General features: G+C 48.4%; 1 protein-coding gene across 3 annotated transcripts; it reads left to right on the forward strand.

Annotated features, from left to right (window-relative positions):
- Positions 1–39,578: 39,578 nt before the first annotated feature.
- LOC144107726 (uncharacterized) lies at positions 39,579–97,159 on the forward strand. Of its 3 annotated transcripts, none has more exons than XR_013309363.1 (3): positions 39,579–39,804; positions 39,952–40,070; positions 96,999–97,159. XR_013309363.1 is itself a non-coding variant. In XM_077640875.1 (3 exons), exons 1-3 carry the CDS (start codon positions 39,636–39,638, stop codon positions 80,006–80,008), a joined length of 324 nt encoding a protein of 107 aa, XP_077497001.1. In that variant the 5' UTR covers positions 39,579–39,635; the 3' UTR covers positions 80,009–80,199. The 3 variants fall into 3 exon arrangements, 2 of the variants coding, with proteins under 2 accessions (XP_077497001.1, XP_077497000.1); XM_077640875.1 differs by lacking the exon at positions 96,999–97,159 and adding an exon at positions 79,973–80,199; XM_077640874.1 differs by lacking the exon at positions 96,999–97,159 and adding an exon at positions 62,462–62,547.
- Positions 97,160–116,325: the final 19,166 nt, after the last annotated feature.

The following is a 116,325-nucleotide window of genomic DNA, read 5'->3' on the forward strand; positions in this document are numbered from 1 at the left end:
GGACCAACTGTATCAACGGTTTCTAAGTACACGAGCCCAAGTTGACTTGGTCACTTTTAAACAACACAGAAATAAATTGACCAAAAAACTGAGGTTCGCAAGAAAGGAATACCTCCTTTCTTATCTGAACGTTGATCGTGACAGACATGATTTACTTTGGTCTCGGCTAAACACGCTTCTACACCGTCGGAAGATTCATGCCGCACCCTCGGAACTACAAGTCAATGGTCAAGAGTTATCTGGAAACGATTTAGCCGATGCATTTAATACTTTCTTTTGTAGGACTGCCACGAGCAGCGGCTCGTCCGACGCTTTAGAGTACATGAGTACTCCGAACAGTGACTCTATATTTATGCAACCTGCAACTGACCAGGAAATAATATGTGTAATCCAGAACCTAAAAAATAGTACATCCCGAGATATCGATGACCTTCAGGTGCGGTCTGTGAAACACGTAGCCGACATCATTGCTCCAGGTCTTGCCAACATATTTAATACATGTTTAACAACAGCAGTCTTTCCGGCCAAAATGCAGATAGGGAAAGTAACTGTAATATATAAAAAAGGTGACCGAAATGATCTGAGCAACTATAGACCGGTGTCCATATTACCTGTGTTTTCGAAGGTCTTTGAAAAACTTTTGCACATACGCTTATCCAAATTCATTGACAAATACAATCTTCTTACTTCACATCAGTATGGCTTTACTAAAAACAAATCAACCGAACTGGCACTTCTTGCACAAAAAGAATTTATTCTTGAACAGTTTGAACAAAACTTTCTGGCACTTGGTGTATTTGTCGATTTTTCAAAGGCCTTCGATTTGGTGGATTACAATATTCTGTTGCTAAAACTAGAGCGATAGGGCATCCGCGGAACTGCCTTACAACTGATAAGGTCGTATTTATCTCAGAGAAAGCAAGTGGTTCAGCTAAATAATGCCCGTTCTGCAATTAAATTTATCCACGCTGGTGTACCACAAGGTAGTATACTAGGACCACTGCTGTTTAATCTATACCTTAATGATATTATAAACATAAACCCTGAAGTAACATTTATTATGTACGGGGATGATGCGAGCATCTTTTTCTCCGGAAAAAATATCTCAGAAATAATATCCGCATGTAACGACACAATGATAGCGTTGGGAAAATGGGCAACAAATAATTCCATGCGTATAAATGAACAGAAAACCAAAGCAATCTTTTTTCGGCCAATAAACAAAATCATCCCGCCACATCATGCCATAGTACTAAAATTCCGTAACGTAGAAATTGTGGAGAGTTTCAAGTGTCTTGGAGTAATTTTCTCCTCCCATATGTCTTGGAATGATCACATAAACTATCTCATAACAAAGTTAGCTCAAATCACCGGCTTGGTAGGCAGTTTAAAATATCAGCTATCAACGAGAACCAAATTGCTTTTATATAACTCACTTTTTTACTCGCACCTTAACTATTGTCAACTCGTATGGGGAACCGCAGCACCGTCTATTTTACAGCGCATACATCTTTTACAGAAAAAATGCATACGTCATGTTTATAATACATCACACCGATCCCACACTGCAGACCTTTTTCACAATGCCAAGGTAATTAGTATATACAACTTATATAAATACCGACTCAGCGTGAAGATCAAAACAGAATTAAGACACAATCTGAATAGCTTACAGGGTCTTGCAAACTTGCAAACCAATTTGCCACGATACCCCACTAGATATGCAGAACGGTGGTTAGTTCCTACTCCTCGTCTGAACACTGGGAAACAGCGCCTATCTTACACGTTACCCTCTCTTTTGAACACCTACAAATTAGATGGGTTTGATTTATTTTCATGTCCTTACAGAAATCTCCGCCTTATGTATAGTTCATGATTTCGGATACTTTCATTTTCTGTGATTTCATGTTATTCTGTTGTTTGTACTGTGACTGGAATTTTTTTTTTTTTGATCAAGACGCGATTACTGTAGCGAATGTTAATTTACTGTGCCAAATTGTGTACACATTTGATGTATTGTTGTGCTTCTTCTGCCAAAAATGAAAAAAAAACAGGGGCTGTGGGCTGGTCAAGCTGCCTGCGAGCAGCTTTTTTCCCGCCGTCCTCCCATCCAAATGCACGATGGCAAATAAAGATTATTATTATTAAATTTATTGGCCCAGTGCATCAATGATGGGTGAAGGTGTGATGAATGATGTAGTGGAAATTAAATTAATGGAAAAAGGTTAGCTGATTTGATGAAGTCCAGTAGAGAACGATGGTACGGTTCCTGCGTTCAGGCAATGTATGAAGCAGGGTTACTTGGTGAAAGACCTGCTACCATCAGCTGCCGGATCCTTGTAGGCTTGAAAGCTGGGCAGCCCCACAGTAAGTGGTGAATGTCGGCCTCATTGTCCTCGTGTTTACATATCGGACACCCTGGCCGAGGAAACAATGCTCGGTACTGAGGCCACTTCCGAGTGATGGCTGGTGTGAGGGCAACCCCGACCCGGATCTTCCTAAGCGCACCCTCCTCTGCACGGGTAAGACCGCGGGGGAGGGTTACCGCACACGGAGGGATGAGAGCACGTGTATGACGCCGGAAGAGTTCCTTTATTGATGAAAGGAGGGTAAAATTGTCCAAATGAAGGAGCCGAGGAGGTGATGAGTTTGTATTCGCAAGGCGGGTCGCTAAATATGCCTGGCTTTGATAGGTCAGCAGATCCCGTGGGACCCACTCAATACGTACTGGCTGCGGAATGCGTGCCGCGAGCCGGTGGATGTCCTGACATATCGTTGGACAGCGGCTAACACGTCGTAACAACCGGACTACTTGAAGGGCGTCAGTGCGGATGACAACGCAGGCCGCAGGAAGCATAGTTATGTCGGCCATGTAGCAGAGTGCTTCTTGAACTGCAACGAGCTCAGCTCAAAAGGACGAAGGGGGTTCCGTAAGCTGAAACCAAGAGGTTTGATTCAGGGCAGGTCTGCACGGGCAGTAGATAGCTGTTGTTGCTTTGCAGTTTTGTATGCTTGCGTCTACGTAGACAAAAATGGATCCTTCAGGCAGGCAAACCTCTTGTTCCTAAAATTTCTGGCGAAGCAACATGCCGAATGAGCAGATGTTGGCCGGCAATTATCTGTTGGCTTGTTGTCGCTGAGCTGTACAAACTTCCATGGGGGAAGAACTGGCGTTGGCGGCTGAAGAATGGAGTGTGACGTTGCATAAGTCCACAGTGCATGCGTGGAGTGTGATAGACTGGCCTTAAGGCTGCGCGCGACTGGCCTTAAGGCTGCGCGCTTCACGGCGCTGCTGCACCAGCTCATCAATGGTATTGAGTTGCGCATTCTCTTGTAAAACTATGACCAGTGTGATGCGTGGAAGGCACGTAATGGTCCTCATAGCCCCTCGGTTCACGGCTTCAAGGTGATCCCATTGGGCTATTGTAAGATGTTGAAACTGGGCTTGATAAACAATACGTGGCTGCAGAACTGCCCTCACCAATTGCCGTGCAACGAACGAGCCTGCGCCACCAGATTTAGGGGCAATTCTTCTAATCAAACCTAAAGTCTGAATAGCATGCCTTTTTGCTGAGGAAGCCATGCAGTCGCTGATCCTGATTGGTGAATCATTAAGCCAAGGATTTTTACACTCGGACTTTTCTGTAGTAGGGTGCCTGATAGACAAAGACTGATTGGACTTGTAGCAAGTTTACGGCGTCCTCAGCGGTAGGCGACTGACGTGTATGTTGTTTTATGCACGGATAGCTGAAGTGCGATGGATGATGCGTAATTACAGGTAACATCCAAGGCAGATTGCAGGGCAGCCTCCTGAGTACGGAGACCTTGGTGAGTACTCCACACCGTGATGTCGTCAGCGTACTGAAGAAATTTTATGTGACGGATGTCATGTAAGCGCCAAGCCAGCGGGATGAAAGCAATATTAAATAACGTCGGCGACAATACTGATCCCTGGGGCACGCCGCAGAGAGGAACACATAATCCGACCGCTTCGCCGCTGAGGCGTATTGCAAATTTTCTACCTTCCAAAAATGATTGGACAAAACTACGCACTCTCAGAGGGAGACGAAGCATGTCAGAGGAGTTCAGAATGGCTGCATGACTGATGTTGTCATATGCCTTTTCAACGTCCATTGCTACAAACAGTACGCACATTGCGGCTGCGGGTAGATGACAAAACAGCGGATGCTAAGACAGCCAACCCGTCCTCTGTACCAATATATGGACGAAAGCCGATTTGTGCTGGGTGATGAAAACCGTGCTGCTCTAGCCACCATGAATATCGTGTGGCTAGCATTTTCTCCGCCAGCTTGCACAGCGTAGAAGTTAAGGAGATAGGTCGCAAGTTGACAAGGTCCGTCGGAGGCTTTCCTGGTTTCGGGATAGAAATCACGACAGCGGATTTCCAGCTCTCGGGCACTACGCCATCCAACCACACTTTGTTTATGGTTTATGGTTATTTAATATAGCGGATGAAGAAGGCGCAGCAGCGTATTTTGGGAAAAACTCGCGCTGCTTCTTTAGCGAAATCATCTGGCGACAAGGTAGCCGCTAAGCATGCGGTTGCTGCTGCGTCAGTCGAACGGCGACCGCGTTCCATTGTACGGAATGTTCGCCAGAGCGAGGCATTAGTGATGTTTGTCATTGCTTTTATAATAAAAGTGGCTTATGTTGTGAAAGTGCTTCGCCTTGAAATTGATGCAGCTACCTATGTACTGTTTTCTGTACGGCTCATCATACAGTGCTTCATCTTTGCAGGAACATGGACACAAATAATTGTCGTGTTCGCCGCCCGCGGGAATGTTAAGGCACCGGTGCTTTCAAAAGTTTTGCTGGAGGCCACAATCCTCGCTGAAAACGCAGGCCTGTTCGTCAACTTCTGGACTAGCGATGGTGCTTCGTGGAATCGTTGCCTGTGGAGGCCATTTGGCATCAAAGGTACATACTTCTTATCTGACAGGATTTTTGGTCACTATATTTCTTTAGCTGTTAACAAGTTGCTAATCTGTGTCTGCATTGTACCAATGATTTTGTTGATTGTGTTAATAAAAGTGCATTTCCATCTTTTCAGCATCAGCCCAGGAAATCAAGTGCAAGGTTCAACATCCCGTGGACAAAACAAGGAACCTTCATTTCATTTCTGATTTTCCTCACATTGTAAAATGTATAAGGAACGCATTTACTTCTAAGGGAGTCCAGATCCCAGGTGGTAATGCACACGTCGGCGTTATCAAAGAAGCGTGGAAGTTTGACAAAGACGCGCTTACTTTGAAAGTCATGCCACATTTAACTTTATCCCATTTGCAGCCAAATGCATTTGACAAAATGCGTGGCTACCTAGCCTTCCAACTGTTCAGTGATGAGGTTTTGAAAGGACTTTTTTTTTTTTACAAGGATAAGGTAGACAAAATTTTCCGTACATTTGAACCAACAGAACGATTTGTGAAGCTTTTGGAACGCTTGAGATTTGTCATGACATCAAGAGTGCCCTCCAAAGGGCTTCTCCCAGAGACAGCAAGTGCGAACTTTCTAGATGAATTTCTAACCTTCTTGAATGAATGGGAACGGTATGCCGCTCAGCACGGCGGTGGATTTCTCAGTGCAGGGACTGCTCTCGGACTTCGTGTGACGCTGAAAAGCACACTGTCACTTGTGAATTATGTGACGTCATCACTAAAATACAAATATCTCCTGACAGCCAATTTGAGCCAAGACAAATTGGAGAATTCATTTGGAATTGTAAGACAATCATTCGGATGCAATGACCACCCCTCTCCAGAGCAGTTTTTGCTTATTGTAAATAACCTTGCCTTCTACAATTTGGCAAAGCCGCCAAGGAATGGAAATTCACCAGCTGAGGTTGTGAGTTCTGCAGCCCTGCGATGCAAGGAAAGAAAAGGCGGCACAGATAGCAAGCCTAATTGATGATCTCTTGGACGAGGGAAATCTCGCACATGCTTCAGCAGTGCTGCAAGAGCAGGACAGCATGCCTCACCACAAAGGCTGTGTAGAAAAGAAAAGCGACAGCCGACTAATTTTTTATGTTGCTTGCTACGTTGTCAGGAAATCACTGAAGAGATTCCCATGCCCCGCATGTGCATCTGCCTTGGCTATTTTGCCCCTACAGGCTGATAAAAATGAGAATGCCTCACTGACGAGGCAGGCTGACCATGGAGGTCTGGTGTACGCTTCAAAGCACATTGAAGTGCTAATAACTAAACTAGAAAATGCATTCACAGCCTTTTTCAGCAGAAACGAGCTGCATGCTGGGAGCATGATGTCGTTTTTACATTTTCTACAAGGGCATGAACTCCATGAAGTCGGCTGCAGTGAGCACTCCCGCGCTCTTACAAGGGATGTGATTAAGTTTTATGTATTGACGAGGTTGCATTTTTTTACTAAGGCTATGAACAAGGATAAGGCGTCCAATCGCGAGAAGCAAAAGCTGCTCAAACTGAGGCGATGCCAGTGAAACTGCCTCAGTGAAATGTTCCTGTAAATAAACATTGCGTTAATGTGTTCTGTTCCCTTATTTATGTGATTACATTAATGTATTCGGGGCTGTAACGACCATCCGCGAATGGTGCCTTCCACACGTGAGGCCGTAATTTCGCTCGGTCGTTATACGAGACACGCTCAATCTCTTGGATGACGAGCCTTTCTTGTTTCTGCGCATGGCGTGTTGTACTCGTTCATTCCCCTTCGTCGTTGTTTTGTTGCGCAGTTTTTCCTTGTTCCTTTTCCCGCGAAAATGGGTCAACCAAAGTATAAACAAGCAAAAATATAACTGCTCGCGGCTTCAACAGTTTGTGTCCACCTGAAGCAGTAGCTTCGAAAGTGGTTTGCTGAGAATGCCGCTGCTGACCTACTTCGCATACAAAGCAGAACATAGAGACACTCGTATTATATTTTGTGCTTTGGCCAGACGAATACCGCAGCCGTTACAGCGCAGCAAGATGCGCGCAGCGAAACGCGTTTCCCGGCATTGCTGCCAAGCGCGCGCACAACACGATGGATGGATGGATGGATGGATGGATGGATGGATGGATGGATGGATGGATGGATGGATACGGCTGAACCCTTTACATCGGGCGGTGGCTCAAGCCACCTAGCCATGTCTTGTGAAATTTTACTCCTGTCTTGCTTTTAGCCACCAATCAGACAACCTTCGCTTGGCTACTTCTAACCTCTTAAAATCCGCTTTCCCTTCACTATCCCTAAACCCCAATGCCTTGGGTAAGTCAGCCCCGCTGCCTTCCACTGTAGGGTGAAGCCCTTTACAGAAAAGTATCAAGTGTTCAGCTGTTTACTCCTCCTCTCCGCACGCAATGCACAAAGTGTCTATCTCCTGGTACCTGACTCTATACGTCTTAGTCCGCAAAACTCCAGTCCTGGCCTCAAACAACAAAGAACTTCCCCTACAATTATCATAGATATTTTCTTTGACAATTTCCTGTTTAAAGGTCCGGTATGTTTCCAGTGCCGATTTCGTCAGCATCCCTGTTTTCCACAAAGCTCGCTCTGTTCCTTTAACCTTTTTCTTAACCGATAATTGCTGATTTGCCCCCTTACTGCTGTCCAGATATTTGCTTGTCAATTTTCTAGTTCGCTTTCTCCATTTCGTGTCAACATTCTTTATATACAGGTATCTGAAAACTTTCCTAGCCCACCGCTTTTCCTCCATCCTTCTCAATCGTTCCTCAAATGCTATCTTACTGCTAGCCTCTCTGCTCTCGAAAGACGCCCATCCCATATCACCCTGTACCCCCTGATTTGGTGTATTGCCATGTGCTCCCAAAGCTAACCTCCCTACTTCCCGTTGCCTAATTTCCAGCCTTGCTTGAACATCTGGCCTCATACACAGGACCGCAATACCGAAGGTCAGGCTAGGGACCATCACCCCTTTCCAGATCCCTCTTACCACCTCATACCTATTGTAATTCCACAGTGCCCTATTTTTCATGACAGCTGCATTCCTACTAGCTTTATTCATTACATATTTTTCATGCTCTGTCAGATACTCAACACTGTTATTTATCCACACCCCAAGATACTTGTACTCATTCACTACTTTTAGCACGAACTCCTGTATTCTATGCTCGCCGCCCTCTTCATTAAATATCATGACTGCAGATTTTTCCTTACTATACTTGAAGCCTAATCTATCTCCCTCTGTACAGCATATGTCTAACAACTTCTGCAGGTCTTCCTTGTTGTCAGCCATTATCACTATATCGTCCGCATATATTAGTCCCGGTAATGTCTGTTTAATCAATTCCTCTTGCTTGAAAAAAGATAGGTTGAAGCCTAGTCCGCTCCCCTCTAGCTTGGCCTCCAAACCTTGCAGGTACAACATGAACAACAAAGGGGACAGAGGACATCCTTGTCTAAGCCCCCGCTGTATCTCTACAGGCCCTGATACATTTTTTTCCCATTTTATGAGCACTCTGTCACCTCTATATATATCTTTTAAAAGATTAATTACTCCATTTTCCACATCCAATGTGCCGAATATGTCCCACAAATGCTCCTGAGTAACGTCATAGGCTCCCCTAATATCCAGAAATGCTAGCAATAAGGGCCTATGTTCCTTTTCCGCAATTTCTATACACTGTGTCAATGAAAATAGATTGTCCTCCAACCTCCTTTTTTTCCGGAACCCATTCTGTAGTTCCCCTAACACCCCCTCGTTCTCCACCCAAGCCTGCAGTCTATCCTTTATAATTTGCATCACCACCCTGTAAACCACAGATGTCACTGTTATGGGGCGATAGTTACGTCTGTTTTGTCTCCCTTTCCCTTATATATCATGTTCATTCTACTTAATCGCCATTCATCGGGGACTTTCTCATCCACTATCATTTTGTTCACTACCTGTATTAATGTTTGCTTGGATTTTGGTCCTAACTTCTTTATCAACATAATCGGGATACCATCTGGTCCTGTTGATGTGCCACTAGTAACCTTCTTCTCTGCCCTTTCCCACTCTCCTTGCTCAAGTGAAGCTATTGCTGTAACCGGTCTATCCTCCTTCGATAAATTATGTACCACGTGCTTTGCTGAAAATTTTTCCGTCATCCTTGTTCCTATGTGTTTTATTGCTTCATCCCCTTCTAGTCGAATACCCTCATCTGTAACAATAAACCTTTGTTCTAGCCTAGTTTTATTACTCATTGCGTTTAGATGTTTCCAGAATTTTTGGGCTGCTTTTCTATCCTTTTTATTTACTTTTGACATCCATTGGGCACCCTTTCTTCTGCTAGCACACCTGCTAACTGCAGCGCCATCTGTGAGCCGTCATTGCAAATCATTACCTCTCCGCTGGCGCGTTCACGACACTAGTCAAACCTTCTAGCCTCTATACCATGACGTCACGAAGATGCGGTGGCGCTGATGTTAGCAGCGACTTTCGCATGGTAGGCAAAAAAGCTACCGCCAGCCGGTGCCTACCGCAGCTGCATGCTGCTACCGGCGGCTGCATCTTGCCTGCGCACTGCAGAAGCAGCATGTATTGATCAGCTGCGTCACTGTTCGATCCACGTAGTAGCATAAAAGGAAATTTAAATTAGCCCCGATAGGATTCTCGCGATAAATAACGCATTAGTAAACTGGCTAACGGGGAATGGGCCGCGGTAGTAAAGCGCGAAGTCTGGGAGTCGATCGGCACTGCCACTCAATGTACTTAATAGCATGCAAGTTACTGCGTTCATTCACCTGAACATCAGCATAGTACGCTTATAACTGCACAAGAAAAAAAGCACGTATGTAGCTGCGCACGCATTTATCACCTTGAGCCGGTGTGCACGGTGCCCGCGCCGGCATGCAGGTTCTCTCGCCCCCAAGGAACGCGTTCTTTTGTTAATAGCACATCATGTTTTAATGGCACGTTTTATGGCATTTGAAATTTACTTGAAAGTGTTTCTTAATATGACAGACGTAATTATTTGATTCGAGCAGAAAGAAGTCTGGTAAGTTCATGCGCGGTCACGTTGGCGTGCTTAGAATAGCGCACCTTAAGTGTGCTAAAAGCCACATGCTTTTTGACTGCATCATGAATGTGTCATGTTTCATGATGCAGTCCATGACCGCGAAGCTTGTTTGGAAAGAAGCAGCCGCAGGCGTGCTACTAACAGACGTGTCGAGATTGAAAGGGGGCGCGGCAATGAAAAGTGTTTACGTTATTTATGCATGCGATATGATACTAAATTTGGTGCAGATATGAAATTGCTACCCTAGTTTCAGTAATGCCTTTAATTTTACCTATACCTGGTGCAGTTCTTGGGTAATTATAATTAACACCCTCGTCAAGTCACTTCATTCAAGGTCTTAAATATATGAGTAGAAAGTGCGCAAATTTTTTATGCCAGCATGTTCATAAAGCCCTGTTCTGCATATGACGCTATTACTTATTTTTTTAGATGATCATGTACTTATATGCATGCATAGTTACGTGAAAACGTTTCTTACAAAAATAACGAACATAATACTGCACGTGTAGGAAAACAAAATCGATAGATAAATTACACTCCTCAACGTCTAAGGAAACGTTTGCGACCAATAGAATCATTCTATTTTCATGCGTTACGAAATTACGAAGGTGTGAGTGATGCCAATCGCAGAAAATGTGAAAGGTCAGGGAACGAACCTTAACTTTTATTTCCTCGTTTTTGGCCTCTTCGCTTGCGCTTTGGTCAAAGAAATGCGGCCCTGAACTCAAAGAAATTACTTGACAATTTTCGGCGACCACACATCTCGAAAGCGTACTTTATAAATTTATACTGAATATTTTGCTATAATTTTTCGTCACGAAACAGAACACCCCAGGGCTAAAAAAGAAAATAATTCAAGAAATCAAAAATTTTCACCAAATCGACCAGTTTAACAAGGGGAGAAGTCGGCCTGGCTGGTGCGTGATCCTGCGGGCAAAAAAAAGCGCTTAAGCGGGACAGCTAGAGGGGAATGGGAATACGACGCTGTCACCACTTTTCGCACAGCACGACACATACGTATGTCAGCAGACGGTGAGCGCACGTCTGCTCCGCCGAAAGAACGCCAGCACATCCTCTCACTACTGTCCCAAAGTAAAATCATTCTGGCTAGAGCAGAGTGTCAAAAACTTCCTATATTTTTCAATGCCTAGCGTAGAAATCAACGCCAGAAACGCTTTCTGTTTACTACTAACCGTATATACAATACATAGTGACGAACTATTTCTCTGAATACGCCGCATGTGGCCAACGCGAGCTGGTGTACTTCAAGAAATTACTAAGCTGTAAACATCAACCATTGCTGTGATTCGCAGAAACTGAAAACGCGCCTACAAGCCTTGAAAACCTGCGCTCAACACCTCTCCGCGACGACACTCCCTGGCTTTTTACCTACCACGAACCCGCTAGCGACTGCAGCGCCACCTCGTTTGTTTACAAACATGCAGGAGGTCTATAGTGAGAAAACAGTCAATAACGGTCGAGAAATTATGACACCCTGCTTGACGCCCCCTCAGATACATATATTCTTATTCCACCTATGAAGTACTGTTGTCTCTGAGCACTCCCTGAAAGTATTTCCCACTACATTTACATGGTGTCCTCCATTCCGTGGTGCACGCAATGCCTGCAGGATTGCTGATATTTCAACGGAGTCAAATATACTTTTTCGTAATGCAGGTATGAAGGCCATATTGTTTTCTTGTACATTCTGCACAGAAATCAGTGACTTGATTAATGGCGTCAGTACAGTCTACTGTCAAGTGCCCTTTTCAGAAACCAGCCTGTTCTCCTGGCTAATTAGCATCTAACGTTATATTGGTAAATTGGTTTTTTATGAAAGGACACGACGCAGTATTTGTCTCACATATCGGCGGACACCTGAACCGCGCCGCAAGGGAAGAGATAAACGAGAGAGTGAAAGAAGAAAGGAAGAAAGGCGTCGTAGTGGAGGGCTCCGGAATAATTTCGACTACCTGGGGATTTTTAACGTGCACTGACATCGCACAGCACACGGGCGCCTTAGCGTTTCGCCTCCATCGAAACGCAGCCGCCGCGGTCGGGTTCGAACCCGGGAACTCCGGATCAGTAGCCTAGTGCCCTAACCACTGAGCCACGGCGGCGGGTCTAATGTTATATCACCAATTATCAATTAAATGAATTGAAATTAGCGTTAAAGGGCCCCAGAAAGAGGCTGTCAATACAGTTGCCATATGTCTGGGATGTTAATGGACTCCGCTTTATAATTATATTCCAGCAAGAATTTTTTTAATGCCATTTGTGGAAGCTGGGCTATATGCAGACAAAATTTCAACTTCCCCGTCTTCGCGTCTTTCCCTCTCGTCTTGCACGCCAAAGCGGCGGGACTCCTCCGCCAGCCCCACCAACTCGACCCCTCCCCTACCTCTGCCAGCTACGGCGCGCGCGGAGTGGCCGCGGCAGTGGTGGCGCCACTGGCGCGTGACATCTGAAAAAAAAATTTGGCGCTGTAGTAGGGTCCCTAGAAATACTTGCTAGTCTGGTGTCCGCCGGCTGCGACAGGGGCTGCTGCTGAATGACCGCCGCGGTGGCGCTGCGAGCAACTGGTGTGCTCGCCCTCGTCCAGGCTAAAATAAAGCAGTCCTCTGATCGCTGGCTGGCTGAAGTTTGCGATACAACTAAAGGGGTGCCAAGAAAATTCTGGAACCATATAAGCTGGCTGGGCAAAGCGAATCATAGAAAACAGGGACAGATTTACGATGCCGAGGGAAAATGTTTAGAGGGAGATGACGCTGTGAACTACATTTCATCAGTTATAGCGGAGTCATTTAAGAAAGACGATAGTGTAATCACCGCAAATGAGGGAGCAACACAGGACAGCACAATAGAAAACAGCGTGGAACTGACGAATCTTAACTGGAAAAAGGCGGAAGCAACTATTTCAAGATGTACGTTCGCAGGGATCGACGAAATTCCAATCAAGCTAATTAATGAACTTGGCCCAAGAGGCAAGGAAACGCTGATAAAAGTATTGGAGGCAGTCATAACGAATCGGCAAATTCCGCACAGCTGGAAACAGAGTAAAATGAATTTGATTTATAAAGGAAAAGGCAATAAGACGAACATAAAATCCTTCCGATCGTTTACGATAACATCAGTTACATACAAGCTGGCGATGCAAGCGGTGAAAATAAAAATGCAGTCATGGGTAGAATGTATACAATACTCGGAGAACTTCAGAACGGGTTCAGAAGTCGTAGGCGTTTAGATGATAGCCTGTTCATGCTTACCCAGTGCATAGAAATAGCTAAGGCGGAAAACAGACCTCTGCATTTAGCCTTCCTGGACATAAGCGGTGCATACGACAACGTGAACAGGGAACTCCTGTGGAACATATTAAAAGGTGAAGGTGTCGGTCATGAGGTAATTAATTTTCTACAGGAAATATATCGAGAAAATGAAGTTGAACTAACATGGGAAGGAATTAAGAGTACAACAACTGTCCAGGTACACAAAGGATTAAGGCAAGGTTGCCCTCTATCACCGCTGCTGTTCATGCTTTATATGATAAGTACGGAAAGAAGGTTACAAGGAAGCAATCTAGGTTATGATCTGTCGTACACATTAGGCGGAAAGGTTTTTGAGCAACGACTACCAGGTTTAATGTATGCGGACGATATTGTACTGTTAGCAGATAGCCAGGAAGATTTGCAAACTTTGGTGAATTGCTGTGGAGACGGAGACAGTCTAGGTTTAAGGTTTAGCGCAATTAAGTCAGGTGTGATGATTTTCAACGGTACAACTGATCGGGAGCTTACAATACAAGGCCATGAAATACCTCGAGTGGCCGAATACAAATATCTCGGGGTATGGGTAAACAAAAGGCATATGTACACGGAAAAGCACGAACAGTCTCTCATAGCAAAAGGGCGAAGAGATGCCGGGATAATGAAACATAGGGCATTGTTGGGGTACAACAGGTATGAAGTCCTCAGAGGTATTTGGAAAGGAATAATGGTCCCGGGGCTTACTTTCGGGAATGCGGTTCTATGCTTAAAAGGCTGAAGTTCAGTCGCTATTAGAAGTAAATCAGAGAACTGTTGGAAGATTAGCACTAGGTGCCCACGGGAAAACCGCAAATGTGGCAGTAGAGGGGATATGGGCTGGGCAACGTTCGAAGCACGGGAAGCTAAGAGTAAAGTACTATACGAAGAACGCCTGAGGAAATAGGACGATAACAGGTGGGCAGCTAAGGTATTTAAATACCTGTACAGAAAGAACGTTGACACACAGTGGCGGAAACGAACTAGAAAGCTGGCCAGTAAGTTTGCCAGAGACGAGGAAGGAGAAAGAAAGAGCATTAAACGACAGGTTAAAAACGACGAAGGTAAAAATTGGATAGATTCAATGAAAAAGAAGCATAGTGTAGAACTATATCGATGCTGGAAAAGGCAGATCAGGAAGGAAACGTTTTATGCTAACTCAAGAGGCAGTGCCCTCCTCTTTGAAGCTAGGTCAGGGTGTCTTAGAACGCGCAGCTACAAAAAGAAATTTAACGAAGAAGATGACATATGTGCTGTGTGTGGTAAATCAGTAGAAACAATAGAACACCTCATTCTAAAATGTGATGGTATCCATTCCGATGTCGATGTAGGCAAAGTCACTCTTCCTGAGGCCTTAGGGTTTAGAGATAACAATAGTCATGTAAATAAACCTGCAAAAAGCGATTGGAGGATTGGTGGCTCAAAAGCAGAGAGGTGACATAAGTTTTAAAGTGTAGGAAGACGTATTTTAAAGAAAATGCCGAATTTTATTACAACTTACAGCAGAGTTAAACAAAAATAAAGGAAAAAAACTGAGCATGGTGGCAACTACCACTGCCCCGTTTCAAAGCGGACGCTCCTACCTTCCATACATCCATCCATCCGTGCCTTGCCAGCCACGGCGTCTGCCGTAGACGCGCGCGTTTCGCCCCGCGAAACGAATTCCCTGCGCGTTTTCAGATGACTTGGGTATTCGATTGCACTGATTTTTTTTTTAATTTCAGCTTAGCCGTGGTTTTTCAATGCGCAGTTATGTCATCGGCGTAGAGACGCAAACGATTTATTTATTTTTTGCGAACAAATTTTTGTGCGCGTACTCCAGAGTCGAAGGCGAAACGAACCCGCTTTTTTTTACACCACATTCTTCTTTCTGAATACTTCTGCCATGCCGTATCATATACCGTCTTCTGAGGAATTTGAATAAAAATATCCTTGCATCAAGAACAGTGCCCACGATTCTAAACCCCATGACCATGTGTACGCGCAACAGAGCGCTATTGACAGCGGCGTTTTCATTCGAGCTATTTATCCGATCTCAACTTCTACGGACTTTGAAGGTCGAAAAACTGAACACTGGAAACTTCTAGATGCACACACAATTAAAGCATGTAAGATGAGAACCTCAGTCCTGTAAATCATGTGCTTTAGGCAAACTGCAGGAACGCATTCCTTAGTGCTTAGGCAACCGGGTTGCGGAAGTAATGAACACAAGCATGCATTGTAAGTAGTTCTTCGAATCTCGTGCTTGGTAAAATGGCATTATTAGCCCATGCTATGTAGGTCACACGTGCTGTCAGGGAAAATATACTCAAGGATCAGTAATGTATAGCACAAAATAAAAATAATTGTTAAACACATTTATTTCCATCACTTTGCACTCAGGCTGCCCACATTTTTGTTTGCAGCACCTACTGGCATCTTCTCATCTTTAACAGCTTCGGCTTCTCTTTCTTGACAGCCCTCTTAACATTTATTGACTTCATGTAGAAGCGCTGGCGAAGCAGAATATAGAATTTGATTATGCGATTAACAATTTCACGTCCATGTTTCAGACAGGCCAGAGGCGGAAAATGTTCATGTGTTAAAATATCAGCGAAGTCAACAATGCTCTCTTTGTGGAACTTATTCAGACTAAAATAAGTGGGGTAGCTGTCTTCAAGGACGGTGATAATAATGTTCTTCAAGGGGCCAGACGGATACAGTAAGCCAGCATTATCAAATTTTGCAGTGAAAGCTGCAACCCGATCACTTTCTGTATAGCCACTGCTTTTTCGGTCGTCAAGGCTCACGCACATTCTATGCACTGACTTTGTTTCAGTGCTTTTCTAGCCCGAGATATAATAAATTAACATCTCGTGGCTTTTTCGTGTCACAGAGGCACTGTCGTCAGAGGTAATACTTGTATGTGGAGCACAAGAGACCAATGCAGTTTTTGCATCATGAGCGTTCCTTTATCAATTAGGCTGTCGAGTATAGGCAGTGCATTCTCGCTGCACGGCTGTTTCTTAGGCACCGAAACTAAGGAAGTGACCACTTCTGGTGCACAGTTTTCCGATGATGGTAGTTTCGCAAGATTGTAGAATGTGAGTGCATTAACAGTAACCAAAAACTGAGCGGCATTGGGATGGTCATAGATCCTGATGATTTCCGAACAATGCTAAATACGCTTTCAAGCCTGTTTCGGCTTAAGTTTGCAGTCATCACGTATTTAAAAATAAGGGTGCTGAGATATGCAACTAAACTAATTAAGTGTGCTCTGAATTGAAACACGGAGTCCCTTTGCTGTGCTGTTGCTCAAAAACCCGCCGATTGTCGCCTTTGCATGAATTTCCCACTTTGTGAGGTGTTCAAGGAACTCCTTTAAAAATGCAAAGTTTGGTGACTGCGGTATAACGCTGCTTTTGGCACACGCGCAGTCATTATAGTGGTAAGCTTATTCATTCTTTTTACAAAAGATCTAGTGCCTTCCACGAAGTCATAAGAGCGTCCTAACTGGGTGCGATAAATAAGAAAAGCTCTAATTGTATCGTCACCAAATAGCTGGAATGCTGGAGCAACTCTGATTTTCTCAAAATAATTAATTGGGATTCAGGTGCATGCTGGTGATCTTCGGCATGCTTTAAGCGAAACACTCTGGCTGTCCATTTCCCAAGCTTCTTGGATCGGTTTGAGCGTGCACCCGACCCTCAGGTGCGTTAAAACATTTGCCTACAAATGCATTTCGCACATTTTTAGCTAGATAATAGAAATCCGAGAGAAAATGCAGATGGCGCATTGAGCTGGCAAGATGTGGCGCTTGTCACATTGTCTAGACACGACGCGATCACACGTCCTTATGAACTCACACACCAACACACACGTGAGTCAGCGTTCATGGACTTGGCAAAAAAAAAACACCAGTATGATGGGCTCGCGACCAAGAAGAAGCGCGCGCCACTTCCGCAGCCACGGCACGACCGCCCCTGCAGGCACGACGTTCCGAGTGTGTGCAGCGCCCCCTGCTTATTCATCCGAGGCGCGTCCAACCGATTCCGTAGAGAGCTCCACGCGAACGGCAGAGTAGCAAGTAATTCTAGGGACCCTAGCTGTAGACCAATGGTAACCCCTGGCTGCTAACGTAGGCAGCCTAGGCATAGGTCAAAACCAGATGTATGCGTTAAGAGACAAGGAAGGCAATATGGATAAGATAGCTGAAGTAGCCGAAGAGTTCTAGACAAATCTATACAGTAGCCAGTGTCATCAGAACGTAAATGAGAATGAGAGAGACAGTAGCGCAGACTAACGAAATAGGAAGTAAAGAAAGCCTTAGGAGCACCGCAAAGGGGAAAAGCAGCTGGTAAGGATCAGGTAATAGCAGATCTGTTGAAGGACGGAGGGGAGATTCTGCTAGAGAAAGTAAGCGTAGCAGGGGGCGGCAGAAGGTTAGGCGGGCGGATGAGATTAAGAAGCTTGCATGCATAGGTTGGACGCAGCTGGCTGAGGACAGGGTTAATTGGAGAGACATGGGAGAGGCCTTTACACTGCAGTGGGCGTAGTCAGGCCGATGATGATGCTGACATCACTTGCACGACGTGACGTCGTATGCCAGGTTGTCGCGCGAAATACCGGCGCCGCGCGCCGCCGCGAGGTGAGAAAACGGGAATTTTCAAAAATGTACTGTAAATTTCTCGCTCGCTTTTGAGGTCTCGTACGCGGCATAGACGCTCGGGGGCCTGTACATAGTACAAACATTTTAAAGCCAAGCTCGAGCACCCCTTTCTGTGGCCCTTTAAGGAAGTCGATCTAATTATTCAAGGCCCCGCAGGGGGGCGTCGGCAGCTTGCAGGCGTTGGTGAGTGGCGACACCACGGGTTCTCGAGCATACGCAGGGACTTCCCCGCAAGGGGATGATGGTGAACAGTGCATCACCACGAACCCGAGTACCCGCGCCTAGCCGTGAGTGGCATCGCCGTGTCCGGGGAAAATGAGTTCCTGGTGGTTGAGCCGAGGCCGAGCGTTTGGACCTTTAAGGCCCCTCGGTCGAGGGAACACACCACTTTGGCCCCAGCATCCTGTAGACGGCACCTCCGGCCTGACCCGACCGGCGTAAATCGGCAGTCGCCTTTTCCTATCCTCCCCTCCACCTTTCACTTTCCTATCTTCTTTCTCACACCTCTCCTATCCCCTACTTACTTCTTGGTTTTTTCCTTTTTTCCTGGCGGCGAGGGTTAACCTTGTGTGAGGAACTACCCTGGGTTGCGTCATATTCGGTTATAATTGCGGTGTACAGCTGACGCGGGCAGGACTTGCAACTTTCTGTCCCGTCCCCGTGATGGGCTCCTTGGTGGGCGGCTGCCACCGCAGTCGGAAAACAATTTTTTATGGGTCCCCTTTCTTCAACAAATGATCGCCCTTATAAACGAGGGCGGACCGATGCAATTACGCAGATCCTGCAAAAAACAGAAGTTTTCCCTGGGTACCATGTCGTACATAGTGAAGATCCAGATCAACCTGCAAGGAAAATGTCAATATTCATAGTATCAAAATCTCTGTCTGATGCCCTGGGCCTTGGCTACAAGGTGACGAAGCTAGCCAGTGGCGACCTACTCCTCCAAATCCGAGACAAAGTGCAATATTCCAAACTCCCAACCATAGTGTCCTTTGGAGACATTCCTGTATCCATTACTACACATCGATCACTAAACACAGTGAAAGAAGTAATATCTGAGCACGATTTCGCGAACCTTTCTGAAGAAGAGATGTTGGAGGGTCTGAAAGACCAGAACGTCATAGAAGCCCATCGTATCAAAATCCGAAAAGACGACAAGGAAATACCAACAAAACACATAATCCTGACCTTTGCTTCCAGACAACTTCCCGAAACCATAGAGGTAGAATATCTTAAAATAAAAATAAGACCATACATCCCAAATCCCAGACGCTGCTTTAAATGCCAAAGATTTGGCCATGGCTCACAGAGCTGTTGTGGCCGCCAAACATGTGCCAAATGTTCGTCAAACAATCATGAATCCGTGGACTGTAATGCTTCACCACTGTGCGCGAACTGCGACGGAGATCATCCCGCGTACTCGAGGTCGTGTCCGACCCGGAAGAGACAGAAGGAAATAATATATCAAAAAAGACAAAGGAAAACATAACTTATCAAGAAGTACGAAAAAGACTCCCCTTAGCCTTCCAGTTCACAGCAAAAACAAATTTCGCCGATGTGGTGCGCAGGGGTGGTACACCACACCAGGCTTCGGCCACTGCCCAGGCAAAGACTGAGGCAGGGTCACCCCCGCCCCCGGCAGACGCAGCGAAGGCTGCCCTGCCACCTCTGAACAAGGGGCCGCCGGCCCCTCAGTCGGCCGCACGCAAGGCTTCCCCCAGTCGGGAGGAGCCCACAAACCGTACACCCGGAGGTTCACCGCGGAAGTCCAGAGCCTCTAGTGAGGCGATGGACATAACACAGAACTCGCCTTTGCTGCAGCAGAGGCACAGCTCCCTGGAGCGAAAAAGAAAAAGAGACCCCAGTATTGGCACCCCAAAACCGGTATCCTAAGTTTTAACTACACCCGTCAAACATGGCGTTCCTTATACAGTGGAACTGCCTAGGACTAATGAATAACTACGGTGACATGAAAGAGCTTTTAAACACAATGTCCCCGGTGGCTTTATGCTTGCAGGAGACCAACTTAGGTCCAAAACATAAAAAAAATATTTTAGACAACTATAATGTCTATCGGTGTGACCGAGAGCAAGCAAGCAAACTGTCTGGAGGTGTTGCTATTGTCATCCAGAATGATGTTGCAACCCGCGAGATCAAACGTAAAACCAAATACGAAGCCGTCGCAGTCACCATCCTTCATTTTAAAGCACTCACAATATGTACCATATATATTGAGCCACACCTAACAGTGACACTTCATGATTTAGAATCCCTTTTAGAACAGCTACCAGAGCCATACCTGCTAGTTGGCGATTTTAATGCCCGCTCCGGTTTTTGGGGATGTGCACGTGCACACACTGAAGCAAGAGGTCGTATTTTGGAAAATTTTATTCTAAGTAATAATGTTTGCCTCCTAAACACCGGCAAAGATACACACTGCTCTCCGAGCACGGGAAAATGAGTTCCATAGATTTGTCGTTTAGTTCCCTGTCACATACATTAAGGAGCCTAAATTAAATTTTAAAGGAAAGGTGTGAAGAAGACGACGTGGATTAACCGAAGAATAAATAAGACGAAGAAGCAGCATTCGGTGAGGTGGAGAGAGATGATTGGTGGAGAAGAGAAGAAGACGACGACGACAAGGCTTACGTGGGCTAACGCCGAGGCTATAAAAGGGCGAGGGAGAGCGAGGCATGGAGGGAATAGCAGAGAAGCGGAGGCTTCGGCGGGTCAGGGACGCATCGGCTGGAAGAGAGCGACGCCGGCTACTGCTCCGGTGAGCTCGCGTTCTATGGCTTCGCATCGTGGACTTCCTGCCGTGCCTGAGCCCGTTCCGGGGAATCAACGGAGGACACTACCACCTGCTACGGCCAGGGGTGTCTCCAGCTCTGTTGCCAACCATCCGGGTGATGCCCCCAACACCAACAACACCGGCATCACCTCCACGGGCGCTTGGACCGGGAGCTTATACGACTAAGCCAGCGACGCCGCCAGCGACGACAGCCCAAGCACGTCGAACGCCGCCTCGACGCCGGCTCCTGGATCCATACAACGCCGCAGCCGCACCGAACCAACCGAGAGCACCAACGCCGACCACTAACAGTAGAACGCTAGTAGTAGACGCTGGTAGCAGTGTTCCCGGGTCGTGTGTATTTATAGTCTTTGTGTTTTGTGCTAGTTTTGTTAGTTTTGTTTTCTCGTGTGTGTGTCATGTGGGACGCATTATGTGCGTTTGTGTGGGTACAACTGTCGCTTAGTCCATTCTTTCGGTCCGAGTGTTCTTCGGGGAGATCCGTGACATTCACCATCTCTCTTTCGTGATTTTAAATGGGATGTCTTCGATCACCCATACGGCAGCGATCACCCCCCTGCATTAATAAGCCTAACATCCCCACCGCAAGTGACACCATTGAAACCACGATGGTGGAAGTTACATTTAGCCGGCTGGGCACTTTTTAGAGTAAAGGCCAGCTTAGATAAAATAGTTTCAGATTATCTCAACATAGACGAACTGAATGAAGCTATCACAAACTGTATTTTAACCGCTGCACGCCTAGCAATTCCTCGGTCATCTGGAGTAGTAAAGCAGAATCACAAAATTTGGTATACAGAAGAATGCAGAGACGCCAAAAAGAAACAAAACAAGGCTTGGGGAATTTACCGTAGGTACCCAACGCAGGATGATTTAATAAGCTTTAAAGAGGCAAGAGCGAAAGCTCGATATATTCGCCGTAATGCAGAAAAAAAACTTCATGGCAAGGCTACGTGTCCTCAATAAACAGCTCAATTACGTCAAAACAAATGTGGGAGATGGTAAAAAATATAAATGGCAGCTACTCCCCATTCACAGTTCCATTTCTATCAACCCCTGGCATACAGACAAATTTAGATGAACAGGCAGATATTTTGGGTGAATATTTTTCTGCAGTTTCCAGTTCATCTCATTACACAGAATCATTCCTCAAATACAAAAACACAGCTGAAAGACAAAGACTGCCTAGAAGTGGCAGCACAAATGAACCATATAATAACTTACAATTCAAGAAATTAATACAGTTCTGTCCGCTGGTAAGCAAACTGCACCTGGCCCAGATGAAATACATTATCAAATGTTAGCTCACCTCTCGGAATCGACTGTGGAGGCACTTTTAAATTTTTAAAGCAAAGTTTGGGTATCGGGGAAACTTCCCGGAGCCTAGAAGATGGCCGTTATTGTTCCGCTATTAAAACCCTGAAAACCTTCTACCCTTCCTAGCAGCTGTGGGCCCATAGCTCTGGCTAGCTGTCTAGCGAAATCTTTTGACAGTGTATTGAATATCAGACTATCATTCGTCTAGAAGACCGGGAGCTTCTGGATGTCCATCAATGGGTTTTTAAAAAGGCATGCTCCACCACCGACCACCTGGTTCGTATTGAAAATACTGTTCGTGACGCCTTTATACACAGACAGCACTGTCTAGCTGTCTTCTTCGATTTAGAGAAGGCGTATGGCACAACGTGGAGGTTTGGGATTATTCAGGACCTGGCTGAACTGGGCATCCGCGGCAGGATGTTGAACTGCCTTAAAGACTTTTTGTCTGACCATACATTTCATGCCCGCCTAGGCTCAACCCTTTCAAGGAATTTTATCCAAGAAAACGGAGTACCTCAAGGATGTATTTTGAGCACAACACTCTTTATTGTAAAAATGAATTCTATCAGGAAAATAATCCCAAGGTCCGTTATGTATTCTGTCTATGTAGATGATCTCCAGATAGCTTGCAGATACATCCTCGAATACATCAACATGCGAACGACAGATACAGCCAACAATAATAAACTGGCAACATGGGCAGACTGATATGGCTTCCGTTTTTCTCCACAGAAATCGGTGGCCATTCTTTTCTCACTCAGACGAGACATGCAAATAGATTACATCCTACACCTGAACGAAATAGACTTATCCGTGGAAAAAGGAACAAATTTCTAGGTATAACATTTGACAGAAAGCTCACCTTCCTGCCTCACATAAATGCGTTGAAAAAGAAAGCTTCTCGATCCCTGAACATACTCAAAGTGCTGTCGAGAAAACACTGGGGAGCCGATAGGACATATCTCTTACACAAATATACCGCTTTGTTGTACGCTCTACCGTGGATTACGGATGTATAGTGTATGCGTCGGCGAGACCACCGTACCTTAGACGGCTAGATCCACTACATGATTTAGGTTTGCGTGTCTCTACTGGCTCATACAGGTCGTCACCCATAAACAGTCTCCATGTAAAAACCAATGAACCATCGCTTACAAATAGAAGAGCCATGCTCATATGCTCATACATTCTAAAAATCCGTTCACTGCATAAGCATCTATGTTACCCTATCGCTACAAAGTGCCTTTCTAGAACACTCTTCAACAACAAGTCGCAAGCTACTCGGCCACTTCTCTTGCGATTTGAAGAGATGTGTCGGAACCTCGGCGTACTAGACATATTGCCAAACATTGCCCGAAGGCGAGGTCCACTGCCGCCATGGCACAATTTCCCCGAAAACTGTGATTTCACTCTTACACAGTTCCGGAAGAAAAATTCCGCAACAGCATATAGTGCAAGAACTCTTCGCACTTGAGGAAAGTACACTACTTTCGCAGCATTCTATACCGACGGTTCAAAAACAGATGCATGCGTTGGAAGCGCAGTTGTACAGGGAAATTGGAATAAAATAGTAAGACTTCCACAGTGCGCTTCCATCTTCAATGCGGAATGTTACTCCATCTGTGTAGCCATAGAAAAAATAGTAAATGAGAACCTCGCCAACAGTATTAATTACACAGACTCGCTAAGTGTGCTCACAGCCCTTCATTCTAGAAATGCTATAACCCCGCTGCTTGGCGACCTCATACACAACATTACAACAGCTATAGCTCAAGGACAAAACATAAGACTCCGCTGGGTACCAAGTCATGTAGGCATAAAGGGCAATGAAAGAGCAGATTTGTACGCAGCTCAAACTTGTGACAAGCAAATAAAAACGTAAATATGCCCTATAGAGATTGCATGCACTTACTACATAGTAATGCAAATAATAAATAGCAGTCCACTTGGAACAACGAACTAAATAACAAACTACAGTTAATAAAACCAGTCCTAGGTGAATGGAAGTCATGTGCGCACCAGAACCGTTTCAAGGAAGTCATTATCTGCCGTCTCCGGATAGGTCACACACACATTACACACCACTTTCTACTAAAGAAAGAAGACAATCCAGTTTGTACATGCGGAGGTGAACTTAGTCAATCACATTTTAATTTCATGCTCTAAACTGGAAAAGCAATGGAAAAAGTTTTTTCTCCGTTTTATAACCAATGCATCCCTTTTCATCCAGCACTGCTCTTGAGTAATAATGCAATTGTGGACATGTCTTGCATTTTAGATTTTTAACAGAAGCTGGTTTTCTTAAAAATATGTAAATCATGACCCAGTACTTCGCCTTATACACCTCAGCCATTTCTCTTTCCTGAGAAAAAGGGCGAGATCTTTATTTGTTTGGTTGGGAGCCTCGAGATCCTTGCCCTGGCAAGGATGGCCGCTGATGTTACCCGACCCACTTTAAAAGTTTTTAATAGTATCTATTTCTAGAATCTTTTTCCTTCATCATCATGAGGTAATTCCAACTATTTAAGCACTCTGCACCATCGACGGTATTCACATTTCTATAAAATTATCCAGAAATTTCTCCTATACCTCGAGCTTGGCGCATGATGGCCTTAGTTGCCTATGCGCCATAAAACCCAACACAACACAAACACAACTAACATTTCAAGCCTTCGACACCATCCTTCACGTGGATTAATATAATGTTGCGTTTTTGCATGCTGCTGGCAGAGACTGAAGCAATCAAAGGAGTAACCAAATCGTATAGCCCGCAAGGAACTCCAGAACTCTGTTTAGAGTGCTGGGGGGGGGGAGACAATTGGCTCCGAGTTTTTTTATTTAATTGTTTCATGTTATACTTACACTTACAATTTTACATGTTTGAATTCTATTTTTAAATTATGCTATGTTCGAAGGCTATTAATGCATGCAAAACTTTAATTGAAACGGGCACCGCTTGCGAACAGACTATTTCACTTGTGCTTGCAGCTGCAGTATACAACTAGACTGATTCATGTTTCTGGTCACATGCCGGAGAACCTAAGCATATGCTCATAAACCGGTTGCGAAACCTCGCTGCAAGGTAGAAAAGCACAGCATATGCGTGTTCGCGTTTCATTCCGGCCTGACTGCACACACAAGTGATCGGCTGGATTAAAGAAAGTTTGTACATATGGGTTTTAATTCTGCCTATCTTGCTCATGAGCAAAGAAGGGTCAGAAAATCACGACTTTAGTTGGGAAATGACTAGTTTACTCAAAAATGCTTTACAACAGGCTACAAAGCCAACTAGCTCATCCCCACAATGATTTACATTCGTAACCTCTTAGAATTGAAGAGTTTGTCAAAAACATAATCCGGGTGCAAACTGTCTGAAGAAATGCTAGAGGGGAGGGGGGACCGCCCTTCTTGCCCCTCCTGTTCCGGGGTCCCTGCTGGAAAGCACTCTGAGGCTCCCCCCTCCGTTGTTCCTTTTGTGCTGTCAAGAAATCCATCTGCCTGTCCTCTCTCTACCATTACTTCTTGTGATCATGCAGGAACTGATATATACCGAAATGTGAAACCTGATATTATTAAGGATTGGCATTTTTTATGGAGTTCATATCCTGAAGCTAGTCTCAAGAGATGCCACACTGAACACCTTTCACAGATTGCTGTAACCAACCTGGGGTCTTTAACGCTATAATTCAGCACATGGACATTTTTGCATTGCCCCCACTGAAATGTTGCTGCTACAGCTATGATAACAATTCCCGCTTATGTTAAGCAGCAGCTAGCCTCTGCGACACCACTGCCAGTGAAAAAGCGCTTGACGTTCTTTAAAATTCTCGTGCAGCATTTCAAAGAATTAAGGTGAATATAACGAGTACACGTGCACCTTAAAGGGTCTTGTGGCAGGAACAGCGCAGCATGAGGCAAAGAAGGAACGGGCGGGACACGACGCTGACTATCAACCAGATTTTAATGCACGTTCGTCGAATATATACATCTCGCTCGTGCAAGAAGGAAAGGACAGAAGCAAAAACCATTTGATGTACACATGGTAATAGATTAGGACTGTGCACGCCGATAATTAATTTCGCTGTCACGAAGCGCCATCGAAGGTATGCTGACGCATACGTCGCTCTTTTTCCTGATATTGAAGGCTTCTTCAATCTCCCTGGTCCGTTGATCAAAATATCACGCGATGACTGTTGCGTTGTCAGGCTGCGGAGCCCATTCATGCTCTCTTTATGCTTTGCTAGTTCGCTGCTGATGGCGCCCTTTAGGGACCTTTTGTGCTCTTGAAACCGTTCATTTAAACAGCGCCCAGTTTGAACAATGTAGGTGCGTCCGCATGACAGGGGTATTTCATACACAACGCTTTTCACACAATTCACATGTTTTGTCCGGTGCTTTTTCTTGCATTGATTTTTTCTTTGCTCACTGTTGACTTTGGCGCGCAGGCTTCATAACTTATTGGTAGCTGACATGAGCACTTTAATGCCAGCCCCTTGCGCTTACCTTTTTGAGGTTGTGGGAAATGCCATGAATGTAAGGAATGACCGTGTACGGCTTCCTTTCTTCTGATGTGGTTGTGATGTATTTCCTGCCTCTAAGTGCTTGTAGAATCCCTTCTGCGACACTGGATAACAGTCTCGTCGGGTAACCTGCTGCTTTCAGCCTACGGTCCTGGGTGTCAAAACTGCCTTGAACTTCATGATGGCAGGATCTTGTCAATGCGGCTCTCATTGCTGTTTTTGCTATTCCCCGCTTGATGATCTTGGAATGTGGAGGTGTGTAGGGGAGCAGTCAATTCTTGCTTCGTGGTCCGGACCGCCAGTATATGTGAGCGCCTCGAAAGGTTAACTTGCGTCAGGTCAAGAAATCGCAGAACGTTGTTTTCCGGGAGTTTATTTCTAGTCATTTTAGTTCTTCTTTGAAGATGTCAATGATCTGGTCAAGGGGCTGTGGCTGTCCATCGGACCTGCCCAATTTGTAGAGTATTAGGTAATCGTCCACGTAACTGAACACTTTTACGGTTCTTGTAACTTGAAGAGCAGTCATTAGACGGTCTGTCAATATGCGCCAGAAACAAATCACTTAAAATGGGGGCGAGTGAAGACCCTATGCAAATCCCCTCTTGTTGAATCTACAGACTCCCCTTGTGAATGATATTAGAATGCAGGTAGCTGGCAAGTAATTCCATAAAATTTCCTTTCCACAGTCCACTGGAGCTTCGGAATTTTGCAACGCCACGTCGGTTAATGCATTGTTCGACTTCTCGCCACACTAAGTTCTGCGGAATCGAATAGTATAAGTCCTTCACATCTATCGAAAAGCCACTCAGGTTGGGCGGATAGGTGCCTTGAAGGAAGTCGTCCACGCTTTGCGGTTTTCGTATTAGGAACGGGTCGTGTACCAAGAGGTCGAATAGGGCCTTTTGCAGAAAACCGCCCACAATCCTCTGCCAGGTTTCTCTTTGAACAATAGCTTTGAACGGACGCTCTTCTTTGTGGGTTTTGGCTGTGAAGCAGATCGACAGGCTTGTCTCTTCGCACTTCTCTATGGCGGATGCCATCTTCGTCAAGCCCATGTCTTCGCACATCATAATTGCTTCCTTCTTCAATCTTGTGGGTTTCACACCTACTGGCTGTTTGAAGTTGTCAGCTATTGCCTTGTCAGGTTTTTCGTTGTAGACTGGAAGCGACGCTAGACAAATCCCCCTTCCTTATGTGACCGCAGTAGCCGCAGGTCAGCTTCACGTAGGGTCGCCACTGTTGTCTTCAAAAGGTCGGGGCCTGCTCGAGGTGGTCGTCCAGGGAGGCATTCCTGCCACAAGATCATGCCCCAACCAGTCCAACTTTTCACCTTGCTAAAGTACTTTCTAGTTTAACGGGCTCTTTCCTATGTTCTTCAGGGTTTCACCCTTCTTCCGTATATGTCAACCGTATCGCCTGGGCAACTTGCAGAGCTCGGCTCTACAGTTATTCCATACGGACTTTGTTCCACCCGACGTAGCCCTACTCTTCGGAGGCCTGTTACCACCGCAAGGCCACGCCAAGAGAGTGTGCCAAATTCTCCGTTCAGAGGCGTTGGGACAAGCTGGCTTTTACTCTGACTGCTTTCTAGCTGTGAAAATGAACTACACCCTAGACGGACGTGAGAACAGCCGTTTTCGCCAAGATCGTCGGGCAGCCAACCAACAGGCGGACATCCTCTGGCATCAAATCCTAATGCAGCTCCCGAAAAAGAACCAGAGCCCTTCAAGACCTCAAGGGCAGGTGCTGGTTGCCCTGGGCGAAGCCCCAGTTTCTGAAACAACCAAGCTATTGAACATGGGACCCAAGATCAGCGTGCCGCCACGTTCCGGTAAAACTGAGCTTCTCGGCCTTTTGAGGGGGATCGCATGAAAGGCCAAAAAGGACGGCGCAGACAGGTGCATAGTCAGCGCTGTGGAATGCCTCCCTGGACGGCCACCTCGAGCAGGCCCCGACCTTTTTAAGACAACGGTGGCGACCCTACATGAAGCTGACCTGCGGCTACTGCAATCAGATAAGGAGGGCGGATTTGTTCTAGCGTCGCTTCCAGTCTACAAAGAAAAAGCGGGCAAGAAAATAGCTGACAACTTCAAACAGCTAGTAGGTGTGAAACCCACAATATTGAAGAATGAAGCAATGACGATGTGCGAAGACATGGGCTTGACGAAGATGGCTTCCACCATAGACAAGCGCGAAGAGAAAAGCCTGTCGATCTGCTTCAAAGCCAGAACCCACAACGAAGAGTGTCCATTCTGAGCCACTGTATAAGAAAAAGGAACCTGGCAGAGGATTGTGGGCGGTTTTCTGCAAAGGGCCCTATTCGACCTCTTGGTAGACGACCCGTTCCTAATACGAAAACCGCAAAGTGTGGACGGCTTCCTTCAAGGCACCTATCCGCCCAACGTGAGTGGCTTTTCGATAGATGTGGAGGACTTATACGATTCGCTTCAGCAGAACTTAGTGTGCCGAGAAGTCGGCGACACGGCGTTGCAAAATTCCAAAACTCCAGTGGGCTGTCGAAAGGAAATTTTATGGAATTACTTGCCAGCTACCTGCATTCTACTGTCATTCACAAGGGGAGTCTGTAGATTCAACGGGAGGGGATTTGCATAGGGTCTTCACTCGCCCCCATTTTAAGTGATTTGTTTCTGGCGCACATTGACAGACCGCGTAATGACTGCTCTTCAAGTGACAAGCACAGTAAAATTGTTCCGTTACGTGGACGCTTACCTAATACTCTACGAATTGAACAGGTCCGATGGACAGCCACAGCCCCTTGACCAGATCATTGACATCTTCAAAGAAGAACTAAATGGACTAGAAATAACGAGCGAACTCCCAGAAAACAACGTTCTGCGATTTCTTGACCTGACACTAACCTTTCGAGGCGCTGACATATGCTGGCGGTCCGGACCACGAAGCAAGAAGGGACTACTCCCCTACACATCTGCACATTCCATGATCATCAAGAGGGGAATAGTAAAAGCAGCAATGAGAGCCGCATTGACGAGATCCTGTCATCATGAAGTTCAAGGCAGTTGTGACGCCCAGGATCGTCGCCTGAAAGCAGCAGGTTACCCGGCGAGACTGCTATCCAGTGTCGCAGAAGAGATTCTGAAAGCACTTAGAGGCAGGATATACATCACAACCACATCAGAAGAAAGGAAGCCGTACGCGGTCATTCCTGACATTCATGGCATTTTCCCCAACCTCAAAAAGGTAGGCGCAAGAGCTGGCATTAAAGTGCTCATGTCAGCCCCCAATAAGTTAAGAAGCGTGTGTGCCAAAGTCAACAGCGAGTAAAGAAAGAAATCAGTACAAGAAAAACCACCGGACAAAACATGTGAATTGTGTGAAAAGCGTTGTGTATGAAATACCTCTGTCATGCGGACGCACCTACATTGTTCAAACTGGGCGCTGTTTAAATGAACGCTTTCAAGAGCACAAAAGGTCCCTAAAGGGCGCCATCAGCAGCGAACTAGCAAAGCATAAAGAGAGGATGAATGGGCACCGCAGCCTGACAACGCAACGGTCATCGCGTGATATTTTGATCAACGGACCAGGGAGATTAAAGAAGCCTTCCACATCAGGAAAAAGAGCCACGTATGCGTCATCATACCTTCGATAGCGCTTCGTGACAGCTATATTGATTATCTGCGTGCATAGTCCAAATCTATTATAAAGTGTACATCTTATGTGTTGTTCTTCTCTTCTTTCCTTCTTGCACGAGCGAGATGAATATATTCGACGAACGTGCATTAAAAATCTGGTTGTTAGTCAGCGTAGTGTCCCGTCTGTCCCATTTTTGTCTCATGCTGCGCTGTTCCTGCCACAAGATCATGCACTAACCAGCCCAACTTTTCACCTTGCCAAAGTACCTTAAAGGGTCCCTAAGAAGGGTTTTGAGGTTGTGCATAAAATGCTCGCATTATGTAGAGTACCGGCCAACGAGCGTTCATTCCGCGTACGAGACCTCAAAAGCGAGCCGATAATTTACAATGCACTGTTCAGGTTTTAAAACATAGCTTGCTGTTACGAAAGCTGTAGTCATGCAAATGTGCGCTGTGGTGGATGTGGGGTTGAGGCCTGATCCAGCAGCTGCCAAAATGAAAGCTACCGCCGCCGCACGTTGAAGGCAACTATCGGGGGTCGCTACCGTTGCTTCGTTTACGTTTGCACCGGCGTCTTGCCAGCGTTACGATGGATCCCGAAACCCGACTACGAAGTTCTCGCAAAAACTCCGGCCTGTATTTCAGCGACCTCAACCCCACAGAGCGTGCGATGCTTTTGAGGGAGCACGGTTAGGTTAGGCGCCGGCGGCTCGTTTCCCCCTTCCTCAGTGAGCAGCCGTTGCTAAATTAAATATCTTAACCCCAGTGCTGGGAGTCGCGAGGGGCGAGGACAAGGTCGGAGCGTTGCGCCCATCGGAGGCTGGCCGGGGCTTTGGGGACAACGGATTGTGATTCATTGAACGGCGCGGTTGCACGGTGCAGCAGGCGGCGTCGAGGTCTCCCACGGTTGCAAGGGCCAAGTTATTTATTGAATTTTTGCCACAAAAAATGAATGGGTGCTAAAGGGCGGTCGCGTGTAAAGTTGGCGGCTTGAAACTAAAGCCGGCGCGCGACGCTTCAACGGCTTCCGCTAGATCAAACGGGTCCACTAGATCGGGCTCTCTCGCCCACTTGCATGTACCTTTAGATGTGTGCTGTGAATGGATTAAATTAGCCGAGAGCTCGAAAAGAACAGCTCCGCCCAACTGCCGAAGGTATTGAATTACGTCGCAACGCGCACCTCGCCGCGGAGCCGAATCGGGCCGGGCCGGCGGCTCCAAGTCTCCGCCAGTGCGGTCAGATTGCGCCGAAGCCGCCGAACGGGTCGGCGGTGAAGCGCGGTTCTCGCTTTGGCCGACGTGACGTCACCGGGCAGCGCGCACGCGCGTTACGCCGGAGTATAAACGCGCCTGGATATACGTAGCGAAAGCGCGGAGACTTCTGCATCAGAAGAGTGCATTCACTAGATGCGCCTTTATTTACGGTTGCACCTTGAGCCGTCATTGGGAGAAGAGTTTCGGGTTTTGGCATGGAAGCTGGGATATTACACCGCTGGCGTTCGAATGTTGGCAGTAGACAGCCGTGCCACCAAGCTACTTGGGTGTGCCTCTAGAGCACTATGACAAAAGCACTGACTATTGGAATGAGGTGATGCCAAAAGTTAAGGAAAAAGCAAGGGCATGGCAAGGACGAGACTTGTCGATGTTTGCGAGGGCAACAGTCTGCAACATGTTTTTAACCGCGAAGGTGTGGTATGTTTTGCAGTTTTTGGCTATGTCGCGTGTAAATGTCCAAAAAATGCATAAGGTGTTTGCTGTATTTATCTGGAGATCAAGTTGGGAGAGGGTTAAGAGAACCAATTTGTTTCGAGCTGTTCAAGATGGCGGTCTTGGTCTCGCACATTTGTTTGTTCTCCAGCTTGTGTCGCGATTTATGTTTATGAGGGATCAGAACGACCCCTTTTTGCGTTCCATGATTCAGGTTCGTCTGAGCAGAGCTCTGCCAGATTTTATAGTGTCTACAGTGAGACTGTCAACTTATGGGGCTAGAGGTTACTTGAGAGAAGTTGTGGACTCTGTGCGATTCCTTAAGGTTCGGTTTTCACTAGAGTACCTTAGCGCTGTAAAGAAAAAAAAAGGTTGTTCAGGGATCTGGTAGAGATTATAATGCCTGTGCCTCTGTACCGTACAATAAATTCTGGAGGCCCAGGGCAAGATGTTCTTAAAAGAATAAAAATGATGCCAGTCAAGGCAAGCACAAAAAAATTCTTTTTCAAACTACACACGAGTACTTTTCCGGTTAAGACGTGGCTTGCAGACAAAGGTATATTTGTACTATGGACAACGAACTGCTTGCTTTGAAAAAAGCCTGAAACTATACAACACGTGTTCATTGAATGCTGGGACCCGATTTCTTATTGGGATGTCTTACAACGGACACTAAAAAAGGAATAACACCAATTGGCATTCGCTACTTACCGGTAGACATAGATGACACAGGCGTCCCTTACGACGTGATTACGTTTCTGGGCCTCCATAGTTTATGGAAAACTCGAATGGTTGTCCGGAATGCTGATGTTGTTATTCGATCTGTAAGAGAGAATTTTGTGGAGTGTGTGTTCCATACGAGATGTGTACCGGGCACAGGCAGACCCACCTGTATGATTGAGTGTGCTCGATGAATTGGTGCAACTCAAGAAATTTTAACTTGTGACCGGCCGAAGCAGGCCGCGTTGTTTTAGCAATGTACCATGCTTGTATCAATAAAAAGACATTAAGAAAAAGCCGTCGTGGCGGAGTGGTAGTGTCTCCGCCTCAAAGGCCAAAGGCCCTTGTTCGATTCCGAACCTCGGCTCAGGGTTCTTTTTATTCAGTGAGTGGGTGGGGGGTTTCAGTGGCTGCCATAGATGCCGCCACCGAATACATTACTCATCAGCAACTTTTTTTTTAACTGCCTTGTACCTTGTCTCCCGTCCCTACTATACGATTTCCGTTAAGTAGTTTGAAGTTGACTGGCACAGCCGGGAATGTTTGCCGGGCGAGCGTGCGAAGACGCAAATGCTCTTTATACTGCGAACTGCCTTGTACGATCACCGACCATCGTGCCATCATAGTTTTTCATCGATCGTGGCGATCACCTGACCACCCTTAACAGGCTCCTTCAAAGGTTAACTAGCACTTGAAGCAGCACTTGGAGTTCCTCTGCGGTTCGGCGCTTGTAAATCGAGGCGCGTCAAAAACAAAACCACGGGGCACGCAAAGCTCATAGACGTGAAGCGCCATAACAAATTTGAACTCTCCTGACCGCCTGGGGCGCACCAAGCATCGGTTTTCTTTGCTTCCAACATTCAGGTTGTATTTTGTCTGTCTTCCCTGTGTGAAAACTATCGGTTTTAAAACAAAACTTACTTCAATATTTAACCACGCAACCTTCCTTGTCAACCCATGTAGGAAGGAAAATTCCTCCAAGGTGGCGTCTCTTGTCTTATGACGTCAACACGCTTGTACTTGCGAGATTGGCCGGTGGCGGCGATACCTGTATTTTGGTTCTTGCTATATTCAACATTACAATAGCTTTGTTTTCAGTAAGAGTGGTGTTTTTGTGATCAGGAGCTGGTATTCTATCGATGCAAGCCTACTTCAATTTTTCCTCAGTATCCCTTTAGGACTGGTAGGGTATTCGATACAGCGGAAGTTTAAGTGCAATCGAGCTTCAACGAAATACAGAGCTTGAGTGGCTGATTCTAACAACAGTGAACATGAACCTACGCCCGGGTTACACAAATGAGTGGTCGTCTTGAGTCCTGCTTAATCTACCCAGCATCACTGTATCCCGAGTAATTTCTCATCACACGCTGAATTCGATTTGTGAAACAAGCCGCGTCCAAAAAGCACTTCATATAAAGCATTTACAAATAGCAGACGCTTATACTTTAAGCCGCAGAATACGGGAACACCACTTCTGTACTTGTCAGCCTCTGCATGGCATTTTATCCGCACGTACTAACACACAATGCAAAAAGCCAAGTTCTACACAGTGAAATAAACTGTCTCGAAAACTGAGGTTTCACTAAATACCGCAACCGAAACAGCAAAGCCACTACAACGCCACTCTTCATGGACGCTTGGCATGCCTGCTCTAAGGTCCCTTTTGTGCTGACGACAATGGAAGCTTCTACGCCCTATCTTCTTCAATGGAAGTAGAACAAGCTCAGGAGAGATTAAAAGGTTAACACGCGCCGTGAGATTTCGGACGAAAGAACGGAATTCAACTTGCGCAGCAACCATAACTACGAAAAGAAAATGTCTGCCATAGAGTAAGTTCTACGCACCTCAAGTTGAAGCGCCAAAGCCGATGCCTGGGAAGCAATCTTTACACCTGTAGTTGCTGGAGAGCTTTCAGTGCTGGCATCAGTTGAAACGGTTGTTGCCTAAAAGCGGCCTTTTTACAGATTTCGACCCAACAGCCTCAGCGAGATGAGCGAAAAAAACGAAAAACAGGGAAAGGGCGATGAAGCGCGCGATAAGTGGGAAACGTCACCCTGGCGCACCTGACGCAAAATTTACTTTGACTGGCAGTGCAGTTGAAATAAAAGAAGCAAGAGTACGTTACAAAAAAAATAAGGGGACATTTAATCTCCGCTTTTAGGATACGAAGCAACAGCAGTAATTGTTATTTGCTACTTTTCTTAATTAGTAGTTCTTTCAGTTTACACACATTCATTATAATAAATCACTATAGGCATATTGGATCACGTCATAATCATCATCCTCATCAGCCTGGCTGCGCCCACTGCAGGGCAAAGCCCTCTCCCATGTCTCTCCAGTTAACCCTGTCCTTTGCAAACTGCGAAGGGCTCATTCACATTTGGGAGTCGCAGAGGTCGCGCGACCAGCAGTCGCCTGCGATTACACCGCATTTCGACAACATCGGTGTTCACACTTCCTAGGGCGACCTGCGGGGCGCCTTGTCGTTCGATTCTCGTTTCAAATGAGAACTCTTGGGAATGACGCCGTTCTCGCGCTTTCGAGAGTCTCTTCTGCTTTGGCCGCGTCTCCTGCACTCGCGCTCGGCCCTCGAAAGCGCTCTGGTCCCTCGATATTAGCAATGTGCTGCGATGACCTGAGCGAAGAGGAAGATATAACAGCAATGTGCACCGCGGCCGTACAAGCGGCCTGCCAGCCAGCCTGGATGCCGGCCGCTAGCGTCAGAAAAATGCGCTAGTATGTTGTTTGTTCGCGTTCATACCATGCTCTGGGAAGTCGAAATTAAAAAATGAATCAATTTTGAGGGTCGTTCGCCAATACCGAGCATCTGGATACAAGCAAATTTATTCTCATAGCCGCTTTGCTGCTGTTGCCCAAAGTATCTCGATCGCCTGGCGTCTGTTTTCTCCGCTGCTGAAGGCGCATACTGAATGGCACATACTCGCGGTGCCCGTCCATCCGTGACACTCTTCAACTCGATAAGAAAAGAAAACAATTGTGCACGATGCGATCCGAACCGCCATCCTTCCATTCAGCAGCTGAGCGTGCCAACGACTACGCTACTTTTTTTTTGTATTTATTGCCTTTTTGTCAAAATACGCTACTTCCCTCCAACGCATATGTAGTTCTCCTTGTCTAGGACGCTGGTGAGTTTTTGCAGAAAGGCGTCAAATCAGATGAATGCCCCAGATGCCCTCCAGTGTATCAAGCATTTAACATTCTCAAAGAATTGTGTACTTAATTAACATCTTAACCACACATCAGTGACACACGCCGCAACACCGCGCTAAAGGCTTTCACCTTACCGCACTTTAGGTCAACAAAGTTACCCCTGAATTTTTTTCGTTCATCGGCACGTATGCTGCGAGCATAGTTACCTATACCGACTCTTAAATATGAAAGGTCGGCCGCAACGCGCATGCTCCTAGATAAGGACCACAGATCGTGCGTGTACATTCAGACATTGCTTGAGCAGTGTAATGCAGCGACGCTGCGAGATGATGCCCGTTGTGCAGAGAGAATGGTTAACTTCGGCCAACTGGGGCTCTTTAAAGGGGCCCCGAAACACATTTTCAGCGCATTGCTTTGCATGTTGGTTGCATAGAATGAGTTATAGCGATGCTATTAGCATCGGTCGTACCGCGTGTACTGTGGTTTTAATATTTTAATTAGCTCGCAAAAACAAATTCGCGGCTCTGACGGTGTCACCCTACAGTGGCGGCTTTTAGCAGCGGATATGACATCACTTAGTGCGAGCTTGATGATTGGTCAAAGAGTAAATACACTGCAAATTGCGTTAATAACTAGAGATACGTTTTGTCAAGTTTTCGTGTTTTATATTATGTTAACAAAACCAACTTGTTTGCCTTCGATAGAAGCACTGTAAATCAAGTAAAACAAAAACATGCACCAGAGGCACTGGCTACTTTTTGCATCTCTGAGAGGGCTTTGTGCCTCTCTGTAAACATCCTACGACCTAGCATTAAACACTTATGGGTACTCTCTATGTATCTGAGAGCGGCTTTGCGGGAATCGACCCGATCGAGCCATTGCACTCTATAAGCGTTCGTTTCGGTCCCAAGGAAGGATGTGTTCGTTTCACATTTAGCAGGCAGTGCGCATCGTCAGTTTGTGGAGGATCATCGGGTGGTGGCGCCAGATGGCACCACGTTCCCGTCAACAGCGCGCGGTCCTTGCTCGCCGTGACAAACCAGCGCGCTAGGAGGGACGAGCGATGGTTGGCGGTAAGCAGTAGCGGTACGCGCTATGCTAAATGTGTCTGATATTTTGCGCAGGCTGTCACAGCTTCGCAGTATCTTGCGCTCGAGTTCGGATCCATAAGTAATGGGAACGTCACTGATCAGTGTTCCCTTCTGCGCCGCCGACGTGGCGGTGAAGCATCGCTGGGTCAGCTGGGTGTTCACATGGTTGTTGTAACCATGCAAGCGGCGCTGCCAGCCTTGGCATGAACGGGTTACAGAGAACAGGCGACCGTGGAGTGCAAACTTCCGCCACGTGCTAAGATAGGCTGTTTTGATTGGTCGCACCGAGTGTCGTCATTGGGAGAGGGAAATGGGAATGGGAAGCTGCGCGAAAATCAAGTTGAGGGCAGCATTTTGTTTGCTTGTATTTTGAAATTTTTTCATTGAATAACTCCCGTTCCTATGCATCGATTCTCGTACTTCTTTTTCAGTCAGCATCTGTGTGACATAAAAAAATCATTCTGAAGCGTAACCGGCATCCGTTCAAGCGGTGTTTCGCAGCCCCTATAATGTGAAGAGAATCCTCAAGGGCGTTTCTGCAGTTCGTCTGCATCAGAAATATTGCCTGTGCAGTCAGGATTACAACCGCGCTCTTGTGCTGCGTTGCGGAACGCCTCCACCGCTATAGACCGTTTACAGCGCGCAGTTCTTCCACTTCAGAACAGATGTCGCCACAAGCAGCCGACGCTCTCGGCGCCATTACGCACCTCCTAAATCGCAGCAGTCGTTGCATTGGTGATGTAGCCGATGGCAGCCGTATGTGATCTGAGAAGCAATGTGTGGAAAGGCAGAGGCAAAACCTGTTGCGTTGTTGATTGAAGTAAGGCAGAAACTTGGGCTAGTTGGATATTGTTTGAGAAGTTTCATCGAAGACGTACTGCGTCTGAGTGCCAGCGCTGACCCCCGGGCTACTGAAGAGAAGGTGCGGGTCTTGATGAGGGGTGACAGGAATGACATGTTTGGAGGCCTCATCCGCAACCCTCCTACCCCAGTGGCCGAATTCGTCGCTGAAGCTACCAACATCGAGCACGCATTGGCGACAAGAACCAGTCACTTCCAACGACTGAGCGCCCTTCCTGTCTTCTCAAGTTTTGCTTCGTCTGGCCTGAGCGATGCTGGCCTCGGCGATGTCCGCGAAATTATCCGCGATGTCGTCCGAGAGGAGCTGAAAAGGCTGTTGCCAGCCCCTGAACAGCCTCCATCTGTCTCCATCGCGGCGACTGTTCGGGACGTATTGCGACACGCGCTGGCGTCCGAAGACGTGCCCACTGTAGCTGCAGCCGACCAACCATCTCTAAGCTACGCCGCCGCCGTCCGTCGTCCACCTCCCGTACATCGTCAGTACCAGACCGCTGCCGATTCCGGCTCTCGACGCCACGAGTTCGTGCCTGCGTCTGATGCACGCCTGGAACCGCTGGGCCGCAGGAAAACCGACATCTGGAGTACTGCAGACCGGAGGCCGCTGTGTTTCCACTGCGGTGAGCCTGACCACATTTACCGCTACTGTCCGTACCGCGAACTCAGCCTTCGAGGTTTCAACCGGCAGATCTGCGCCCCCGCCACGGTGAACAGCCCCGCGAGATACACGACTACCTTCGACGCTCTCCATCGCCAGTGTCAGCTGCATCTCGCACATGTCGGTCACCGCCGCCTCGCCGATCATCACCCCCTTCTCGCGGATCTCGCCGTGAGAGCCTTTCGCCACTTCAGGAGAACTAAGTACGGCGACGCCTGGAGGTGGCGTTGCCGGTGTTGCACGCAGTAAAGAACCTCCGCCTACAATGGAATGACCCCGCTCGACTGATGCACCCTTGAAAGCGAAGACTGTTCTGTGGCCTCTAACAATGTACACGTTTTAATCGACGGTCGTGAAGTAACGGCGCTTGTCGACACCGGTGCCGATTACTCGGTCTTCGTAAGGTTACCACCCAGTGGGACGGCCCGCCCATACGTACCGCGAAAGGTCACCTCGTAAACCCTATTGGAAAGTGCACTGCCCGCGTTGAGATTCACGGTGAGACGTGCTCAGCCACATTCGTGATCTTGGGGAATTGCTCCAAAGATGTTATTCTTTGCATGGACTTTCGCCGTGAGTATGGCGCTGTAATCGACGTAGGGAGGAGCAAGTCGACCCTCCACGTACGTTCTTCATCGCCGATACCTCCTAGGGCTCCTCGCGCTGCGATGAAAGTTGATGCCGCATGTGGCGAAGGCGTTCTCGAAGGAAGTGTTCAGATGCTACTTGCGCGAGGCGTTGGTGTAGCGCGGGGGATCTGCAATGTTGAACGTGGGCGTGGCAACATTTTAGTGACCGACTTCACGAACGAGCCGCAGCACCTGACGAAAGGGGTAGTTATAGCCCAACTGGAAGAACTTAGTGACGTTCGCGAAGCTGTTGGGCTGCCTGAGAAGGAGATCCCGCCCGGGTCATGTGAACCCACAACGTGGCCCCTGGACATCGATCCCAAGCTTGAGCCTTCCCACAGAAGCAAACTGCTCTCGCTTTTGCATCGATACCACAACTGTTTCGCGACGACATCCCGAGTCCGCGAGACGCCCGTCGCCAAGCATAGAATTATTGTCGATACCGCGACGCCCCCGATTCGCCAACCGCCATACCGCGTTTCCTTGAAGGAGAGTGAAGCCATACAAGAGCAAGTGCGCGAAATGATTAACGACGAAGGAAGAAGATGAAGACAAAATTGGGCTGTCGCCCTTTCTGTACCGATCGGCTACTTCTGTGCTTTTATGTGCTGTGTTTACCTTTCCGGCCATAGTGTCATCTCTTCACGCTGCCTGGAGATCCCAAGAACGCTGCAAGATCTCAGGACGGACCCTCCGACACTTCCTTCACGATGCCGACGTTCGTGCCGTGAGGCGCGCAGGCCTAAATCAGCCTGGTCAATGGACGTGAAGAGTAAGTAAGACATGGAGAGATCACATCATGCTATCAATGCGTCTGCCGTCTCGCCTACTCTTCAGCCTCAAGGATGTTACCTCAGCACTTCAGCTCTTCCTGCACACGGTATTTCATGACTGCTCAAGTCACCGCCTTCACTTGCAGGGGACGAACCATCGATAATCCATACCGCCTTGCCTGTTCCTGTGCCTACCCCTACACCACCCCTGTCCTCTCCTGTTCGGACTGTTTCTGATGACAGTATTGAGCCGGCTGCGAAAAAGGTAAAGGCCACTCCAACCTATCTTACCCCTTCAAAGACGACACCATCAAACTATCCACTCCCGACACTTGATCGCTCCTTCCGAGTGCACATTAAGCCTACCGCGCAATACAACATAACGTCAGTTCCTTCAAGATCGGTGCAGCAGCTCATTGACCATGCACTGGGCATCTCAGGGTACCGCGGCTTTATTTACCACCGTCCCTCCAATTCTGTCACCGTTCAAGTAGCGTCACTAGCCGATGCTGAAAAGATCTGTGGCATTGACAAATTACCTATCAGCGAGTCACGGTATGTACCTGTACAGGGCTATCTAGCATCTGGACCCGGCTTACAAAGATAGGTCATTTATGACCTAGAACCTAATGCGCCTCCGAAGGAAGTGATGACGGATCTCTACTCCGACACTCACTCAGTACTTAATGCCCGCCGACTAGGCAACCGAGGCACATTTCTTCTCCTGCTTATGGGGCCGTTAGAACTTCCTACCAGATTCTTCTACAATAGACGAATCGTTCACCCGAAGCCTTTCCGTCCTGCACCAGTCTACTGCTATTGGTGCCTGCAACAAGGTCACATCAAAAAGTGCTGCCCTGCATCCCAAGACACTCTGCCCAAACCACCAGCAGACGGTCTTCCCTCATTCAGGTGCCCATTCTGTAAGACAAATGACCACGACATCACTTATTCTAAATGCCCTCGAAAGAAACGTCGTCCGCTAGCTGCGCCTACTCAGGCTGGAGTCAAGATCTCCAACCGTTTTGCTGCTCTGTCGACAGACACAGATGAGGCAGATACTGAAAAACCGCCAGCATCTTTGCCTACACCTTCCGGTATCCGCCCTTCTTATGTTTCTGTTGTAAAGACAGGTTCCCATACCCAGCGGAAAAAAGAAGAATTTCCTCCAATAACCTCCTCTATGCCTGATGAGATCTCTGCCATCGATGACGCGATCGCCAACATTCGCCAACAACTTGATCAGCTTTGCCGACGTCGCTCTCTCTTACTACAACGTCCGCAGGGGATTCCTCCGCCGGCTGTTGAGGTGAGCGGACGTGCGTCCGCTGAGCTCCGTCGACTACGGGGGCTGCGCCGCACCCAGGGCCCTGGATGCGCACAAAACAAGCTGGAATCATGGACAAGAGTCTACCGAGCGCCGGCCTGGCCGAAATTATCAACGTGGGAGCGGAATTTTTCCATCTTAAGAGCCGCACAAGTGCCGAGAGCCAAGGGAGCCGCTAAGCCTAACGAGGCCTAGGAGCGAGAACAAAGACCGGACCCCCTAGACGGCCCTCCGGGGCGACTCCAACAGACATGGAGGTCGTAGAGGGGATTGAAATTGATCCTGAGGAGATGAAGATACCTGGACAATGGTTCATAGGCAAGAAAAACTGAAAGATAATGCCGGAAGAGACTGAAGCCGGCGGCCACATGGCAGCGCCGGAACAGCGACGCAAGGAGGAGACGCGTGCGGGAAAGAAGCTCGACGAAAAATCGGTGGAGAGGCAACGAATGAAGATTCCAAGCGACTACGAGAAAGTTATTATGAGACCGCAAGGAGGCCTGGAAAGACTGATGAAGTTCGGCGGCACCTACCTGGCTGATGCAATCAGCAGGGCGGCAGGCATTGGCGACGAAGGAGCTGGAGACATTATCACCTTCAACTTAAAACAGTCCGTGCTCATCGCAACGGGAGACGAAGGGAAAAGAAACCGCTACATGGCGGTGCGTGAAATCATCGTGGGGAAAGAAGCTATAAGCGTCAACGCATATATGGCGGTACCAGAAGACTGCGGGAGGGGTGTTATATACGACGCCTCCACTTTCTGGTCGGAAGAGGAGATTATGAGGAGACTAAAGCTCTTTGGAAATATGAACCCCCCGGTTCTAGGGGTGAGAAGATTGGGAAAGGACTCAAAAGCGGTACTCATCCTGTTCGAAAGCAAGGAGGTTCCGTGGCGGGTATTCCTCTCAGCGGCGCCAACCAGATGCGTACTTTACAAAAAAAGTACAAGGTCTGCTATGCATGCGGCCGCATGGGACACAGGCAAGACGTCTGCCCGGCCCCCGAGAACAAGAGATGTAGAGGCTGCGGGGAAGAAAACCCTCAGGATGGACATCAGTGCCAGATAAAATGTCAGCTCTGCGGCAAGGAGCACCTACTCGGAGACAAGAGATGCAAAGAAATATATAGAACTCCGTTCATAGTCAAGGAAAGAACGTGGGAAAAGAAGAAAATCAAGGAGCAGCGAAAGCAGCAGCAGGAGGAAGAGGCAACAAAGAGGAAGGACCGCCGCAGGGACGACAGCTTCCAAAGGCTGGGCGAGAAGCAAGCGGATTCCGGAGAGGCTCCCTCGAAGGAACCCAGGAGATCGAGATCCAGGGACCCAAAGAACCCCTGGGGCAAGAAGAGAGACCAGAGCAGAGATCCGAGCAAGGACTCGAAACAAGTAAGCTTTGCAGAGGGGCAGTCCCAGGCCAAAGATGATAAAGATAAGGAGATAGAGCAACTTAAAAAGAGAATAGACGAGCTACAAAAACTCGTAAGCAATCTTACACAGATGTTGCATGAGACAAAAGGGAAGCAGAGTGTTGCTCCCCCTCCCCTCACACAACCTGAGCAAGCGAAACAAGTGGTCCAACAGGTTGTCCCATCGGCACCCAGAGCGCAAAAAGATACGAGTGAGGCTATAGAAGTAACAGACCCACCTAGGAGGCCCCCGCTTAAACGTAAAGGGGGGATGAAGAAACGGACATATGGGTGGTACTAAAGAAGGAAGGGGAAGCCCATAGAGCCGAGATGGCGGCAATTCGAACAGAACTACGCAAATTCATGACGCAGGTGTCGCTGCAATTCCAGAACATGAACCAGAGATTCGAGAGTATGATGGCAGAACTTACGGCCCAGAGAGCCGATATAACAACTCTGGTGGAAAGACAGAGGACCTATGAAGAGCGCCAGGCCACATGTGAGGAAGCATTAACTCAATTACAACATGGCCAGACGCACTAAACAGAAATCCATAATCTGGCAATGGAATTGCCGAGGGTTCCAACGCAAGCGAGCGCTGGTGCAACAGTACATAGAAACCCTGCAGGAGAAGCCGCTAGCAATAGCGTTGCAAGAAACTGGCAAAAAGATAACACTCCCGGGCTATCAAGCCTTTCATAGCGATCGGGGGGAAAAATCGCATGTAACAACGTTGGTTAAAAGAAACATTGCGACAATAGAACACGAAATTCACTCGAAAACGATAGAAGGAGTCTTAGTGGAGATGATTACGGGTAGGAAACAGGAGCCCAGCCTCTTCCTACTAAACATCTACTCGAGGCCAAGACAACAAAAAGTAAGGTTCAGGGCCCTATTTCGTGCAGCTTTGAAGGCTGCAGGTAGGAATCCCCTTGTTATAGTTGGAGATTTTAATGCGCACCATGAAGAATGGGGCTACAAGAAAAAGGATAGCAAAGGCAGACAGCTGTGGGAGGACATCCAAGAGCTAGGCCTCACGCTGCACACAGACTCTGGCTGCCCGACAAGGAAAGGAAATAGCGTAATGGCAGACACATCTCCTGATCTGACGCTCTCCAAAAACGCACCTGCGATTAGGTGGGAGAATACAGAGCAGGACTTAGGAAGCGACCATTACATAATAGCAACTACCCTGGAAACAGGACTTTCGGAAGATCGCTCTCAGCAAGCGAAGATCACGAAATGGGAAAGGTTTAGGGAAATGCGGGCAGGTATCCCGGCGGAAGACATTACTGACATAGAAAGCTGGACGAGCAAGCTTAAAAAGCATGTAGCTAAGGCAACAGTAACTTTAGAAGGACAGGACGCCCCAGCGATAGCCGACAGCAAGCTACTCCACATGTGGGAGGCAAAACGCGGGTTAGAACGCAGGCTTAAAAACAAAGGTGGAACCGGAACCTGAAAAGGAGGATAGCTAGACACAATAAAGAAATCGAGAGGTACGCCATGCAGCTATGTGAACATAATTGGTGCGGCGTATGCGATGATATGGAGAAAGGAATGAGTCTAGCAGAGACGTGGAATATCCTACGCCACCTGTTAGACCCAACTCAATCGAAAACTCAAACGAACATTAAGCTAAAGAAAACTAGACATGCCTACCAGGGGGAAGACAAGGATTTCATAAAGAAAATAGAACAGACCTATATAGGAAATATAACTTGCTCTGACTTGCCGGCTTATAAAGGTGTAGTAAGAGAGGAGCTCGACGCACCCATAACGGAGGCGGAGGTTAGAGCGGAGTTAATCAGACTTAAAACAAAGTCCGCCCCAGGGCCGGATGGTATAAAAAATAAGATACTTAGAAATTTAGATGACGAGTCCATCATTGCTCTCACAAAATACATGCAACAAGTATGGGAAAAAGGAAAGTTACCCAAACAATGGAAAGAGGCCAGCATAATTTTAATCCCCAAACCGGGCAAGCCACCCAAGCTGGAGAACCTCCGGCCAATATCCCTACCCTCATGCGTAGGAAAGTTGATGGAACATGTAGTTCAAACGAGATTAACTCGCTACATGGAGGATAACAGCTTATGGCCTGATGAGATGGTCGGATTCAGGCCAAAGCTAAGCACTCAGGATGTAATGTTACGACTGAATCATGACATCATAGACTCCAGTTCTAGGGATGCAAAAGTAATTCTTGGGCTGGACCTCAAAAAAGCTTTCGACAATGTAAAGCACGAGGCGATCCTAGAGGAACTCCAAGCGATAGGAGCAGGACAAAAATCCTATAACTATATAAAGGACTTTCTGACCAATAGAACAGCAAAAATCAGATATCAAGACATAGAGTCGGGGGTAATTACGCTAGGGAGTAGGAGCACCCCGCAAGGATCGGTCTTATCCCCGCTTCTATTTAACCTTGCTTTGAGAGGTCTCCCGGAAAAGCTCAAAAAGATTGGCAACACACACTTTAGTATGTATGCTGATGACGTAAACATCTGGATCAATCAGGGCAGCGATGCCGAAATAGAGCATAAACTACAGGAGGCAGCGGACGTAGTGGTAAACTACGCAGCGAATAGAGGGCTAGCGTGCTCACCAGAGAAATCCGCGCTTCTGGTGTATAATCCTAGGCACTTGAGACTCCAACAGAGTAACAACTTCAACATCACGGTCGGAGGACAACCCGTGCCGATGGTGGATAGGATTAGAATATTAGAACTGCATATTCAGAGCGACGGATACAACGGGGAAACCCTGAAGAAGCTCGAGGGATATGCGGCGCAAGCCATAGGGATATTTAGAAGAACAACACTCAAAGGACGAGGGCTCAGAGAGAAAAGCTTGATCAAGTTGGTGCAAGCATACGTTATCAGCCGGATAAGCTATGCTACACCCTACTTGAAGATCCGCGCCTCAGAACGGGATAAACTAGACACGATCATAAGGGGATGCTACAAACGGGCCCTAGGCCTGCCCATAAGCACCTCCACTGAAAGACTCCTAGACATGGGTATTCACAATACATGGAGAGAGATTGCTGAAGCCACGAGAACGGCGCAGCAAGACAGATTATGCCAATAAAACACAGGAAAGGCGATTCTAAGCATGGTTGGACTCCAGACGGACAGGGGTATTCTAGCAAAGCGGGACATCCCAAGGGACATCAGAGAAAAGATCAGGGTAGATCCTTTACCCAGAAACATGCACCCTACATTTAACAAAGCAAGGAGGGGAAAGAGAGCTGAGGCGCTTACCAAACGCTTCGGCGAAATGAATGAGAAAGCAGTGGCCTACACGGATGCGGCTAACGGGAAACTGGGAGCTGCGGTGGCAACGGTCGTTAGTGGTCGGGGTACAGCTGTCTCTTCCGCAACCATACGCAGTCGAAATCCAGAGTCGGCTGAAGAAGTTGCAATAGCGCTCGCTTGCGTGAGAACGGAGGCACAATACATAATTAGCGATAGCAAGACTGCTATCCAAAATTATGCCCGAGGCAGGATAACTCAGGAAGCACTGCGAATCCTAGAGGGACGCAGAATAAATAGAAATATTAGTCTCGTTTGGACCCCAGCCCACGAGGCAGTTCCAGGAAACGAGGCGGCAAACGCCCTTGCTCGAGATCTCTACTTCCGAGCCGCAGCAGGACCGCCCAATAGCAGGGAACTGGACTGATAAATTACACAGAAATAGTGGAAAATTACAAACTAAACAGGAGACTCTTTCCTCCCCCGGACAAAGAGCTCACTAACACAGAGGCTACGGCTTGGAGGAGACTACAGGCAAAAAATTTCATACACCCAGTGTGGGCATCACATGTCTTAAAAGATGAGGATATTGATGATAAGTGTAGGAAGTGTGGGGAGAGGGGGACCCTCGACCATGTGATTTGGGAATGTGCGGATTCTCCAGGGTTCCGAGAGAACATAGACAGTAGAGAGGCCTGGGAAACCCTTCTGCAAAGCACGGACCCCGTCGTGCAGAAGAAAGCGGTCCATCTGGCGATAGCTGCCGCGAGGAGTCAGAAGCTCCTTGCCTGTCTCTAGTCGCGGAGGTCCCGGCCCCTGCCCCTCGGCCTGCGTGCCGGAGGTAGGGAGTAGGGGGCCTCCATTCTGATGGCAAATAAAGGTTTATCATCATCATCATCATCATCATCATACAACGTCCGCACATACCGCCAGTTCAGCCTGTTTGCCAAGTGCCTCCTTTGTCCATGTACACAGTCGTTCAGACTCAAAATATGACCAATCAGAGCAATCTGCAACAACATCTTCAATGTCATCCCTCATTATCCTATTGCAGCAACTCCCTCAGATGATTACATCTGTTTTGCAAGCGAATGGCTATTAACGCTGCTGCTTATGTCGTGCAATGGAACTGTCGAGGTCTTACTAATCAGCTCCCTGAATTGAAGCTGCGCATTCAAGAAGGCAAACTCTCTGCTTGGGCTTTCCTTCTCCAGGAGCATAATGCCATCCTTCCTCTCTCTGGTTATTGTGCATATCACAATCCACCAATACCCGACCGCCGTAGTGGTCTTGCTCCTGGTAAAGCAGCTATATATGTTCATTGGTCGACACCACATTCTCCCGTCGACCTGTCTCGTTGGTGCAATACCCGACAAGAAGTAATTGCCATTCTCACTAAGCCGCAACGTACTACAGTACTATTGGTTTCTTTTTACGGCCGACCCCAATCCTCTACACTCAACCTTGGATGGCTTACACATCTGCGCACCTCTTACCCAGGTGTACCCATACTAGTTGGATGAGATTTTAATGGGTCACATACTGCCTAGGGTTACACCCATAACTCTAAACGTGGAGACCAGATTTACGACACGTTTTTTGACCAGTCGTTTACACTTCAGAACAACACATCTAATTATACCCGCCCGCGTACTCCTCCATCAACTCCGGACCTTACATGGTGGCTGGTTCCCGGCAATCCTCACTGGTCTTGTGACGCAGACACCTGGGGCAGGGATCGTTCCCCCATCCTAATTGACATTGCTTTAAATACATTGCGTAAAATTCGCAGGAAGGTCCATGTAATGTCTTGGTACAGTCTTCGCACAGATGGTCGCTTCGCCCCAATAACTCCTGCCTCAGCACTTTCTACATTTATGCTTGTCTTAGCTCAAAACACAGTTTCTTCCACTGTCAACGAAGACCAACCAAATCCTGACTTTCACCTCCTTAATCTCTGGGCAAGGCGCAAACAGCTGAGCGTGTACATCACTCAGCATCCTTCAGACCAGAATGCACGAACGGAACTTCATAGAGTCACCGCTAAAGCCCGTCGGTATTCTAAACGCCTTCTGCACAAGCGCTGGACAGAGTGGTGTTCTCAACTCAGTACTCCTGTCGGCAATCGCCACTTGTGGTGTGTATTTCATTCCATGGAACGCAAGCCATCCGTCAAAGACTATGCCGAGAGTATTCGTCTTGCCCTTCGTCTTTCTCCAGATGAATTTGCTTCGCAAGCTGCCCTTCAGTTTTTTTCCGAATTATGACTGTTCATCTGCACCTGTTCCGATCAGTTACAAACATGAGCCAGATGATAAGATAACATGCCCGTTCACCATGGCTGAGCTTATAGCTGCAATTGAAGACATCCGCCCTAACACTGCACCTGGTCATGACGGTGTACATTATGCCCTATTCCGGAATCTGGACGGTGAAGCATTGACTTCACTTCTCAGAATTTTTAACGAAATCTGGACATCCAGTGAGATGCCACCAGATTGGAAACATTCAGTGGTAGTCCCAATGCCAAAGCCTGGAAAATCACCCACAACTCTTGGGGCCCTACGACCGATTTCTCTTATCCCAACTATTTGCAAGTTGTATGAAAAACTGCTTGCCACTCGACTGTCCTGGTGGCTCGACCATCATCAGAAATATTCGCCGTCCCAAATTGGTTTCCGACCAGGATACGGAGCTGAAGGTGGTCTTGACCACTTTGCCAACGACGTGATACGTCGTTCACCTTACAGCCGTCTCGTTCGCACAGTCCTGGCAACAGATATCACGAATGCATACGACAACATTCTTCACGAAGCCATTCTCAACACTATGTCATCACTTGGCATGCCCTTGCAGATACGTCGAGCAATTCATGCTTTTCTCTCACAAAAGACATTTGCTATCCATGTTAATGGTAAACCTACAGACCACTTCATTTTTAATCGCGGAGTACCGCAGGGCTCAGTTTTAGCACCAACTCTAACATCGCATTCATTCCTCTGATACACAGTCTTTCCACCCTTCCTAATGTTCAAGTTCTGGCATATGCAGACGATATCACTCTCTGGTCCACAAATCGCTCAGCTCAGGTGCAGCAAGACTCTCTGCAAAATGCCCTCAATCTTCTACACAACTTTCTCGCCAACACTGGCCTCTCCCTCCACCTCTCCAAATCCTGTTACGTTCTTGTGGGCAATAAAGCTGGCCGCCGTATTTTCAAAGCCGCTCCGTTCGTGCTCACTATTGACAACGTACCTCTTCCTGAAGTGGAACATACCAATGTATTGGGCCGGCATGTTCATTCTTCAGGCAAAGGCCGGCTTGGTTATCAGCTATGCGCAAGAATGCTATAAACACACTTGGCCTCATCCGTACAATAGCCAATCGCTCTGGAGGCGCCCGCTCCGATACAGTTCGTCGACTTGTTCGTGCTGTCTTTCAACCTCGGCTCCTATAGCAGGCTCAGTTTCAACAACTTACGAAATGACAGTGGTCTACACTCGAAGCACTCAACCACGAAGCCATGCGAGTCATTACTGGGCCTACCCCGAGCAACTCCTATTTGTTTGCTGCAGGAGTATGCGCAGCTCAAAACACTGGAAGATTTAATTACCCAGCGACAAACCAACAGAGCACGGAAAGTTTCCCTTCGTCCAATGTTCGAGCCTTAACCACCTCCTTGGGACTACTGCCACATTACATCAAACAAGCCAGCTTGTCATAAGAAGTCGGAGTTCTCCTCTCGGCCATTACCATCAACTTTTTCTACCCAACATGATGACTGCATCCTTTACACAGATGTCGCCATAACCTCAACGGGGGTATCAACTGCTTTTATAAGCCCGACACACCCTCAACTCTACAGCCGCCAGACCTACTGTACTGAAAATTCATCACCTCTTCCCTTGGAGCTCCAAGCGATTTTAAACGCCATAGCAGCTTTACCTGACGACCCTCCTTATAACCAGGTACACCTATTCACTCATTCACAAGAAGCTCTCAAGCACCTAAAGAAAGTGCGTGGTACCCTTCGGGTTTCCCAGGACATACATGCTGCTTGCAAATCTTACCCGGTCCCTATACTCATACACTGGCTTCAAGCACGCACAGATGTCGATAGCATCGCACCTGACTTGTCATATCGTTTAGCGGACGTACCGCAAACACCTCCTGCCTCTTTGCCACCAGATCCACTTCTGACACATTTAACATCTTCAGCCTCCCTCAGGCGGCGTACACGTGCTCTTATTCCCCCGTGTACCCACCCCCTTCCTCCCAACCTATCACGGATGGAGGAGGTCTCTCTGAGGCGGCTGCGTGTCGGAGTGGCCGTTACGCCTGCAGTTCGCCACCAGTGGCAAAGTGAGAAGATTCCTGCGCCAGTAAAGTGCCCTCACTGCGACACACCCGCTTCTGACACCACTGTTCACCACCTATTGTGGACTTGCCCAGGAACTTCGCTGGTGCGCGCTCGCGTTCTGCAGGAGGCAGGCCTGTCCTCAAACAATGACTCCGATTTCAACTTGTGGATAACAAAAAACATTTACGCCCGAGGATTATGTGACTTTTTTCACTTTACTGGCCTCCATGCCTTTTTGTAACCTATTAACGTAATGACGTTCATTAATGGCATCACGTTTTATGCCGTGCGGCACATTTAGCGTCCTAAATAAATGAATAACGACGACACCATCCACCCAACAGTCCTTGGGCCGCCCCTGTACTACTGGCCAAGAAAAAAGACTGGACCCTTCGATTTTGCGTCGACTACAGGCGACTAAATAAGGTGACCTAGAATTACATGTATCCACTACCTCGCGTCGACGACACTCTCGACCGTCTCCGTCATGCCCGCTATTTTTCGTCCGTCGAATTGAAGAGTGGATACTGGCAGATTGAAGTGGATGAGCGCGACCGCAAGAAGACCGCATTTATAACACCGGATGGACTCTACGAGTTTAAGGTCATGCCGTTTGGCCTGTGTACAGCGCCCACGACATTTCAACGAGTCATGGATACTGTGCTCGCCGGACTGAAGTGGCAGACGTGTCTCGTGCATCTTGATGACGTTGTCATCTTCTTCAGCACTTTCGCTGACCATTGTGCGCCTTGAGGCGGTTCTTCAAGCTCTTCTGACTGCCGGACTCACGCTCAAGCCTTCAAAGTGCCGCTTCGCATACAGTGAGCTGAAGTTCCTAGGCCATGTCGTCAGCCAAATCGGTGTGTAGCCAGATCCAGAGAAAACGGCTGCCGTAGAGTCCTTCCCTCCACCATCCGACAAGAAGACTGTCCGCACCTTTTCGGACTCTGCGCGTACTTCAGACGTTTCGTTCGCAACTTCGCCCAGATCGCCGCGCCACTTTACCGCCTTACGAAGGATAGCGTCGCCTTTGAGTGGACAGAGGAGCAGCAATCAGCATCCCGCCAATTAAAGCACGCCCTTGCAGCGCCTCCCATACTAGGCCATTTCGATCAAGACGCCGACACTCAACTCCACATGGACGCCAGCAACCAAGTTCTGGAGCAGTGCTTGTGCAATTCCAGGACGGCGCCGAGCGGGTTATTGCCTACGCCAGCCGAGCTCTTTCGAAGGCGGAGGGCAATTACTCGACAACTGAAAAAGTGTGTCTCGCTCTCATCTGGGCGATCACCAAATTCCGGCCCTATCTGTACGGTCGCCCTTTTCGCGTCGTTACCGACCACCAATCGCTGTGCTGGCTCGCCAATCTCAAGGATCCTGCCTTGCTCGGTGGAGCCTGTGGCTACAAGAGTACGACCTCACCACCATCTATAAATCCAACCGCAAACATAATGATGCTGACTGTTTGTCTAGAGCCCCCGTCAATCCGGAGCCAAGGGGGCGATAATGACGACGAGGACGGCTTCCTTGGGGCATTGGACACTACAGATATGGCTACTCGGCAACGCAATGATCCTCAGGTTCGACAGCTGATGGCACACCTGGAAGGCCACGAAGACGTGGTGCCCCGCGTTTTCCTGCGTATTCTGCCGACGTTCCGGATTCTGCACGGCGTATTGTACAAGCAGAACGTCGACAGCAGCCCGATGTCATGGCTGCTTGTTGTGCCAGAAGACTTGCGCGCCGAGGTGGCCGAAGCTTGTCACGATGATCCTAGAGCTGGTCACCTTGGCTACAGCCGAACACTTGCACGTATTCGAGAAAAGTATTATTGGCCGCAACTTCCTAAGTACGTCCGTGCTTACGTAGAAACTTGTCGAGAGTGCCAAAGGCGGAAGAGACCTTCTACATGACCAGCTGGACTTCTCCAGCCGCTCGACCCAACGCATGCTCCACACAATCGGAATGGATTTTCTAGGCGCATTTCCAACGTCGAAGTCGGGTAAAAGGTGCCTTATAGCCACCGACTACCTAACCAGATACGTCGAGTCCCGAGCACTTCCCTTCAGCAACGACTGCTGAGGCGGCTCAGTTTTTTATTGAGTGTATTGTGCTCTGTCATGGTGCCCCTGCCGCTTTGATCACTGACCGGGGTGCCGCGTTTCTGGCACAGCTCACACAGGAGATCCTCCGTCTCAGGTTCACTAGCCACCGCCGAACTACGGCGTATCACTCGCAAACCAATGGGCTGACGGAGAGGATGAACAAGACGATGGCTGACATGATCGCCATGTATGCGGACGTCGCCCATAGCAGTTGGGACGAGGTACTGCCCTAAGTTACATTCGCGTATAATACCGCTGTCCAGGAGATGACAGGTATGTCCCATTTCCAACTGGTGCATGGCAGACAGGTCACCACGATGCTTGACGCTATGTTGCCACGCGAACCGTCTGTCGACGTAGTCGATGATGCCCGTCTAGTATGCGAGCGCGCCGAGGAAGCTTGGCAACTCGCTCGACTCCGCCTCCAGCACCAACAGCACACAGACGCTCGTCGGTACAATCTCCGCCGACGTGACGTCCATTTTTGCCCTGTGGACAAGGTATGGGTGTGCACGCCGGTACGCCGTCGAGGTGTCTCCGAGAAACTCATGAAGCGCTACTTTGGCCCGTATACGGTTCATCGCCACATCGAAGACCTGAACTACAAGGTACTGCCCGAAGGAATGCGACCGTCATCTCGTCGTTCCCCCGCCCTGAAGTTTTATTACGCTTAAGCCGTATTACGCGCGATCATCGCCTGCATTTCGGCCAGCATCGCCATCGGCCAGCAAGATTTCTGGGCCACTGTGTGGTTTTCCGCCAAGTGTTGTTTGCTCTCGGGTTAGCATCGGGACGATGCTTCTTTAAAGGGCGAGGTAGTGTAGCGAAGCGAAAGTTGAAGCGCGATTGCCGCGTGCCGACGGCGACGCTGCTGCTGGCGGACCTGCCTGTTCCTCTGTTTCTACCTTCAAGGATATTGCCTGGTGGCTTCCCCACTGTGCCCTTTTTGTGCTGAACCTCAGACAATAGATCACTTCCTGCTGTTCTGCCGCCGCTTCTCTCATTTGAGGAAGCGTCTTTTGCAAATTCCATTTCATCAACTGGGCTTGCCTGTGTCCTCCGTGGTTCTTCTTTCCATTGGCGCTTCTTTGCTTGGACGAAGCGACAGGAGTGTGCACTCTGCTGTGCAAAATTTTCTTCAAGGAACGCAGCGACTCCCATTCTAATTTCTTTTCCCGCTCTCAGTCTGTAAGACATTGAAACATTACAGGCATTGTATACTATTATGCACATTAAGCCCTTGTCCCGTCTTCGATCTTCAAGTTAACAGGACCTCTGTCCTTCGTTCTTCTAATCTATCAGGCTACATACTATTACCACTCCTTTTCCCGTCAAAACTTTCCTGTATCCAGAAATTAACCGCCTGTGTCTTGGCCACTCCACCGTAGTGGGTATGTGCCAGCAACGTCTGAGGCCTTCCTTCCTGCCTTCCTTCCTTCCTTCCTTCCTTCCTTCCTTCCTTCCTTCCTTCCTTCCTTCCTTCCTTCCTTCCTTCCTTCCTTCCTTCCTTCCTTCCTTCCTTCCTTCCTTCCTTCCTTCCTTCCTTCCTTCCTTCCTTCCTTCCTTCCTTCCTTCCTTCTTGTGCTCCTGCTGTCACCGCCTGTGCTCGACGCCGGCCTCTACGTCAAGCAAGCCGTGACAATATCAGCGATAAGAGCACATGTAATAAAGCTCCCGACAAATTATCACATATATAGCCTGCAGGCAAAACATTTATTTTTCGCTCACGACAAGGAACATGGTACTTTTTGACCGTGGATATAGGCAGCGCAAACAAGTGGACTAGCAATGACAGTGTCGCACCTGATGTATAAAATGAATTATAGTCCTCACTACTGCAAAGCTTAGGAGCTTGGCTGTTTATGGTTGCTCAGGTTCCTAGTGCCATACTTCTTACTGTATTGCAAATGCTGGGAACTGATTTCCCCTATAAGTAACATGTAATGTTTACTACTTGTGTGTAAATATTAAGCTGCAACGGGGACAGGAATGTGGCTGCTCAGAAAAAGGAGTCAATGAATGTACAAATTGTGTGAGCATTCTTTTATTTCAACTCTGCATTTTACAGAACACACAAGGCTACTTTACCGCTTACTGTCTGCAAGCACAGGGAGCAAGAGTGCAAAATAAAAGTTCTCCAAACTTGGGATATGCATTTTGAGAAATTCCTCATCATGAGACACCTGAACTATGTGCGCTTCATTGGGTGACCAAGTTATGAAATCACACTGTTTTTTCTAACAGCAAAACAGCTGCAACTGTACCTGTGTGTAATATTTGTTTTTCCACCCTTACGAAGATGAAGCACGTCATCTTTATACCCAACATCATACTTGACACTCCTGAAGAGCGCTTGCAGGCTGCCATGCCTCTGCAGTGTTTGTGGAGTGGGGCACTTTTGGTGCAAAGCCATCAGGGCTAGATCCTAGCCACAGTGTCGCAGGATAGACGACGAGTCCACATTCTTCAACACGAATCTGCTTTGTTTTTTCATACCAGGCACGTGCTTTGGGCTCAGACTGTGATCCATACCTTCATAGGAGAAAAACATCACACATCACTCAGAATCTGACCTTGTGCTATTTTATTGTTGTAATGCTGCTCAACCATGAGACCCTTCTGTAGATACAGCATGCAGAAAAGATAATTATCTGCACCAAGATACTTCTTATCACCAGTCTTGATTCAACTATCGCTGCACTATTCCGATATGGAGAGCTTCCAGGGCTAATTTTCAACAGATCATTTGAAAATCCTGTGGTCATATCTGCATTACTTTGAAATAATTATACGCTTTGTTGTCATCAGAGAAAGAACTGACGATAAGACAGGGTCTACGGCAATTAAGTGCACACTTATTTCAAACATCATGTATCAACTAATGCGTGAAAAAGTCTTACTTCTGGATTACCTGCTTGGGCTTGGAAACTTCTTGAAACTTTTTGCAGGAAATATGTAGATATTCTTTTACATTATTACGTGGGCGGCCCAATAAAAATAAAATTTCCCTGACTACAGCACTAGATGTAGCAGGCTAGTATACAGTTGCAGATGAACGTGCACAAAGGAGAGATACTGTTCGAGTTTCTTCTGCAGCTTATTGATAGCTGATTTCCTGCAAAACAAGCATGATGTAGCAAACAAAAGTCAACAATATTGTCGACACTGAAGAACTTGTCCAGCCGTTTGGGTCGCTGGGTGCTACGTCTTCAGGAGTACACCTTCACTATCACCTACAAATCCGGGAGAAAACACCTCGACGCTGACGCCCTGTCTCGATGCCCGTTGCCTGACCCCCGGACTCACGCTGCGGCCCCCTCAACAACGTGCCCTTCACCTCAGGCGTCCGACCTCCCTCTGGATTGTGTACTCATTGTTGTTGCACCAGTCGACGTCCACGCCGATTTGCCCTCACATCAGCTGGATGATCCATACTGCCGCACTATCGTCGATCGTCTTTGCGGCCAATCAGTGGCACCCAACAGTCGCTCGCGCCGCCAGCTTCGCCAGTTCAGATTTCAGCACGGCACACTCTACCGCTACACCTACCACCCTACGGGTCACCGGTGGGTTCCCGTTGAGCCTCGCTCCCTTCGTCTTCAATTTTTGCAGGCTTACCACGACGACGCCTCTGCCGGTCATGTGGGTCACCTGAAGACGTATGACCGTATCAAGAGCCGATACTTCTGGCCTGGGCTCTCTACTAGCGTCGCCAAATACATATCCTCCTGTGTGTCTTGCCAGCGTCGCAAGCGGTCAACATCCGTTCCTGCCGGCCTCCTACAGCCTCTTCCTTGCCCATCCGTGCCTTTCGACACCGTCGCCACCGACTTGTTTGGTCCCTTTCCCCTTACGCCAGCTGGCCACCGTTGGGTTGTCACCGCCATTGACCACCTGACGCGGTATGCTGAAACAGCCCCGCTTCACTCCGGTGCCGCTTCTGAAGTCGCCGACTTTTTCTTGCATGCGATAGTGTTGCGCCATGGTGCTCCTCGTGTCCTGATCAGCGACAGTGGGAAGACATTTTTGTCCCATGTGCTTGAAGAGGTCCTCCGCGCCACCAACACTGTCCACAAGACATGTTCTAGCTACCATACTGAAACCAACGGTCTCATCGAGCGCTTTCACCGTACCCTGTCTGACATGATATCTATGTACATTCGGCCTGACCATAAGAACTGGGACAACATTTTGCCCTTTGTCACCTTTGCCTACAATTCCGCAGTTCAACGCACCACTGGCTACAGCCCTTTCTTCTTGGTTTATGGCCGTGTTCCATCCTCATTGTTCGATACCGCCTTCTTTTCTGCTCCCGCATTTCCGTCTGCGTCTCTGGGCGAAGAGTTCGCTTCTCGGATGGCATATTGTCGCCACCTCGCCCGCGTCAACACCGAAGCAACTCAGCAAGACCGCAAACACCGCTATGACCTGCACCACCTTACGGTCTCCTTCCGACCCGGAGATGAGGTCCTCCTCTGGACACCCGTCCGCACGCCTGGACTGTGCGCAGTTTCTCCAGCGCTTTATCGGACCTTATCTTGTCGTCCAGCAAACATCTCCGATCAACTACGCCGTTGTTCCCTCGCACCCCGTCATCGACCGCCGTCGCCGCTCCCAAAAAGTGGTTCATGTATCGCGGATGAAACTCTACACCCGTCGCCCCTCTTCTATTTATTCCGCGGCCAGGATGGCCGCTTTTCTGCCGGGGAACTATTTGTGTGAGCGCTTTGCGCGAACTTTCACCTCGTTCATCTGTATATCCCCATCATCATCATCGTCGCTTGCCTGGGCTCCGGGGAGCGCGCGCTGTGTGCCCGGCTGTTCCCGAAAAAAAGACGCCTGTGCAAGCGGTGGCTCACAATATTAGTAATTTTGGGGTCTACGCATTGCAATGATTTTTGTTCCATTGAAAACATCCCGCTTTCAATGAACAAAATACAGAGCTAATGAAAAAGCAGATAAAGCGGCCCGTAAGGGCCATCAACATCAGAGATACATTCGAAGTTTTCTCACGAAATCTGATGCGTCCCAAATGGCTAAAAGTTTTGCGTACGAAGAAACGTATCGGCTTTGGAGTTTGCCGAACAATCAGTACCAATTTCTTCACTCAATCGACCCACATCTTAGATCAAGACTCTCACCCAGAATTCCTCGACAACTCGAAACACTTTATCACCGACCTCGTCTGAATGCTGCATATACAAATGGCCTGCGATACCGTTTTGGACAAATGAACAGTCCGCATTGTGACAACTGCGCTTCGATAGAAACTGTGGAACATATCCTGCTTGAGTGCCCTGCGTATGCTAACGAGCGTGCGTACTATGAACATTGCATGCAGAAGCTCTGCCCAGTGCCCCTAACAATGGACAAAGTTTTAGGCCCCTTAGCCTGCTTCAGGCAACAGAGACTTGCAATGAACTTTCTTTTTACATATTTAAAAGACACTGGACATCTCGATAAGCTCTAAATTCACTTGCAGGTTACCTTCATGCATTCTTCTTGCAGTGAACTTTGTCAGCCCATTCGTCGGACTATGCACTCCATCATTCCATAGGTTACATCAATACTTGCCACTGCATCCTTAGTACCCATTTCATGGCTGCATTTTATCTTTTTTTTTCCACCTCTTCCACGCTGCTCTCCTTCAGTCTTCATCTCCCAAATTCCCCTCCCTACGCAGAGTAGCATGCCAGCGATATTGAAACGCCGGCTAAATTCTCAGTTTCTTCATTAAAGAGTCTCTCTCTCTCTCTCAGACGTTCACCATCTCCAGTTTTTTTCCTTACCGCGTACTTGCATTACCGGCAAAGCTGGGGTTCATGTGTGTTTTAACCCATTTATCTGGGACAGCCTTGACTGGGATCGACCTTGCTTCACTTGCAGTGATGCGCAGATGTCTGTGTTCAAACCAAGCCTTGCTTCCGTGCTGAAGCTTGAACAGTTCGGCTGCACTGCTGATGGTAACCAGTACGTGGTTATTGTAGAACTCTCTACATGGCTTGCATGTAAGCTGGCTGTTATGAACGCCGTGTGGCTGTGATGAGCCTGCATACGTATACAGATAAACACTTCATTATTTCATGAGTTGGTGATGGCAACAAAATGGGCGCACTCAGTGTTTACACAAGGCAAGCTATGAACACTTCTTCTGGTACAGGAAGGTTGGAAACCAAGAATTTATATAAGAAAACATCATAGTAATTACAGTGTCATGTATGCCTCTGAACGTAATAACCAAGCATGCATATATTAAAAGCACAACAGCTCCACAATTGCTTGCTGTACTCTTAAGCTGAATTATTACTTGAAGTGAAAGTGAACATCTTCCTTACGTGCACTGCCCGTTTTACTCCGGGCTACATCTTTTGGTTTTAAAACAGAGTGCAGCAGTGTGCCCTGCAGATTGTCAATATTTAAGAGGCATTTGGCAAAGTGGGCCTCCATCATGTCATGAGTCAGAAACTCTAACATGCGACTTGGCTTCTCTTGGTGGTCGCACACTTCCCCCATCGTACCAGGAGTCACATTTTGTGCGGTGGACGCATTCCAAATACATGCTTTGTCAGTGCATGAGGTACCTGTCAGCCCCATGCTCGTCGCCTCGACAGTTTTCATTAAAAGAGCACAGACATGGCTGCAGCGTTCACTAAGGCCTGCCTTTAAGCTGCAAGCAGCAGAAAAAGCAGTTCCAAAGTTGACCTGAGTGGTGTACACCTGTCCAAACGGCTGTGTCGACCTTATCTCAGCCTTAATGCTGCAGTTCTCGGAGTCACATTTGCAGAATGCAGTGCCAACGTGGCCACTGTCCAGAAGGTTCAACCCTTCGGCAAACCCTCGGAAATTATTTGCCGGGTTTCCATCCGTGTCACACAAATGAAAGATAAAAAGCCAAATTAATGCAGGGCACGACATAAATCACATACCAAGAATGTAACCAGTAATACATACATTTACCGCCTTACTGTTTATACCTGAACAGCTAATTATGGGGCTGGAGTCGCTTCAGTATGCCCAAGCTTGAAAAACAAAAACTGACCTCGTCACTACCATCTAAAGTCATACACGTCGTACTGGTAGAAAAAACCTACAAAGCAAGTGCGCCCGAGTGCCATATCTAGGTTAGCCATCGCGACGCTGGTAGTCACGAAGTGCAACACTGTCGACCATTCTGCACATCAGTGTCATGTTGTAGCTACAGGCGCGCGTGACTAGCATGCGCGCAACGCTAAAATTAAGCTTTCACCGCAGCAGAGTCCGAACGGTTGAACTGTGGACAGGCATCGCTAGCAGCGCAATTCATCTATCGTTGGGAATACGGCGTTAGAATACAACGTGAACGTTGCGAATCCAACGTCAAAATGCAAATGCCCAGTCACTAAACTTCTGGCCGGCACTTGCACACGGCCATACGTACGTATTTAATTGGTCGCCTTTATATGTTTAACAAACCAGAAGAAAAACTGTAGGTTTCCGAAGCGCCGCTGGATAACAGGCAACCGCTCGTTACAGGTTGTAAACAAACGGGCACGGTGAGCATGTGAACGCTTTGGAGCGACGTCTACAGTCATTTACTACCCTCTATGACAACGATCTGCACTGCCAAACGGGTTTTTTAACCTGGCCACTTTAGACGAGAAGAATAAAAAGACCGAAAACAAGCGCTGAAGCGATCCATTCGTTGCTTCCAAGAGACGGTAACCCTCCATAAAAATGCTAAGGCGCCCGTGTGCTGTGCGATGTCAGTGCACTTAAAGATCCCCAGGTGGTCGAAATTATTCTGGAGCCCTCCACTACGGCACTCCATTCTTCCTTTCTTCTTTCACTCCCTCCTTTATCCTTTCCCTCACGGCGCGGTTGAGGTGTCCAATGATATATGAGACAGATACTGCGCCATTTCCTTTCCCCCAAAAACCAATTATTAATATGGACACTATTCGTGAAGGGGCATGCTTCAGTATGCCAGGCATGCCGCATAATAATATTACAGTCCCGTTCACAGCCCCTTTAAGCCCATTTTCATCCCAGAGTCACGATTTTTTAGATATTTGTTCTACCTTTTCCTTAATTAAGTCAACTCTTTACTAAACCCACAAGGTCACTCAACCATAGCGCGAACACCTTGTACCTTATTCTAACGAAAAGCCCAGACCTTGTGTCTCCGATATCCTACCTGCCTGGTTTAATTGACCACGTAGTGTTAGCATTTGAAATTAGAGTCGCGAAAGTTATTCAAGCAATAACAATAAAACCATTTGCGATTACAGCAGAGCTAACTTTAAACAAATTAACAATGATCTGGCCACTTTCCTGGATATATTCAAGACGCATTTTTCAGATCGAAGCGTGCATACTAACTTGAATATTTTTAAAACCAAAGTCAACGAGAAACGTGTAATCACTTTGGTTGCTAACACACCCTGGCATAACTCCTACTTGCACCGATTATCTAACCGAAAGAAGCGCTTTTATCGAGCGGCTAAACTGGCTCCTTCCGATGATCTATGCGCAGTGTATAAAGAAGCTAACAAAACTTAAGTTCTGGCATTGAAACAAGCAAAAACTTACTTCATGCAGACGACACTACCACGCATGCTCAGTGATAACCCTAAAAAATTCTGGCGCGTTGTTAATCCTTCTTCAAAGACCTCAATAACACTAACTTATTCTAGCGGAGCTTCTGTCGCTGAGTCTGAATGTCCAACCATTTTGAATGATATATTTTGTAAGAATTTCGTCTCTTGTGATGGGTCATTTTTACCGAATCCGCATTTCTACAATAATTTGGCAATGAAATCAGTTGTTATTAATAGTTGTGGTATCGAGAGCATAATTGAGTCTTTGAAGGTGTCTGCAAGTCCAGGTGTTGTCCTTATTAATGCCAAGTTTCTGAAGTGTACTAAGGTTTACGCTTCACTGTGTTTGTTACTAATTTTTCAACAGTGCATTGATACAGGTGAATGTCCTGACGACTGGCGAGTTGGGAAGGTGGTTCCACTTCATAAATCCGGTAGTACTGCTTCCCCATATAATTACCGCCCAATATCACTTACCAGTATCCCATGCAAAATCTTAGAGCAAATGCTTCACTCCGAAAGTTTGCACTTTCTGGATTCAAATTCGTTTTTTTCACACGCACCACACGGCTTCCGAAAAGCATTGTCTTGTGAAACGCAACTAATTACCTTTACGCATAAGCTCCACCTAATTCTTGACCGACGCTCCCTTGCCGATTGTATTTTCTTAGATTTTGCCAAGGCATTCGACAAAGTTTTCCACAAACTACTACTCTTAAAAATAGCGCAACTTAACCTTGACCCCAAAATTATTACGTAGCTAGAACACTTCCTTTGTCATCGTTCTCAGTTTGTATCTTGTAACGATCGTACTTCATCTTCTAGCGCGGTACTCTGGAGTGCCTCAAGGCTCGGTTTTGGGTCCCCTTCTTCTCTTAATTCACATTAATGACTTACTCCTGCATGTTAGTTCTAACATGTATCTATTTGCTGATGACTGTGTTGTGCTCAGAGAAATTACTAGTGACCAGGATGTTATCACGTTACAAACTGATCTTAACGCTATTTTAGATAGGTGGAGTCACTGGCTCATGTCTCTTAATATCAATAAATGTAAAGTCTTGCGCGTATCTCTTAGAGAGTCAAGTCCAGCTGCTTGCCTTTTTAATAACACTATCCTTGAGTCAGTAACATCATACCGCTACCTTAGCGTACATATTTCGTCGGACCTAACATGGTTCCTTCATATTAACCATATAATATCTAAAGCCAATCGCATGCTCGGATATCTGCGACGTAATTTTTCTTCTGCCGCAGTATCACTAAAATTGCTCCTTTACAAAACATTATTCCGCCCTAAACTTGAGTATGCCTCCTCTGTATGGGACCCGAGCTGTGCAAAGCAAACTAACTCACTGAAATGTGTTCAGAATAATTCTACTCGATTCATTCTTCATAACTACAATCGGACTACCAGTATCTCTACTATGAAACAAACCTCAAGTGTACCGCCACTTGCCTCTCGCCGCTATAATTCTCGCCCTTGCCTTTTTCACAAGATATACTTCCACAACACCCGCCTGCGCAATGAACTAATCTCTAATCCGTCCTATCATACTGCCCGCGTTGAGCACTCTCACAAAGTTGGTATTATTTCTTCCCGTACTAATGCCTCTTCCCGCAGTTTTATTCCCCGCACATCACAGGATTGGAACCGCCTTCCGGGACTTATCGCCACCATTGAAGACCATCATCGTTTTAAAAACGCAATAGCTAACATTGTATAATTAAGAGCCTAATCAACTTGTATTTTTTATTTTTTGTTGCGTTGCTTGGTTTTGTTTAATATGTTATCATTTTAATCACTCCTCTCTGTAATGCCAAACGGGCCTGAGGGTATTAATAAATGAAATGAAATGAAACAACGCCGTACGTCGCTGCTATAGAGCATGGCTCAAGATTCGGCAGCAACAACGACAAAGTTGCTAGTGGTCCGGCTTTTTTAGCCTAAATTCCGACGTCACTTCCGCCACGCTTTCGCCAATGCATTGGGTATACGAAAGGGCTTCTCCTGAGTTTCCTTCCACCACTGCCCTAGACATCGCGCTCGTCCGAAGAGCTCGTATCGATATTCTCATCTGCCGAAATGCCTATAGAACGTGCTTCTCGCAAGACGGCACATCACACGCCTCTAGGTTTCTCGACCGACGAGTCGGTGAGAAAGGTGTTGTGTCTTTCTTCCCGAGTGGGAACCAGACGGAGCCCTTCGATGATTACCTGATGCGCGTCCTTTTAACGCAGCGGTCTTTCTGTGGGGTAGGATTCGTCTATGGTTGTGGTGGTGGTGCGGTGTGGTGCACTCTTAACACAGATTATCTCATATGAGAGTAAAAAGGGAGTAAATTGTCCTCTAGCGCTCTCTCTTTTAAGGGCAGGGTATCAAGCCATAGGATAAATTTCCATCACTAACAATACGGAAACTTACGGATGGCAACGCAAATTCTCTCTTCAAAACACGCAAAGTTCTAGTTGTTGCGGAGTCTTTAACCGAGGTTTCAACCTCCTCTATTTGGTAACGTCAAGACATCCGGTGCCACGTTTAAAAGCCTCATTCTACTGATAACTGCATTAAGTTACTATGCTTTACAGTGGGAGCGTGGCTCCGTTACCAAGCGTAAGCATTCCGCATATTCAGGGATCCAAATCTACCCCGGGACTTGGGCAGCATGCCCTGCCCATAAGAGGGTGTGAGCTAGAGGATAGCTTACTCCCTTTTTACTCCTATATAGGTGTATTCGGGCTTAGAGTGTGCAATTTATGGCGTGGTGGGTGATATAGGGCGTGCCTTGTTTCGTGGAATGTATCGCGTTTCAAGGCGTACTGAATTAAAGCACTTAAACATGTTCAGCAACGGTTTCCTACTATGTGACGGCAGCCGGCTCTTACGAAGTTCGAGTAACTCAGGAAGGAGTCCTCAGGCGGTGGGCTTATTTTCTTTTTCAGGAGAGCAAAAAGAGGAAGGGAGTTAAGCTGCCGCCTAAGTGGAAAAAGAAATACTTTCGCTTCTCACATCAATAACCTTGAGTTGAGGGCGCGAGAGGAACTTACTCCAGTACGCAGCACAGTATAATTTACCTGTATTCCCGTTGAACATCGTTGTAACGAAGCTGGAGGGGCCCGGCGATTACTTACGGGGTTAGACAACATATTTACACAATGTTCATCAATCGGATCCGTGGTTCAGCCCTCGGGGCGGTGTCGCCCACCCCGAGGTAATGTTACTCCTTGCCGACGGCGAATGACGTCAATCGCTGCCCGCCACACGCCGTTGACACTACAGTCGTTCCATCACACAGATGGGCCTCAGCTTCCGTTTTCACAGCTGTTCTCAGAAGGCTGGTGTTGCCGTAACTGCCCTGAACACCACCGCAGGCATCGTCGCTGCCTCCACCGCTGTTGCGCCGTGTTTCGCGCCGGCACAAACGATGCCCGTGCTGCGGCATCCGCTGTATTCGCTGCATGACACCACCTTGGCGCTGCGCTGCCAAGCAAGCCAGCGAGCATCATCCTGGATAATTGACCCGGGACCCGCCCGGTACGCAGAGGGTTACCGAGTCGCGCTAGGACAGCCCTAATCCTTTAATCCCCTTTATGTCCATCGGCGCCGTCTCGCTGAAGCCGCCACAGGCGCCCGTCCGTGTGTTTTTTCGCTGGAACCTGCAACAATGGCGTCAGTCCGGCTGCCTCCATAGTCTTCGCTGGCCCAGGAAGGTAGCCCCCCCCCCCCCCCCCCCCCTGTACAGCATTCTCCGAACCCGCTTTACGCCCACGCGTACTTGCCGTCTCGTCCTACGCTTGACCAGAGTCCTTCAATGCTTTGAAGGACTCTGGCTAGACGAAGCGTTCATTGTTAACTACGTTGACCCTGCAGCAGGGCTGGTTTCAGAAAGCCGTGAAAGAGAGACGAGCACGGAGCAACAAAGATGGTATTGTGAGCCACCGCTTGCACAGGCGTCTTTTATTCGGGAACAGCCGGGCACACAGCGCGCGCTCCACGGAGCCCAGGCAAGCGACGATGATGATGATGAGGATATACAGATAAAAGAGGTGAAAGTTCGCGCAAAGCGCTCACAGTATATAAAAATGATCAGCTCGTGAAGTTTGGCGCCGTGGCACCGTCAATACAATGCGCAGCTGTCGGCAGAAGGAACGTTGGGAACAGCTCGTTTACTGGAACATGGAAAGAGGGGGTGTAGGCTCAGAGCTGGGAGAGCGCGCTCCGCACGTTATTGTTGCCTTCGTGACATGACACATACCCACGACGAGGGATTGACCAGGGTTCAGTAAGGAGAGCTCAAAGAAGAGGGTAAACCGGTGCCAAGCTAATGGTTGTGCCTTGGGTGAAATATCAGAGTAATTAAAAATGAAAGGAAAAAAAACTAAACATTGGGAGAGAATATCTGAGTATTGAATATATGGAAATTCCTAAAGGATCTTTTAATAGCAAAAATTTTGGAAACAATCAGCAAGAGAATCTGCCGGTAGCTATTATGTAACTGTGGAGGTATTCGCAAACTTGATGCAATGCAAAACCTATGCCGCAGGCACCCAAGGTGAGGAGGAGTGGGACCGACAAAGTGAGTCCCAACTTTGTAATGGGAATTTCTAGGTGTGCTCTGCTCTGACGTGCAAATCTCCGGTCAGAGAGTAGGAAATGCTCCAATGCTCCAACTTCACCACAAGCCGCACGAAGGTTTGTGGGACTGAACCCGCATCTACATAAGTAAAGATTTAGAAGGGGAATCCTGCAACGCATGGGTGCCGTCGCTACCTCACACTACCGGGTTTTACACGCACGAGCCTTCCATGGGTACATGAGATGTTGGTAGTCAACAGTAGAGAGTAAGGAATCGTTGCACATGGCGGTTATAAACTGAAAACGCTGAAAATGAGACATTACGAAAATAACAAAATTATGGACGCTACATACAGCAGGTGCATTTATAGCTGATTTTGCAAAAAAAGGTTGTTGCTTAATTCATTTTGTAAAATGCCGCAGTGACCTGGTGTCCAAACAAAGCACACGTCTTGCCCCCATACTGGAATAAAAAAAACATAAGTGAGCGACTTAAAAAAAAGCGTTTCGTGTGGACTCCAGCGCCAACAAACGGGAATTAAGGTCGGGAATACGAGCCTCCAGGCACAGAACTGCGCTGGAAACTGATTGAGGGAAACCTAGGCAGAGGCGCAGTGCGCGCCTTTCTAACAGCAACAACGGATGAAGATTATATTTAGGAGAGCCAGAAAAGAGTATGAAGTCAAATTCCAAAATGGGTCTGACATAGGCTTTGGAAAGAAGTACAAGCGTGTCCCGGCGCATACCAAATTTTCTATTACTTATTCGTAGTAGCCTACCTAGTGCACACTCACCTTTTTAAACGTTAGTCGTGATGTGGGGCCGCCAATCCATACTGGCATAAATAACGCCTAGATACCTCGAAGATTCCACCTGAGGTATTCTGTCCGAACGATAGGATAACGAGATATATAGAGGCATGTTGGCTTTAAAAACTAGCACACTGCTTTTGTGCACATTGAATACCAAATGTATTGTATCCATCCAAACCCCGAATGCATTGAGGTAAGCATGGAGAGAACGATATAAGGCATGAATGTCTGTTGCAGAAGCAAAGAAGGCTATGTGATCTGCATAAACATATATTGTAATGTCAGGGTGTACAGGAATTTCGCACATCAGCAGATTGAATAGAAGTGGCGAAATCACAGAACCTTGTGTTTTTCTGTGAATTTTTCTTCGGCCACAGCGTCCAGGGTAATTTCGTTTTCGAAATTCTGAAAACTGTTATGGCTTTTACTAACAACTAGCTAGCAATCTATATTTCAACCGAATGCCTAGCTCTAATAGCTTAATGTTATATTACCAGGAATTAGTTATAACCGGCTAGAGCTGATATTATTCATCTGTGTTATGATGTCCACCAACACAGGTAATATTGTGCTGCAGAAACCATCGCGTTTTTTATAATTTTTTATTAGCCTTCAGTGAAACAGCCAATTTTTAGCTCGTCTGCAAATAGGCATATGCGTGTGACTAAATGGTTGGTGAAATAAATAAAAAAATTGATCAATGAATAAGTAGCTAATAAGCAATAGGAGTTAGAAATGATGAAACAAGACGGATTGTAACATAAAAAGAAACGAGAGCTTTTAACAAAAGAAAGGAAACAGAAGAAAGCGTTGTACCTCAATATACGCTATTGTACCTGACTGTAAGGTATCCATTCAGTAGCGAAGGTTACGTTATCGAGGACTGGCTGCCGAGATTGCGGCAGTTAGGATTTAAGTTAGGTTAGGTTTAGGGTAGGTTGGGGGAGTTAGGTCTCTGAATATTTCAAGCACCAGGTGCTTTTATTTTGTGGTGTTCGGACATTTGCGTGTCAGCAGTACTTTCCTTACCTGTTAGCGGCAGTCTATAAGTTAGTCACGGATGTTTTGTGCAGGTTTTCCGCATTTGCAAAAGTTGCGGTCAGTTTTGTTAGATCTTAAGAGGTAGTGCGGAAATATGCAGTATCCAGTGATTGACTCGCTTGTGTATTATTTTGTAGGGTAGTGCGGTGGTATGAGGGCAATCTTTCTTATCCATTGATGTGTGTAATTGTTCCCTCTCCATGTGTAAGTGAATAGCCCGCAAATTTTTGTGCATCTGTTTAAGTAGTTGTGATTCAATGAAGAGTTTGGTTACTGGTATGTTCAGTGGCGTGCCTTAATTTGTGGTTTATTAACCGGCCATCGTGCCACCATTGCACGTCTAGTTGATCATCGGTCTTTTGGAAAGCACTGGACTACACAACCACCAGTTTAAAAATTTAACTACAGTTCTTGTCAAAATATTCATTTCAGCGTAAACGGTCGGAAGGGGGGGGGGGGGCTGCCCCTCTAAAAAAATGTTGCCCCCCCCCTTGGTTCCGGAGTCCCTGGGTAGTGCCATGTCCTAGTGGCGTGTAAAAAAATATTGGTTAAAACACCAAATGCATTGTCTAAGCGATAAGTCAACATGTTGAATTGATTTTTGTGCGGTGGCGTGCAGCGTGTCTTTTTAAGTTCGCCTTCCTTTCTCAGGAGAGTGCTCGAGAGCAATCAATGCGACGACGCTGTGGCCCACCTTTCGGCGGCCGCACTGTTCCATATAGTGCAAGCGGGAACGGCCGCAATCACGCACGTGTACAAATCCAGAGTGCGAGAAATTTCATTTCATTTCATTTATTGATCCCTTAAAGGCCCGAAGGCATTACATAAGGGGGGGGGGGGGGGGGGCATATTGGTTTCCAACGGCGATGATGTGAGAGTGAGAGTGAGAAAAAAGCACACAAAATGCGATGTCAAGAGCCATATTCTGCATAGTCCTAATGGAGTCACACTCCTCGTCGCCTGTGTGGCTGTGTGGGCACGCATAGTCCTCTCGATGGCTGCAGTGAGGTCGAACATGGAGGACATATATGCATCGTTTGTAGGAAACGTTTGGTAAGTTTTATTCGTCTTGCAAACGATCCCGAAGCCACTCTTTGAACTAAGCCTACACAGAGCAAAAGCTTGTGTGTGTGTCCTCCACTCATACGGTATGCAAAGCACTTCCACAATGCGAGGAGAATAACGCAGGCTCACCTTGATCCGCTGTTGGCGAGGCTTTACAAAACATAAACCAACTAGCCCGACGGCATCTTTTGCATGAGTTGTCTTTCTGTATTAGCCGAGACGTTGCTGCAAAAACTTAAACAAACGGAGAGCAATCAGAAAAAAACCATTGCAAGGAAGTGGAAAAAAAGCTGCGTAGACTCTCGCACGCTGTAGGGGTTATTCACTGGCAACATTGCAAACACGGCGACGCCGGTTAACGAAAACCGTCACTCTAGTCATTGCCAACACAAGAAGGCACATTATGTCAACAAATTGCGATACTAGCGCAATTGCGCTAAGGGTCCTGTTACCGGCTTAGTAGAACCCCGCTTAGTTGGAGTCATTGCTGGTGTGTGTGTGAAGCCAGACTGTCCAAAGGGTCGTGACGTCGCACTTGGAACTTATGAAAACGTTAGAAAACTAGTGATTAAAAGGTCACACCAGGACTGAAACGTCGTTACGGCATGTTAGTATATACAGTAAATGAATAGCGCCGAAAAGAAAACTGGGGTAATTAGTCGAGAATCGAACCCCTGATCCTACGGTTTCGAGTAAGACACGCTACCCCTGGGCCACGCGAGCCTTCATAATGCGAAAGCGTTTCTTGTCTCATGAGTGGCGTCACCGGATGCTGTGGACGAAAGTTGCCGACAGAGTGTGTCCGTCATCAGGTGGCACCCATTGAAATCCCCCCTCGCAATGTACGGCGCTTGTCCAGCAGATGGTGCGCGCGTAGGCGAGATGGCGGAGGCGAGACGCCGGACGAGCATAAGAAGGAAGGACGCGCAGTAAGAGAAATGCTTTCGCATTACTGCACCTAAGCAGACTTAAGTGCACCCCTGGTATTTTTTCTTCAAGATAGTTATTACAATGATGCAATGTTTTATTGATAGAAACTAGGCGAAAAATGGTGATATGGTGAAAAATGTGTCAGCACTCCGTCTATTTCGCTTTCACTGAGTGAAATCTCGTTTCTAGAAGGACGCCTGTAAAGTATCTCTTATGTGTCCCAGTCTTGTTCGTAAGCTGCACTTCAGGGCCGGAAATGTAGTTTTATCTGGTTTTATGCTCATCTTGACACTTGTTCTTCTTTGTTTTTCATCATTTCGTGACGGTTTTTTCATTCCTAATTCCATTCTTTAAGCTCGTTTTAATTATCACCTTTAGCCTTGTTTTTTTCATCCTCTCATGCCGGTTTTCTATACGTTACACGAGGATTTTTTCGGCTTTTCATCCTTTTTTACTTCAGTTGTCTGTTGTGTCGCCTGCAATGTCACTTCGCGTATTTTTCACCTCATCTTTACTGAGGTTGATTGTTAGCTTCCTTTCTAGTTTTTTAATCGTTTTCTTGGCATAAACTCAAACTTCATGTTTCTGGGGGCATGCTGACTGCGTTCTCTCCTACCTAAGCGACTTACCTAAGCAATCAAGCGCTAGAAGAAAGGCAATACTAGGAGTGAGTGTCACTCCTGTTCTAACTCGGTCTGGGCATACACTTCTTTTAGATAAAAATCATAGTACTGAAGTGGTCCTTTGCAGAAACAACAGATTCACAATGTAGGTCCTTCATGCGTATTTCCAGAGGCTGTGTAGTCTAATAATAAAGAAAATGTGTAATGGTTCATTAAAAAATGACAGTGCAGTTCGATACCGTGCAGAATTGGTCGTCAAAGTAACATTTTTTTAGTGCCAGTACCATGATAACCTGGAAGAGTATTGCATCTTCGAAATTGATGAAACAATGCTCAATTGTTTCTGGAGCACCACAAAAGCGGCAACTTACCGAATACAGAAAACTGCCATTTTCTTTAACAATGTTTTAACGGGCAATGTCTCGGTGTAACTTATAGAAAAATGTCTCTGTAAACGGCGAGAGGGGCATTTTACGTACTGTTTTGAGTACGTCATGTCCCTGTAAACCAAAACACAAAGAGCGGTCTATGGGTGGAGGGAAGTCCACACAGACTTAATCCTTGTAATCATCATCATCATCAGCCTGAGTACGTCCACTGCAGGGCAAGGCCTCCCCATGCCTCTACGATTAGCCCTGTACTTTGCCAGCTGCGACCACCGTATGCCTTCAAACTTCTTAATCTCATCCGCCTACCTACCTTTCTGCCATACCCTGCTGTGTTTGCCTTCTGCTGGAATCCACTACGTTACCTTTAAGCAACAGCGGTTATTTTACCTTCATATTACATGTCCTCCCCAAGCCCATTTTTTCACCTTGATTTAGACTAGGATGTCATCAACCCCAGTTTGTTCCCTCACCCACACTGCCTCCTTCCGATCTCTTTACGTCACACCTATCATTTTTCTTTCCATAGCTCGCTGCGTTGTCCTTAACTTGAGCTGAACCCTTTTCGTTATCATCCACGTTTCTGCGCTATAGGTGAGTACTGGTAAGATACCGCTGTTGTATACTTTTCTCTTGAGGGATATTAGTAAACTTCCATTCATGATCTGAGAGAACCTGCCATATGCGCTCCACCCCATTCTTAGTATTCTAGTTATTTCCGCCTCATGGTCCAGATCAGCTGTCACTACCTGCCTTAAATAGACGTATTCCTTTACCACTTCCAGCACCTCGGTGCTAATTGTGAACTGCTGTTCCCTTGCTAGACTGTTGAACATTAATTTGGTTTCCTTGAAATCCTTGTAATAAGGGAGTAATTACTCATTGGCGTCCACCCAAGCGGAGCCAAACAGCTACAAAGGAAAGCTGTGCAGCAGCGTTTGGGTGGATGCCAATAGTAGTTACTGCCTTTATTACATATCTACTCCACTTTGAGTGATTCCCCTAAAATTTTTACCTAGACTGAATTCTTGTACAACCGTTTCCTCGACACTTAAAACAGGAACTCAAGAGAGAAACGGACAATTAGGAAACGAATGGTCAAATGCACCACAAGCATTAGTCCCCACAAACATCGCCAATCAGAAACATTACGGGGCACAATGAGGTTCAGTAAAACAATGACTAAGTTGACTCGCAAGAAGGCATGCACTACTAGTTGTGTTATTTCACGGAAAACCATGAAACGTGAACATCTTTGTCGGACATAAATGTTGATTAAACCAAGGCCGCCAGCGTTTACAGGCGGGAAAGCTTATCACGCCTCATAGATTCAAAAGATGATCCCACACAAAGCTAGCGAAACCTCTGTGAAAGCGTTGGATGTAATGTCTTGTAGAATGAAAATCTTAGAGTACATAATGAATTTTAGTGGCGAGAAACAGATTTCACGCGGTCTTCCTTCCAAAAATTGACGGTCTATGGGTGACAAAAATTTGAGCATAGCGCTAAGAAGCTCGTATGCGGTCTTACCATTAATGTGCACTCTGCTTATACACTCAATGGGACGCCAAGGTTCTTGAGTGGCCCACATCTCTATGCCAGACCAGCGTATTCAGCATGGTGTCGATCCCCATCTTCTAAACCAGACAGCACAACTCTTAGAATGACTAATCTGAGCTCAAGACACTGAGCCGAAGTCCTCCGGTAAACGAATAACCTCACTGATGCTTGAATTATCAGTGCAGTAAAACACGAGGCAATCTGCATTAGCCAACACGCTCAGTTCGTGACCCATAATGTGAAAGCCCCCGACAGCTCCACTGTTTAAAACATTTCTGCGAAGTGGCTCCAAATATAGTGCGAACAGGAGCGGGGACAAGGGGCAATCTTGTTGCACAGATGACTGAATGTGGGCTGATTGCCAGAGACAACCATTTAAAATCTTGCGCTTGGAACAGTTTTTGTAAGAAAGGCGTATCACAGTAGAGAGCATTGAACCAAGACTGGCGTGATTTAAAACAGAAAAAAGCGAATGGCACACTCGATGCCATGCCTCTGCCACGTGAATTCGCAGCAGTGCTGATCGTTCACTATTCTCACTCCAATACTGCTATACCGTACGCGCTACATGTAGATTAAACTGCATTGACTATCCCCTCACGCCACATGTGCGATGAGGCCCAATCAAAGCAGACATCGCAAGCTGTAGCCGATTTGAAAGAACCTTAGCGAAGATATTATCCGCTTTAGAAAGGGTGACAGGTCTGTACCATCTGCAAATCGGAGTTCTTGCTTATCATCTGTTTGTGGTATTCAGGCAATATGAGTTTTGGTAAATGGCTGTGGCAAAAATTCGGTATCAATAAAAGTCTGAAAAATATGAAGTAGAGCAGAGGATAAAACAGACATTACTGTCTTTTAAAATTGCCCTGAGAGGCCCTCAGGTGCCAGTGCTTTCGAAAGCGGAAATCGATCAAGTGCACCTGCCAGTTCTCTTAGGGTTAGAGGAGCGCTTATTACTGTGCACTAATCCTCATAAATAAGAGTAATCATAGACACCAAGCTCGTCACATGAAGAATCAGCAGTGCTTAAAGTGGCAGCAGAAAGAGAGGTGTAGTGATCCGCAAATTCGGTAACTATTGCATTTTTACTTGTGACCAGGGCGCCACCACAGAAGAGCTCACAGACTCGCCCGGCAACCACGTGTCGACGCTGTCTAGTTCGCTCTTCACAGTGCAAAGCACGATTGCCGCGGGATTGTATACACGGGCCGCCCGAAAGCGTTCTCCATCGAACTTTTGAGGGTGGAAATTTAGAGTATGAATTCACTCTGTGCACAATCAAGGAGCCTCTCAGGCCACGCAGGCACGTTCGTACGGCTGGGTAAAGTAGGCTTTTATTGTAGTGTGGTCTTTCACATGATATGAAAACAGTGTCCGTGTCTGCGTGGGCAAGAGGAGCCATTGACGGGACACATTAACACTATCGCGTCATGCCCTTAAAGGCGGAGCTTAAGTGTCACCAATTATTTTTCATTGTGTTTGGAAACAATTGCGCACACAAAAAACAGGAGAAATCTTTTTCATGCACTCTCTTGTGTTTGCGCAAATTTTTCCAAAAATATGAAGTACCAACTCGCCCGAAATGCAACCCTTTTTTATTGCGACTTTCATTTAATTATTCTATTGAACAAAGTGTAACGATGAATGTGGCATTAAGTCCTCGGCTCTACTGAAAAATTACCTACGCAGGTACTTAGCGGCAGGTCCCATATTGATTGCTTTTATCGTTTCAGAAAGAATAAGGGATCTAGGAAACCATTAGTGCCTAAGTGGAATAGTTTAAAAACACCAAACATGCTTTATTGGCTTCTTTTTAACCGCCTTTGCACTGATCACTTCGGAATATTCGTATCCCTCGTTCATTAACACCGTACATTACCTTGAGTGCCTGGAGTGAGAGTGCTGTTTATCCAACTGGTCACGATTTATTGCGCAAATCCACTTTTGTGACTGGAATGCTGTATGGCATTTGAGTTTTGTCTTCTTCCATTCGAGGTACTTTTTTTTATAAGCGCTGTTGCTATTGTTTCGTGCCATGCGATGGAGCCATTTTTGGTTCTTTGCAATCTGGCGGTAACGCTCTCTCTAGCTACAGACTTTCTCTTGTATCGACGAACTTCAATGCCATGTTCGACCTGTGCACAAACGATTGTTGTGCTCTTCTGCACTTTGCAGAGAGGCCATAAAGTAGTGGAGCAGAAAAGTACTGACTTAGTTGAGCGGCGTATATCATTTCAGGGCAAGCGCAGGTTACAAAACTTCAAAGCCGCCGTGGTGGCTGTGTGGTTATGGCGCTCGGCTGCTGACCCGAAAGAAGCGGGTTCAACCCGGCCACGGCAGTCGAATTTTAATGGTGGCGAAATTCTAGAGGCCCGTGCACTGTGCGATGTCAGTGCACGTTAAAGAACCCCAGGTGTGCCAAAATTTCTGGAGCCCTTCTCTATACCGCGACCCTCATAGCCTGAGTCGCTTTGGCACGTTAAGCCCTCATGAACTAAGCTAAACGGAACTACAAAACTTCACAAGCACTTTTACAGAGTAGCACGCATTTTGTAAAATTTCTTCCCACTTCAGTGGAACGAGGGCGAGCTGTTCCTGGTGGCTGGCCCCGAATTCGGGGCACCTGCAACCATTCATTAAGCGCAGATTAGAAGAGATGCCAGAATACATACATTTAAGTTTGTTCAACAGGGAGGCCTCCATGCGTTTTTCTTGCACGAGATAGCCTTTGTTTTTGCAGAACTTCGGCTACTCGCAAATGACGTGCTTTTTTTTTTGCCCATCGAACCTTGCGTGCACCGACTTCGAGGACAATGTTTCGTGTCAGCAAATTAGCGGTTTTCGTCATCCCCACAGAAGTTTGCCACACTTCTTGCAGGCTCGCTTAGGAGAGGTCTTTCATTGGCTTCCTGGCTGTAAACAAACGTGCGTAAATATCGATCGCGCCAGCACGAAAACCTCCAGCGCAATGTCTACTAACAGCGTTCACCTGATTATTAAGGCGTCTGCTCTGGGGTGAACTAAGATCTGTTCACGTTACGTCACACTATACTGAGCACATTTTAGAAGGTGTGCACGCTCTAGTGCGCCTATTAATGACACATTCTGAAAACAAGCGAAGGCTAAACTGATCTTCTCCACCAATCCTGTAGTCGTCTCTTAAGATAGTTGTTTCTATTTTGAAAATTGAGCATGCTCTGTCTGTTCTGAAACCCTAGTGTTCCTCGGATTCCTGCGACGGCATCGTAGATTGAGGGTTGGAGATCCTTAAAAGAATATGTTCTATCGTTTATGTGGCTTGCATGCAGCAACCGCATTTTTTTTGCCGCGAACACTTCGTCCTCAAGCGCCCAGCCATAGCCTCGAAGAGTAAACCACCGCGTTTGGAACTGCGAAAAATGCGGTGCTTAAAGTCTGGCTCCATCGAAGGGGGGTCTCTAGTGATTAGCACACACGTTGAGAGAGAAATGAAGAGGGAGATAAAGTGGCTGGTAGCGTGTTTTACGCAGCATTTTAGGCACAGTTAATTTCTCACTAGAACAACCGGTGCCCCCCATGGGCTGTTTGATGGCTGGATGACGTCGTCGCGAAGCATTTCTTCTACTTGATCCCGGATGGCTTGTCGTTCTCGCGGTGACACACGGTAGGTGCTTTGACGGAGAGGTCGGGCGTGCTGGCCGGTTATAATGCGATGATTGGTAATCGGCGTTTCCCAGACATTCGGCGATGACGAAAAACACTCGCTGTAACTTCGAAGCAGATTGCGGATCTGGTCTTGTCTGTTCCGGGGCAGGGCTGGGTTGATGCCGAAAGTGGGCGAGTTCTCTTGGTCAGGCGAATCTTCTGTGAAGGGGTCGGAGAGGGCGAAGGCGTCTCGTACTTCGGATATTTCAGAAAGCAATCGTCTTCCCTATGTTAATGTGCCGGTATTCTTCGCGGAAGTTAGTCAGCAGAACTTCGGCCTGGCCATTGCGGAAATGTGCGATGCCTCTTCCGATGCTGATTCCTCGGTATAGAAGCAACCGCATGTTCCCCTCGATGATTACTTCAGGGTTAATGGCTTTCGTGGCGCCCACGATCACGATAACGCTTGAGTGGGGTGGGACACTCAGGGCAACGTGATTTTTCAGAGTTTTCATCGAAGGGATGGCCTCGTCCCTCGAAAGCGTGATCATCTTGGATCGCAGGTCGATGATCGCCTGATGCTCATTAAGGAAATCTATGCCCGAGATTACTTCGAGGGAGCATTGCGGTAGCACAACAAAGGTCGCAGGATAGGCATGTCCTTTGACAGTCACTCGCGCTGTGCATCGCCCTAATGGAGTAATGAGGTGGCCCCCTGCGGTGCGAATTCGTGGGCCGTCCCAGATGGTCATGGCTTTCCTCAGCTGCGCAGCGAATGTTCCATTCATCACCGAGTAATCGGCTCCTGTGTCGACAAGAGCGGTAACTTTTCGGTCGTCGATAGTCACTTCTAAGTGGGATGTCCTGGCTTTTTCATTGCAATTCGGCCTCAGCGTCGGGTCACGGCTTCGTCGCGTATGCGAATCGCGGGTGGGGCGTGTTGTGGAAGCTTTGTGGCGGCGTCGTTTTGAATGCAGGTCGCGTCGTGGTCGGGGTTGTCATTTTGTGCGGCGTCGGTGCAGCGATTGTAGCGTCTCCATGCGGCGTAGCTGGTGCAGCGTCTTCATGGGGCGTGGTCGGTGTAGGATATTCGGCGTTTCGCTCGTGAGCAACCTCACCTCCAGAGGTTGCTGTCTTTAGTTTCCTCTACGAGGACTGGGAGACCTTCCTCGTAGTGCGGCTGCGTAGCAGCGGCGTGGCGATGCAAAGCGCGCGGTTGACGGCGATGGTGAGCGCGAAAAGCGGTTCGGCGTGTACTCGTCTCGACGCAGGTACTCGTCGATTTCCTGCGGACGTTGGCCGAAGCGTGGTCGTGGGGCATCAACGGCAAATCCTCGAAGACCGAGACGTCGGTACGCGCAGTGACGAAGAATATGGCCGGCCTCATTGCAATGGAAGCACAACGGCCTTTTGTCGGAAGTCCTCCAGGCGTCGCATTTCCTGGGGCTTGAGAGTCGCTCATAGGCTCGGCGGCGGGCGGGGGCAGGGAAGCGGCGTTCAGGAACAAGTGGTTCATGTCGGAGAGGACTTAGGGGTTGTCGTTGGGGCTGAGGAGCGCGTACTGCAGCAGCGTAGGTCATGGCCTGGGGTTCTGTGGCCGTCGGGGTGCCAAGTGACAGTTGCACTTCTTCCCGTACCACATCCATCAGAGTCGCTGCTTGACGCTGTGGGGAAGATGGCAGTAATCGGCGCAGCTCCCCGCGGACGACTGCGCGGTTCACTTTCCGCAAGTTGTCGCTGGTTGTGGTCGTCGTGTCCGGGCACATTGCTCAGAGGAAGGGCGGTTGTACGGCCGCGCCCGGACGTCGAGGGTCTTTTCGATCGTGCAGGCTTCTTGCATGAATTCCTCGACTGTTTTTGGCGGCTGGCGGACGAGGCTGCCAAAAAGTTGTTCGTTTACGCCGCACACTAAAGACTGAACTTTCTTTTCCTCGGTCATCCCGGGGTCGGCGCGGCGAAATGGCGTTTCATTTCTTCCACGTAACCGCGGACGGGCTCCTTCGGAATCTGGATCCTGGACTCGAGGAGTCGTTCAGCTCTTTCTTTCCTGTCGACACTGGTGAATACCTTTAAGAGTTCCTTCTTGAATAGCTCCCAGGTCGTTAGGGAAGACTCGTGGTTTTAATACCACGTGCGTACTGAGCCCTCCAGTGCGAAAAAGACGTGCCAGTGTTTCGCTGCATCATCCCATTTATTGAATGATGCCACGCGCTCCCATTGGTCCAACCATTCTTCGGGATCTTCGCCTAGAGATCCATTGAAAGTTGGCGGCACCCGCGGCTGCTGCAGTATGATCGGTGTCGACATCTTTGGCGAGGTTGCGGTGCTCGTAGCGGCGTCCTTTCGATGTCTGGTGCGGTCCGGCGGGGTCCCGAACTCAGGCTCCTCTCCCTGGAGACGTCAACTGGCTCGTCCTCAGGTTCGAAGCGCAGGAGCTGGCGTCACGACTTGAAGGGGGCGTCCGGAACATGGAAGGCTACCCAGCACCTACACCAGATGTCACGTAGTGGTGATGGCAGTCAGGAGGAGTGAATACGGACAAAATTTCTCTTAAAAGAAAACTGTTTATTGCGCTTACTTGCGCCCACAATGGACTGAATCACTCGGCGGCGGCGTAGTAACAAGCGTGCTCGGCGGTCGTCGAACAGAATGCCCGCCGCTGTCGGCCGTGCTCAATTTAAAGCTGATAGCGAAGTTTCGGGATAAAGCGTGCAAAGTTACTAGAACATTATGGAACAACGTAGAATCAGCTCTGCCTGGCTTCGATAATTCGAGATAAATCTAGTCGCGTCTTGCGTCGCAAACAAACCGATGAAGTGGCGTGGCGGCAGATTTGAAGAAGGAACACACGCAGCGAAGATTCGCGGCACTATTGTAGGACTAAACATTAATATAAAAGATGACGCCGGAGTTTTCTACGCCAAACCTCAGTCCTCAAACCTGCGCCTCTTTTTCGCAACTGTCTGGCAAGTCTTGAAGCCCTGTCGGGCCGTCTGCTGAAGAACGGTATCGCCGGCATGTATAATAATCCCGGTGTGAGATTTCTCTCCAGTTGGCCGCAACAATGTTAACCCCAATCCACTAATGTCTAACTTCCTTCACCCCCCTGATGTAGCTCATAAATATGAATGGCGATAAAGGACATCCCTCCGTTTTAACCACAACTCTTGCTGCACCTTTCGTTTCTTGCCAATTCACTACTACGTTGTTCTCCTTGTAGACGTCTTTTAATAAACATTTTTTCACTACCCACGCCCTCTTTTTCAAAAATCTGCCATAAAAGGGCGTCTTTCACATTGTCGTAAGCCACTTTGATGTCTAAAAACGTGATCTATCTGGTCATTCGTCACTTCCGGAAATTTCGATGCATTGCGTGAATGCGAGCAAGTTGATAAATATAAGACCTTTTTTGAAGCCGTTCTGCAGTTCTCCGAGTACCTCCGCCTATTCAGTCCAACCTTGCAGATCATCGCCAATCCTTGATCGTTTGCATTGCTATTATATACAATACCGATATCACGGTTAGGGGCCTATGCGACTTAAAGCGATCTTTTACACCTTTGCATAGCAGGCTCATTCTACTCTCTCCTCAGCTTGCTGGGATTTCTTTAGGTTTTAAAATGTCAGTTCAAGCACCCCCAGCGCCATCTTACGAGCACGGAGCTAGTCATATGGAGCAACATGAGATTGAAACCATCACGTCTTCATCCCCATTCATCCTCTTTCATATGCGAAAGCTAGCGGACACGTGGACCCAAGAAGAGAAAGGCAAGGCAGCGTCATCTGAGGATAGTGGATGAAATCATACGGCACGGAGGGAGATCTGAACCACCAGCGTCATTTAACGAGTATGGAGCAAGTGACACGAAGCAGCGGGAGATTTGAACCACCGCAGGAGGGCAACGGTGAATGAATTCAGTTCAACACAAAGCGCTGAAAAAATCGGAGCCTACATGCTAACGCATTCCCTACAAACCAATCGTATTGATCGCCTTGAGCTTTAGGAAGCTATAGTTTGCCTTTGTGGCAGTTATTTTGTAAGGCAAGATTGTTATGAGCACTGCTGTTGGCCTTGTACCTCCAACAATTACTCCCACATGCTGATGTCTAGGATGTCTTATGATTTGGTGCCGTTGAAGACAGAATGAAAATGGAAATGCAAATTGCCGGTAGTCCCTGGAAAGCTATACAGTGCGAAAATATTGGTGTTCAATTTTTGAGTATGGTTTACCGTGCAGACTTCGTCCCGCTCAAGTGTGTAAACATAAGTGTCAAGTGCTTTTTGTTTTTGTCTCGTTTCGTATTGCCCACACTGTAACTGTAGAACTTCCTCATTTTGTTGTGTTTGTGCTGCTTGAGGTTCCAGGTTTCATATTAGTATTTAGACTTTTACGTCGGCTCCCTGACACTTTGGAGAAAGTCACAGCATCTGGGAACAGAAAGCATAACTGAACAGAAAAGAAGCTGCGTCAACGGGTGCAGTGCTTGCTACAATGCGTGCATTTCATTTTACAGAAACCGCCTGTTTCCTGGAACGTGGATGGAATATGAGATTTTTGCGCCTGCGTCGCTTGCGCCATGAAAGGATGTGCGGGAAGAAGATGCCGAGCGTCACTGAGCAAAGGCAACGCCAGCGGACGAGTGAACGCTTGTGTTCGTTGGACAGTTCAGTGCACACCGCGCACCACGCTTAAGGGTCTCGTGTACTCAGACTTGCCTCTTATGTTAGTTTAGTCCGTTGTTTTCCGTCCCGTTGATAAAATCAGGAAACTGCAAGTGTCGAGCGTATCTGTCTCACGTTAGCACATATCAAAGTGGAAAGTTTCGTGCACACAAGGAAGTGTACAGTTCATTAGCAAAAAAAGGTACTACAGGTCATGAGAAAACAACGTCCTTGCAGTGGAATCAACTGCTTCCATGACCATATAGTCGCTGGGACGTAAGGAAACGTGTTGACAAATATGAGAAAAATGGAGCACTGTTGAGCGTTTTTTTTTTTGAAATCTGAGCACTTTCTCTCCGTTTGGAGACCATTCGAGCTGTCTTTGATAAATTGTTGCCACAGCGTTTACTTGTTATTCATGGAAGCTGGCACAAACATTTGCTGTGTAGTTCAGTTGAGTTGTTAGCTACTGCTGTGGTTAGCCGTGCAATTACCTGGCCGGCAATTGCTACACCCGGTATTTGCTGTGTATGTTTTGCACAGTAAGCGTCATTTAATTTCTTGCCAGTTAACTAACCTCTTCTTCCAGCACCGCCATTACCTGGAGATATATGAGAGGTGACCAAAGCTTAAGATTGGAGCGATATTGCCCGATTTCTTTTTTCGGTCTCAGGTGTAGCGAATAAAACGACACAGCCCTCGTGCACAAGGCACTGCATCCATGTACTCACATGATGATTGTACATCCTGTGAAAGTAATGCTTTTAATAGAAGCCGCATCGGTCAGCCTGCGAGCTTTTGCCGAAATTTTGGACACCGCTGCGTATGTGTCTGCCCGGCCTGCATCTACAGAGCTCATCGGACAGGCCTCCGCCTTTCTTCAGAAACGGATTCGCCCAAACGACGCCTTGGTGTTCTTGTCATGCGGGGACCACACGTATTCTTTCGAAGATTACCTCATGAGGGTTTATCCGAGAAAGTCAACGCGATGGTCCAGCTCCGAGACAGGATTCGCGAATGTTCTGCTGGCGAAAGGAGCGTTGAACGTGCGAACAGTGATTGTAGTCGTCGGCGCATCCTCAGAGAAAGTTTCGTGCTTACGGCGCTTCTTATCCGCCCACAACCGGTCGTCTTTAACCGAATGGATAGTATTTCACGACAGCCGAGAGCTCCTCAGCCCCGGTGAGGTGGCAGCACTGAATAGCACTTTCTCATTGTGTGGAGGCCGTCCGCTCTTCTTGGGCTCGGTGACCTCAGAGGAAAGCCGTCCGGCCATTTGTGGCGTATCCGTGTTTTCCCGAATGTGTTCCTTGATGAATAGCAGTAGCAGAACAGGTTTCACGTTTGCACCCGGGGGTAAAGAAATTACTTTCGCCTGTCCGCTTTATTTAATGGGACCCGGGCAAGTGGAATGGACATGCGCCTTCCCCCGCTACGAGATAATATTCAGAGCGCTTCAAGCTCAGAATGTAACGTACACGTTTACGATGTATCCTGATAGCGATCATGCCATCATGGGCCTTAATCGTGGTGAAGTTGACGTACTGGTGAGGCTAGTAAGGCTGACTTTACATAATTTCGCAAAGTTCCTAATTCCACCGGTGTTGGAGTTTCGAGTGGAAACGTTCTTCACATGGAGAGATTTACACAGCTACCAAATTTCATTCTTCGGCGGGCTGACGCATTCAAGCTGTGTCATTGCGCTCTTTTTTATCTCACTGTTTGTTTCCTGGCTCGTACTATTGCTTGGAAAGTGCTTTGAATTGAGGCAAAAGTCTCCTGATATAGATTCGCTGCTGTTCTTGCTGGCCTCGTTTTTTTCCCTCTCTGCGCCGATGGACAGCGGTCGCCGTCGACAGACGCCTCCTCGTAGATGGTCTTTTCGAAAATTGTTCCTCCTGATCTGGCTGATAGCCATTATGCCTTTGTCAGTCTACTTTAGGGGGGAACTGACATCCCGTCTCACCGTCACGGTGCCACCAGATTTTATAGACACCGTAAGAGAGCTCGAGATTGCGTTGGACCGTGATCAGATTTCGCCTTGCATGACCTATCTGTTCGCCAACATTGATATATTTCCTAACAACTCCGTGGTCTTTCATCGACCCCTGTACACAAAGCTGAGACGCGCTTTGGAAAGCCGAATGCGAGACACCCAGCTTGTTTTCAAGGCGCCTGTAAGCTGCTTTCGCTGCGCACGGCAGCCAGGTTCCGCCTGCTTTGTGCTGGGATTGCACGAATGCGACAGGGTGTCTCACAGACGGCAATTCGTGGAATCACGCGAACGGCTGAAAACATCAATGGGCACATTGCCTGTCCGGAAAGATTACGCCCACGCACAAATATACAGCAACCTTTTGCGCCGGTTGCTGGAAACTGGGCTGTACCCACAGTCGGCTGGGTGGAGAACCTGTGGCCGTAGGCAAGTGTTCAGTGAGCCTCCACATGATGGAAGCTTTGTAGAAGCGACGCCTACGCAGCTTTACGAGCTCTCGGCAGCCTTCGTTTGTTTTGGCGGCTTGTTATTGAGTTCTGTTATTATATTAACCATGGAGTTGGCACTTGGCAAACTGAATCCACCGTGACGATTCAGAGCTAATGGTCGCTATAGAAAACTTTATCCAATTAGTGTTCTCAGTAAAAATTGAGTCTCCGGCTTTTTCCGGTTATGTTGACATTTGCTAGGCAGCAAAACGCGCATTTATTGGCGAGAAAATAGGATTTCAAGATCTTCCGGCCTGTCGATTGAAGCTCGTGGCGTATTTACTGATAGGAACCGATTGCCTCCATTTTGAAGCAAACGGTGTGTATCGAAAAATCTGGGATTCACGGAAAATACTGATGCCGAAGCATGCATTTTACTAAAAAATAAGCGGTGACCACGACTCCTGTATTTCGTTTTATGGTCGTTCCTTGTTAATAAAGCTTCGCTTTCAGTGAGAGTGGTCTCTTTCTGATTAGAAAGCGTTACCCACATCGATACTGGCCAGTCTCTCTCTCTACTGATTATCCCTTTAAAGGAGTGGAGGCACTGAACTTTTGTTTGCGCGGTATTTGGCTTATATACTCTGCATTGCTCCAGTACACATGATACGTGTTCCAAGGCTCATGCATTCGCGGACAATTATATATAATTACACCCTGTATATACAATTTTCGTTTCCATTTCTTAGCGCTGGCCCGTGCTATGACGTCAGAGCCGTGAAAGAGCAGCAATTCTGGTCACGTAGGCCCCAAAAGTTGTGAAGTTTGGACTGCTGAGTCATGTTCTCTCGTGAACAATCTGTACAGGTGTGGCTAGTAGCAATTAAACAGAGTACGTCGCACGAGAAAAAAAAATTCGGGGGATGCTCCGCCTTAAGATATGACGTGATGCTGTTGATAGGTCCCTTCAGCGGCCTGCAGTCCTTTTTTCATACCATTCCGAAAGCACGGACACAGTGCTTAGTTTTGTTTTTTATATTAACGCGACAGTGTTAGGGCTAAACTTCTGCAGAAAATCCGTCGTCGGTGTTGTGAGCGAAAAAGCAGGTAGCCCACCTGCCACGTATAGGTCACGCTACCTTGTGGAGTCATCACAACCTGCTCACCGTGGCAGGTGGGAACCTGCCCACCGGATTTCAGCAAACTGCAGCCCAGCGTGGCTGCTGGCAGTTAAATTATTAATGGTTGCGAGAGGTTGCTCGGGGAGAGCAACCCGGGTCGCACAAGCCCCACGGTTGGCTGGGGTGAAACCGCAACCTGCCGGGACAGTGGCGCATTGCTTAACAGTTAAGCTGCAGCACTGTGCCGGCAGGGATAGGAGGACTCCGTGCGATCTCTTAATGTAGATAATGACCATGTCTGCGGACCCCTAAACGCTTCAGAGTGAGATAGATAAAGGGAGTGAGGAAAGGCAGGGATGTTAACCAGAAGGGCGCTCCAGTTTGCTACCCATTCTTGCATGATAAATTTGAAGCCTGTAAGGGAAGCAGCGACGTTTGGAGCAAACTTAATCATTTATTCTGTCGTGCATCAACTGTACCTCCTGTCAGTGGATTAATTCTTGAAGGGCACCACATACAAGGATCAGAATTGGCAGAAGCATTAAATAACTTTTTCATAGACATTGTCGGAAATGTGCCATCATACGATACTGTGGGGCTGGATATAAGACGTAATACTGACAGTATTTTTCTTCGACCAACTGATGAGCATGAGATTTGCAGCATTTTTACCTCTTTAAAGAACAGTAAAGCCTGCGATATTGATGACATTCAAATAGGAGAGGTGAAACATGTTATCAGTCGGGTAGCTCCTGCACTTACCTAAATATATAACCTTGCTTTGTTTTCTGGGCAGTTTCCCAAATTAAGGCATATTTCTAAAGTTATTGTGCTTTTTAAAAGTGGAGACAAAAATAATATGTCAAATTATAAGCCTATATCCATCCTACCAGTTTTTTCTAAAGGTGTAGAAAAGGTTATCCACAGTAGACTAACGAAGTTTTGCGCTAAATTCTCCTTACTTTCTTCATACCAGTACGTGTTTTTGGAGGGCAAGTCTACTGAAACCGCCTTGTTGATGCAAAAAGAGATTGTTTTGAGTGCTTTAGAAAATAAACAGATATGTCTAGGTGTATTTATAGATTTTTCTAAGGCATTCGACCGCCTTAATCACCAGTGTTTGTTAAGAAAATAAATTTTATGCATTCGTGGCACTCCCCTGTCCCTTATAAAGTCATATTTGCAGCATCGTCTTCAATGTGTAGAAATAACAAAGCAGGCCTCATCTTTTTTGACTATTAAAACCGGTGTTCCTCAGAGCAGCATTTTAGGTCCGCTATTATTTCTTTTGTACATAAATGACATCACGAACATCGACAACACACCAGAGTACATAATATACGCACACGACACAACTAGGCTTTTTAAAGGCGACACTCCTGATTCAATAATTCCAGTTGTAAACAGTACACTAGAAAAACTGAGGGCTTGGAGTGAACAAAATTCTCTAATCATAAATACACAAAAAACAAAAGCAGTCATATTCCACCCCAGGCAACGTATAATTTTTAAAAACTGATTTATGCATGAGGGACTCCATTATAAACGTTTCACATTCTGTTAAAGCACTAAGAGTTATTTTTCACGAAACTTTGAGTTGGAACGCTCGGATTGACAATGTTGCATCTAAACTTTCAAAATGCACGGTGTTCTTGCAAAATATCGCTCCTGTTCACCAGTGTCAATCAAACTCATAGTGTACAATGCACTGTTTTTGCCCTATCTCAGTTATTGTTTTTTGGTCTGGGGCAGTACCACGGAGACAAATATCCAAAAACTTTTTCGACTGCAAAAGAAAGCAATTCGTTTTATTGCAAATGCTGAATACCGAGCTCACACGGACGAATTGTTTACCCGCCTCAATATCATCAAAATTCCAAAGCTCTACGAATATTACTTAGCCACAAGGTATAAAAAATCCCTTCACCATATCCATGATAGCTTTCTAGACATGTGTGCGCTACAACCAAATGATCTAACATATACTCTTCGAAATCCTGAATTTTTGTGGATCCCTTTTCACGCACTACATATGGTGATCAAATGCTGCGCCATAACGTTCCAGTACTGCTAAATAAGCTCATCTTGAACAACGTCTGTATTGACACCTGCAATCAGAAAGACATCCGGGACATATGTTTACAATTGTAGTATTATTTATGTTGTTTGTGCCTGAGACAGCACATTAATCACTTGACGCACTTCTGTTTGTGGTATATTTTGAGATCTATTGACCGCCTTGCTTGACATGTTTCTTGAGTTACCAGAATGTATATCTTAAGTGCCAAATGTTTTGCGCTTTAATTCGCACGCAAATATTATTTGTGTTCTTTTTTTGTCTTGTTTTGTACACGTGCCTCCCACGCTGCAAGCTATGTATATGAGGGGTTCAGGCTGTTTCAAGTGGAAGTTGTTTCCACTTTTTGCCTGAATCAACCCTCATCATTTTGTGATGAAAATAAAACGATTGATTGATTGATTAACCCTGCACTACGGAAGAGGGATGACGGGTTTGAAAAGGAAAAGAGAAAAGGAGTGAACAGCACATTCTAAATTTGTCTCTCAAGCTAGTCGCTCTCAGGTAGCAAAAACAGTGCAGTTTTCTTTGATGCCGCAGTGTCCATTCAGGTGGATGTTCTTGGCTGATCAACTCAACTGCAGCCCGTTATTGCGGCTCAACTCAACTGAAGTCCGTTGGGCTGTAGTTGAGTTGAGCCGCACCAACTGGATGTAACGCGTCCATTACATAGAGTGCGTTGTGCGCTGCTGGCGTGCGCAGGCCATAAAGCAGAGAACGCAGGACATTCATAAAGAATGTGAGCATCGTAATCACTTGGTGATCTTGGCCACGGTCCGGATCGTGGCTTTTGTCTGGTGCAGTCGTACGTTGGACATTGGGAGTGCGGCAACGTCACTGACCCAGTGGGTGCAAGTCTTCGGTAGTGGTGGCCAATTAATATCAGACGAAGTAAGCGCGGCGTCGCCAGGCGCCGGGCTTTTTTGATTTAGTCTGGAGTAGCATGCCAGGCCAACAACCAGGCTGACCTCTCCTGTTTCATTAAAGTCTCTCCTCCTCCCTCGCCTTGATTTAGTATGGTTGTTGAAGGAGGCGGACAAGCTGCAGTGGCACTTGAGGCCTTTCATGTAAAGGTGATTGCCGTCCTTGAGGACCTCCAGTGGCGCGAATGACGTGGTTGCACCTTTTCAGCGGCTTTCTGTGTGTGGAATGGTCTCGCACCATTTGTTTCAGTACCACCCGTTCAGTCCTTAGACGGGAGCAGCTTTTCGAGGTAGAGCCGTGAAGGCCACGGCAGTTGCCGCATTTCAAGGCAGTCGCGCGGCAAATGTCGCCTCTGTGTGGCTCGGAGCACCTCGTGCATACGATGCAGTTGTTGCAGACGCTGCTCACGTGACTGATCTTCATGCACTTCCTGCACTGTAGCGGCTTTGGTACGGAAGGTCGAACTGGGGTGTTTAAAGTCCCCAACCTTCACCCATGATATAGTCTCCCTTGAAGGTCAGCTTGATGCATTTAGACCTGCCCAGGGATCTGTCCTTTCCCCTTTTTCTTTTCAGTCAGTCTCATCCGCCTTGCCCGCAAACTATAAACCATCCCTCACCTTCGCCATACACTCCATGCTGATGATATCACGCTATGGACCCCTCATGGCAGTAATGGAGACAGAATACTCTACAGTCCGCAGCTACCTTCACCCAAGCACATGCGCGGAGTATCGGACTCTCATGCTCTCCGTAGAAGTCGGAGCTCCTCATACTCCGCCCCACAACCCGAAACTGCCCCACAGCCCTCATAACCGTGACAATGGAAAACCGTACTCTCCTGGTAATGGGCCTCCACATCCAGAGCAAAGGAAAAAACTCACGATCCAGAAACTCAAGCAGACGGCGGTGTCGATATCCCACTTAATCCGCCGAGTTTCTGGACACCACAGGGGCATGGAGGAGCATGACCTATGTCGTCTATTTTTTCTCTCCAGGCTCCCCTACCTGAAACTCCAGGGCAGAGAAATCTCCGCCCTGGATGCCATGATCCGAACATCATTTAAGACAGCACTACACCTACCCCTTAAAATCTCAACCAAAAAACTCCTCCAGCTAGGCCTACACAACACGATAGGGGAGCTTATCGAGGCCCACCGGCAGACACAATACATCTGTCTCGCGAGAACCACCACCGGCAGACACATCCTACACACCCTCGGTATCAGGATACCAGCCACGGATCCCACACAGCTCCAGGTCCCCCACCACATTCACCGCGAACTAATTAAACCTGTCACCAAAAAAATGCACCTCACCTACCGCCAGCCCCGGCGCAGAGCTTGCGCACGGGCGCTCCACAAACATTATGGCACGGAACCGTATGCGGCACGGGTGGATGCCGCATTGCACAGGCGAGGATGTGGTCGTAGCCATCACGAACCCCTCCCTCCCAACGATTGCCACCCTTCACATATCTCCCACTGCCACTTCGGAGGAGTCCGAAGAGGCCGCAATTGTCCTAGCCATTATGCGCACAGAGGCCCGGTATATACTGTCCGACTAACATTGCCATACTAAATTTAGTTCGCGGGAGAGTTCACGTCCCTGCATTTCGCATACTGAACTCACTAGCCGCACAACCGCCCCCGCCACATGGAGCTCATATGGGTGCCTGCCCACTCCAGGAATCCCGGAAACGAGGCTGCCAACGCTTCAGCCCGAGGTTCTCTCAACTGGGCACCGGCGACCTCCAATGTAGGGTTCTCACGGGAGCGAATGCATTCATTCAGTGAACTGACGCAGGCCTGCAAGGCCGAGCGTCGGCTATACCCCCACCTCATTCCTCTCTCGACAATTATCACCAGACACTATGGAGGAGGATCCAAACACGCACCTTCCCCCCCCCCCTTTATATATGCTTGAACTATCACCAAGTCCACACAAACCCCTCCTGTACCCTCTGCCACCACCGCAGAGCCACTCTCGACCATATCCTTTTCCTCTGCCCGGCGGATCCTCTCCGCGGGGCCTGGAGCACCTTACCACTTGGGAGGCTTGGGAGACCCTTCTGCGCTGCGAGGACCCGGGCCAAGCAAGCCATCGCCGCAGGCCGGGCTGCCAGCGTCATGAGCCTCTGGTACATGAACGTTTGAGTGCAGTGGAGCCGTGCGGGGGCCCAAGGACCTGCGTGTCCTAAACTCCCCTGTTTAAAATAGTTGTCACCACCTCCACCACCGAGGCAATGAACATGGATTAACGAAATGCTGTTGGTCGCCTGCTTTATTAAGATGGGCAAATCGACGTCACATATGGCGGTGTCGACGGTGTTAATTAAGCGAGCCGTAGGATAGGTGGGCGCACGCTGATATTGTCAAGTTTGGTGATGGTGGTGAAGCTTTCAAGAGTGCTCCCGTCGGTGACATCAATCGCAATGACATTTTTGTAGAGGTTTACTATCAGCCTTTGATTCCTCCCTGCACGAGGCTTACAAGATAAACAGAGGTGGTTTGCCTGTTCAGGAGGTTCAGGTTGCGGGCTCGTTGCTGTGGCACAAACAAGACGGTATGAGTCGGGGAACTGCGCGCCGTGATGATCGTTGACGTGCTTGATGAGGACGACTCGGCTTGTGTGCGCAGTGTGCGCTTGGCTTTCTTGCTAACGACCGGTACCAATCCGTCGACGGACGAGCAGTCACCACTTGGCACCGAGTCCACCACAATGTCCAGGCGGCTTGAATCATTTTGGTCGCAGAGGTGGTTTCTCTGGGTGGCCGCAGCCGACCCGCCGGGTTCCAAAGGAGGCCCACCAGCCTCCATTTCCATCGCCGTCACAAAAAGGGAGCGGCGCCTCCCTGGTTATGGCACGAAAACAAAAACAAAATCTGCAGAGTCGTGAAGGCAGCGTTTAGATACAGAACTTCGTCTGCCCAGGCCGCTGAAATTATCCATTAATTCTATGGAGTCATACTCTTATTACGGATCCTAAGTGCCCATCAAGTTTTTATTTTATTTTAATTTTTATTTTACTTCTTTTTAACTACCACAAGAGACTCAAGGCCTTTCTTTAACCAAGGCGAACCAAAGTTCCTCTGTGGTCGAGGAGTAGCGCGAAGGGGCAGCGGTTCAAGTCCCGGCTAGACCATTTTTCAATTTAGCGCGATTTCTTTACTTCAGAGGCACTACATAATGATAATGGAATGACGTCACGACCCTGTAGGCCGATGAGAAATTGTGTACTGACGTCATCACTGCTGCACTGTGATCTTTGTGGGGTGGTGAATCGCTCGCGCAATGTTATGTGGTTGTGACGTCACGTCCTTATCGACCAATCCCGATTTCCTCGACACGCCGACGCCAGGTTATCCAATGAGCGGGACCCTTAACGCTATTGCGTTAAAACTGCGTGTCAGTGCCACGCAGCTGAGCCCGGACACAGCCGAATATCGCCACGCTCATGAGCACGCTCCCTAACCAGCGGGACCCCCCCATTGTAGTGCTTTCCTGTCATTCGGCAGCAGCGATTAGGCAGCAGTGTTTTATGACATACAGTTCAGGCAAGCACCACAATGGGAACGCTTGTCTGTCAATTCTAAACGTTTGTCACGCCACCGATGACGCACAGAGGGAGTCAAAGCCACTCCGGCCCGAATCCGCGCACGGATACTACCTCCTCCCGAGCGAGACTACTGGGGAGAGGGTGCGAACACGGAGGAATTAGAGCGCGTATTCGCTGGCGCAAAGCTTGTTTGTCGGAAACATGGGACAGGGACGGGTCTGGGGGAAAAGGGGAAGGTGGCAGGTCGTCTTATGTGTGAAGATGAGTCATTGTATCCACATGAATATTATGCGGATCGTGAGCATGGCCGCGAATCCAGTGAATACGCACAAGAAGGGGGTATTATTTGCAGAGATAGTGAAATGATTGTGAAATTTGGGATATGCGCCAGACAGCCTTAAGCTGCTTAAGGGTGGCAAGGGAGTCCGTGTCAATATGAACAATATCGAAAATGAGTACGAGTGGAAGGGAAGGACTTGCATTGTGTATCGCTTGAAGCTCCAAGGCAAGGGGAGTGCAAGTATCCGCGCTATGTGTACGGCGGGAGTTAAGGTAAGAATGGTGGGACTGTAAACTGGTTTAACTCCTTGCAGTGCGGTGTGGTGCATCGGTGTATATTATGCACCCTGGAGAGGTAGATTCGCGGCTGATATCGGCGGTGAAGCAGAGGAGCGATTGTCTGTGAGTTGACAGTATGACCATGGAGGGAATGTCTTCAAACGATGAAGCTGAAGTGCCACCTTGCATGCTCTTTTGTCTCTCACTGATCGATGATTTCACTTAATGTACTAAGTTGAGCGTACTCTTGAGGAATGGGTATTGGTGTAATACGAGGGAGATAAGTTATGGCGCGCATAGCCTCCCGATTGATTGCTTCAAGGGAGTCCCACTGTCGACGGGTGAGGAGATGAAATTGGGCCTGGTAAACTATCCGCGGCAGGAGGATCGAGCGCGCAAGCTGACGGCCAGTGTCCGATCGCGTTCCGCCAGAGCGCATAGCTATGCGTGGAATCATACCGAGAGTAACTTGAGCCAATTTACGTGTCGCGTTTCGCCAGGAAGTCGCAGTTTCAGATGTATGAATTAGGTACAAGGCTTAGAACACGCACAATTTCCACTTGAGGAATTTGAGAATTATCTACCATGGAGGTAAAATTGGCTGCTTTCCGTAAGCCACTTCTGTTTCCAATGCAAATGAAACATGATTTATTAAACGATAGGGTCAGACCCAAAGGAGGGAGTCGTCATGTTAAGGTATTCAGCGCGTGCTGGAGCGCCAAATTTTGCACAGACGCATCTGGATGACAGGACCACAAGGTTATACGCAAGGACACCGCTAACACCCGTGCCTCATGGCATTCCGTGGGGCACATGTGTTAGCAGGATCAGACGTGGTTTTGTGGTGGCATTCATTGCCGCGTCTACATCCCAGTCCGGACCTCAAAACTGTCGCTGCCTGTGACGGAAGTAAGATCTTTGGCCCTTGGATACCTGGACAACGTCTACGTGGACGACCTGAGAGTTTACACTGATGGTTCTGTCAGCTCTTAGTGAAATGTGTTTCACAACCGGCAGCGGACAGTGACTGTGAAGGATGTGCTTCGCACAATGTACATATGCTGATCCAACACAAACTATAAATGACCAGGCTGCCTTTCGTAAGACGTTATTCTGCCGTCGACAAGAGGAGGCATGGGTTCTCCCTGCTGACATGAAAAAAAGGTGGGTTCGCTGTATTTCCCGTGGAAAATATTACTCGGGAAACCTCGGAAGTTGTTGGTGTGGTGATTGATCGCCATGAAATTTCGCTAAACAATGTAATATCGAAATAAAAAACTGTGAAATAAACTGACATTTGTTAGGTATGGCTCATAGTTGTTTAGTGTCCCAAAGCGACTCAGGCTATGAAGATCGCCGTGGTGAAGTGGTAAGGAATATCGACCACCTGAGGTTCTTTAACGTGCACTGACATCGCACAGTACACGGGCCTTATAGCATTTCGCCTCCATCGAAATGCAACCGCCGCAGCTGGGAGCGAACGCGCATCTTTCGGATCAGCAGCCGAGTGCCATAACCAATGAGCCACCGCGGCGGCTTGACCTTGGTTAAGCTTCAGAATAAATGAAGCCTAGAAAAGTGCGATGAGGAGCTAGTTGGTACGACATTATGGGAACAATGAAGAACTGCGCAAAAAGGAGGGGACAAGAGAGAAGAACCACAAGAGACAGGCACAGACTGACAACTGATTTATTGCACCAACGCCTCCTTTCTTCAACAACAAAGCGCATGCGCACCAACGATAAAGCCAAAACCCATAATCATCTCGTCAAACCAAGAAACTCCAACTCCTTACAGTACAAGTGTATGGAAGCCTCGCTAACATGTTTGTCAGCCCCTAGTCTCGCGATTTCCAAGGCTTCGATAATTTCACGTTATTTCTCATCCCTCGCCGTTCTTTAAGACAGCTGACATGGCCTTATCATTAAAAAGCTTCTCAGGCAAGACCACAAAGCCCCCTCCTTTGTAGGTCATCATCAAACCGAGGTCAGAGTTTCTAAAACAGCTTGCCACGGATCTCAACATGGAATTTTCATTCGCTTGCCTTTGAAGGTGTTGCGGATCGTATCAACACATTTTAAATGGCAAAGCTCCTTCTCTTCGCCTTGAACCTTGTGAGCAGTCCTATGCGCCGCCTCCAAAGCCTCGTGCTTGCTCAGGGGGACTTCCAGGCTGAGCTATGGGCCCCTGTAGAGGACACTCTCAACGTATGGAACGGGCACCCCTCAAAGGTAGACAACCGGAACAGTACCAATCTGCTTTTTGGAGACCTTGGGTAGGCTCAGTCGCCGCATGTTATTCATTGTTTTCATAACTTCAGAATAAAACTTACCAGGGTGAGAAGTCATCTTCACAAATGCTATTTGCACGGAAGACGCATAAAGCAGTGTCCGTTTAGAGCCATAGTGAACGCGGAGCGTGGTAAAAGTCGACTGCACATCTTCCTTCAAGACAAGCTGAACGAGCTTACGTTTGCTGATCCATTGCTAAGCAGAAATTCAAGTGATGTAGCTTAGTATCTGATTTCCATTCATGGGAAGTCAGTAGCGGCATTTTCTGTGCCTATCAAGGATCTTTTTTGTTTACTTCGAATGCTAGGTTAATATCGTGCGTAGAAAGTTGTATCGACAAGACAAGACGATCTCTCACATTTTCTCCGCCCGCGGTTAGACTAATCGCATATGAAACATTTTTCCGTACCAAACTTGAATATGCATCGACTATTTGGAACCCCCATCAAGAATACCTAATCCAGGCGTTAGAAGCAGTCCAAAAGCGAGCTGCTCGTTTCATAACATCCAAATATGATTCTCGGCTGAGCGTTACTCATTCAAATCTTCCATTGGTCTAACCCGCTGTCATCACGACATAAGATAGCAAGACTTTGCCTATTTCACAAACTTTATTATAATTTCCCGCAATTACGTGAGAGCCTTATTCTGCCCCCCTTGAGATCATCCCGACGTTTGTTTAATTGCAACAGTGTTCAGCATATTCATGGCACCACTAAAGCTTTCAATAGTTCATTTTTGCCAACTGTTATATTCGAGTGGAATGTACTCCCTGACGATATTGTCAGTGAAACCAACTCAGTAAAATTTAAACACTTATTGACTGCTTATTTCTCTCCTCAATTCCTGCATAATGAATTTTATTTACCTATTTATTGTCTTGGTAATTTCAATGCGTTTAATGTGTTTATTTGTGCTTGCCATTTATATTTGTGCTCTATCTTTGTGACCCATTATTACCATTTGTCCCCCCCCCCTTTATGTAATGCCCCATTGGGGCCTTTAGGGGAAAATAAATGATGATGATGACGAGCTCTTACGCTCCAGAATGACTAAGGTATAGATGAGAGTGGTTTTTTGAAACTACTGCACCTATATCTGACGTCTACGTTCGTAGAAAGGGGGAACATATTTTTTTTTGAAGGGGGAACATATTTTTATTTTTCAAAGTGTAGCATGCCACGGTCGTTTGAGGCGCGCAAGTGCAGAAGCCACGCTGGTCAGCAAGGAGAGCAGAACCACGATTTATTTCAAAAGCTAGGTGCCTTTTATAGGCATGCTTAAAGTGAGTAGAAGGGGGAAGAGGAGAAGAGAGAGGGCGGCGATAGCGGCTGCCGCTATCGCCGCAACTCAATTTACTGAATAGCATATGCCACACAAAGGCAAGGCGTTTTTGTAGGTTCTTGCACTGCGCCTGTGCTGAGTGGTTTATTTCTGGCAGTGTGTGATAACCTGTTGTCTAGACGTTTGGAAGGTTTCGGTGTTTAAAAAGTGTAATACATGTGGATTAATTATTACTCTCAATAAAAAGGACACTCCGAGTTCTTTGAGAAACTTTCTGGAGCATTTTAAGAAATTTCAAATATTGTTTTAACCTTCTGATCGTGACCCATGGCCTTCCTCTTGATCTCAGTATTGGTGTTATTAGCCTGGGGGGAAACACGTTTACCGTGCGATACGGCACAGTCGGCATTGGTGAAATGAGGAATTACAAGACTTTGTTTTCGCAGTGACCTAAACAAGTTGTGCTCTCACACAGTTTAAAGCCCAATGAAACAGTCAGCCATGCCTAAGCGCCGCCTGCTGCCCCCCGGTGAATTGTTGCTTCCGGTCGCGAAAAGCGTTCTGGAGGAAATAAAGGTGGAAGGTCAAGACATGGGCAGCAGGAAGCGAAGGAGAGGCAAAGACGGCGAAAAACAAAAATGTGCAGTGATGCCATACACTAATAAGGTGTCACACAACGTCAAAAGGATCTCCCGGAAAGCCAACATAAAGGTGTTTTTTTCAGCCCCGACGAAACTCATAAGCGACCAACCCAGAAAAAAAGCCAAGAACCGGAGGCAGAATAAACCAGCAGCAACCACTTTTTTTTATTTACTCAGGGTATTGTGTATCAAAGAAAGTTACCTTATGGAAACAGGTACATTAACCAGACCGGTTGGTGTCTTAACGAAAGGTTACACGAGCATAAATATATAATGTAAGTTCTACGACATCACGCTTTCTGGCAAAGCACTGCCGCTATTGCGAACACAAACCTGCCTGCCCGACGTTCCCGGCTGCAAATCCCTACCCAAAACCAATGCAAAAATTGAGGAGACACTTTAGGTCCGTTTTAGGGTATGACGCGGTAGCGTTAATGGTTCCTACAGAGGCCTGGGCTTCTCTTTGCGCACCGACTATCCTAGATTCCGCCTACATGCCCATATGTGTGGAATTGGTCAATCTCTACATTACATTCATGGAACCCGGGGAGCCCTCATACCACACCCGGCGCAGAGGTGCGGCGTTAAGCGATGCGACACTGCCCCAGCAGGAGGCTGTTTCAAGCACAGCCGCCGGTGGCGCTTGTGAGTTCCAGGTTGCTCTTCCGGAGTTTCCGAAACGCTCATGCGTAGCACCACGGTGGGCAAATTGCAAGTGCGTTAAATTTATTTGAGTTAATCTCATCGACACGTGACACGAGGGGCAGGTATCTCACAACCCGGTAAGCAGGTTGCCACTTGGCATTGTAGCCAGGTTCTGATGACGCCGCAAGGTTACGAGACTGCTCTCAACGAATCATTAAATGTCACCTACCACGGTGGGCAGTTTGCTCACAACCGAAGGGCAGGTTGCCACCTGCCATGTTGGGCAGCTGGTGATGACGTCCCAACGTCACGTGATTTTGCTGGCAGGTGGGCTTTTTCTCGATAGGCCAAAGCCGAGGCCGGGTTTTCCGCAGAACGGAACCCTTAACGACACCGCGTTAAGATAACAAGGGAGATTATCGAAGCAAAGGCTCATGCTGCAGGACTTCGTGCGGCGGTACTCCATCTATTCTTTTTTTCAAAAAAGATGGCTTTCCTGGACAGGCTAAAGGGAAATGTGATTAAGGTTGCAGAAAGGTCTGTATCTTATCCGTCTAGTATTGTTTGTGTGCATGTACCATATTGATTCAGACACGCTCGTGAATAAAATTTAGTTTTATATTCAGCGATTGTCCCATCCTTTCTACCCGTGTGTCTTTCTGGTTCGCTTCACCTTAATTATGGTAAACAATGTCACGACCCAGCTGGCGACACGACGTTTGGCCATCCGACGCCCCCGCAAAAAAAGGGTGTCCTGGTGGGAAAGTACCTGCGGATTTTCTCACGCTTGGCTCGGTGGGAATGACTTTCACTTTGGTTCCCGGAGAAAGACGCCTGGGGCATCGACCGACGATGGACAGACTACAAGGGAATAAAGGAACTGTGCCTTCGAGTAATTAGCCGTATCTGTCAGGAGCCGGCCTGACCGGAGAGAGCTCGCCGCAGTTGATCTCCGCGGAGCCGCAAGGATCACATGTGTTTTTTGAGAGACAAGGAGCCGCTTGCACAAAGCTTGGAACACTGTCGCTACATAGTACGAAATAGCAGCGGACTTGAGATTTCTCCTCGCCCTTTCCCACGGGTCGAGTCGGCAACGAGTGCTACAGTGCTCTGCAACTTTTCCCATCTTGGAAAAATGTGCCTCCTGTTGGATTGGCCACCGCCTGATGAAGGGGCGGAACCTTAGCGGATTTAAGGAGCATGCCGAGTGAGAAAGGACGCTCTGGGCCCTGGCGACAGGGCTCAATCAGTCACTAGACGCATGAACGTTTTAATTTTGAACTGTTTGCTCTTTCTTAAATATGTAAATAAGCTTCACCAAGAATCTACTTGTTTTTCGTTTTCCCAAACTTCAAGATGCATCTTTCCTCAGTCGGAAGGCTCGAACACGCTACCCAACGGAGTCCGGGTTCGAGCTATAGCCTGGGGGCCACGACAACTGGTGATCAGCACTGGGATCTGAAACGACAAGCGGCAACAACGGTCGGCCGGCGAGAAAGCAGCTGTCTCGGGACATAATCACATGTGCGGGTGAGTGCTTGGCTTTCCTCTGATGTAGACCAGATTCTAAAAGAGGATTAAATTTTAGAACTGGTAGAGATCTGTGCTTAAATCCTCGAGGTTTGGTATTTTTGCATAGTTGTTCTGGAGATACCCTAGACTCGGGGCTATCATGGACATACAGAAGCTCCAGAAGCCGGACCTGTTCTGTGAGGAATTGGGGATTGATACAGAGGGTTTGGGACGAAAAACCGTGATTATTCAGGCAATCACTGATTTGGGAGCAGAAGATGAGAAGCTCTGTGAAGCGTGGAGCCACATAGAACAATAAAAGGAAGAGCAGTTCAAACAGCGGAAAAGCGGGAAACAGGAAAAGAGGCGTGAAAGTGAAGGTGAGAATGAAGCAAAAAGTCTAGCTGGAGCGGGAGATAGGGAGATAGAGCTCCGTAAGTTAGAAATGGGGTTGAGCAAGTGGCCGGGCAATTGTCCCAAGCAAGCGGTACCTCTTCTCAGCAAGGAGGCAGAGTTCAAAATGTCATGGTACATACAGCCATATGTGGTATCAGTGGATATCGGTCTCTATCTTGCAAATTTTGAACGAACGTGTGAGAAACTATCTTTCGGTCGAGAAACTTGGTCTCAGCGGCTACTCACGGTTCTGCCCTGCGAGGCGCGCGCTACCACCCACAAAAAAATGGCAGTGGCTTAGCTCGGCTATGCCAGGACATACGGAATGAGAGGTACGTTTCTCTGGCTGAGCTTGTTGTTGTCACTGTATGTTTAGCAATGAGAGACATTGGGCGGCTATGCGCCGTCTATTGCACTCGGCAGTCTGGCGTCTCCGTTTGGCAAGCCGTTCCTCTCTCTGTTCGGGCGTCTCCGCTGCTCTCCTCGCCTCCTTACGCTCATTCTTGAGTATAAAAGTGCCAGGCGACAACCTCAGGATCGGAAGAGGTAATCTTTTCTTGTCTATATCGCAGTTTAGCAGCGGCTAGACTCTCCTTCCCTGCATCCATGCCAAACGTTGTGATACAGCCGCCCATTACATCTCCGACTTTTATACGCAATGCTGCGCATGCGACGCGCGGTTCGGATGGTAGAGCGGTGTGTGCCGAGGCGGCGATGAAGCGCGCGGCGCACCTGTGGGGACTCTCTGGCCACCATGGTATCGGCGCATGCGCAAAACTGCTCATCCGCGTGACGTCATGAGCGGTCCCGACGGTCCGCACCTGTTTCTTTTCTCCGGTTGTCATGGCAACGGCGCATGCGCACAACTGGTTTTTCCCAACCACCGCAAAATGCTCGACTGGTAGTCCAGTGTAGCTCTCGCTACAAAAACGTTGTATGGGCGTCTGTCGAAAAAGCTATGTCCGTCGTATATACGTCTACACGCACCTAAAGAGGTGCTTATTACCACCCATTGAAAAATGTATGCAACTAAAGCTATAGTTCTGGAACCATACAACTGTTTTTAGCTCTCCATAGAAAAATATATTCGCGCAAACTACGGCTATAGATGCTCATAGGAAAGGTTCATGGGCCAAATATCTATAGCCGACCATAGGACATTCAGAGGAGGTTGTCGCGCCGCTGAGCCAGGAGGACACAGAGAACTACGAGAAGTTCAAGGCTTGCCTTCTACGAAAGTACAGACCTAGCACCGGAGCGTTCAGGCAACGATATCGGGGAGCTAAGAAGTCGAGGGAAGAGAGCTATCCCGTTTTCTTGTAAAATTAGTTGAAAGTAAACTTGCTCGAGTGGGTAAAGAGCACCGATTCCTACAGAGACCGGGACGCTGCAGTTGAGAGTTTTGTTGGAGCAGTTTTACAACTGCCTCCCTGAGGGCTACAGGACTGGGACAACGTAACGACTGCGACAAAAGCTGCCGAACTGATTGAGGAGTACGCTTCGCGCTGGTAGTTTAGCAACAAGACTAAAGTTGTGGAAGAACGGCAGATTGGGCGAGTTGGAAATGCTCCATAATATTAAAGCAGCGCTAAGCAACAAGGACGAGGTGTGCTGAGCAACAAGGTTGCGTCAGCACACCTTCAGTATCCCTAACCTCCAAGGAAATGAGCCTGTTGCACAGGGTATAGCATATCGGCGATAACTGCACGAGGCTTTGATGGGGTGTGTTTTCATTTGAATTTTTAAATGAGTACATCTGTGTTGACCATGCGCATGTGCGTAGTTCTTGTGTACGTATAAATTGACCTGCTTACTTCAAATAAAATTTAGTTGTAAGATCAGCGCCTGTGAGTGTGTTCCCTTCTTTCTTCGTCCTTGTTGCTAAGCGCTGCTTTAATATTATGAAGACTAAAGTTGATAGGCCCCGTTATTTCGGTTGAAGTTCCAATTATCGTCACGAGAGGCACTTTGGGAGCTCTAGAGTTGATAAAGACAAAAGAAAGGCTTCCGACAAACCTCAGAGAAATAATGACAATGAGAAAGGTGCAAAAGTGGCCAAAGCGCCGAAAGAAAAAGTCGCATTTGAGGCTAGGAGGCTGCTCGCTTCCTACAGATGCAATGAGCCGGGCCACATAGCAGTGAACTGTGAAAAAGAAAAGGTTGCGGTCTCGTATGTCCGTAACTACGATGAAAACATGAAGCTGGTGGAACCTTGCATGCACGACCTGGTAGTGAGCGGGAAGTGAGATAAGGAGCTGCGTGACTCATGCACAAAGATGGATGTTGTCCATCCGTCCTATGTGTCCCCATTCGATTGCACAGACCGATGTGCATAGATGCGACAGGTAGTGGAAGGCAAAAGCGTGTGCTTGCTTTTAGCGACAGTGGTAATTGAGGGTCCTTTCGGCACGCTTACAACCGAAGCCGTGGTTTTAGGAAAGCTACCTAAATTCTATCCGTATTTGTTCTCTAACAAATCGAATATGTTATTACGAGAGAAGGGGATCCATTCTCGAGACCGTGTTATGCAGGTCTTAACTCGTTCGAAGGCGCGAGAACTTGCAGCACAGCTTACTCCTGAGAATTTCGCTGCGAGGAAAACCGCAGTTAAAGTTGGGGAAGAAATGGATAAACAAGGTTCAGAAAATCGCGCTAACGAGGCACCCGAGACCGGTCAACCTGGGAGTAAGCATGACGAACCGCGGAACGAGGCAATCATAGAGGGTGTTTTTTTTTTCGCCAGTGTCAAGCAGTTTCACGACGCTGCTTAGTGCGAATCGAGAAGAGCTAGCAATGGAACAAGCAAATGACCCAACCATACAGGAGATCATAAAGCTCCACGGAACGAGTAAGGGAAAAAAATTGGTGGTGGTTTAGCTTTGGTTAAACCTGGAGTGGCGTGATAGCTACAGCTGGCCGAGTGGAACTTGGTCACGTGACCAACCACGTCACGAACCACGTGGTCAGCCACAGCGCCGCGCTGCCGGCAGCTGCTTCGCATCACGTGACCAAACACGTGACTGCGTGGGGGCGCAGCTACAGGGTTACAGCGCCGCCACGCTGAAGGCTTGAAATGCTACCGTAATGCAGCTATGGCTACAAAAAGAGAATATTGATTTCCAGATGAGAGGCGGTGTGGTTTATCGCTTATACAAGGATAAGCATGCAGTGGAGCGAGACAAACTAGTCGCTACCCAGAAGTACCGACAAGACTTAGTGTGACTTTCACATGGCAATTCGTGGTTATGCCACCTGGGAATGAGGAAAACAAAGCGGAGGCTTTTGCAAGAGTACTGTTGGCCTGGATGCTTTAAGGACATTGAGCGTTTTGTAAGGTCGTGCGATACATGCCAGGGGTTCGGAAAGGCGCGAGATAAGTGCAAAGCACCGATGGTTTTAGTAACGATCATTACTGAGCTGTTTAACCAGCAGGTGACAGATGTAGTTGGGCCACTTCCCGTGACATAGTCAGGGTGTCATTATATCCTCACAATGTTATGTCCCACCACGAATTTTCGATAGGCTGTCGCGCTGCGTGAGGCGACGTCAGAGAGTGTTGTGAATTCACTGTTATCAGTCTTTGCCCGATTGGATTCCCTTTTGAGATCCAAAGTGATCAGGGTAGTGTGTTCACTAGTGCCCTCACCACCTTATTTCTAGAGCGGTGCGGCATTACGATAGTTAAATTAACACTCTTGTCTGGGCGAGTTGGTTCATTTCTAACAAATAATGTACTTGCGCAAAGAACACAGGACACAACAAAGTAACACATACGACAAGAACAGAGCGCAATTTCCAACTAGTTTATTAAGAGCAGGCAACTTGAATATATACCAGTGTTGGCCAACAGAAAGATTACTAAACCAAAAGAAAGATAAGCCACGTGCGCAGTTCATACAAGCATGCCGCCGCCAAGGGTACAACCAGATATCATTCTGTCCAACTGATATGATACTCCAAACATAACAAGCAAAACATAAAATCAAAAAAGAGAAACTGAAGATTCATGAGGTGAACAATGAACGCGGGGAATATGACATATCGTAGCAAAGCAGTGTCAAAAATACCATAACAAAAGCAGTCAAACATGAAAGTGATACCTGTCAACGGGTAAACTATCCTCGTTGCAAAAGCAGTGTCAATAAAGCGAGTGTGTAACGCTAAAAACATTAAGCCGCCAGAGATAACAGCACCGAGTTTCACCGACGTAAAGCAACCTAGAGGACATCGAATTTACTCATGTCCATCTAAGAATGTTATCTTTTTTTTTTGCAGAACAACTGAAGCAGTACTAACGCATTCGTCACCGGTGTCAGCAATATGAAAAGCCTCATTTATTTCTCTCCGAAGTTTAGTCTTAGCATGGGCTAGAATCGTGGTATTGGTAAAGATGGGCTTGCATCCATGACCCACAGTATGCTCTGGTAGGCGGCGTCTTTCATTGTTTTTTATTGTCCTCTCGTGCTCCCGCAGTCTCTCGTTGACGCACTTTCCCGTTTGTACGATATATACGCAACCACAGGTTAACGTAATTCGATATACGACGTTGGTGGCGCATTGGACGTAATGATTATCGTGCTTCTTTTCACACGACTCTCGCTTCTTAGACAGGACAGTACAAATACTAGAAAGCTTACTGGGGGCCGAAAAAATGACCTTTACGTCATATCTATGGCCTATCTTCTTCAATTTGTGGGAAATTCTATGGATATATGGTATGACCTTAATGCTCTGTCTAGGGATTGGGGGCGCGAAGTCTTCTTGTTGCCTTCTTTTACCATCTGTAGAAGACTGACTGTGACACTGCTGATGACTTCAGTGGGGTACCCTGCTTTCTCGAGACGGGCAATTTGGTTTCCAAAACTGTCTTCCATAAAGTGCAGGCAGCTTTTGTTGATCACTGCTTGAAGAAGTGTTCCTACAATCCCACGTTTTATCAATTTAGAATGGGCGCTTTCATAAGGAAGCAGACTTTTTCTCGTACGTGGGTTGTACTTGTAACACAGATTGCTAGAATTCTACCTGCAATCGACAGCCACATCCTTCGAAGATAAATTTTATGTGCAGAAAGATGGCATTTGCATAGGCTCTGCAGTCGCACTGGTGCTCTGTGACATATACCTATCTGCCGTGGACAACCGCATCCAGAAAAACCTGACAGGGACAGCAGCTCAATCCATCATCCGCGGAGAAACAGCGTAGAAAGGTGGCATTCTAAATCGCGTGCTTAGAGGCCGACAGACAGACAAAGAGCTTTATTGATGGTCCTGAGGAACCGCGTTAGGGTACCTCCCTTTTCAGAGAGTCCCCGTAGCCGTCGCGGGCCGCACCCACATCGCGGTCGGAAGATTGTGGTCCTCCGCCCTGTCGCAGGCCCTCTGGACAGCCCGTAGTTGCTATGAGAGGTCGCCGCTCTTAAGGGCTGCCTTCCAGTCGGATAAAATGGTAAGCGATGAGCTGTGTAACGCAGGGCATTGCCAGAGCATATGAGATAAAGAGCAGTACGCCTCCCCACAGTCTGAACAGTGGGGTTCTACATTAGGTGCGAAGTGACTGAATCAACCCCTGGAGGGGAACGACCCCGTTTGGAGCATGCGAAAGGCCGACGATTGTGGTCTAGTAAGTGCAGGATGCGGTAGCGGATACGCCCGCCGAGCAAGTTGTTAATGTGCCAAGATTTCATGGAACGTGAGAAGCAAATCCCTGTACAGTCCTATGTCGCCGCCCGTGAGTCCACCGGAACCGCCGCGGTGTGTAAGACCTCGCGCACAGTCATGGGCCAACTCATTGGTGTTAACAACTTCAGAGTACACATTGATTCCCATATGGGCCAGGAACCATTTGATAATATGAAAACCAGCAGCCCCCTCGCTGCCGAGGACGGCCACCGCCTCCTTGGAAATCGAGCCGGAAACGAACGCTCGGGCTGCAGATCTGGAGTCTGTAAAGATATTGGGAAGTAGAGGGTCCTTCAGTGCTAGAGCTATAGCAACCTGCTCGGCTACTGTTGCAGAAACCTTTCGCAAGGATGCTGAGTTAATGAGAGTGCCATTGCAGTCAACTGAAACTACGGCACATAGTTATCAGAGCGCCCGTACTGGGCGGCATCAACGAAACATGCAAGATTCGGGGTGGCCGCAGCGATTTTTAGCAGGGAACGAGCCCGGGCTAACCGGCGCCCTACATTGTATTGAGGGTGGACGTTACGTGGCATGGGATCTACATGGAACGTATCTCGGACCATGGGTGATAGGCTCGCATTGCTCTCCATGATTTCCTGGTGACCACATTCAACGGATTCGAGGATGCGTCTCCCGGCTCGCGAAGATGAGAGTCGTATTATTTGGGCCACTTGTTGGGCCTAGATCACCTCTGACAGGGTGTTGTGCATTGCTATTTGCACGAGACGCGTGGTGCTGGTAGTGAGGAGTAAACCCAGAACGCGCTTGATGCTTTTGCGCATGAGGACATCGATTTTGGCCTCATGCTGTTTAGACCAGCGCAACGCGGAGGCTACATAGTTAACGTGGCTCATAAGAAACGCGTGGTAGAGTGAGGAGATTGCTCTCACTTAAACCCCTCCCCTGCGGTTCGAGACACGGAGGATAAGCTGAAGCATATTCTCCGTCTTGGAAGTAATGCGGGCTATAGTCTGTGAGTTGCCCCACGATATTCTAGCAAGAGTCCGAGGACCCTGATGGTATCCACTCTGTGGATTTGTTGTCCGTCCCTCGTATAGAGGGCTATGGGAATTTGATCCAAGGGTGTGGAATACCGAACCCCCATCGGGTGGGCCTATACAATAGTAGTTCGAACTTGGTTGGTGACAGACTCAGGCCCGTGTCTAGCAGGAAGTGTTCTGTGTCGTCGAGAGCCTCTTGGAGCGCACTCTCAACTGCAGCGTCAGACCCTCCCATGCACCACACGGTAATATCATTCGCGTAGAGGGCGTGACCCGTTCCGCTTACTGTGGCCAGTCTGTCCGAGAGGCCCTTCATGGCGATGTTAAACAGTAGGAGAGAGAGGACCGCCCCTTGTGGAGTGCCTCTCGCTCCCAATGTAAATTCCTGGGATTTGACTTGGCCTATTTTGAGAGTGGCCTTGCGATCCCTGAGAAAGGAGCTAACGTATGCATGGAATCGTGGCCCAAGACCCAGGTCCGAGATGGCGTCCAGCACGAACCGATGCGAGATGTTATCAAACGCCTTGGCCAAGTCTAGGGCGAGGATGGCCCGAGTATCCCTAGTATCGTCATCGATTATCTGCCTCTTTATAAGTAGCATGATGTCCTGTGTGGAGAGTGCCGACCGAAAGCCGACCATGTTGTGAGGGAATAGCTCATTGGTTCCTATGTGCCTAGATATACGGTTGTGAGTGGCATGTTCGGCCACCTTGCCCACACAAGACGTGAGCGAGATGGGCCGCATGTTCTCCGGTGCAAGAGGTTTGCCTGGCTTCGGGATGAGCACCACTGAGGCTGTCTTCCAGGAGTCGGGGACGGGGCCCGTTTCCCAGATTTTATTGACTTCCTCGGTGAGCAGCGTAACCGAGTGTGCGTACAAGTTGCGGAGGAGCTTATTGGAGATGCCATCCGGGCTCGGAGCAGAGCGACCGTTGAGCGTCTGAAGCACCTCCTCCCAGATTTCGGATTCCGTGAAGGGGCGTCGAGCTCCCCCCCCCCGCTCCCTCCCCCCCCCCGCCCCGGTAAGGAGGATAATCCCCGTCACCTGAGGGGCCCAGCGGGGTATACTTTTCGGCAAACTCTTGTAGGAGGACATGTTCAGATACGACCGCCACCTTTTGATTATGAACTATGCGATCAATGGCTAGACTCTGGTTGCTTTTGCTTTGCGAATCGTCGAGTAAGTGATTGAGCAGGTTCCATTTGCCCCCCGCTCTCATCTGCCCATCAACCGAGGAACATACTTCGTTCCATTGCTGTTGGACAGTTCAATAGAATGAGTTTCTATTGCACGATTGAGCTCCGCAATTTTCTTTCGGAGTAGACGGTGGAGTCTCTGCGTTCTCCAGTGGCTCAAGATGGAATTTATGGCTTCTAGGAGGTGCGCCAGGCGCGCGTCCATTGGATCTACTTCTAAGTCGGTTTTGACCACCTTGGTCACAGCTTGTACGTCCTGCTGTAGTCTTGTGAACAGACTATCGAGATTATATCGTAGTCGGTCTGGTCCGCCTTCCGCATTTACCGGAAGGAATCCCAGTCCGTCACTTTAAATTCCCTGGTAGGGGCTGTGCTAATTGTTAGGGTAATCTCCACTATGAATTCCCAGGTTCTCTTGCAAATTTCGCCATCCTTCGCAGCTGGGACTCACCCCCTTGAACACCGGCGAGCCCACCTTTCGACGACGCGGAACAACCGGCTCCTGCATCGACGTTGCCTTCGCATCCAGAGGCATCGAGGCGACATGGCGCCGATCACCATCTCTCTGGGGCTCGGATCATTACTCCATCCTAATTGAACCCACAGCGATGGAGGCGCGCCCCAAACGTGCCTACTCCATTACCAACTGGAGTGCGTTCAGGCGGGCGGTCGACGAGGCGGCGGCCACTGGCGCAGATTTCTTTTCAAGTCTAGTCCGAAGCGCTCTCGCAGCCACCCAACGAGCAGAGGTAAGGGCAGGGCAGCCCACACCTGATATGAAGCTGCTCAATCTGCGCGAGAAGAGAGATCGCGCAGAGCGACGGGCGCGACGGACTGACAGAGCCGCCGACTGGACTGTCTACAACCGCTTGGACGCAGCAGCGCGCCGCCACGCCAACAAGCTATACCGCCGGCAGTGGGCTTCACTATGCCAAAGGATGGAGGAAGATGTCAGCTCGTGGAGGCTGTTTGACACCCTGCGGCGCATCACCGAACCACAGGCAAACCGTCAACCGCTGGCCGCCCTCGCAATCTCCAGTGGACTCAGCTTTGTAGAATTGGCAGAGCGGTTTGCCGATCGGTTCGCGCCGCCCAGCCCCGCAAACGCCGCTAACATAGCTGCTCCTGAGAGCCCCAGAAGCGACGCCAGTCCCTCGCCCGTCGCCTCGGAAGGTCCATGTGATGCGCCGTTCACCGCGGCGGAATCGAACAATGCGCTGCAGCGCTGCCGCCGCCGCTCGGCGCCCGGACCGGACGGGGTGACATACCAAATGCTGCGAAACCTGGATGCGCAGCAACGACAGATCCTCCTGCAGCAGATCAACCTGGTGTGGGAACGCGGGGAGCTTCAGGAGGATTGGAGAACCGCGGTCGTTTGTCCCATCCGAAAGGCAGGGCGCCCACCTACGGAGCTGAGCGGATACCGGCCAGTGGCATTAACATCGGCGGCAGGTAAGCTCATGGAGCATATGGCGTTGCAGCGTCTGAACGAGCGGGCTGCGGAGGCTGATTTGTTTGACGAGCGGCAGACGGGTTTCCGTGGGATGCGGTGCACGGCTGATTCTATATCGGACGTTGTTACAGCGCTGGAGCATGCCAGGGCAGCAGGCCAGGTTGCGCTGCTGCTGCTGCTGGACGTCTCGGGCGCTTTTGACAACGTTCACCGCGCACCAATTCTCGCGGTGCTTGAGGGGGCCGGTGTGAGCGGGCGCCTTTTGCGATACGTTCATGGCTTCCTGAGCGGGCGCACCATGCGCGTACGAGTAGGGGGTAAGCTCTCCAAGCCTCGCCCGGTCGACATGGGCGTGCCGCAGGGCTCTGTCCTATCACCATTTCTGTTTAATGTGGCCATGTCGGTGGTGCCGGCCTCCCTCCCCACGAGCGGGCGACACCATGTGTACATATCCATATATGCAGACGACATAGCTCTGTGGTGCCGGGGACCACCGGGCGAGGCGTTCCGCGTGCGGGGGTGCCTTCAGGGAGCCCTGACCGCAATCGATGCCAGATTGCGCGGCCTTGGTCTGTCACTGAGCGCGGGCAAATCGGTGGCCATGGCCTGCGTTTCGCGCTCGCGCGCGCACCTTGCGCCACTGTCACTGGACGGGACTCCGATTCCTTGGCGTAAATCGGTGCGGTACCTTGGCCTGGACATCGACTGGCGCCTTTCCTTCCGCCCCGCGGCGACCAAGGCCTGTCTGCAGATGAAGAGGATCACCGCCGCCGTGCACAAGCTCACCGCTCGAGGACAGGGCATCTCCCAGCAAGCCGCGCTGCGTCTATACAATGCCGCAGCTTTGGGGGCGGTGCTCTATGCGCTGCCGCTCGTCACGGTGCGCAAGCCGTGCTGGAAGAAGCTCGAGCTTCATCACCGCAAGTCCCTGCGCGTGTGCCTAGGCCTGCCCAAAAACTCGCAGTGCGCCGCAACGTTGGCCGAGGCAGGAGCGTGGCCCCTTGAGCTCCAAGCAGCGCGCAGGGCACTGAATCACATCGACCGGCTTCACCGCGCACCGGACGGCGGCTCGCTGCTGCAGCGTATGCGCTCGCACCCGCGCTCACGAATGGGCGCGGCGCTGCTCGAGTATGAGCAATTGACCCAAGGCCCACCCCCCTACGGCTCCTGCGCGCCCTGGCCTGCTGCCTCGGAGGTACAGCGAGAGATCGTCGGCATCGCGGGAAAGCGGAGCACACCCCTCTGCGCTGTGCAGCAGCTGGCCAGAGCCGTCATACACGAGGAGCTCCAGGACCATCTCCTCGTGTACACCGACGGCTCAGTGGCCCGCGACAGCTGCTCCCTTGCTGCGGCGGCCACCATCCCCGCCCTGCGACTGCACAGCCAGCAACACGCAACCTTCCTGGGCTCCTCCACCACGGCGGAGTTGATGGGGATCCGGCTCGGGCTGGACCTGCTGCTCACCCTCGGCCCTCCGCCGCCCAGGAGTGCTCTGCTGTGCGACTCCCGCGCCGCCCTCAGCCGCCTGCATTCTAACGGCCGCGGTACCCCACTAGTGCGGGAAATTCGCTCGCGCATCGAGCGCCTCGCGCAGAGAGGTTGTGCCGTGCGTGCACAGTGGGTGCCCGGTCACTGCGGCATCGCCGGCAACGAAGAAGCTGACGACCTCGCGACCGCTGCACACCAACTACCTGCCAGCGATCTGCCCCTTGCGCTGGAGGACGTGCGTGCGGCCATTCACGACCATCTCCGAAAGCAGCACCCCGACCCACGCATCGCGGGAGGTGAGCGCATCGACAGTGTCACCGGCTGTCGCGCACTTACACGGTCGCAACGTGCAATGATCCTCCGCGCGCGCATTGGCTGCGTGTGGCCCGGGGAACGACGGGTGCGGCACGGAATCGCGATGAGTGATGTGTGTGACGGATGCGGTGCAGTGGAAACACTAGAACATCTGCTCCTTCGCTGCTCCGCGTTCGCCGATGCTCGTCGCGATATGCTCGCGACCTATAGGGCGCAGGGCATACTACCAGACTCCATCAAGACGCTATTGTGGCCGCAGGGCAGTGTGCGTACTCGTGAGCGAACTTTGGTGAGCCTCTGTGCATTCCTTGAACACACGGGCTTGACGTCCCGTCTGTTCTCCGTCAGGTAGTTACACGCAGTGACCGAACGCTCCGCGAGTTCTACCTTGAACGATTAATAACTGGACGCCCCACTCCAGTTGTAACCTACACAGTGCTGTGCACGTGTGTGATTTAATTCCTCTAAACTGAACTAATCACGCGCACAACCTGGACACATTACTTATTGTGTAAATAGTTTGTACATATTACTTCTCCCCCTGTCCTCTATTCCTGTCCCCTCACCTCTTTCATTTCATTTCTCCATTCTGCCTGCTGTCCTTTATTTCCGCTGCCCCAGCTGAGGTGCTTCAGTATCGATGGCAGATGCCGGGGCTAGCAAAAATCTTTTCCTTCCTTTTTACTATTATTTTTAATAAAACCACTGCCACCACCTTCAGATCATGCATGCTCCGCGCTGCTTGTATACAAGGAAAACTTGGGGCCTTGGGGACAGTCTTTACGCTCAAAACAACAAAGGCAGCATAATTATATGGAATTCGGTGATCCTAATATAGTCCATATTATCCTATCAAGGAAAACCAAATAACTTTTGTCCTTTTAAAGTGCAGCCGTTGACTTAAAAACACAGCCGTCCGGCATAACGTTTCCTTTGTGGTGTAATCAGAGCGAATGCATCATGCATAAAATACTCTCAAAACTGCCAAAACACTACTGCCACGAGTGAAACAAGTATGTACTGTCTATTTCAAGATCAGTGGCATTATTACAGTCGCCACGCGACCGCACAGGAACCGTGCCAGACGCATAGCGCCCTGCACGCAACTGACGCGTGAGACCCAACATGCCGCTGCGAGGGGGGAAACGGCGGCGCGGGGTAGTACGGAGGCGAGCAGGCATCCAGGCACCCTACTTTGATGGTAGTAGTAGTAGTAGTAGAAAACATTTATTCCAAAAAAGTAGGATAGAGAGGCGAAAATACAGATTTTGGGTGGAGTCCTTATTTCAGGACCCTCAATGTCCACCGCAGTTGCTCTTGCTTGGGATATCAGCTTTCGCTGCGTCGCCAAGTCAGAGCTGAGCAGGGCAGACTCCCACTGTTCCTCGGAGTGATGTTTGTCTAGTTCGGGGGGTTGGGACCGGAGCAGCCCCATGTTACATGATATGTTGTTGGAATTCCGCCACACCAGGGGCAGATGCTGTCATATCTGTCTGGGAAGATGATGTGGTACATGTGTAGGTTAGGAAAGGTGTTCGTCTGTAGTTGTCGCCATTCCCTCGCCTCTGCCGCCGTTAGCTTACGGTGTGGTGGGGGATAGACTTGTCTTTGTGTTCGGAGAAGGAGGAGGCGCTCGCCGTACGTAGAGGGGAGAGGGGTGAGGTCGGGGAGGTTAGTCGCTCGGTTAGTATATCCTCGAGCTAGACTGTCCGCGGCCTCGTTTCCCTCGAGCCCCTCGTGCCCAAGAGTCCAAGTGATTTGGTGCTTGCATGTGGAATTTTGAACTTGTGGGGTAGTCAGAATGGGAGCGACGGAGTGTGGAAGTCTGCCAGAGAGGAAGAGGCGACACGCGGACTGGGAGTCAGTAATAATTTTTAACTCATTGCCCGTAGCAACGCCGTGCTGGATTGCGAGGGCAATTGCAGCAGTTTCTGCTACTGTGGGAGAGCAGTTTCGTAGGGAGGTGCTGGCGATGTCCTTGAAATTGGTGTCCAAGACGACCGCCACCGCGTTTGTTTAATCGGGGTACATGGCTGCGTCGACATATACAGCATTTTGTGCCTGTCGATGTGTGCGGTGCAGATAGTCCACTCGCGCCTTTCGTCGTCCCTTTTGTGAGTCTGAATGCATGTTCTTCGGGAGTGGAGCTACATACACGCGAGTTCGCAGAGTTGAGGGTAGGTCTCGGTTGTCCTGGACGGCGCGTATGTCAGCCGGGGAACCCACTCTTTCCAAGATTGCGCGTCCAGCTTTGGTGGTGAGGAGGCGTTCCTTTTGCGATGCTAGGACGGCTCCTCGAATTTCTTCTATTGTGTTGGTCAGTCCCAGGTCCTCCAGGTGGCAGTTGGCCGTGTACATCGGGAGGCCTAAAGCATGTTTGTAGGCGGTACGGATGATGGCATCTGCTTTGTCTCGCTCATTCCCCAGAAGTGGTAGGAATGGGAGACCGTATGACAGGCGGCTCATAACTAGAGCCTGTATTAGTCGAATTGTATGCTCCTATCTCATGCCTTTTCGGTTGCGAGGGATGCGCCGAATCATGCGGGAGATCTGGAGGGCAGTTGTCCGGAGACGCTGTAACGTGTGGTTGGCTTTCCTGTCGCTCTGAAGCCAAAGGCCCAGGATGCGGATAAGGGGGACTTCCTTTATTCTCGTGCCTTCGAGGTAAACCTCGATGTCGCGGGGAAATTTGTATTCATAGCCCTGAATGCGGATACTTTCGGATTTTTCGGGTGCGCAGCGGAGGCCCCAATTTGCTGCTTGTCTTTCTACGCAATTGACTGCCTCTTGTAGGGTGTTTTCTTTGTCGGCAAGGGAACCCCAGGTAGACCAGATGGTAATATCATCAGCGTAGATAGTATAGCCGATGCCTTCAATAGCCTCGAGTGCTTTTGCCATGCCGATCATAGCTATATTGAAGAGGAGAGGAGAGATGATAGAGCCTTGGGGAGTGCCTTTGTTGGGTGTCTGCTCTGTGCTGGAGCGGACAACTCCCATGCCAATCGTGGCCGTGCGGTTGCTGAGAAAATTTTTGATGTAGTTGAAGGTCTTGGGTCCGCAATCGAGGGCGTTGAGCTCTTTCAGGATGGCGTCGTGAGAAACGTTGTCAAAAGCGCCTTTCAGATCAAGTACCATAATTAGGTGCTCGCCTCCTCCCGGGATGTTACTGAGTACTTCTTCCTTGAGAAGGAGGAAAGCGTCTTGCGTACAAAGACCTTTCCTGAAGCCGATCATAGTAGGTGAAAGAGGTTGTTGTCCTCTATGTAGTTTTGGAGGCGGGTCTGGATAACGCGCTCGTATAGTTTGCCCAGGCAAGAGGTGAGGGAGATGGGTCGTAATGCTTCCAGGATTGGTGGTTTGCCTGGTTTTGGGATAGTCACGATTTCGGAGTGTTTCCACTCTGCAGGGAGTTCTCACGCCTCCCATAGGGTGTCATTTATGTAGGTAGTAAGGACCTCGATCCGCGACTTGCCCAGGTTTCGAATCATCCCATTTGTGATCTTGTCCGCGCCAGCTGACGTGCTGCGTGTGGCAGATCGAGCCGCGGCGTAAACCTCGGCAGTGGTGATGGGGGCGTCCAGCCTCTCATTTGGGCCTCCCGTGTACGAGATTGTGCTGGGAGGATGGGGGGCGCCGATGTATTTGGTTTTGAGGGCGGTGAGGAGGGCCGCGTCGTCTCCGGGGTACAGATGGGCGATTTTCTTGAGTGTACGGTTAGTGGCAGACCGCGATGTTTGCGGATCGACGAGGCTGCGGAGGATCGCCCAGGTGCGGGAGGTCCCCAGCGTGCCGCGTAGTGACTCGCAAAATTCCTGCCAATTCTGTTGAGAGAGGTGTTGTGCATACTCTTGTGCTTCTGCCGTGATCTGTGATATGCGGCGTCTCAAGGGACGATTGAGGCGTTGGCGTTTCCATCTGCGAACCAGAGTCCGTCGGGTTTGCCACAACTTCAGAAGGTGACGATCAACCGCCGGATTATCGGGTGTGCATTGTACTTCGGTGGTGGCCTCCTTGTGTGCTTACCGAATCTGTTCACTCCATTAACTGATTGATTGAATGGGGTCTCCCGGAACGGGCTGTGCACGGTATTTAGTCCAGTCCGTGATTTTGGCTGTTCCCAGGGTGCGACGAATGTTTGCGGAGCTGATAGACGTGCTTAAAATGTAGTGGTCGCTACCTAAGCTCTCTCCGAGATTTGTCCACGTAGGGTTATGGATGTTCTTGACGATTGTAAGGTCAGGGTATGAATCGCGCGTGACGCCGTTTCCTTCGCGGGTTGGGTATAAAGGATCAGTAAGTATTTCCAAGCCCAGGGAATCCCGAGCTCGTACCACGCTCAAACCACGAAGCGAGTTCGTTTTGTAGCCCCATTCCTTGTGGGGGGCGTTAAAGTCACCGAGTGCGATAAGCTGATGCGAAACAGCTAGCTGATCTGCCTCTTGAAGTATGTCAGAGAAATCGGCCTTGGTTGCTCGTGGGGGGTGATACACGTTAAGAACGAAGGTGTTCTTGCGGCCCCTCTTGTTGGGAATGACCTCGATCATGTTGTAGTCGATCTCCTGTTCTCTCAAGGAGTGTTCGCCCACCGTGATGTCCTTAGAAACAAGGGTGGCAACTTTTGGCGAGCTCGCGTTGTGGACTGTGTAATATCCTGGGAGAGTCGGGGCCGGGTCGGCTCCTACCTCTTGCAAGCAGATTATATCGGGTCGAATGGGGGTGACATTGATGTATTGTTTCAAGACGCTTTGTTTTCTCCTGAAACTTCGGCAATTCCATTGCCAGATCTCTAGGCGGTCAGGAGTGCCTGATTTAGAGAGCGGAGCCATCCTGGTGGCTGGTAATACTCCTGACAGATTCGTTGTCGCTACTCATAGCGACCGCCGCGGTCGCGGACCGGTAGGTTTTTGCTCGAGGGTTGTCAGAGCTGGTAACACGTTTTCTGCTAGGGGCTTTGGTGTTTACCAGTGCTTGTAGGGTAAAAAATTGGGCGTCATGTGCGTCCAGGCGCGCGCCTATTTGTGCGATTTGGGCTGAGAGCTGGGAGGTGAATGTTGTGAGAAGGGGGTTTATGCTGTTCATAATGTTGTTCAAGAGACGTCCCTCTATTTCTTCATATGTGTTGGGGAGGGCGGTGGTTGTCGGTTGGCGAGGTGTGGGAGTGGGTGTCGCCACTGGTGGTAGTAGTGGTTTGGGGAAAGTCTCAACGTCCCGGGGCGCAGGAGGTGGGGTAGGTTGAACGCGGGGGGTGGTGAGAGGAGTGCACTTGCGGGCTAGCTCCGCCACCTGGGATCGTAGGTTGTCGATAGTGTGTGCCATTTTGTGCAGTCTGAGCATTTTGGTGGAGTGGGTGTGTTTGAAGGAACAGTGGGAGAGTTCTTAACGAGCTCTGCCCAGCTCACCTTTTTGTCCGTAGCCTTGGCTTGCCCCTGGTGTGGCCGGCTAATTTCCTTTTTTTGCTTGGGTGCAGGGGGAGGAGGGTTGACCGGTTGGTGGAGGCGGATCTCGATCTGCTCCTACTGCTGCAGCTTTGGCTGGATGACTCGTCGTCCGTGCTGAACCAGCGCGGTGTCCGAGCTCGGGCCTGGTTGTCTTTCCTGGACCGGTGTTGTTCCTTGATGGGTGGGGTGGAGGATCGGACGGATGGTGGCTTTTGCTTGAGTGGTTTGAACCGATTGGGGCACTCCTTGCTGCCGGTTTCGTGTGTTCCTCCGCACAGAGCACACTTCGGCAGGCACTGATGTCCGTCAGGAGGATTTTTGGCCCCGCATTTCCTGCAGGCCACCAGGTCTGGTGTGGGGCACACATCGGAGCGATGACCCGGCTGCATGCACACATAGCAGAATTGTCGTGCTGGGCGGTACAGATGGCAACGAAACTCCGCGCTCTTGAAGTACACAACTTTGGGGGTGGTCGGGCCGTTGAAAGTGATCAGCATCGACGATGTTTTGCCCATGCGTCGTACGTCGAGTACGGTGGTCCCTCGTGAGCGGATGTATAGGCCCGTCTGGAGAGCTTCCGGTGTCACGTGGTCCGGAATTCCGTGGATTACGCCCCGTCTGTCGTGCTCTGTGAACGATATGTAAGCGTTCACGTCATGAGTGAGGTCTCCAAGGGACAGTGTCTTGATTTGTCAAAGTTCGTTGGCAACTTCTGCGAGCGGAGTGCTCGCTACGAGGATATTTGATCCGTAGTGGGGGCGGAGGAGGTACCTTCCTTCCACCTGCTGCGGTTCTGGACAGGCGTTGCTTACTGCTTGGGCAAGATCGAGATTTGAGAAGTTTTTTGAAGCGAGTCCTCGGTGAGGTCGAATGACGATTTTGATGTCCGTTTGCGGTAGAGGTGGGAGGCGGACTCGAAGGCCGCGTTTCTTTGGCGTAGGATGTTTGTGATATGGTGGGGGGTCCTGGGAGTCGGTGCTGCCCTGCACTTGGCTGTTGGTTTCAGTCCGGGCTGCTTTGCGAAGCTTCCTTTCTTGATGTCTGCTCAAGGCTATCTTCCAGCCGTTGGGCAGAGGGGTAGTAGGCGGTGGCGAGGCCGGGGACGAACTGGTCGTCGGACCGTTTTCCGTTCGGTCTTGAGAGTCGGTTAAGTCCATGTCGGAATCCACGCCCTCATTTGTTGTGGGTAGCAGGGACGCCTCCGAGCTCATTTTCAGCGCCGCGCAGCGTGGCGCGGGGCGAGGCATGGGCTGGAGGACCGCCCTTGTGCTAGGCACAACGCGAGGCCTAGCGTTCCGCGCCTGGCTCGGAGCGTTAGAGTCTTTTTCGGCCAAAAGTGGTCGGAATTGCACAGAAAATGGTAGGAACGGGTGCCGAACACCTTCACTGACCGATTATCGGTGGTATCAGTCCATTTCAGGTCGAACATTCGCCGTCCCGGGTAAAAATCCACGGAGCCGAGGTGAAGTGCGTCCGCCCACGGCGTTCATTCCAAACTTCTCCCCTACTTTGATGGATGAATGGATGGATACGACTGAACCCTTTAAATGGGGTGGTGGCTCAAGCCACCTAGCCATGACCTATGAAATTTTACTCTTCTCTTGATTTTAGCCACCAATCAGATAACCTTCGCTTGGTTACTTCTACCCGCTTAAAATCTACTTTCCCTTCACTGTCCTTAAACCCTAATGCCTTGGATAAATCAGCCCCGCTGCTTTCCACTGTTGGGTGAAGCCCTTTACAGAAAAGTATCAAGTGTTCAGCAGTTTCCTCCTCCTCTCCGCAGCAACGCACAACGTGTCTATCTCAAGGTATCTGACTCTATATGTCTTAGTCCGCAAAACTCCCGTCCTGGCCTCAAACAACAAAGAGCTTCCCCTACAATTATCATAGATATTTTCTTCGGCAATTTCCTGCTTAAAAATCCTGTATGTTCCCAGTGCCTATTTGGTCAGCATCCCTGTTTTCCACAAAGCTCTCTCTGTTTCTTCAACCTTTTTCTTGACTGATAACTGCTGATTTGCCCCCCTACTGCTGTCCAGATATTTGCTTGTCAATTTTCTTTTAAGATGCAAGCAGCGCCATCTACCTCATGGATTTTGCACTAAATTGCAATTTAGACCACATTCGCTATATCTGGTATAGTTCCTCGTTACATCAGTTAATAAATTTTATAAACATGTGCATCACAATAAGACGAAT

This window comes from Amblyomma americanum, chromosome 10 (genome assembly GCF_052857255.1).
Source record: "Amblyomma americanum isolate KBUSLIRL-KWMA chromosome 10, ASM5285725v1, whole genome shotgun sequence".
NCBI lineage: Eukaryota > Metazoa > Arthropoda > Arachnida > Ixodida > Ixodidae > Amblyomma > Amblyomma americanum.

Bases quoted from the DNA above. Each gene is read 5' to 3' on its own strand.
- LOC144107726 (XM_077640874.1), top strand. From the start codon at position 39,636: ATGTGCTGTGTTTACCTTTCCGGCCATAGTGTCATCTCTTCACGCTGC. The intron at 39,805-39,951 runs GTAAGTAAGACA...CTTCACTTGCAG, and splicing joins CTGGTCAATGGACGTGAAGA to GGGACGAACCATCGATAATC. The intron at 40,071-62,461 runs GTAAAGGCCACT...CTCTTCCCGCAG, and splicing joins TTGAGCCGGCTGCGAAAAAG to TTTTATTCCCCGCACATCAC.